The sequence below is a fragment of the Schistocerca gregaria genome, chromosome 5, assembly GCF_023897955.1.
Source record: "Schistocerca gregaria isolate iqSchGreg1 chromosome 5, iqSchGreg1.2, whole genome shotgun sequence".
In the NCBI taxonomy this organism is placed as follows: Eukaryota; Metazoa; Arthropoda; class Insecta; order Orthoptera; family Acrididae; genus Schistocerca; species Schistocerca gregaria.
The window spans coordinates 497220718-497364896 of record NC_064924.1 but is presented as its reverse complement, the minus strand read 5'-3'; positions in this window follow the sequence as shown (position 1 = coordinate 497364896).

Below are 144179 nucleotides of genomic sequence, written 5' to 3'. Positions count from 1 at the left end.
GTAAGTCTATGGACTACACCTGCCGTGTGGCGGCGCTCGGTCTGCAATCACTGATAGTGACGACACGCGGGTCCGGCGTATACTACCGGACCGCGGCTGATTTGAAGGCTACCACCTAGCAAGTGTGGTGTCTGGCGGAAACACCACCAAAAGGAAGCAGTGGTTGGGAAGGGAGTGAGACAGGGTAGTAGCCTCTCCCCGATGTTATTCAATCTGTAAATTGAGCAAGCAGTAAAGAAACAAAAGAAAAATTCCGAGTAGGTATTAAAATACATGAAGAAGAAATAAAAACTTTGATGTTCGCCGATGATATTGCAATTCTGTCAGAGACAGCAAAGGACTTGGAAGAGCAGTTGTATGGAATGGACAGTGTCTTGAAAGGAGGATATAAGATGAACATCAACAAAAGTAAAACTACGATAATGGAATGTAGTCTTATTAAGTCGGGTGATGCTGACGGAATTAGATTAGGAAATGAGACACTTAAAGTAGTAGAGGAATTTTGCTATTTGGGGAGAAAAATAACTGATCATGGTCGAAGTAGAGAGGATACAAAATATAGACTGGCAATGGCAAGGCAAGCGTTTCTGAAGAAGAGAAATTTGTTAACATCGAGTATAGATTTAAGTGTCAGAAAGTCGTTTCTGAAAGTATTTGTATGGAGTGTAGCCATGTATGGAAGTCAAATATGGACGATTAACAGTTTGGACAAGAAGAGACTAGAAGCCGTCGAAATGTGGTACAGAAGAATGCTGAAGATTAGGTGGGTAGATCACATAACTAATGAGGAGGTATTGAACAGACTTGGGGAGAAGAGGAGTTTGTGGCACAACTTGACAAGAAAAAGGGAACGGTTGGTAGGACATGTTCTGAGGCATAAAGGGGTCACTAATAGCATTGGAGGGCAACGTGGACGGTAAAAATCGTAGAGGGAGACCAAGACATGAATACACTAAGCAGATTCACAAGGATGTAGGTTGCAGTAATTAATGGGAGATGAAGAAGCTTGCACAGGATAGAGTATCATGGAGAGCTGCATCAAACCAGTCTCTGGACTGAAGACCACAACAACAACAACATTAAACAGAATGTAGTTACATCAGTTTATTCCCAATTCTTAGGACCGTTTAATCAGTAAATAAACAGCTGTTTATACATCCTTTGCGTTCGCTACCATATTGCAGTTCTAAAGTGCTGGCTTCAGTGACACCAGTGGTACTATACACAGTATTGCCGGTCTAGTAATGAATGTCTGTGCAAAAGAACAGAGAAGACACAAGGAAAAAAGATGTTATTTACGCTAAGAATGTTTCGTTATCGTTACTTTGTGGTGTGAAAGATGATTCCTTAAGGCACTATGGAGGTGGTTCCTGCCCGCGAAACATCGGCCACGTGTCCTCGAATGACACAAAAAAAAAAAAAAAAAACTTAGCGGTGAACGCGAGCGACTCGGCGGAGCGCAAACGCGCGCGGATTTGTCATCCCTCTGATCGACAAATGGAAACTCTCGGTTCGTTTGTCAGCGCCGGACTGTCCAGGCGTGGCGCGGCAGCACTCGGCCGGCGGCGCCTCCTTTCCGCGCCATCAGTCTTCCCTTTTATCTGCGGCGCTCCCGACCTGTCAACAGCGACGTCCGCCCGCCGTGTTGGCGGCATCTCTAATGAGCGCGCGCCGCGACCTTTCGCGGAACATGAAGAATGATTATGTGCTCGTGAGATAAAGTACACACAACGGCGGAATCATGACCGCGGAACGCTTACAGTCCGCGTCGCTCGAACACAACGAATGCTATGTCACATGTTGGCTAAACAAAACGCTGTACAAGCATAACCTACTGACATTTTGGTGTTCACCTATTTCGTTAGTAAGTATCTACGTTATTATTGCTACTACATTTACTCTTCCACTAACAGTTACATAACTAATGTTTACAGAACAAATAGGTTTCTTAAGGCAAAAAAAATATCCCTGGCACTTACAGCAATCGTCGCTTGACAATGATATATACTGAAGCGGGAAAGAAACTGGTATAGGGATGCATATTCCAATACAGAGATATATAGACACTCAGAATACGGAGTTGTGGCCGGCAACGTCTATATAAGACAAAATATGTCTGGTGCAATTGTGAGCCGGCAGTTGTAAGTTGTAGCGATGAAAAAAAAGGGTTCCGATGGCTCTGAGCACTATGGGACTTAACAGCTGGGGTCATCAGTCCCCTAGGACTTAGAACTACTTAAACCTAACTAACCTAAGGACATCACACGCATCCATGCCCGAGGCACGATTCGAACCTGCGATCGCAGCGGGCGCGCGGTTCCAGACTTAAGTGCCTTGAACCGCTCGGCCACCACAGTCGGCGGTAGCGATGAAGTGAGGAGTTTCCCGTACGACCGTTTCACGAGTGTACCGTGAATATGACGAACCCGGTAAAACATGAATTCTCCCAAATCACTGAAGCCGGGAAACGATCCTGCAACACCAGGACCGCCGCGCGCGATTAGCCGAGCGGTGTCAGGCGCTGCAGTCATGGACTGTGCGGCTGGTCCCGGCGGAGGTTCGAGTCCTCCATCGGGCATGGGTATGTGTTTTTTGCAGTTATGCCCCCCTCCTTTTTTTCAGAACCGGAACCAGCGACGACTGAAGAGAATCGTTTGAAACGTCCCCTTTGAAAAATTTGTACACGACTGTGCTTAAACTGACACACAATATTTTTTAGCGCAACGCAATCTGACTTTCAAAAAATCCCTACAAACGAATGGCCCGGACTAACATTAATCTATACCTTTCACAAATCACTTACCTCAGAAAAAATCTTCGTTACTCGAACTACTGCAATACAGCGAGCACCACTACTGCCAGCTAAACACAAGATTCTAACAACGGAAGGCACTAACTACTGATAGGTATAGTTAGCAAATGAAAGATTTTAATAGAGGACAAACAGTGTATTTACCTTAATAGTCAAAATATATATGATAGTTCTTGACATCCAGTCTTACAAATTACAAAACTCCGCCATCTCTCTCCCCACGTCCACCACTGCTGGCGGCTCACCTCCAACTGCGCAACGCTACGCGCTGTTAGCATCCAGCTGCCGCTGCTCAACACTACAATGGCAGACAACAATGCAAACCACCCACAGACTGCACACGGCACAGCCAGTGATTTTTATACATAGCGCTACGTGGCGGCGGCGTTACCAATAAAAAACCTAAACAGCCTACTTACACGTTCAACGTACCGATGTGCGTCCCTACCATAGATTTCTGCAGATTTGGATGCTGGGCCATCAACAAGTGTCAGCGTGCGAACCATTCAATCACCCATAGATATGGGCTTCCGGAGCCGAAGGCCCACTCGTGTTCCCTTGATGACAGCACGAGACTAAGCTCTACGCCTCGCCTTCACCCGTCAGCACCGACGCTGGACTGTTGACGACTGGATACAAGTTGCCTGGCAGGACGAGTCTCGTTTCAAATTGTATCGAGCGGATGAAGGTTTATGCGTATGGAGAATCCATGGACCTTGCATGTCATCATGGCACTGTTCAAGCTTTTCAAGGCTGTGCAACTGTGTGCAACATCTGCAATTGGAATGAAATGCGATCCCTCATATGTCTAGGTATGACTCTAACAGGTGACACATACGCAAGCATCCTGTCTCATAACCTCTAACCATTCATGTCCATTGTGCTTTCCAAAGGACTTGGGCAATTCCAGTAGGACAATGCGACACCCCACACGTCTACAATTGCTACAGAGTGGCTCCAGGAATACTGTCCTGAGTTTAAACACTTCCACAGGCCGCGAAACTCCCCAGACATGAACATTGAGCATATCTGGGATGCATTGCAACGAGCCCTTCAGAAAAAAATCTCCGCCCCCTCGTACTCGTATGAATTTATAGACAGCCCAGAGCGATTCATGGTGTCAGTTTCCTGCAGCACTTCTTCACACATTAGGACAGTACATCCTTACAACCTCGTGTTGTGCAACTTCTGTGTGCTCGCGGGTTCCCTACGCGGTATTAGGCAGGTGTATCAGTTCCTTTGGCTCTTCGGTGTGCAAAGATCTTAACTTGTTTATGGAAACGGTCTACAATTTTTGTTTGTGTGTAAAAGTCTTTGTGCCTGCCGTCCGTTACTTATCATCACAAAACAGTGTCATAACGTTTCTGATGAGCAATGTATGGTAGCAATATCTATTTTTGAAATATAATGCATGTAACGAAATATTAAAAGAAACTAACAATAATTATAAAAGTAAATAATAAAAATATGTGATAACACTCATCTTGACGTTGCACTGAGAAGTAAATAGGATTAAATACAGGGTGTTGCTCAAGTATCAAATATTTTGAGAAATGGTAGTACCCACCACAGCAAGAAATGTGTGTCTATTAAACCTGTGCTCTAAAATGCATACCTTAAGGACCATGAGTAGGTGTTTATTTTAGAGACCATGTTTACTGGATAATTTTTTGTTTTTCAGTACATTTTACCTCTTACCAAAATTCAAAAAGGAAAGAGTTCGCAGTAGAGGAGATGTGTTTCACGGTACTGAATGCGAACGAGCTCTCGTAGATTTTATGGTAAGTATTTTAGGGCCAATATTTATTACAAATTGTATTATATACATTATTGCTCGTTGACAACGAAGCAACTCATACATCATATTACACCTTACGCGAAATGGACTAGTTAATGAAACTGATGTTTCTTCCACCAAACGCAACCTCCTCCTTCTTAGTGTCCAACAGTAAAGGAATTGTAGAGAGTTTCAAAAGGTAATACAGAAAAGAATAGTTATGTAAGTTGTTATTAGAAAGAGAAGAGAAGTTAAAGGAAAGTCTGCAAAGCCTTTAGGCCATGGGGTACTAATTAACTAAGTCACTTAACATATCATTATATCCACGTGCAACAGTGTGAGACCCTTGAGCATTGGCATTCTGAATGTAGTAACACTTCCATATCAAGCCTTAGTAACAACAGCTCTCATATAGTGGCCCTCTTGAAAACTCCACCAGAATTGAAGATGGACAGGAACGCATCAATCCATACATGCTTACACTTTTTACTATATATTGAAGACCGTATTATTTTTATTGGCCATACTTTTACTGATAATCAATATTGATATAGTGTTGAGTGTAACTAGTATAATGATTACTCCAGAAGAGCGCTGTAAGAGTACTTACATTCATATCAGACTTGAAGTTCTAAATGTAGCACAAAGGTCTCAAGAGTTACAAATAGGGAATGCATATTACACACAGTGCATGATAAATCAATTTTAGATAAAATGTTATTTGCGATTAACACGTGAGCGTTTGCTGACATTTAGTCTGTTTTTGTAATGTCAGGCATTTATGGAGAACTTTCTCTAGAAATGCCAAAGGGAAACGAAGAGCAAGCGATGTTTGTAAGTTGATTCCATGAAATAGATTACATCACAGAGTACATCTTCATGACAAATATTGGATAATAGATTAGACAATGGGGATATAAATTTTATTAATGACGATATGGTTTCACGAATTATTTTGTTGAAAATAACACACCTACATATATTTTTATAGCAGCCTTCACTACATCAAATGGCAAATTCTTTGTATGATATGCTAGGTAAACTAGGAAAACCTGCAATCCATTTTGATACATACAGTATTGGTGAAAACACTGGAAACAAAATTTATGCAAAGTGAATGGACTGATGAATCAGGAAACAACTGGGTTACAGATTGGGCTTCAACTGTACATAAAAGTTATTACTTTGAGGAAAATGATAAAAATATACAGATGAAAATGAAGGGATTGTCTTAAACTATAAGAATGTTCTTAGGTTGATTGGCCTATTTATAATAAGAGTAATAGAGGCTAAAAAGAAAACAGATACTATTACAATACAGCCAAATAACTAGAGATGTAAATACTTAAACTGAAAAAAACAAAACAGTTAAGAAAGAACTCTCATTGCAGTATGGCAGAAGAATAGTTCTACAAAATTATAATATAATGACAGACTGATTTTAAATTTTATTGATAACTTTTACTCTATGTAAATGGAAGCCTTACTGAAGAAGCTCAGCAAAACTAACAGTACTTAGTTGTTTAAAAATATTATTAAGGTACAAGGAAGTTTTTTGTATAGCATTACCAGCTGTGAATATTTTAATAGTAGATATGGAGATGAAACGTGCTTGAAAGTGAATAATGAATTTAAAATTATTTAACCAAGCATGTTTGAAGTTTCTTAGTAATTGGGATTTTAAATTTTTCGAAGGAAGGGGTATTAAACAGATGTAAAGGCAAGAAGAAACTTAATACTAATAGTAATGAATATCATGATCTGGAACTTTTGCTCCGATTTTTTTCACAGTAATTAGTGTTGCATGACAATGCAACACTGAATAAAATATTGTAAAACATCAAATTAGTTTTATTTAACAATTGTGTGGGGGATGGCCATTCCCCATTGAATTTGATACTCCAAAATGAACTTTTTGGATTAATTGTATTGCCCTAAAAATGCCTATTATTAGAAATTAGTTTTATGTCATTCTAGTGAACTCGAAATTTGCTTGGATTTTTATATATAGGAGTAATTGGATGTTGAGCTAAATTGGCATCTTTTTAAATGCACAATTTTTTTTAGTAAACAAAAATCTTCATATCGCAAATCTTTATAAATATAATGTAATATAAAACAATATAAATCTTTCATAAAAATGCAGTGCGTTAAGAACATTTGCTTCAGTATTACAACATGAGGTTCCCAAAACCGTTCCTATTGTAACAGAGACACTTCATGCATGTTTATCAGTCCTACATCACTTTATGAGCTAAGTTTGCGCCCAAACTAGATTTTACATGTTTATTTTACTGTCACAAATAGGTTAACTTTTAACCTATGTATCGTGGGAACATAAAGAGATTAAGAAAATTTTGAAGGTTGTTTGAGATCTGTATCTTAGGAATATATCAAAATTTTCAGCCTTCCGCACTGCATAGCTGTCTTGGAATCTGCAGCTCGGTTTTGGTATCAGAAACCATGTCCTTGGGAGTTTCTCAATAGCGGATCAAGATTTTTGGTAACCGGAAGATGGTGCATCTAGATAAATGCACAGAGAACATACCGTCAAACTCCGAGCAATATGCTGCGGTTTTGCTATTTAGATGTCTAGTGCTAACAGCGAAAAAACGGTTACAAATGCAATTTTCATGCTTTTTCAGGAACCAATAAAATAAGTCATATATCATTTAAACAACACTTACGTGTTGTTTGAAATACTACTTCTTGAATACATTCGAAATAGTTGCTGTAGTGCCAGGTGAAGTATTCACTTTATTTTAAGTAATGCTCTGCTTTTCATGACAGTAAACACTATGTTTTTGGGTAACAAGCCGAGATAGAAATTTCACTTTTGTGCGCAACGATTAGAGGATTGGTCATTTATATATTTTGTGTAACATGTTATATGCAAAAACTGTCTAGTATGGTAACGATAGGTGCGACGTAATGTTACATACATAAATTGCTAATGAACTACTCATGAGACCGTAAAGTTGTCAAAAGAAGAAAATACATGGCAGATAGACCAACTGAAGAGAGCATACGCAGTTTTCTGCTAAGGAAGCGGATAAACAACTCCATGTTCAATAAGTATAGAAAGAGTGGGTGAACTCAGTTCGTGAGGCCGTTACTTTTTCATAGGTCGTAAATAGTGGAAAGAAGAATGAGTTTTCAATGTAGTTTTCTAGACTTTATGAGTGACGAGTGTGTCCAAGAATCTTCTGAAACTTTCTAGGTAATTCTGTGGTGTAGTGCCCGTAGATACACAACTCAGGGGAGTGCTCATACTGTTATGTGGATACAGAGGGTATACGGAGTGTCTGAAGAGGAATGGACAGTACTCAGTGATATGAGAGGATCTGTCATTTGAAGCAAAAAGCCCATATGGACATATTAAGAACTCCCATGGTTTTCCGAGATGGAAGACATTTAATGTACGAGTATCTTATTGTTTATTTTCTGTATTAGTCAGTACACTGTCAGGGTTACACATGTACACATCCAAAACAGTTTGGCAACATTACAACAACAATTTTACAAAGTATCAATTGGAAAATAGGTATTTTTAACAATTTCATCTCTAAACGTTATTGTACACGTCACATTACAACTGCTTTGCAGTTCACAACAAATGTTAGAATATCCCAGTTTATTCTTTGGTGCATATGTGCACTCTTGGGCGAACATAACACATGTTGCTTGTATGCGTGTCTCTGTATGCTCCGTTACTGAGGCAGCAGCGTCAATGATTAGGCCAATCAGTTCAACTGATTCACCTTTCGTTTGTACACCTAAGACTTCACTGAACCCCATAAACAAAAATATAATTACGTGCGGTCTGGGTGGCCATTTAATTCTACCTACCGAGCGATGAGGACAACAGCCACTGAAATGTTCCCTCACACGTCTGGTAAGGGGTTATGGTACTCTGTCATTGTGGAGGTTCAAGGAAGTCCATGTAACGACATGAACGCTCTCAAGGGGTTCAACAAACGAATTTTCCTAAAATGTAAGTAATTCTGTCGTGTCATTTGCTCTTCTAAAATGACTGGACCTATCAGCAGGTTACCTACTGTAGCACACCAAGCATGGGCCGAAAAACGAATCTGTTTGTTCATTCCACTGGTTGTAAAAGGGACTTCCTAAGTGAATATTGTTGAAAGAAGCAAATTACGACTTCCATTAAACCTGTGATAAAATTAAGTCGGGCGATATTGTCGCCAATGTGAATACTGCAGAAGCACTGTATGTGAAGTGGGTGAAAGTTTTCCACGTCTAATGATCGCCATACGTGACATTGATACGTGCAGAAAATCAGCGTGAGCTTGTTGTAGGGCTACGCTGCACCATATCAACGATATGTTGCTCCTGCACCGGATATTGAACGACAAGTTCAGAGGAAAAATGTTAACTTGGAAGAATACTCGTTTCACGCAATTTGCTAAAATTTCTGGGAAACACCCTACGATGACTGAAAGTGACCACCGTTTTCTTCGACAGCAGCGTGAGAACTACCATTGCAGAAGCCATAAACATACACCATATCTGCGTATTATTCAGTAGCCAGCGTGTGTACAAACACAGTTATCCAACGCTTCTCCCTGATACATCATCAGTCCGTCGCACTACTTCACACACAGCACTAATTGGACAACTGAGCATTCAACGGGATAGTTTAATGGCAGTAAGATATCCCGAGTATGGAGGCTTAAAGGAACGAGGCAGATTCGGACAGAATGAAATGCCGAAGAGTTTAGGAGGGTGAAACAAATACGTGCGCGCCACTAGCCCAAAACAAATGTACACTGAATGTGTTCCATCTGAGAATTGATCCGAAGTGGGGCATATGTCCATACAGAGTTTTTTGCTTCAAATGAATGTTCCTGTCATATCCATGAATGCTGACCATCGCAGCTGGGTCAGCCTGTATTAGGAGGACCTACCTCGCATTGGCACAACTTCGCAGGTGTAAATGTTGCAGTGTTGCAGCAACAGAGAGACAGCATTTTATTATTAGCATCTGTAGAATGATTGATATTCACATCATGTTCACTTGCTAATCTGTGGTAGTTGCGCAGCAGCGCCGAAGAGCAGAGACAGTAATGGTAGCAGGCGGAGGACAACTGACTGGTTTTTAAGTGAGTCTTTGCCTCTAATGTCACACTAAGAAACATGTCATTACAGTGGCTGCAATATACTGTCATTGGCGTTTTTGTGTCTGATCCGAGATTAGTGACTGTTTTGGTGGACGCCTACTATCTTATCGCAATATCTTTAAATATACTGATGCACCGAAACGTTATGACCACCTGCTTAACAGCTTGTTTGACGGGCTTTGAAACGAAATACATCACTGATTCTGCTTATCAGGGATCCGACAGTTTGCTGGTAGGGTTTTGGAGATATGTGGCATTAGATGTGTACACACAGGTGATGTAATTCGCATTAATAAGGGGCCGCTGAATTGAGTACGCGGTGATGGCTCCCGATAACAATCCAGATGGGTTCCCTAGGGTTTACATCAGGCGAATTTGGTTCATGAGACATCAACGTGGGTTCGCTATATGCTCCTCAGACCACTGTATTACTGTTCTGCCTCCGAGACACAGGTAATTAAACATCTGGAAAACGACATCGCCTTCGGTGAAGGCATGCAGCATAAAGGGATACAGGTCATTTGTAGCTGTCTGCGTGACTTCGTTTCCTACCAAAGATCCCATGCAAAAGCGGGAAAATGTCTCCCATAACATAGTACTTCTCCCACCAGCCTGTGTCACTGAGCAGTAGTTAGTACGCTGTGCTCGCATCCGAGAGGACGACGGTCTGAACCCGAGTCCCTATAACGCTTGAGGCAAATCCCGGGATGGTTCCTTTCAGAGGTCACAGCTGAATTACTTCCCCACCCTTCCCTAATCCTAAGGGACCGATGACTTCGCTGTTTGGTCCCCTCACTCAAGTTAACCAACCACTCTGCCTCCGTGGCGTGCTGCACGTTTCGAGCCGCCATTCACATCGATTTTGGAGACGACCATTTACCTATTGTAGTGAAACCGTGGTTCACCCAAAGAGCTGACACGTTTCCGTTGATCGACATTCGAATTCTATTGATCCCGACCCACTTCAATCAAACTCACGATGTCGCTCGGTCAACATATGAACATATAGGGGTGGTCTGCTGCGGAACTCCATGTTCAGCAATGTACGGTGAACGGTGAGCTGCAAAAAACTTGTGCGTGCCCCAGCATTGTGGTCTTTCGGCACAGATACCATAGGTCACCATGTATCCTACTTCAAAGAGCACACAAGATTCCGAAACATACGTTCTGAGAAAAGGTTTGTACATACAGTTGTGGACGCACGCCTAATGGTAGTTTCACTATCACGAGCGCCACAGTTACAGAGATACTCGTTCACAGGCTCGGCGTAATAATTACTTGCTCTTTGTCAAAGTGACTAATCCCAATGGATTACTCTATTTGCAACCCATATCTTCGCCAGGGTGATCCCACTTCTGCATCTGCTCCACTACATAGTTTTGATTCCTCGCCCCATGCGCGCAATTCCACCAGGCGGCATCCCACCTTGCGGTGGACAGTCGTTATAATGCTTCAGCTGTTCAGTGTAAAAAAGGCAATGTCCCGACTGACTGACACGCTAACCAACTCATCATAGCACAAACCAGCAGACAAGCAGGCGGCAAAAAGGCAGCTAGGAGAAGGAGCTATTCAGAGAGTTATACTTTGCGTATATGCAATAGATTTGACCAACTGTCAGAGTTGAGTGGGGAGGTGCCTCTTGTATCTGTAGGTGTAGGAAACATGCACCAGTCCTCAGCAGTTAGGAAGCCTAGGTTAGTTGCAAAGTCGAATAGAAAGAAGAAGGTTCTGCTGCTAGGTAGATCTCATGGTAGAGAGAGGTGTGGGCCAGCAGCTGCAGGTAGTTTTGGGGAGTGAGTATCAAGTCACCATCATTTTGAGCCTAGTACAGGGTTGGCTCATGTAACCGACAATATCGGACAGTTATGTAGGAATTTTACAAACTAGGATCTGGTAGTTATAGTGGGTGGAGCACGGAACAGTCTTGATAGGGATGGGGAATATGATGTAAGTGTTGACCTGGTAAAGATAGCTACTCGAACTGGTGGCACTAATGTGTATTTCGTGCCACTATTTCAGCATCATGATCGGCCTCATACTAAGACGGCTGTTAGGCTCATTAACATGGGGTTGGAGAGCGCGCTGATGGAAGAGGGCATGGGTCACATTTCAGTCCTGCCAGATGGGTCTATCAGCAGTTCAGGTTTCACTAAGCATGGCCTGCACCTCAATAGGTGTGGGAAGGGGAAGCTGGCAAATCTTGTAGGTAACAGTGTGGTGGGTGGTGGGATCACTCATGGAAAAATTCCTGTAGTAGTTGATGTTAGAGGTACAACATTTTTAGATCGAAGTCAGCTGATAGGTATACATCCTTTAAAGAAATACCTCCAGCTAAGGGCTCACCTTCAGAGGATGTCATGTTTCCAAGTAGAGACGGAATTAGCATATATCATAATATAAGGAGTATGAGAGATAAAGTTAGTGAACTGTTCACAGATGTTGACTCTGAAATCATTGTTATGTATGAGAACCACTTAAATAATTTGACAATACCGAGGCTTCCTTTACCAGCATACAAATTAGCTGGCTGTTTCTCAAGGAGTTCCATGCGGGGTGGGGGGAATGCTTATGTACGTAAAGAACGATATTCCTTTTAAGTCCATAGACCTATCTCGTCACTACACTGAACAGTTATTTGAAAGTTGTACAGAGGCAGCTGAATGTAAAGAAACTAAACCTGTAATTGTTGTTCATAAGTCCCCTAACTCTGACTTCAGAGCATTTCTGCTCAAGCTGGAGGAGGGCCTTGATTCCTTGTAGGAAGTACGAGAAATTACTTATATGTGGTGACTTCAATATAAATTTTTTGTATGATGTTTCAAGAAAAAGGATGTTGGTAGATCTCCTAAACTCATACGATCTGATATTGTGTTTTTCCTACTGGGATGCAAAAGAACAGTAGCACCACCATAGCCAATATTTTTTATTCGTTCTTCATTACTAGATGGGCATTCTGTTAGTAAAAGTGTGAATGGCCTTCAAGACCATGATGCACAAGCTGTAACACTAGAAGGCTTTTGCACTCAAACAAATGTCACAAGTAATTACAAACTATGTAGGAAAGTTAATCCAACAGCAATAGAGAGTTTTTTAAACCTTGTCAAGGAACAAGAGTGGCAGGATGTTTATAGTGCCAATAACATAGATGACAAATATAATACTTTCCTCAACACATTTCTCATGCTCTTTTGAAAGTTGCTTTCCATTAGAATGGTCTAAGCAGAGTACTAGCAGTAATAGGCAGCCCAAGTGGCTGACTAGAGGGACAAGGATATCATGCACAACAAAGCGTAAATTACATCAAAATGTTAGAAGTAGTCACAATCAAGCAGCAGTAGCCCATTACAAACAGTATTATAATGTGCTTAAAATGTTATTAGGAAGGCAAAGAGTATGTGGTATGCAAAGAGAATAGCTAATTCACAGGATAAAGTTACAACCATATGGTCTGTTGTGAAGAACGTGTCTGGTCAGCAGCACAAGGTCGACGACATAAAGTCAGTTCGCAGTAAAAATATTTTCGTTACTGATAAATCAGATGTATGTACAGTATTTACCAATAATTTTCTGAGCATTGAGCTGAATTTAATAAAAATTTTCTTTCTACAGGGAGTCATATAACTCCCTTTGCAAATGCCTTTCCGAGATTGATGTCTGAAAAACTCCTCAGTCACACAGATAATGGGCAGATAGAGTCAATAATTAAATCACTGCAGTCTAAGGACTCTCATGGTTATGATCGAGAGCCTAGCAGAATATTAAACTACTGTGGTGGACATTTTAGCCCTGTATTTAGACATATTTGTAATTTTTTCTTTAGGAATGGTCAGTTTAAAAAAAATGGTTCAAATGGCTCTGAGAACTATGGGTGTTAACATCTGAGGTCATCAGTCCCCTAGAAATTAGAACTACTTAAACGTAAATAACCTAAGGACTTCACACACACCCATGCCCTAGGCAGGATTCGAACCTCTGACCGTAAAGGTCGCGCGATTCCAGACTGAAGCGCCTAGAACCGCTCGGCCATTCCGGCCGGCAATGTTCAGTTTCCTTAGTAATAAAGCCGCTTTATAAAAAGGGAGAGTGAATCATGTAGACAATTTTAGACCTATTTCTATGCCATCAGAGTTTACTAAAATGTTTGAAAGTCTCTGACTGTAAGGATAATTGATCATTTTATATCACACGATTTGATATAAAATGTACAGTTCGGCTGAAAATGTTATATTCTATTTTCTCTGTGAGGTGCTGGATGGGTTAAACGAAAGGTTTCGAATGCTAGGCATATTTTTTGATTTAAGAAAGGTATTAGATTTTGTTGATCACAAAATATTGCTCCAGAAGTTAGTCCATTACGGAATACGGGGAGTAGTTCACAATTGGTTCATCTCTTACTTTAGCAACAGACAGCAAAAGGTTATTATTCACAGTGCTGAGAATGGCTGTGATGTGGGGTCTGCGTGGGGTGTATTGAAGTGGGCGGTTCACCAAGGATCAGTGTTCATGATTTATATAAATGATGTGCTCTGGAGTATTATGGGTAACTCTAAAATACCTCTATTTTCTGATGACACTAGCTTGGTAGTAAAGGATGTTGTGTGCAACATTGGCTCGCTTTCAAATAGTGCAGTTCATGACCTACGTTCATAGCCTGTAGATAATAAACTAACGCTAAATCACAGTACGATTCAGTTTTTACAGTTTCCAACACACAAGTCAACAAAACCTGACGTTTTAATTGCACAGAATGTGCATACGACTAGTGAAAATGAACAGTTCAAATTTCTGGGTGTTCAGATACATAGTAAACTGTGGTCAAAAGCCCACGTTCGGGATCTTGTTCAAAGACTTAGTGCTGCCATTTTTACTATTCGAACGGTATCTGAAGCGAGTGATCATTCGACATGGAAATTTGTTTATTTTCAACACACTTATATCGTATGGTGGTATCTACTGGGGTAACTCTTCCCAAAACTCTTGTCGACCCCTGTTCACTAGTCTGGGTCTTGTGCAGCAAGGTGTGCAGTACACTGCTGCATTCATTGTCAATAAGCTACCACTCGAATTCAAAAATCTTAGCAGGAATCCACGAGCATTGAAATAGAAAACTTTGCTAATGGGTCACTCCTATTCTGTGGAGGAGTTCCTTGAAAAAGTAAGCTGATTCTTGTTGTATTGTTGATTTCGTTTATTTAAACTTATGGATTGCCTTTTTTCGGGTTCGAAAAGATTTTATTTGTATATGTTATTACTTTCATGTTGTAATTTCATGTACTGACACGTCCCATGACCTTGGAGATTTGCTCCTACGGAGCTTGACGCGTAAATAAATAGAGAAATAAACCAAACCATTAAGAATATCATAAATTAGCCAATGGGGTTGCTATTACACTGTATCCGTCATTTAAGAAGATAGTTTTCGAAATTCCACACCTACGGCTGTGAAATAGGAAATGAAATGTTGTTTGAATGTATATCGCCATTAATGCAATTTTGAAGCTACAGCTACGAAAATTGGCTTTACATTTATCGGACAGAAAGGTAGAAATTTTTATTTTAGCATTTTTAGAAGAAGGTGAAATAATTGGTGAAGTTCTTTGAAGACAAATCATTATTAAAGAACTGTTAAAGCAGTTTTAAAGGTGTATCTATGAAAATTAGTATTTAAATTCTCAGTTAGAAATAAAAAACATGTGTATCAGTGTTTATGAAAATTCAACCCCTAAGGAGGCGAAACCTGGGAAGAGTATTTTTATAGAAATATTTCATTAGGAAATAATTTTCTAAGCTAAACCTATGAAAATTTGTATTTGGATTTCTTGGTTGAAGATACAGTACAGAGTGTTTCAGTAGTTTTAGAATTTCAGACCATAAGAAGGTGAAATAGGAAATATTTTGTTTATTTAATTATTGATGTATTTAACCTGGCAATTTTTATGAAAATATTTCATTAAGAAGAATTTTTTTAGTTAAATCTAAGGAAATTGTCTTTTTACTTCTTGGTTAGGAAAAAATATACATGTTTCAATGTTTTTCGAAATTCAGTCCCCTAATGGTATGAAATAGGGGACGAAAGTTTTTAAGAAAATATTTCGTTATATGAAATCATTTTTAAAGCTAAATCTATGAATATTTGTTTTTCACTTCTGAAAAAAAATATGTGTTAAGGGATAAAAGGTTCTGTGGACATATATCTGAACTAAAGGATTGTCATCGACACAAAAGAATAACAATATTATTTGTAGGTTATAGAGAAGTTATTATTACTGCTGTGAATCTAAACTTTTATTTATTTTAACCCCTTAAAAAATACACTCATCACGCAACTTCTTTTAAAAATGTTATTTGAGTTATCGGATCATCAAACTGAATAATCATCACGTTGAATCTCAACATTACATTGCAGCTAACACAAAGTCAGTTAACTGAGGAAACAGAAAATTAATTACATATGCCAATTAAATGTGGAATGGGCTTAATCAGCTTGATACAGCACAGGAAAGGCAAGTTTGAAATTACAGTGCGTCAAATGAAAAGATTTCGCCTCCAATAAGAGTACCAGTAGATTCTAGGACTTAGCAGTAGGCGGCAGTGATTTTGTATGTGTGTGTGTGTGTGTGTGTGTGTTTGCATGAGGCCAAGCTCTAGTAAATGAAGAAGAGCTAAGTAATATGGCCACCAGACCAGTAGAGTCAATCACAATAATTGATATTGGGATAGTGCGGATAGGATGCACCCGTCGAATACAGAAGAGACCAAGGGGGTAATATCATTTAATGCTCCCAGTATGGCGGTATGGCGAAAACGAGGCTCTTTGCCGTGATAGGCAGAGAAAACCAATTCGAGATCTGTATGATAAAATCTAGCGTCTAGGAGAAAGAGGTTGGCAATTTGAAAGTCGTGACGAAGATTCGCAAAAGTCTGGATAGAGCGTGAGTGATGATTCGGATGAATTAATCGAGAAATTTGGGTATATCAGTGACGATGATAAAAGGAAGGAATCATTTGGCACTCTGCAGTACTCACTACAGATTGTTCCAAACAGCAGAATGGCAGGGATTTTATTACAATCACACCCTTTCAGACAAAAAAATTCAGGTATTATGAAATGTGTGCAATGGAATTCACTCACAGGCCTAAATGGCAGGTAAGAAACTAAACTGAATTTGTCTTCAGCTAGCTTAAGTGTGAAACAGTTACATGCAGGCAGTTGGTGTTGTATGAATACTATTCTTATAGATACTTTCGCCAGATGTTTCTCAGGACATGTTGGCCATAAAACCGCACAAGAAAGAGCGAAACACGACAAAGTTAAGTTTAAAAATTTCGAGAACTTTGTCTTCGTTAGTGCTGCCACTTTCTTCGAGAATGTTCGTAAGAAGTAGTTTGTTGACCACACATACAGTCCGTCAGAGTTACTTTTGGTGTTTCTAAGAAAACTACATATCCATCTCAATCTTGTTATTGTTGCTGGAAGGTGCCAAGACGATAGTGACGTCCTCCAGAGTCTTTTGCATGGAGTGGAGTTTGAAAAAGTAGAAATGCAACCACGATGTAGGAACAGGGAACCTGAAGAGTGAGAATACTGTCAACATCCATACCGGAATAATGGCTTATGGTCACAAAGCAATCGTTTTAGAGAGTGAAACGATACTTATGGCAACCAAGGTCCTTGGAGCCACAGCAGGTAGAGTCTGCGCAGTGACCAGTTTTTCTCCGAAGTGTTGGCCGAGTTTATTCGTTTGTTTGTATGGGGAGTCCGACACTATTTGCCGCCTATCTGCCGGTTGGCGATGACCGAATCGAGGTGCACACTCTGAAATCTTTATCAGACGGCTTTACAGGAACTACAGAAAAAAAAATTCATTTTTGCGTTACACACAGCTTTAAATGTCAATCTTGTAATGATGGCCCATCATTTCGTTAATGGTCATAGATACGGTGAAATTGGAAAAAGTTTGAAATGAAAAATAGTGGTACCCATGATTATGCGTTTGGAGCATACTACATAATATGTTGTTACGTATTAAATTTAGCTAAGACATTGAAGTTTTCATTACACTTTGGTGGAGATCTATCTGTCATCAACCTCGAGGAAATTGATCTGATGTACCACGCTCATTTGCGATCGCACCGGATCAGTGATAAAGCCAGAGTGAAATATCCAAAACATCCCTGATACTTCAAAAACCGATAGAGATATCGAAATGAGACTTTGGCAAATGATTGCATGTAGAGAGGGGAGTTTCCTGCTACGTGATTATTATGCAGAATTTTATTATCTGGCGTGTTATTCCACTAATTACAAACTACTCGATAAAAGAATGTAATTTTTAGGGGCCAATGATAACTGGAGAAATGAAAAGGTTACATATTTATTTCGTACCGAGTATGAGGTATTCCATAAGCTACTGACCTTACTTCTAATTAGTCATCACTTAATGAACTTAATAAAACACTGTTTCAGAATTCTCTCGCAACTTCATCTGTACAACATGTTAGTGAGGTGACATTGGACGGAGTGGCCGCCCGGTCTCAGGAGCCATGTCACGTATTGCGCGACCCCTTCCGCCGGAGGTTCGAATCCTCCCTCAGGCATGGTTGTGTGTGTTGTTTTTAGCATAAGTTAGTTGAAGTAATGTGTAAGTCTAGGGACCGATGACCTCAGCAGTTTGGACCCTTTGGAATTCACACACATTGGAACAACGTTTGGCAATGTGTAAACTCCGCTATGTTTTGGCAAAAGAAGCTAATTCGAACATGGCAACAAGCGAAATGTGTAGGTTTTATTCAAAAATAACCACTCATGACGCTTCCCTGAAAGTTACAAATGGCTAATAAGCTGTGTTTCCATCGCAATTCTTTGTAGATGCGAACACAAGCAGAGGTGACAGTAGAGCTTTCTGAATGTTCACCATGCTAGTGTGGGGGTGAGTGTGCTCCGTTTGATATTTACGAGTGTAGGCTTCAGTTTAGAACGGCAGTTCCCCTCCAGCGCTCGGCACTTCCCCTCTAGCGCTCGGCACTTCCTCTACAGCATCTACCTGTAGCCCCAACCACAATCGCTCTCGCCACGCATGCCCTGCCCGGCTGTGTATCTGCTATCCACGGTATCCCGTGCAGCCACTTTGACAACAGAGACAGTTGCGGTCAAACTTGGCGGGCCCCTGAATGATCATGTGCGGAAATTGGAATTACTCGATCACAGGTTAAATAGACGGATGACGTGCCATCACAGCAATAGAGGGAAGTGTGATACCAAATGTGGTAGATGATGCACTGGAGGCAACACTAGGAGATGACATACATCAGTAAAACTTTAAATACTGTATGGAAGTACTGTTCGTTGGGGATAATAGGAGAAGCGGTTTCGTGATCCTCCCAATAATAAACTCTTAAATTATAACATGAGTAAAAATTCATCATAGGTAAAGACGAATAGAGGCTGCCGTCCTGTCACTCTCTGCTGTGGAGTAACTCACCTCTTTAGAATATTGAGCATCCAGGTACGTTTATTATTTTAGTGGTACAAGTTCAGCCATAGTTGAAACATGTGTAGCCATTACTTCAGTATTTCTGCACAGAAAACATCTGGTTAGAAACTCACCATTATTATGAGTTTGTATTAGTATTCCTGAATATAATTGTTTTGAGAATTCAATATTATTTCAGAGTCAGTTTCTTGAATATGGACTACACTATTACTGACGTGGAGAAACATGCAATCAATAAGCTACGAGAACTTGTTTACGATGTTATGATTGCGGACTGAGCCGTTGCATGAAGAAGGTAGTCAGTGGGAAGACAGCTGTGAACGCTATGTTGTTGAAGATGGTGTAATTGATTCACATGGCAGTGATAGCGATTTGACTCCAGAAAACAATAACGATGAGAATAAAACTGAGAAACGGTAAAATAAAAAAAAGTACAACATAAAAGTCTTGCATAAATTCGAGAGAGAGAACATTATTATTCCACAAAAGCAGAAAAATTGTAAACTTGGACATTAAAGCATCCCGAGAAGCAAAAGACTGCTTCAAGTAATATATATTACTATTGCTATACTGGTCCACAGCGTGATGCCTAGTAAGTTCAAAGTGCTAAAATAAGTTGGTACTCTTCTTTGATTAAAATATGCTGCATAATTTTGTTCGTTAAACCAACCAAGAACTTCTTTACGAAGACAGAGACATCCTTCCAAATACTTATTTACTGGTGACATGATTCTACGAAAACGCTGCTTTCTAATTCCAGCTCCGAAACGAAATTGCTCATTTCACTGATTGCTGCACTTGAGACAAACCGCTACCATCATCATGGCCGAGACAGAGGTCATTCAGATACGTCAGCCAGCGTTATCAGTTTCAAAAACTTCCGTTGGTCTCAATGTCTCTACCGCAACGTCAATACTAGGGTGGAACACCTTTATATCCGAGGAACTAAAGAAATACTTGACATTATAGCTAGGTAACGTTCTGATAGCTGAAAGTCCTGGTCTTCGCCCAGTCACATTTTACATTTTAAAATAGTTTTTGAAATCATTTGATGAGTTGAATGTGACTGTGAACCTCTAAAAATCCGACTGCTTGAAGCACAATTTTTTCATCGGAAAGAATTCGAACTGATCCTGGGAAGGTTCAAGATCTCAGATAGTTGCTGGTGCGTCATCGGAGGTCAATGGAGGGCTTACTTCGAATTAACGAATTTTTATAAGTGCTTGTTCAAGTTAATGTATTATAGAAGCCTCGCTTATGCACCTAACTGGGAGGAACACTTCTTAAAATTGGGATACGAAAGCACAGGAAGTATTTCCGAAGCTTAAAGGTGCACTACTTGCATCCTGTACTCAATAACCTGTCGTGAAAATTGAAAAAGAAGATCAGAGATGGGACTTGCTGTAGAAATGTAATAATACGGACAACAAAGGGTTATTCGACCATATAACAATCACTTTGGCTAGTCTATTGTGCAATACAGGTGATTGCAGTTACTGAATGACACATTTAGTGCGTTCACGGATTGTTTAGACGTTCACCAACTTAATTTCTTCTTCTTTTTGAACGTTTCGGTAGAGTTAGTACCGCCACTGAAATTTCTTATGAGCATCAAACTTACTCGCGGACGTTTGATGTGGTAGGCGCTGCACTTCGAGTGATTCTGGTTCATGGTAGTTCACATACCACAGAAGGAAAATACTGTGGTAGTGGCATTAACCAGGTCACTGGGTGGCATGATAAGAGGTGTTGGTGATGATTCACTAGAACCAAGAGATGAGATACTTTTCAAAATCATACAGAAATGTCTCTAGTAGGGACTGCGTGTGAGCAGGGCGAAGATCTACTCTCAAAAGCAGCCACGGCTAAGCAGCAGACACAGCTGCTGCAGTACTACGTGATAAGGGATTAAACATTTCAGAAGGAAGAAACGATACGAACCCAGTTGGGTACTATGAATTCATGTGGAGTTTATCAGTAATTTAATGTAGTGTGGCTACTTTGTGTCCCACAAATTTTGTGGCAAACTTAAGGAAACTGTATTAATTTAAGAACTTGAAGAATTCGCAAGGTGTTAGCTACATGGAAAGCTTGCGAAAAGTCGACTCCCTCTGGTGTCTTTTTTTATACCCCTCTGATCCTGCTTGTACTGGCAAAATTAGAAGAACTAGATGGCGTGGACGTTTCTGGCCCCTTACACAGAGCTAATAAAGCATTTATTTAACTATGTCTTTGCAGCAGTGGAACTGACATCTAAATCTGCGACCCTGACTCCCTCAAGGAAATTACCAACGCTTGCTGAAACTTAATGCCTTGAAATATTTTCTGAGAACAGTCTTAAAAAAGCTTTTTAAATTAAACCAACCTTACTAACTTTCTGAATCTTCATTCTTCATTTCTACATTTTTATTTCTCAACTGAGTCACCCTACAAATAAACATGTCTCCCATGAAGAGACCAATTTGTTCATACCGTCACCGTAGATTATTTTACCTTGTTGACAGAGCCAAAGCCTCATCACTTCATTACTATCAAATTGAAGTTCTCGATGGTGTTCCTTAGGTTTAGAAAAAAGGAGAAAATCGGGTTTGGGCACGTCGTTACCGTACAGGATGATCGGTGACAGTGAACCCAGAAATTCTAATTGTTGCACATGACCGGCCTTTGTGGCCGAGCGCTTCTAGGCGCTTCAGTCGGGAACCTCAGATGTTAAGTCCGATAGTGCTCAGAGCCATTTGAACCATTCTGTTAAACATGTCTCAGGGCTCGTGTCTTCAAAGAAAGGCAGCACGTTTTGTATTATCGCGAAATATGGGAAAGAGTGTCACAGAAATGATACGGGATTTGGCCTGGAAATCATTAGAAGAAAGGCGTCTTTCGTTACGACGGAATCTTCTCAGGAAATTCCAGTCACCAACTTTTTCCTCCGAATGCGAAAAAATTTTGTTGACACCGACCTACATAGTGCAGAACGATCAGCACGCTAAAATAAGGGAAATCTGAGCTCGTAGGGAAAGATATAGATGTTCATTCTTTCCGCGCGCTATACGAGATTGGAATAATAAAGAATTGTGAATGTGGTTCGATGAACCCTCTGCCAGGCACTTAAATGTGATTTGCGGATTATCCATGTAGATGTAGATGTAGATGGTCTGTCACTGTTGTGCTGAAGGAGAGGATGCTCCATGTGTGGGCGAACTCTTCCGATTCGAAACTCGATTACAGCATGCTCCTCCTCAAACAAAAATATTTACTTTACACTCAGCCATGTTACACAATTCTATTTCGAGCCCTCTAGCGGCAGAGACCTGCAACTATGAAAATATGAAAAATAAATATGTGAAAAGTTAATAACGTTTGTTTTACTCAGAATACGTTAAGAGTTTTCACATTAAAAAACTTATCTGCACTTCCTCATACAAGCAAATCTACAGCAAATCCCTTCATGAAACTCGTTTTTGTTTAACAGAGACGCATACAAAAATAGTTTCCCAAAGTGGTCCTCAGTTTCAGTCGTGGTTATGGAACAAAATGCTCTTTCGCATCATACAGGTAGAGAGTACAAAAGAACTTTAGACATTGTGTTGGCTGTTTGCTAAGACGTTTTACTCAGTGACTTTCAGGACATGATTCAATAACACTCTCCGTGGGATCTGTATTAAAAAGGAAAACAGTCACCAGATGGAATAAAAAAAGATATTACTTTTTCTAGCTTGGTGCAAATTGAGGCACGATTAAATTATAGAACTGGCCTTCCATCACTTGCGGAACAATGCGTGGAATGATAAAGTACGGTGTAAACGATCATGTCTTAAAACTTTCAGGTAAAGAGAACGTATTTTGTTATGTCACATCAGCTCTCACGCAAACACAGATCCCTCAGACACAAGTTTTTTCGTTACTGCCTTGATTCGTTTCGAATAACAACAGTTTCCCGGTACAATGAAATAGAAACTGCGGTTCCTTAAATGAAGAAGCATTTCAAGGAGCAGGGCGGCCAAGATATGTGACGAAAATACAGGTCTTGTTTACATTCTATGTACCCTTCTTTATGTTAGCTTTTTTTTTGACGATTTTTACTTGTGTTTTTACATATGCGAGTGAACCGTTTCGCATGTGTACGAGATAGTACAAGAACGGACAGGATAGCAGACATTCCCACTTTCATGTGTGAGAATACGGCTTCAGATATGAGCTTGTGATTAGATTAGGGCAGTTTATTTGGTAGTATCAGTCATGAAATTAATTGTTCCTTGCATTTCTTACGGTAGATTTGTGTCTCTAACGGAATAACATACGCATTTGTATACTTTAGACTGCGGTCCTTTTTCTTTGGAAAGCTGAAGTTCTTTGTTGTTTTCTATCGAGTGCATGGATAATGCATTATGATTTCTACTTGAGGTGAGAACATACGTGTTAATTTCATTGTTGAAAATGAGTCAGTTGGAAGGGGTTTGTTTAAGATTCCAAATGTTTATAATAGTTCAGGTATATGCTGAGGCGATAGAAGTCATGGGATAGCAACGTGCACGTATAAACAGATGGTGTTAGTATCGCGTACACATGGTATAAAATAGTAGTGCATTGGCGGAGCTGTCACTCGTATTTAGGTGATTCATGTGAAAAGCGAGGGATGGTAATCGGAGCTACACGCATGGGACACTCCATTTCGGAAATAGGGAATTCAGTATTCCGTGGTCCACAGTGTCTAGAGTGTGACGAGAATCCCAAATTCCGGCCATTACCTCTGACTAAGGCACGCAGCAGCCGATGGCCTTCACTTAACGACTGAGAGCAGCGGCGTTGTAGAGTTGTCCAGCTGTCCATGAGCGGTTCATCATTGCGTAGGTGCCATAGATCTTCAGCCATAGATTCTCTCGTTTATCCTCCATGATCTTCAGTTGATTTCTGGAAGCCCTGGTGTGTGCCATTATACATCGAAATTTGATGTCTTCAATTAGGAATCTCTCTCTCGCTAGCAGTTACACTAGTCTAGATCTTATTGGCTTTGAAAGAGCTAGTGCTCTTTTTAGATAAGTCGATTTTACCTTTTCTAGTCTTTCTAGATTTTTTTCTGTTAGGTGGTCCCATATAACCTCCATCCCCTAGCCGGCCGCGGTGGTCTAGCGGTTAAGGTGCTCAGTCCGGAACCGCGCGACTGCTACGGTCGCAGGTTCGAATCCTGCCTCGGGCATGGATGTGTGTGATGTCCTTAGGTTAGTTAGGTTTAAGTAGTTCTAAGTTCTAGGGGACTGATGATCACAACAGTTAAGTCCCACAGTGCTCAGAGCAATTTGAACCATTTGAACCTCCATCCCCTAGGCCAGAACTGGCGAGATTTTTGCGTTGAATAATTTCATGGCCGTTTCTAGACTGAGTAGGCGGATGTTTTTGATGTCCTGTATTGCTATTATTGATTTGGCCGCTCGTTCTGTTGTATGTTTTCTGAAGCATTTAGGTGCTATTAGCAATATGACCCCTAGGTATTTGAAGTCTGATGAGATTTTTTTTTTGTCCTCTGATGTTGATTTCCGCATTCTTGGTTGTTTTGTCTCCTTTTCAGAAAATCACCGTTTCTGTCTTTCTTATGTTTACGTGTGGTTTGTGTTCACTGCACTATTTATCTATTTTCTTAATGATTTTCTTCAGCTTCTGTATATCTGTTGATCCTACGGCTATGTCGGTCGTCAACCTGTGCTTCTTCATTTTCTCCAATTCGCAGTACTTCTTCAGTGGCAAGAATGTACAGCAAAGGGCTCATTGGGTCACCCTGCAGGACTCCGTTCGATTGCAGAATGAGGTTCGAAAAAGACAGGGTTGTCAGATATTGTGATTAAGTTGTATTCAACAATTGACTTGATTCTTTCCCATACGCTATCTTCTCCCATTGTGTTGTCCAGTTTTCGGACTATGAGATCTCTTTCCAGTAAGTCAAAGGCCTTCGTGAAGTCTATAAACACTGTGTAGAACATTTGTTTGTTTTGTAACGCTTCGTCGGTGTTGTTTAGAAGAAGCCTGACTGCCGTAAATGTTGATCTGAACAAAAGGGGCCAGTTATGTGTTAATACGCGCAATATTAAATACGTGCAAGAACTAAGACGAAATAATAACGCCGGAAGATCAGAAACGAAGTACTCGGATTATAAGGGGGGGGGGGGGGGGGGGGTAAGACAGGTATGTAGTCTTTCACCCCTACTGTTCAATTTACACATCGAATAAGCTATGACGGAAATAAAAGAACATTTCAAGATTGGAGTCAAAATTAAAGGAGAAACGAAATCACTGATCATATTTATTTATGGCATTGCTATCCTCAGTGAAAATGAAAAATAATTTCAAGATCTGTTGGCCAGAATGAATAGTGAGTACAGAATATGGACTGAGAGCATGTCGAAGAAAGACGAAAGCATTCAGAAGTAGCAGAAATAAAAACAGCGAGAAACTTCACATCAAGCGTACACGAAGAAGACAAAGTTAATGGATTCTGCTGCCTAGGCAGAAAAATAACCCTAGGGAGACGGAGCAGGGAGGGCATAATCCGGACTACAGCTCGCAAAACTGGCATTCCTCGCCATAAGAAGCAATGTAAAGCATGACCTTAATATCAGGAAGAAATATCTGAGAATATAACTTTGGAACACAGTTTTGTATTGTAGTGAAACATGGACTGTGGAAAAACAGGAACAGAAGGGAATCGTAGAGTTTGAGGTGCAGTGCTACAGAAGAACACTGAAACTTACGTAGACTGATAAGATAAGGAATGAGGAGCTTCCTGCAGGGGAAGGCAATATATGAAAAACTCTGACCATTGGACACCTGTTAAGACATGAGGAAATAACTTCCGTGGTACTGGAGAAAGCAGTACAGGATAAAAACTGTAGAGGAAGTCAGAGATTGGAATACGTCCTGCAAATAACTGAGGAAGTAGGTTGCGAGTGCTACTCTGAAATGGAAAGATTGGCACAGTAGAGGAGTTCGTGGCGGGCCGGTTCAAATCAGTCAGAAGACCGATGACTAAAGAAAAAAAATACACTGTATATGGTGTTGAAATGTTGGGAGTATGTTATTGTTGTCCAACCTGTAATAACGTACTTTGTGACTGGAAAAAATCATTTACTAAAAGAACATTATTGACGTACCTAGGATTAGTGCGTAAATGGTAGAGGTAAGGATCTCAATTCAGCGTAAAAAAGAAAAAAGATCAATAAGATACTTCCAAGTGCCTTCGACGTATGAAAGGAGGAGACTGAATTTGTGTAAGTTAATATAGGAGGTATGAGCACAATAACCAGTCAATGTATTTCAGAGTGTTTGATGTACTGTGTAACTGGGAGCGACTGATGAAGCGTGGGTCAAGCTGTGCTGCGGCCGCCGGCGACATTGTTGCGATCAACGTGTTCATTGGTTTTCAAGTTTTCGGTAGCCAGAAGAATTATCCGTAGCAGGAGACTAAGCAGCACACAGAGCAGAAAATAATGAGACTTTTTGATTCCACCTAATGTTTGGGGGGGGGGGGGGGGGAAGAGACATTTAAGTGTGTGATGTCTTAGTTCTCTTTTTTCAGGGTAGTGAGCAGGAGAGACGGATATACTTATTGCTGATCCCCTACAGATTGAGCTCTGTTAAAGATGACACCAATTACTTCCTTAGGCACCTGTAGATGAATGACATAAGGCATGTAATGAATTTTCTCACTATGAGAGTACTGAAGAGCGATCCGTTTCAATTTTTAGAAACCATTCGAAGCCAAGATCTCACAAAAAATTTTATATTCTCTTTCTCTCTCTCTTTCTTTCTCTCTCTCTCTCTCTCTCTCTCTCTCTCTCTCTCTCTCTCTCTCCCTCTCTCTCTCTCTTTAGTTTCTCTTTTTTTTGCATCGTATTCATTTTACGTTGACATGTACAAGCTGTCCAGTAGATTAACCTCGGCATATTATAAACCTTTGTCATTGTTAAAATATTTTAAAAACAGGCAGAATATTGTCCAAAAGGCCATGTCCATATGTGCAGAGGTCAACGTAAAATTTACACATTTGCTATACATGACAGGTAACACTGTTGAAACCGGTTGTCTTGAGTAAAAAATGTTTTGTGCGCTCTTGGCTTTTCAATGGTTTTTAACAATAAGACAAGTAGTTCTCGACGAGCAGAACTTTTTATGTGTATGCAACGGTGCCTTGTACGAAGAAGAGCACGAACGTTTAGTTCGTGGGTAAATTTGATGTAGTCGTCAACTGTTGTAGTCTTTTCTTACGCTTACCATGTATGATGTATGTAAAAATCATGATTTGAAAGTAAACTAGGCCTTAGTCAACGGGACTGCCTATTCTTACGTAATTATCTCATAAAATCATTCGTAATATCCCTTTACACTGCCTGACGAAAACAGTGAAGCATCTGGAAGAGCTGGTCAGATGCTCGTACAAATACACGCAGTCGGCGGGTGTGTAAGTGATTATGTTTACAGTTCTCTGATACAGTTCACGGCCGCCAGAGTGCTGTTATACGTGTTTAGTGTTGTTACCAGATTTGATAGGGCATATAAGGGGCATTAGCAGAGTCAGGTATGCAGTGAACAGTCTGAAGCACACAGGTGCCGCGTACCCGTGTGAGAACATTTCAGCACGTGAAGAGTTTGAAGGGAGCCTCGTTGTTAGTCTCTGTTTGTCCAGCTAGTCGATTTGTGTGGCATTCAGTTGTGACACTGGCACGATGTTGAACTACTTCGGAACAGGTAGGCATACACGTCGTTTATCTACTGGTCAATAATTGGCAACCAATGCTGTACAATCGTAATAAAGTCATGAGATGTTCAATTGACTCTTTTATTAGAACATGTTACCCGTTTCGGAATTAGAGCCTTCTTCAGACATCACAAACTTCAACTCCTTCCTAACCAACTAGGCGAAAGGAGTTGGAGTTTGTGATGTCTGAAGATGGCTATAATCCCGAAATGCGTAGCATGTTCTAATAAAAGAATCAATTGAACATATCATGACTTTATTGCGACTGTACAACATTGGTTGCCAATTATTAATATAGAAATGATCGCAGGCCTCAAACGAGATTTTGTGTCCAGCTTCTGGTCAACCACGTCCGACCACTACAAAGGAGTGTTATGTTATGCATCAAGCACATCGTAACCTCCTCATTTCTTCGCCTTAGCCAGAGGGCAAATAATGAACTCTCCGCAATATTCTGCGATATCCTGGGCAGTTAGGCGGAGACTTGCAACAGCCAGAATGGAAATCATCACCCAGTGTGTAGAGAGCTGCTTTTCAAGTCCGGCCGTGGTGACATAAGCGGGAAGCATGAGCAGCAGATTAATGCCGTTGCACTGTGTTCAGCGATGAACTGCGGTTCTGCACAACCTCGCGTGATCATTGTTGGCAAGAATGGCGACGAATTCCCGATTTATGCAGAGGTGATGAGGTATTATTCCTCGCGACATGTTGTGGGGAGCCATCGGGTACGACATGCTCATGGGTGTAAGTACTCAGGAAACTGTGATGACACAATCGTGTGTCAAGTACATACCCCCCTCAAGTGATCAGATCCTGTGACTATAATGCTATTACAGTGGACTTTTTCCTTTAAACTGAAGAGCCAAAGAAACTGAAACACCTACCTAATATCATGTAGGGCCCCTGCGAGCATGCAGAAGTGCCACAACACGACGTGCCACGCACTCGACTAACGTCTAAAGCAGTGGTGGAAGGAACTGACACTATGAATTCTGCGGGGCTGTCCATAAATCCGTAAGAGTACAAGGGTGTGGAGAACTCTTCTGAACTGCACGTTGCAAGGCATCCCAGATATGTTCAATAATGTTCATGCCTGGGGACTTTCGTGGTCAGCGGAAGTCTTTAAACTCAGAGGATTTTTCCTGGAGCCACTCTTTAGCAATTCAGGACATGTGGCGTTGCGCCTTGTCGTGCTGGAATTGTCCAAGTTCGTCGGAATGCACAATGAACATGAATGGATGCAGGAGATCTGACAGGATGCTTAAGTATGTGTCACCTTTCATAGTCGTATCTAGACGTATTAGGGGTACCGTATCATTCCAGCTGCACACGCCCCACGCCATTATACAGCATCAGCTTGAACGGTGCCCTGTTGACATGCAGGGACCATGGTTACGTCAGGTTGTCTCCATCCCTGTACCGGTCCATCCTCTCGTTACAATCTGAGTCGCGACTCGTCCAACCGGATATCGTTTCCAGTCATCAACAGTCCAAGGTCGGTGTTGAGGACCCAGGCGATGCGTACAGCTCTGTGTCATGCAGTCATGAAGGGTATGTGAGTGGGCCTTCGGCTCCGAAAGCCCATATTGATGATGTTTCGATGAATGGTTTGCAAGCTGACACTCGTTGATGGCCCGGCATTGAAATCTGCAGCATTTTGCGGAATGGTTGCACTTCTATCACGTTCAACGATTCTCTTCAGTCAACGTTGGTCCCATTCTTGTAGGAACTTTTCCCGGCAGCAGCGATGTCGGAGATTTGATTTTTTCCTGATTTCTGATAATCACGGAACACTTTTGAAACGGTCTTACGGGAAAATCCCCAGTACAACGGTACCCCGAAAATGCTGTGTCCCCTCACTTGTGAACCGACTAAAACACCACATTCAAACTCACTTAAATATTGCTAACCTGCCATTGTAACAACAGGAACCGATCTAGCAACTGTGCCGGACAGTTGTTGTCTTATCTACATCTACATGATTGCTCCGCTATTCACAATAAAGTGCCTGATAGAGGGTTAAATGAACCCCCTTCAAGCTGTCTCTCTATCGTTCCACTCTCGAATTGCGCGCGGGATAAATGAACACTTAAATTTTACTGTGCGAGCCCTGATTTCTCTTATTTTATCGTGATGATCATTTCTTTCTATCTAGGTGGGTGCCAACAGAATGTTTTCGCTAGCGGAGGAGCAAACTGGTGACTGAAATTTCATAACAAAATCCCGTCGCAACGAAATACGCCTTTGTTTGAATGATTGACACTCCAATTCAAGTATCATGTCTGTGATACTCTCTCCCCTATTTAACGACAGTACAAAACGAGCCGCCATTCTTTGAACTTTTTCGATGTCATCCGTCAGTCCCACCTGATGCGGATCCCACACCGCACAGAAATACACCAGAATAGGGCGGACAAACGTGGTGTAATCAGTCGCTTTAGTAGACCCCTTGCACCTATTGAGTGTTCTGCCAATGAATCGCAGCCTTTGGTTTCCTCTACCCACTCATTGCCAATCGCAGCGCTGTTTCTGCGTGTTTACATATCTCTGTAGTTGGATATGCATGCCTATACCAGTTTCTTTAGCGCTACAGTGTAATTTCTGAGTGGTACTGTTTTCTGTTTGAAGTTTCTGATTTTGCCACTTCTTTGACATGGTGATTAAGTTCTAATTTCTCTCTTTACTAGTCCAACATTTACAGTTTTATTTTCTTGTTTCTCTTCCTCTGCCAGAATGCTTGCTGCTCCTTCACTCAGTTTTTCTTTGTAGTGATTGTCTGTTTTGTACTGGTAATGTGTTTGAACCCTTTTTCTAATAGCTGTGTATCTTTCTCGATCAATTCTGTAACTATGACATTTATTTCTTTGGGTGGAACTTGTGGAGATGGGTGTACCGTACGTCGTTGCATTTTTCTATCTGGTTATTTTTGTTAGTCAGTCTTTCGATTTTTCGTATGTGTTCGTTCCGTGTACATTGCAGTGTTCTTGCCGTGACCTGTTCATTTTTCTGTGTTACGCCAGTCATCACCATTGGGTTGTTGGTAAATGCAGATAGCTCAAGTCGTACATCACACAACATTTTATGAAGCATGAATTGCTTGATATAAAGCGATTTTTTTTTAACCAAAGCCTTCCTATAGCAATGAGTTCTCATTTTTACGTTAAATTAACGTAATAATTAACGCCAAATTGTGTCGCATTGTCGCAACGGATACGTTCGTCGTAATTCCCACATTGGTGTCTGCTGTTATTTCACGCAGTGTTGTTTGCCTGTTAGAGCTAACGACACTACTCAATTGCCACTGCTCTCGGTCGTTAAGTGAAGGCCATCGGCTTCTGCGTTATCTGTGATGAGTAGTGATGCCTGAAATTTGGTATACTCGGCATATTTTTGACACTGTTGACCCCGGATTATTTAATTCCCTAGCGCTTTTTCTCGAAATGGACTATCTCATGCGTCTAGCTCCAACTATCATTCCGCGTTTAAAGTCTGTTAATTCCCGTCGTACGGCCGTAATTACGTCGCAAACCTTTTCACATGAATAACCTGAATACATATGACAGTTCCGACAATGTACTGCTCTTGTATACCTTGTGTACGCGAAACTGTGATTTTCTGTATACCTGCATATCACTGCCCAATCGCTTGTGTCACCTCATTGTAGATTATAAATGCAAAAGTTTTTGAGTGTGTTTGTCACACTTCCACGCTGAGGCGGCTGGACAGACTCGGATGAAATCGTTATTCGAGATACCGTTACCCTGAATTGCCACTTAGGCTACCTCATATACAGGTGCTTACCACAGGGTTGGGGTCAGGTGAAGAAGTAGTATTGCACAAGGAAGGCGAGTATTTTATTCATCCAGTTCTTGAGAATCAGAGCACTTGGTGACTTTGAACAAACTTCACACATAACACCAAAGACTTACGGAATTTTTGTCGTTGACAACACCTACAAAATAAAAGGAAAAGGGTTTACTCTTGCTACTTTTTCGTTATTCATGAAGTAAAACTTGTTGCCTGAAGCAAGACATTTTAATTTATAACTTCCTTTCTACTAACTGCATTCATGGCACATTTTTCAGAGGTTATTCTCACTTGCCACTGTACCAACGAATGTAGCAGCAAAATTATATCACTAAACGACACATAGTTAAGGAGATAAGACGTCAAATACCGATATGTGTGAAACATTGCCGCATCATGTACGACGTTTCAATTTATAACTTATTTTCTGCTTACTCAGTTGATAGTGCATTTGCAGACAGTAGCCACATATGCCACTGGATGTAGCTGCAAAATTATCTCATTCTATGACACATAGTTTAGCAGGATCGATGTCATAAATATTGAGCTACGTTAAAATGAAATTGTAGGGCAAAATAATCTACGGACACACGTGAAAATTGCGTACAAATACGTGCGAAATCTGATAAATGAAATATATTTGACAGGTGCATACATGAACAAAGCCGTGGGTAATAAACGGATCCTAAATCTCTGCCCTTGTTTGTACTTTTTCGATGTCATCCGTCAGTCCCACCTGATGCAAATCCCGTACCGCACAGCAGTACTCCAGAATAGGGCGGACAAGCGTAGTGTAAGCAGTCTCTTTGGTAAAACTGTTGCACCTTCTAATGCCAAAGAATCGCAGTCTTTGGTTTTTTCTGCCCACAATATTATCTATATGATCGTTCCAATTTAGCTTATTTGTAATTGTAATCCCTAAGTATTTAGTTGAATTTACAGCCCTGTGAGCTGTGTGACTTACCGCGTAATCGAAATTTAGCTGATATCTATTAGTACTCATGTGAATAACTTAGCACTTCTCTTTATTCAGCGTCAACTGCCACTTATCGCACCATACAGATATCATATCTAAATCATTTTGCAAGTCGTTTTGATCATCTGATGACTTCACAAGACGGTAAATGACAGAATCAACTGCAAATAATCCAAGACGGCTACTCACATTGTCTCCTATGTCATTAATATAGATCAGGAACAATAGAGGGCTTATAACACTTCCTTGGAGAACGCAAGATATTACTTCTGTTTCACTAGATGACTTTCCGACTGTTACTACGAAAAGTGACATTTTTGACAGAAAATCACGAATCCAGTGGCACAAGTGAGGCGATACACCGTAGGCACGCAGTTTGATTAGAAGACACTTTTGAGGAACGGTGTCGAAAGCTTTCTGGAAATCTAAAAATATGGAATCGATTTGACATTCTCTGTCGATAGCAGTTATTATTTCATGAGTATAGAGAGCTAGTTGTGTTTCACACAAGAACGATCTTTTCTGAATCCGTGCAGACTATATGTCAATAAATCATTTCTTAGAGGTACTTCATAATGTTCCAATACACACTCCTGGAAATGGAAAAAAGAACACATTGACACCGGTGTGTTAGACCCACCATACTTGCTCCGGACACTGCGAGAGGGCAGTACAAGCAATGATCACACGCACGGCACAGCGGACACACCAGGAACCGCGGTGTTGGCGGTCGAATGGCGCTAGCTGCGCAGCATTTGTGCACCGCCGCCGTCAGTGTCAGCCAGTTTGCCGTGGCATACGGAGCTCCATCGCAGTCTTTAACACTGGTACCATGCCGCGACAGCGTGGACGTGAACCGTATGCGCAGTTGACGGACTTTGAGCGAGGGCGTATAGTGGGCATGCAGGAGGCTGGGTGGACCTACCGCCGAATTGCTCAACACGTGGGGCGTGAGGTCTCCACAGTACATCGACGTTGTCGCCAGTGGACGGCGGAATGTGCACGTGCCCGTCGACCTGGGACCGGACCGCAGCGACGCATGGATGCACGCCAAGTCCGTAGGATCCTACACAGTGCCCTAGGGGACCGCACCGCCACTTCCCAGCAAATTAGGGACACTGTTGCTCCTGGGGTATCGGCGAGGACCATTCGCAACCGTCTCCATGAAGCTGGGCTAAGGTCCCGCACACCGTTAGGCCGTCTTCCACTCACGCCCCAACATCGTGCAGCCCGCCTCCAGTGGTGTCGCGACAGGCGTGAATGGAGGGACGAATGGAGACGTGTCGTCTTCAGCGATGAGAGTCGCTTCTGCCTTGGTGCCAATGATGGTCGTATGCGTGTTTGGCGCCGTGCAGGTGAGCACCACAATCAGGACTGCATACGACCGAGGCACACAGGGCCAACACCCGGCATCATGGTGTGGGGAGCGATCTCCTACACTGGCCGTACACCTCTGGTGATCGTCGAGGGGATACTGAATAGTGCACGGTACATCCAAACCGTCATCGAACCCATCGTTCTACCATTCGTAGACCGGCAAGGGAACTTGCTGTTCGAACAGGACAATGTACGTCCGCATGTATCCCGTGCCACCCAACGTGCTCTAGAAGGTGTAAGTCAACTACCCTGGCCAGCAAGATCTCCGGATTTGTCCCCCATTGAGCATTTTTGGGACTGGATGAAGCGTCGTCTCACGCGGTCTGCTGGTCCAACTGAGGCGCCAGGTGGAAATGGCATGGTAAGCCGTTCCACAGGACTACATCTAGCATCTCTAAGATCGTCTCCATGGGAGAATAGCAGCCTGCATTGCTCCGAAAGGTGGATATACACTGTACTAGTGCCGACATTGTGCATGCTCTGTTGCCTGTGTCTATGTGCCTGTGGTTCTGTCAGTGTGATCATGTGATGTATGTGACCCCAGGAATGTGTCAATAAAGTTTCCCCTTCCTGGGACAATGAATTCACGGTGTTCTTATTTCAATTTCCAGGAGTGTATTAAGAAACAGAATATACTGTGTATTACTCGGTTTACGTGCAGTATGAGGAAAGTAAAAACTTAAAACAAAAATAGGTTTAAGCATAGAATCTCGAAACCACGAACCCCCGGTTTACCGGACTGCGCTCTTCCAACTGTGCCAATTCCTGCCTGGATGCTACGATATCATAAACGGCTCATGCGTCGTCCGACCTGTGCCAAGAATGAGATCAAGCGATCTTTGAGTGACGGGTATAGTGTGGCGCTGCTGGTACGCTGTGTTAGTTTGAAGACTGGTGTTTGTGTCTCGTAGGTACGACCGCAAATGAATGTTTCAATGTCAGCAATTGTTTCTGATGGTGTCCCGTTTTGTTGTCTGTGAGAGTACCTTGGATACCGCAGAGGATTTGGGTGTTGCGTACAATTTGGAGGTTGTAGGATAAGCATTCCCGAAGGCAGTTAAGTGTTGGCTATTTGTGTAGATCTGTGGAGGATAGTATTACTACGAGACAGTAACTTGTTGTATACTCTGAAGTGTAATCGAGCGTCGTTCTCGAGTTTTTCTTGACCGTAGGATCAAGTAAAAGAACAAATGGACTGAAATTGAATTGTGGTTACTAGTGCATTTAGCCCGTACTCATTGTTGGATGCGGAATTACAGAGATTACTTTACCTAGCTGAAAAAGACGGAAAATCCAACTGCTACCATTATTTTAGTAGTGCGTGAAAAGTGACATTCACTCGTGTTTGTAGTGGGTTCCCAAGAAGCCGAAACCGGAAGTGGTTGAGGTTTTGAAAATCTGGCTTTAAGATGAGCTTGAAAGTAATGGTCGCGCGTTGGGTATGTTAGGTTTATTTACTTATTTGCAGTTTTATGGGGTTGAGTTTTGGTATTAGATTTGTGGTCACTTGCTTACACCAATATTTGCCTATGTAAAGATCTGATTACTTTAAAGAGCGAAAATTAATCTGATTCGTTAAAATTAAAACTAAGTCCCCGTATTGTTGTTATACCCACTATTCTATATAAAGTTAATTTTTTAACTTTGAAAAGGGAAATAAAAGAAATAAACAGATAAAGGTTGAAAGTTTAGTGATTCGATTTATAACAAGTAGAGCCAGCAAACTCAAGTGAGAGATATAAAATAAATAAGTGAATGATGAGTGTTTCAAAAGAAGTATTTTAACAAAGTTTAAGGACACAAAGTATAATATTTGCGTAATTTCTGGAGAGGTAACTTTGGCGTTGAAGTTAAAAAATATTTCAGTTGACAGTTATAAATCAATACGCAAAGATTTACTTACGAAAACTTCTAATTTTGTACAAAAACCATATTTAAACTTTATTAGTGGAGGTATCGCTAATCAGAGGACGTAAATAACTGTTGCTTATTTCCATAGTAACAAATACATCTTTGACCTGAGACGTCAACTGCTTTATGAAAGTAATTAAATGCAGAAGCTTTTTATAGATTTTGGAACACGCAATTTGTAATATAATAATTGCATTTAATTATGCAATCATATGCCGCGTGTAACGTCATTATCATCTAAGTAACAAGTTAAGAGGCGTCAATAGTTCAACTGTCAAATATAATTTTCATTAATAGCAATTTGTACAGTACACTCGTCTGTGGTGTATTGATGATATCTACAATTATTTATGGGATAACTCAAAAACATCCGTGGGATCGTTATAATATCGTAGTATAGGAAAGTTTATTTACCAGTTCTATCAGGTACAAGAGTGCTGATTGTTTTCAGAATTACTCACGCAGTATTTCAAACAACCGGTTATCTTCTGAGAAGCTAAATTGAGATCTGTTGCGTCTCTTCACAAAATATTAGCAATCATTGCCTCTGTTTTTACTTTTTTCGCGCTTTCCTCTTGTACTGGGTTGGGGTGACGCCTGAATGCTTGGTCAGGCTGGATACGTGGACGCTCCTAGGCGACTAGGCCGGTGCACTCCAATCTCGGGAGGATATGTTTCCTGAAGATAAGAACAGGGACGAAACTTTTCTTACCCTAAGGCTTGCTGATACCCCGTAGGACCATCTCCAGCATTGATAATGACCTCAGATAAGCGTGAAAGTCAGTCCACAAGTATGTTCAGGTAAGCTACACTCAATCATCATTAGATACTACAGAGCTGCCAGACTGCGAGGATGTTCACTGCTACTTTTGACTCACAGTTTTAAACACTTCTATGCATTTTCTGTGTGATTATGACTGGGTGAATTAGAGAGCGAGTAAGATTTAATCCGGTGCCTCGGTGTTCTTTAAAGCGGGAGGGTATGGGAGCGACCTGCTGCTGTCATCCGGGAAGATGTGAGAATCCACAGCTTACTAATCCTGGCTTGTATGAGGGATGCAACATTTATTCGCCAAGGATGAAGAAATGAACATCGTGTTTCACCTTCTAATCTGATGTAATTTATTCTATTTTCCTGGGGAAAAACTGAGTCTCAACTTTACCTTCGATGAAGGTGGAAGCTGAAGTAATGTGGTACAATTTGTGCCAAGGCTGTGGCTTCAACACAGGTCTCCTGGGTTGCTATTCCAGTATTGGAGACCCTAGAAAATATTCACAATTTTTGGAGGCGAAAATGGGCTGAGGCATGAGCTCAACTTTGTGTTAGGGAGGGCACTGGACTGCACTAGTCCGCGCAGATGTGTTAGCTACAATGCCAATGAGGTGCAGTGGAGAACAAATCTGCCTCGCAAGTAGCCGACGAGGTTCACGTCCCAGTTTAGCACTAATTTCAACTCGTTACTTCAGCTTCTATCCTTATCGAAAATAATCCTGATTTATCATCCCATGTAGGCTTTCACGGCCGGCGTCTTCATCAGTAAACACTTCCGGGCTAAATTACCGTGGTCGGTCTGTAGAACTTCTTCTCCCTGACGTTTCGTTCTCAACTACGGAGAACATCTTCCGAGGTGGGTCGTCGGAAGATGTTCTCCGTAGTTGAGAACGAAACGTCAGGGAGAAGAAGTTCTACAGATCGACCACGGCAATTTAGCCCGGAAGTGTTTACTGATGAATCCTGATTTATGTTCACGGTAACCTGAATCAGCGGGACTCAAATTATAGAACGAAAAACACACAAAAAGTTCACAGAATAACCTCTGCTCTGGACCATACTTTCCTGTCTGTGCTGGCGAAACGCCTCATTGGACTGTTGGAGCACTATGCGTTTTGTATGATTTGGAAACGGGCGTAATCGTGACACCATCGACCACATTCCACCGATACATCCAGATACTGCCCAGTTTCTATGTTAGTGCTGTTGGGAATGCACAGGGACGGCGTAGGTTATCTTCAGTCAGAAAGATTCCCAATAATTAGTAAGAAAATGTTATTTAATAAATATGAAGAAATACTCAACGTAAATGATGCTTCTTCTTGTGTACTATCCAGGACAATTAGATGTATGAAATGATTAAAAGTCCTCTAAACTACTGAAGTTCTGTCTCTGTGCCTCTGAGTGATGCATACGTGGAGTCCAGAGATGGCCTACGATGCCTACGGAGCCTAAATTTCGGAGACGACGGACGAACACCATAACTTCTACACTCGGCGGTACCTGGAGACTGTACACAGCACGGGCGCTGAAGACAACTGTCCGCCGTAGCTGAGTGATTCAATATTTAACGAGGCATCGACCAGTCTCCAGCGACACACGTGATGTCCATGGGTTCATCTACTAATCAGATGTAATTAATTGTATTTTCGTGGGGACAAACTGAGTCTCAAATTTGTCTTCCATGAAGGTAGAAGCTGAAGTAGTGCGGTAGAATTTGTGCCAAGGCTGTGGCTCCTGGCGGACCCCGTTAAAGTTCGCACCAGCAATCCATACGGTTGCTGGGCTACAAGTGTTTCGAGAACGGCTTACCGGTTGTGGTCCTGAACTCTCTGGAGTCGTGATACCGTCACAACAATTTCCCCAAGGAATGTGTGCGACCCTATGTGTCCCTGTGAGTAACAGCCTTTCCCTAGTTACCAATTCCAAATGTCCATTATACTCAGTTCCTTTTGTAAGGTTCGTTCGGAAACCGAACGAGATGGACATCTATTCACTGATTGCAGAAAAATCTGTTACGGGTGAAACTGATTATCACTGACGAGGCGTGACACCCGTTTCCGATCCCTGTCGGTTAGGACACCTTTACGACTACAGGAATTAAAATACAAGGTGAAAGGATATAAATGATACGATTCGCTGATGACATTGCTATCCTGAGTGAAAGTGAAGAAGAATTAAATGATCTGCTGAACGGAATGAACAGTCTAATGAGTACACAGTATGGTTTAAGAGTAAATAAGAGAAAGACGAAGGTAATGAGAATTAGTAGAAATGAGAACAGCGAGAAACTTAACATCAGGATTGATGGTCACGAAGTCAGTGAAGTTAAGGAATTCTGCTCCCTAGACAGTAAAATAACCAATGACGGACGGAGCAAGGAGGACATCAAAAGCAGACTCGCTATGGCAAAAAAGGCATTTCTGGCCAAGAGAAGTATACAAATATCAAATACCGGCCTTAATGTGAGGAAGAAATTTCTGAGGATGTACGTCTGGAGTACAGCATTGTATGGTAGTGAAACCGGAAGAGAAGAGAATCGAGGCATTTGAGATGTGGTGCTATAGACGAATGTTGAAAATTAGGTGGACTGATAACGTAAGGAATGACGAGGATCTACGCAGAATCGGAGAGGAAAGGAATGCGTGGAAAACACCGATAAGGAGAAGGGACAGGATGATAGGACATCTGCTAAGAGATGAGGGAATGACTTCCATGGTACTAGAGGGAGCTGTAGAGGGCAAAAACTGTAGAGGAAGACAGGGTTTTGAATATGTCAAGCAAATAATTGAGGACGCAGGTTACAAGTGCTACTCTGAGATGAAGAGGTTACCACAGGAAAAGGAATTCGTGGCAGGCCGCATCAAACCAGTCAGTAGACTGACGACCAAAAAAAAAAAAAAGTCTACGTGACTGATGACCTCAGATGTTAACCATTTTTAGCTCTAATTCTAAAAGAACCAGCTGGCTCGTACACACCACTCCACTAGTGTGTCTTAGGTCGGCGGCGGAGGGTCACTTGAACTGTTACTCACTCCACGGATCTGCAAAGCGGCAAAGTGATCAGTGTATTGTCCAGAAAGCTAACGTGTTCGCATTTGCTTCTGTCCCTCATACTACATTTCCTCTATGAGTTCTTCCATATATAGATGAAAAACCACGGGGGATAACCAAGTTATTGACCTGTACAGTTCTAAACATCTCCCAGTCTTTCTATATGTTCCACCTCTATTACTGTGTGTAATTGCTTGAATGTATACGTACTTCATCCCATTCCTCTGGGAAATCTAGTTAATCGACCTGATAAACAAGATTTGTGATATAGCTTGATCACAGTGAGTTTTGATTGTACGTTAATGTTTTCCTAATCTAATTTTCGTGGCATAGTACTTTATCAGAATGAGATTTTCACTCTGCAGCGGAGTTTCAAGTTTCTTTGTACTTTTTATTTGCTCCTCTGTAACTAGTACTGTATGTAAAAACGGTCCAGCCTCAGGGGCCAGAGGCTGTGGTCATGCGTGTATGAGCTGTGCTTGTTTGTTCGTGTGTGGGTGGTTTATTTAGAAGAAAGCCTTTTGGCCGAACGCTCTCGTGTTTAGCAAGTAGTCTTTTTGTTGTGTCTGTCTGCGAGTTAAAATTACTTCTGCAAGGTGATCCACGAAGATATGCAAATACTTTAATATTTTATCTTACAAATAAAACTAAAGAAAAAAGTTCATGCAAACATTTGTCTTCGAATGTACAGTTACCGAGTTACTGCTAATAAAAAAAAAATTTGCCTGAAATTTAGTAACTTCCCTAATATGAAGCCATTGCAAAACTGTACGAAGTTAAAGTAAAGCACGATTTCCATTTACTTCGTTGTTACTGATCTGGTGAATGTAATAGAACATGTGCCAGAAGTGGTCTTCGGTAGTTTTCCAGAACATCCAGAAAAGCGAAGAAGTACTTTCTTAAAATTTTAAATTTATTAAATACTTGGCCCAATTTGTTTTTTGAATGCCAGACAACTGCATATAGTTTTCATCAGAAGTTATAGGGAATTTAATTTCGGAAAAATTATGGTAACAACGTTAACCGAAACTGGTTGATTGTGTCAGATAATTTGCTTTTATTAGTAACATAACACGCATGAATTCCTGTTAAACAGGAAAAACAAAGCTAATTGTTAAGGAAGTTGTTCAGTGTACACACAGTCTCACCGTACATTCACAATCAATGTTGAAAATTGTCTCCACCGATTTCAGTGCATTTAGCTGTACGTGTGTGAACAGATTTTGTTCCTCGTTTCAGTTTCACATGGTTGTTCTTAATTTCGTCTATTGCTTTCATAATGCGAGCAAGTAATGCCTCACGTGTACTGACTTTGTTTAATTAAATTCATCAGATCAGTAACAACAAAATAAATGGAAATCATACTTTCATGAAACCTCGTACAGTTTTGCGATAGCTTCATATCAGCGAAGTTGGTGAAATTCAGGCAAAATCTTTTATTAGGCGTAACTCCTTAACGAAACATTTGCAGACCTGTGTTTACAGGAACTTTTATATTTAGTTTTACTTGCAAAATAACACATTAAAATATATGCGTATCTTTGTGAATCACCCTGCATATGATGAGTAGCAATGTATTCTTTTGATAATATTGCCATTGTTCCACCCTGGATTTTCCCTTGTTTGATATGAAAATAAGTCTTTGTTTAACATTGCTGCAGAAAACTCGAGACTTTCTTCACCAATTTACTTCGAATTTTTACACAATTCTCCGAGAAATATTTGGATGGACAATGTCTGTACATTTTAAATGTATGTAATATGTAGCAAAAGTCTTGCACTTTTCTCTTTTTCTCCCTCGCTATTTCTTGTGGTTGTTTTACAACTACGTACAGATTTTCTGTTAAGAAACAAAATGCTATGCTGTGCAGTGAAAATGTGCGATTTCGTTGTCTTTCTAATAGTTTTAGCTTTGATTATAGGGCATGTAAACCATTAGAGAAATCTCTTCTCCCCTTTATATTCTTTCTGTCTGTATACAGTTTTACACAGAAAATTGTAAATACAACGATAAACTGTTTTGTTTTCTTCCTCGCAGTTGCTTATAAAAGAAAAAAAAGGAAAGCCGCATTCATTGCTAACGTTGTAGTGCTACTCGTTTGCATATAAAAATATAATTTGTGAAATGTTGCGATTGGAGCTACTATCCTCACAGACCCAGCAGCTTATGAGGTCTCTCTAACGCTCCGTATACTAATGACCCTAACTGATTTACTCATTAATTTAAACGATTTGAATTCCCAATCAAGATTTTATTTGCAATAATAATAAACAAGGCTCAGTGTCAGAGAGAGAGTGGAGGCGGAGTGGTTGACAGAGACGGGATGGAGGACAGGAGGGGGGGGGGGGGGAGGGTGGATGAAATGGACATAGAGAGGTGGAAGGAGGAAGTGGAGGCAGTAATGAGAGTCGGTAGCAGGAGATGAGCAAGGAGAGGGGAAAGTAGCTGATGGACGGAGATAGGTGGGAGCAGATGGAGGTGGACAAAAAAGAGGTGTAACGAGGAGACGGACAGAAAGATGTAATGCAATAAAATAAAATGTGAGCCGTGACCTATACAAAAAAGAAACACACATTAATGCAATGGCTCAGCATAAAACAGAAATAACTAATGTAGGAATATTATTAACAGTGTAATACGTTGTTTAATTTAGCCCATCATGTATAAGCACTCAGTAAACTAGCTCAGTTCTCAGGGTAGTTACGTAATCGTCAATACATCGTCGTTTCGTCTCGATTCCCTAATATAAGATAACAAGAGTAGCATCTATAAATGAAATCCTATAATGGAACTGGAATCCTGTGACCAGACCTTTTCTGCCTGGGATGTTATCTCGTTATATAAAGAACATCTGTAAATAAAATTGTTAAATTATTAGTAGATGCGTCCGGTCTCGTGGCATCTGAAATAAAATTAATTGTCTTAACCAATGGCACGTCCCATAGATGAGCTAAAAGAAAAATGTTAAAGATTTTTCTAAGATGGCGCCTAACAAGGAAAATTCTTTGCTAAGGCCCATATCTACTTAAGACAATAAAGGTATCTGATTTACAATAGACTGAGCACATACACAAATTCTTTTGACAACATAACCATCATATTTTTCGGGTTTTAAGTGGAACTTACGTTATCAGCAGGTACAGCAAGATGAGCTTTACACAAGAATGTCCTCTTAGGGCCGAATCCAAGCAGATAAGCGAATGACGAAGGATAGTTCATGCATAGAAGCGCAAGAGTCCATGGAATAATATGCCCATTGTAGTTCTATGTCTTCTTCTTCGGCGTACTTGTCGATTATTTATAAAATTTATCATAATATTTAGTTTACATTCTTTTTAAACCCCAGTCCATTCAGGAGAAGCAGTCAAAGAGGACGGACAAGGAGGTTAGGACGTCTGTCCCATTCCCGTACATAGTTAGCAATTGCGAATCATTGCCGGATTTGCAGTCACAGGTTGATCAGAATCCTCAAGTGCGGCTCATCTGCAGATATGAGAAAGTGTCTAATTTGAGGATCTGAGACCTTCATTCCAGGGTACATCTCATTTCAGGTGCAAAATATGACACGTATGTTGTCAACCTTTCTGTTACTATTGCCCACAATGTGGTGAGTTTCGATATGTGGTAATAAAAAAGTCACTGCTGCGAACAGTCAACGGCGAAGTAAATTTTCTGGTCCTTTTTAATCAGGCCTGCAAACGAAGCCGTGTTGCTGCACGGGGAGTGTAGAGACGTGGTAACTGAATTAAAGCGGCGCCGTGCGGGGTGCGGCCCCCCCAGGCGCTCCGCCTCTACGGCTCCCTGGGCTGCCGTGCGGACTTTTTTATCAGCTCGCGCGGCCCCTGTGTTCCCATTCCGCACCTACCGGCTGGCGCCGCGCCAGCGGATTGCCGAACAAATGGGAATATACGAGTACTTTTATGACAAACTCCGGTTTTACGGCCCGACGCATATACCAGTGATTGAATTCCCGAACTCCGTGCCGTGTTTCGCGGGCGTTTCGGCCGGATGGTTGCGAATCCGTCGGAACAGTATGGGGGCGGTCCGCGGGATGCGTTGCTTGGCGGAACGTGAGGTAGTAGCTCAGCTGTAGCAGTGAGCTGGGATGGGGCCGGTGTGACGCACTTCCACACCGTAAAGATCGTGACAGTCGGTATAGGATCACTCACTGTCTGGAAAACACAATGGAGGTAGTTACAAACAAGGACGTACACAAAGGAACAAAGATCTTGTAAGCCTCCCTCAAATCTTGAGCAATTACAAGTATTGTCCAAAGTTACGAATACATTTTACACTACTGGCCATTAAAATTGATACACCACAAAGATGGCGTGCTACAGACGGGAAATTTAACCGTCAGGAAGAAGATGCTGTGATATGCAAATTATTAGCTTCTCAGAGCATTCACACAAAGAACGCGCCAGTGGTGACGCCTACAAAGTGCTGACATGAGGAAAGTTTCCAACCGATTACTCATACCCAAACTGAAACTGACCGGCCTTGCCTGGTTATACGTTGTTGTGATGCCTCGTGTAAGGAGGAGAAATGCGTACCATCACGTTTTCGACTTTGATAAAGGTCGGATTGTAGCCTATCGCGATTTCGGTTTATCGTATCGCGACATTGCTGCTCGCGTTGGTCGAGATCCAATTACTGTTCGCAGAATATTGAATCGGTGGGTTAAGGAGGGTAATACGGAACGCCGTGCTGGATCCCAACGGCCTCGTATCACTAGCAGTCGAGATGACAGGTATCTTATCCGCTAGGCTGTAACGGTTGGTGCAGCCACATCCCGATCCCTGAGTCGACAGATGAGGACGTTTGCAAGACAACAGCCATCTGCACGAACAGTTCGACGGCGTTTGCAGCAGCATGGACTATCAGCTCGGAGACCATGCCTGGGGTTACCCTTGACGCTGCCTCACAGAGAGGAGCGTCTACGATGGTGTACTCAACGACGAACCTGAGTGCACGAATGGCAAAACGTCATTTTTTCGGACAAATCCAGGCCCTGCTTACAGCATAATGATGGTTGCATCTGTGTTTGGCGACAACGCGGTGAACGCACATCGGAAGCGTGTACTAGTCATCACCACACTGGCGTATCACCCGGCGTTATGGTAAGGGGTACTATTGGTTACACGTCTCGGACACCTCTTGTTCGCATTGACGGTACTTTGAACAGTGGGAGTTATATTTCCGATGTGTTACGACCCGTGGGTCTACCCTTCATTCGATCCCTGCGAAACCCTGCATTTCAGCAGGGTAATGCTCGACCGCATGTTGCAGGTCCTGTACGGGTCATTCTGGATACAGAAAATATTCGACTGCTGCCCTGGTCAGCACATTCTCCAGATCTCTCACCAACTGAAAACGTTTGGTCAATGTAGGCCGAGCAACTGGCTCGTCACAATACGCCAGTCACTACTGTTGATGAACTGTGGTATCGTGTTGAAGCTGCATGGGCAGCTGTACCTATACATGCTATCCAAGCTCTGTTAGACTCAATGCCCAGTCGCATCAAGGCCGTTATTACGGCCAGAGGTGGTTGTTCTGGGTACTGATTTCTCAGCTTGTATGCACCCAAATTGCGTGAAAATGTAATCACATGTCAATTCTAGTACAATATATTTGTCCAATGAATACCCGTTTATCATCTGCATTTCTTCTTTGTTTAGTAATTTTAATGGCCAGTAGTGTATATCCGGAGATTCACCCTCAGGAAATGAAAATGACTTTCTCATTAACGATAGAAGGAACGAGCTCACAAAAACCGCAACGAGAACGGGAAGGTTATTCAGAAGTCACACAACGGAAGATTTAACGCGTGCATGAAACTGGTTAACAACCACGACACCATCCCCTCATAGGTCTGATTCTACATCTACATCTAAACGATTAAGTGCCTGGCAGAGTGTTCATCGAACCACCGTCAATGTATTTCTCTACCGCTCCAAACTCGAAAAGCACGCTGGAGAAACGAACACTTGATCTTCCTGTGCGAGCTCTTATTTTATAACGTCTATCATTTCTCCCTTTGTAGGTGGAAGCTAATAAAATATTTTGGCACTCAGAGGAGATAGTTGGTGCCGAAATTTCGTGAAATGATTCTGCCACAACGAAAAATGCCTTTCCACCCCAATCCGCGTTTCATATCGGTAGCACTCTCTCCCCTATGTTGCGGTAACACGAAACCGGTTGCCCTCCTCTGAGTTTTTTCGATATCCTCTTTCAACACTACGTGATACGGATCCCATTCTCCAAATCAGTACTGCGGAAAAGGACGAACAAGCATAGTGTATCCAGTTTGTCTAGAGAACTTCTTTCATTTTGTAAGTATCTTACGGTACATTATAATCTTTTCTTCTCTTAACCCACATCGTTAACAGTGTGATTGTTCCACTTCAAATTATTCTTCATTGCAATCTCTAAGTATTTAGTTGAATTTGATGCCTTTCGATTCTTGTGATTCATCGTGTAACCGAAATTAAGCGAATTCCTTATAGTGCTCTTGTTGATGAGTTCACGCTTTTTATTATTTGTAGCCAACTGCCAATTTCTGATCATCTGATGACTTTACTAGACGTGAAATGACGGCATCATCTGCAAAAGATCCAATAGGGCTGCTCCGATTGCTTCTTAAATCGTTTATGTGGATCATTACAGCAGAAGGCCTGTAATACTTCGTTGGGGAACTTTCCTCCAGATTCTGCAAACTGGGACCTTTCTGACAGAAAATCACGAATATAGTCGCAAACGGTACACCATAGGCACGCAATTTGATTAGAATTCGCGTGTGAGGAACAGTGTAAAAAGCTTTCGCTAAATCTAAAAATATGAATAAATTTGACATCTCCTGTCAATAGCACTCATTATTTCGTCGCACTGAAGCTCTAGTTATGTTTCACAAGAACGATTTTTCTATATCCGCGTTGCTTGTTTGTCACTCTCTTTTTTTTTTTAGTTAATTGATAATGTTTGAACACAGTATATGTTCCAGATTCCTACTGTAAACCGACGTTAGTGATGTTGGTCTGTAATTCAGCGGATTACTCCTGTTTCCTTTTTTGTGTATTGGTGTGACCTGTACAGGTACACATATTTCGAAGAGTGGGGAGATAAGCGGATTAATCCTTCCTTTTTCGTGTATTGGTGTGACCTATGAAGGTACACATCTTTCGAAGAGTGGGGAGATCTTGTATCAGCATAATCTCGAAGTATCCTAACTGGTATACAATCTGGACCGGAGGCGTTGCCTGTGTTAAGTAACTGTACTTGATCCGCTACATCGAAGATCTACGGCTCTGTTACTCATTCGTGCATGGAGAAATGTCTTAGTTGACTGTTACCTACTTTGCCTATCGACCTGCAACAGTGTGGTGAATACAGTGATCCGCAGTAATGTAGCCTCGGCTTTCGAATATCTCGGACCAACATCGACTACAGCTTACGTAGTTTACTGAAAGCTGGTACTCACATAAGAGCTTCATAAGGCAATTTAACCCCGAATGCAAGTCGAAGAATAAGCAAAACGCCATTTGTTGTACCGGAGGAATTAACACTTGGTTGTGGGTTATTAACTATACTCCTGGTGGGAGCTGAGGTAACATTACACCATATAAAATATTAGATCACTTTATTACAACTCCAACAAAATGAATACTTCCTTAACTATATAACAATCCATGTTCCCGGAAATAACATGAGTATTTATTACTACCACTGAACATTAATGTAACATTTGATACAGAACAAGACGCTATTCTCTTCTCACAGTGTTCAACTTACTACAAAGCTTTAAGCAATTATCTGTGTAATACAATTATAGCACTGCTGGCTCGGCACAGAGACGATGCTAACGTCTTTGTGTGATAATTACGGACTGGGCTCAGCGATACTCCATTCTGCCGTAACTAAGAGAGCTCGTGCGGTGGCGTGTGTTCGCCACCGTCTCTCATTCGTTGTTGCTTCTGACAGCGACTATGTTTACTTGTGATTTCGCCATGGAGCATCAACCTTGGCTTGACATCCCACGCTTCAGACACCACACCCAGCGTGTTATCCTCGACAGCGAGTGATATTCAGTAACTAGGCTATTGTCAGGAGTGACCTAGGGAACCGTGACGGCATCACCCTTATTCGCTATAGGCGTAAGAGCGAAAGTCTAAGAACGAAGTGCTCGGATTAATAAGGGTGTAAGAGAGCGATGAAATCTTTCATCTTTGTCCCTCCTGTTAAATTTTTACGTCAAAGAAGCAATTATGGAAATAAAAGAAAAGTTCAAGAGTGCGATTAAAATTAGGATGAAAGGATATAAATATTAAAATTCGCTGATGACATTGAAAGTGAAGAAAAATTACACTACCTGTTGAACGTAATGATCAATCCAATGAAAACAGAAATATGGACTGAGCGTAAATCGAAGGAAGGTGAATATAATGAGAAGCAGAAGAAATGAACATAGCGAGAAGCCTAACAACATAATAGGTGAACAGCAAGTAGTTGAAGTTAAGGAATTCTATCTAGGCCACAAAATAAACCATGACAGACGGAGATAGCAGGATATCAAAAGCGTACTCGCATTGCCAGAAAAGGCATTGCTGGCCAAGATAAATCTACTAATATCAAATTTCTTAGAATGAACATTTGTAGCACTTCATTTTATGACAGTGAAACATGTACTGTGGGAAAACCTGAACAGAAGAGAATACAAGCTTAAGAAATGTGCTGTTGCAGAAAAATATTGAAAATTAAGTGGACTGGTAACGTTGGTATCAGGAGGTTCTCTGGAGAATCGGTAAGGAAAGATATATATGGCAAACACTGAAAATGAGAAGGGACACGGTACTAGGACATCTGTTAAGAGATCTCGAAATAACTTCCATAGTACTACAGGGAGCTGTAGTGGGTAAAAATTGTAGAGGAAGACAGAGAGTGGAATACATACAGCAGATAACTGAGGACATAGGTTCACGTACTATCTCTGGGATGAAAAGTTGGAACAGGAGAGGGATTCGTGGCGGGTTGCATCAAATAAATCAGAAGACTGATGACTCAAAAACAGAAAAATAAGATCTCATGGACAGAGTTAGAAACAATCTACTGCTTTTGCTGATGGTGCTGTCGTTCACGGCGAGGTGTCGTCGTTGAGTTTAAGTCGTTGTAAGTTAGTGCAGAAGAGTAGGAACAACAATCGCTTAAAGTTGGAATAAAATAGTAGTGTGCCACTTGACACAGTTATATCGACTAAATCTCTAGGTTTAATATTGCGAATTGATATGAGATGGAACAAGCATTTACAGATTGTAGTAGCGAAGGTGACTGGTGGACATCGGTTTATTAGGACAATTTTAGGAAAGTATAGATCATCTGTAAAGAAGACCCGGTAGATTCAATCAACAGTCAAGTATTAGGAAGATACTTTGGGAATTCAAATGGGAGTCCCTCGAGGGAAGCCACGTTCTTTTCGAGAAACACTATTGAGACAATTTAGAGATTCGGTGTTTGAAGCCGACTACAGAACATATTTATTACCGCCAAAGCATATTTTGCTTAAGAACCACGAAGCTAAGGTGAGAGGAATTAGGCTCAAACGGAAGCATACTGGTAATCGTTTTCTCCTCGCTCTCTTTGCGAGTGGGTCAGGAAAGGAAATGACTAGTAGTGGTACAAGGTACCCTCCGCCGCACATTGCATCGTGGCTTGCGTTCTATGTATGTACGTAGATGTAGCAGAAAGAGGCGACAAGTGACTGAATACCTGTGATCAAAACAGGTGAGGTGGGTGGAGCAGTCCTGCGATACAAGAAATGTGTTCGCTGCAAATAGCCATTTTTAAACTGTAAAATAATTGTGTGATACACATAAGATGGGTAGCTAAAGCTTAACTGGTAGAATTGAATGTCAAATACAAGAAGGATCTAGTATTATTGTACACAAACAAATCCGGTAAGGATATTCTGAAAATGGATGTACACAACGTAAACGTAAACGAATTGTTGAAACTCAGTGCCTGAGCGTTCTTAAAAGAAAATGAGGACATATTAAAAGTAAAAAAATTAAAAGTAAAAATCTTCTGGAACCTGAAGTTTCTGTAACTGAGAGAGAAACACTGAGAGAGATGGCAAGTTACGAAGCTTTACTGAATCTACTTATTTTACCTATAAAATATTAATAATTAATTATTAAGTAGGTCCATTGTGACTACACAAGGCGAAAAATGTACCAATACGTCCTACTACATGAAACAGCGTCAATCGCTCTAACCAGTCTGGGTATCGAATCGCACTCAACCTCAATAACAGGAATACCCCATTCCTTTCTTTAAGTCAGAGTTCATCAAATGAAACAGGAGAATGGGAGTGTGCAATTACTCTGAAAAAAAAAAATGGTTCCAATGGCTCTAAGCACTATGGGACTTAACATCTGAAGTCATCAGTCCCCTAGAACTTAGAACTACTTAAACCTAACTAACTTACGGACATCACACACATCCATGCCCGAGGTAGGATTCGAACCTGCGACTGTGGCAGCAGCGCGATTCGGACTGAAGGGGCTAGAACCGCTCGGCCACAGCGGCCGGCAATTAGTCTGCAACCCTAGACCAAATGCACCCAATTCATGTGAGATCAGGAGAACGCTCTGGCCAGGGTAACAGTAATTCACCCTCTGTATCGACATTTTTCAGATCTGCATGGGCAACTAGTTGTCTTTTATGTTCAGTCTATCGTTTCTATAAGTGTAAATTACGCCTGTCTGTAGCGCAGAAGTTCTTCATTTGTTTTCTTTTTAAGGTAAACATCTGTTCGTTTAGTAAGCCAATCTGGCTCTAGATCTCGGCTGTCTACAGAGAGCAAGTTAAGTGTTTATCTTTTTGTGTGCTTTCCTCGTAGTACATTTGTAAAAAAATTCATCCGTGTTCTCTGTTTAAGACGTTCAATCTCACACTTTTGTAAGGGTGAATTTGTTCTGAATGTAGCGTAATAGTTGCTCACTGGACAGTTAGCTACATAGTTCATTAACGCATCAACGTCCTTTGGTGAAATATCAGGACGGTAGCTAGTTGGATACCTGGGTTTTGTCTGCTTTTATTGTTTAGTTCTTCAGTTAGTCTTGCTAGGATGGTTAGGATGTGTGAATCCTGTGTGTGGATGCAGGAGGAGCTGGTAACAGTTGGCGAACAGATGAATGCGCTATTCTCTATGGTCAATCACCTTCTGGCTATTGCCTCGGGATATAGCGATGGGGGAGCATCTCACATGGAACACTGTAGGTCTGCTTCCGAGGTTATCAAAAAGTGACTCAGATACCTCTGAGCACTATGGGACCTAACATCTGGGGTCATCAGTCCTCAGAACTTAGTACTTAAAACCTAACTAACCTAAGGACACAACACACATCTATGCCCGAGGCAGGATTCGAACCTGCGACCTGACGCGCCTAGAACCACTCGGCCATACCGGCCCGCTCCCGAGGATATCCTAGTGTACCTGACGCAGACGATCCGTCCTCACAGCTGGGCGAGTGGTAACGCATTCTCGCCACTTGAGGCGGAGGGCCAATGTGGAGACTGGCCGCATGAACTCGCCCATGCACCCTGAGAGCGGGTATGTGGCCCCTCCTTCAGCACGGTCTGAGCAGGCACACGGGTAGAGGGGTATACTAATAATTGGGAACTCCAACGTTAGGCGCGTTATGGAGCCCCTTAGGCAGATAGCGTTCGGGGGTGGAAACAAAGCCAAAGTGCACTCGATATGTCTGCCAGGAGGCCTCATCCGAGATGTGGAGGCGGCTTTGTCTGTGGTTATCGAGTGTGCTGGTTGTAGTCGTCTGCAAATTGTGATATCGATAAACGATGCCACGGAATAGTTTCTCTAATTGGCACTACGAGAGACACAGAAGACAGCGCCCTCTAGCCGGTGCTGTCGAGGTCTACGAGATCCGCGACTGCTTCACCCCATTTCATCAGGTGCAGCCAACCAGGACACTTCGCTTCAGCATCAGCACCTACGTACAAAGTTATGTAGTATATTTGCATATGTTATCCGCTAGTGACGGTGCTTTAACTGTGTCTGCAGTACCGAGAGATTAGTATCTTTCCTTTTCCTGTTGCTGCCCAGGCGCCGCCTCCCAGCCGGGATGCAAAACAAGTGGTGACTCACATCGGCACCAACGATACCTGTCACATGGGTTTTGAGGCTATCTTCAGTTCGTACAGGCGGCTGGCGGAAGTGGTGAAGATTGCTGGCCTCACATGTGGAGCCCAAGCAGTGCTCGCAATTTGCAGCATTGTTCCCAGAGCTGATGGGGGTCCTTTGGTTTGGAGCTGAGTGGAAGGTCTCAACCAAAGGCTTCGTCGACTCTGTGATGTCTTGGATGTAGATTTGTAGACCTGCGTTATCGTGTGAGGACTTGTAGGACTCCTCTTGATAGGTCAGGGGTGAAATACAAAAATAAAGCAGCTGCTCAACTATTCGGGTATCAGGGTACTTGTCTAGAGCACATGTGGGTATTCTAGTCTAGACGGTGTACGGAAGTACTCTCATGAATACTTCCCAGTCGACACATAGCAAGAGAAGTCAGACGGCGTTCAGAGTAAAGACACATCGACTGTCGAAATTTTATGAATAAACTGTCGAACTATTCGTAATCAAGTTCCAGTATTTACTGCCCTGCAGGAAAGTTCATGCTCTCAAATTACTCTTGGGACTTAGAACTGGCTGAAAACCTAAGTGGAAAGCTGTGATATATTTAGCGGGTCGCGGAACGTATATAACAAAGACAGATTACAGGCCTTAGGAGGGGGAGTGTTCATTACAGTTGACAGAAATATTGTCTGTATTGAGGTCGAAGATGATTGTCGCACTGAAATTATCTGATTCCGTAAAACAGATGTAGATAAAACCAAGTTAGTTGTTGGATGTTTTTACCTGTCATCGGATTCAGCTATGACAGTTTTAGAGTCATTCAAAGAAAGTCTACGGTCAGGTCACGCAATACTATTTGGAGGCGACTTTAATTTATCTAGTATAGACTGGTATGTTTACGGACTCATTTCGGGAAAAGGGGGGGGGGGAGAAAGGACTTATTTCCGGAAAGGGGATGGGACTACAGACAGACAATCATGTGAAATAGTTTTGAACATGTATTGTGAAAACTGTCTTGAGCAGCTAGCTCGACAGCCCACACACAATGAAAATATCTTTGACATTATAGCTACAGATTGGCCGTAACTTATCGACAATGTCAATATAGAAACTGAGAGTAGCGATCCTGATGTCATTATAGAAACTATGGTTACGAAAGTTAATAAATCAGTCGGGAAGACTAGGAGAGTGTTTCTGCTAGACAGAGCAGATAAGCAGTTATTAGCATCTCACTTAGACAGTCAATTGACATCACTTAATTCCAGTAAGATGAATGTAGAGAAATTATGGGCAAAGTTTAAGTAGATTGTAAATCGTGGTATGGAGAGTTATATTCCTAGGAAGTGGATATAGGAACGAAAAGATCCACCACGGTTTAATAACAAAATTCGGAAAATACTAAGGAAGCATTCAAACGAGAACGCACAAATGACGACAAGCAAAGGTTAGTGGAGACTCTTGCCTCCGTGAAAAGGTCTATGACCGAATCATTAACTACCACAGTTACACTGTAGGAAAACACCTGCCAGAGAACCCGAGAAAATTTTAGTCCACGTAAGATCGCTAATGTAATCGAAGTTTCCTTTAAGTTCCTTGTTGAACAGTTTGTTGTGGCAGTTCAAGATACCAAAAGGAAAGGCGAAGTTCTCAATTTCACGTTCAAGAAATCCTCCACACTCGAGAATCGTACAAACATACCACCATTTGACCATCGGACAGACTTTCACATGGACGACGTAGTAGGAGCATCCCGGCGTAGAGAAACAAATGAAAAAATTGAAAGCAAATGAATCACCAGGTCCAAATGAATTAGATTAGGGTTTTACAAAGAATTTTCTACGGATCTGGCCCCTTACGTAGCCTGCATTTATCGTGAATCTCTCACCCAGCATCAAGTGCCAAGCGCAGGTGACTCCAGTATATAAGAAGGATAAACGAACGGTTCCGCAAAATTAGAGTCCAATATCCCAAACTTTTGGTTGCTGCTGAACCCTTGAAAATATTCACAGTTCGAATGTAATAAACTTTCTTGAGACAGAGAAGCTTATGTAGGGGAATCAGCAGTGTTTTAGAAAGCATCGCTCATGCGAAACTCACCTTGCCGTTTTCTCACATGAAATATTGCGACCTAATGACGAAGGGCAACAAGCAGAAGCCGTATTTCTAGATTTCCCGAAGGCGATTGACACTGTGCCCCACTGCAGGCTTTCAACGAAGGTACGAACATATGGAATACATCCACAAATATATGAATTGCTCGAAGACTTCTTAAGTAATAGAACCCAGTATGTTGACCTCGAAGGCAAGTGTTCATCAGAGACAAGAGTATCGTTGGGAATGCCCCAGGGAAGTGTGTTAGGACCGCTGTTGTTCTCTATATAATAAATGACATAGCGGACAGGGTGGATAGCAATCTGTGGTTGTTTGCTGATGATGCTTTGGTCTACGGTAAAGTGTCGAAGTTGAGTGAATGTATGAAGATACAAGACGGTTTAGACTAAATTCCTAGTCGGTGTGATGAAATACAGCTAGCTGTAAATGAGGAAAAATGTAAGTTATGCGGAAACCGTTTAAGTATCTGGGCATAAGGCTGCAAAGCGATATGTCAAAACTGTGGAAGGAAAGGAGAATGGTTAACTTCAGGTTATTTGGAGAATTTTAGGAAAGAGTGCAACTGAGTCCGCATATAGGACTCTGGTGCAACCTATTCTTGAGTGCTGCTCGAGTGTTTGGGATCGGTACCTATTCGAACTGACGGAAGACAGTGAAACAATTCACGGATGGGCTGCTAGATTTGTTACCGGCAGTTTTGAATTACACGTAAGGAGATGCTTCGGTACCTCAAATGGTGATCCCTGGAGAGAAGGCGATGAGAAACGCTATAGAGAAAATCTAGAAAATCGCCTTCTGAAGCTGACTGCAGAACGATTCTACTGTCGCCAACATTCATTGTGCGTAATGACCATGAATAAAAGATACGAGAGATTACGCCTCATACGATGACATGTAGAGAGTTGTTCTTCCTCGCTAATTTGCGAGTGGAACAGGTGAGGAAATAACAGAGAACCCTCCGCCTCCCACCATATGGTGGCTTGCGGAGTATCTACGTAGATGTAAATTTAGATGGGTCATATTGTTAAAATATCTCGTCACGAAGATCTCGAAGTTAGGGAATATTCACTGCGTTTAATAAGTCAAGAATATAACGGCTGCTGTCCAAAAAAGAATTAGAGTATATACTTTATCGCAAAATGTTCATTGAAAAGGTAAAAACAAGATGTTGGATACATCTGAACTGATAACGTGTATTTATCGTATCGATCACACATTTATTCCAATTTACTCGGTACTACCTACAAAACAGAAATGTATTTTACTCTCAAACATCAGGAAATGATGTTACTTGTAAGGAGTAGAGATATTTGGGAGATACTGCATCAATCATGTGTTACCAAGCACTTCTTTAATGTACTCTCAAATACACATCATGTCTATCACTGCCACATTTATTGAAATGCAACCGCTAATACACAATACAACAGATTTAGCAATCATTTCTATACTTGCAATCATATAAAAAACAGTATTTTTGCATTAGCGAATCAAGTCAAGGAATAAAAATATACCAAAACAATAATTGTGTTTGAAGACTGTGGCATTTACAAACTCTAATGTAACAGCTGTGACGGTCTACACTTTGAGCAGAAAGTTTTGAAGCAAGGTATAAGGAACACAAAAGAGCGTGAAAATGGCATCAACTATTCTACATTTGCAGAACGCCCTACCATAATAGAAAAGGACCCGAAAAAGATTTAGTAACAATAAATATCTGCTAAACCTAAGAGAACTTATAAATAGAAAAAAAACAATAATAGAGATAAAACGTATAATAAAAGACGAAACACTAGCAACTTGATAGTATTTAAACTAATAAAAAATGTCGTAGAAATAGAATCAGGCACGTAGACGCAGCAAAAAATAACAAAGTATAGGCAATATGCCACAATAGTAGATAAGCCACCACTGAACCTCAGTAAAATAATTATGAACACAGTAGATACGACATGTTATCTCTCTTTACAAACACACACACACATACACACACACACACACACACACACACACACAAACACGCTCGCGCGCTAGTCGAATATATAAACGCTATTAGCAAAACAAACAAAAGATGAATGTATCCACCAAAAGACAAACAGAATATGGGGGATGGTGTGATGAGAGCGGTTCTTCACTTCACAACACAAATATATTTATTGTTACATATTTAATGTTAGCGAAAGACTTGCGTGCTAAAATCGAACACATATATGTGGAGTAACAGGAAGTATGACATAAAAAAACAAAACGAAAACATGAGTAAAGATAATTAATACCGTTTATTATAGTTAGTTGAAGTTAGAAAACCCTTCATGACCCTACCAATCAAAATTGCTACAGTGACCAATGAAGTTACATTAGAAGGAAGCAAAAAGCGATTCGTCTTAAAAATACGTTCACTACAGTTGCAAAAGATGTCATTTAACCTCAACCTATACAATGGGTATATATATATGTGTGTGTGTGTATTTGTATGCGATATATCATTGCCAGTATTAGTTGGGATCCTATGAGAGACACTTAGAATGAAAATTAACCTCTTATTAAAAATTGTAGCACTTTTATACAGAAATGTGGATATGCTCTGGAATGACCATCAGAGCACGTTACCGCTCTATATATTCCATAGTTATCAGATTTTATTTCAGTTTATTTGTTTGCTTTGCGACTTGGGAAAGCATAGGTGCTGTTTACAGCGTTGTGTTACACTTCATGTGTTACATACAGTAGCTCCCTCAGACGAGTATCGCCTTGTCGCCGTCACCGAAGTCGATTATGGTGCTGTGTTCAAATGTGTGTGAAATCGTATGGGACTTAACTGCTAAGGTCATCAGTCCTAAGCTTACACACTAATTAACCTAAATTATCCTAAGGACAAACGCACACACCCATACCCGAGGGAGGACTCGAACCTCCGCCATGACCAGCAGCATAGTCCATGACTGCTCGGCTAATCCCGCGCGGGTATGATGCTGTGTCCAGAAGGGGTTGGTGTGTTGCAGCGCGTTCTGCCATCTGTGGCACGATGACGTTGGTTACACATGCACACTCTGTAATGCAACACACGAATTTACATCTTCAGCAACACTAGATGCAGTCGCTATCACGTCATTATTCACACCGAGTGAGGTAGCTCAGTGGTTAGCACACTGGTCTCACATTTGTGTGGACGATGGTTCAAGCCCGTGTTCGGCCATCCTGATTTTTCCATGATTTCCCTAAATTGCTTCAGGTAAATGCCAGTATGATTCCTCTGAAAGGCCATGCCCAACTTCCTTCCACAGCCTTCCCTAATCCGACGGGGCTGATGCTCGCTGTTTCGTCCGCACACACTAAATAGCCAACCAAACATTACTCAATGGACGCTCACATGGAGATGCTGCGAGCAATGGGAGCGATTCTGTAGTTTCTCTACCCTGGCAAATTTGTCTTTTCATAGTCAGAAAATGGTGTTAGTAACATCACCTGTACTTGTTCGAAGTTCGTACAGCGATTAGTTAGTCTCCATTCCATTACTCACCTCACACTCAAAGATAATGTGTTCGGTGTTCAAGGCCGCCCATACAAAAATTTGCAGTGGTGGCTTAGGCCTAGGTGTGTGGACTATTTTTAATATTCTCGAAGACGATTAGCGATTTGCAAGTAGCCATGAAAGATCCGCTTTCGACCCTGGCGAAAACCGACGTAATTACGACACCTGGTTGGAGACAGAATCTTAAAGAGGATGCAGTCAAGTTGTTTCAGCTTTGCTGGACTCTATTTCTGACTTCGATAAGAAACAACTAAATGATGGCACCAATATTATACATCTATTCTTATTCTTTAATCGGCCAAAATAAATAATAAAATTATTTGATGGCGACGCTTACAGAGTTCTTGGAAAAGCGAGCAAGATTCAATAACATTCATCACTTCTTACCTGTTCTTGGCTGTAGCTATATGCCTGCAGGCCTACAGTTCGGTAGAGCCGAGAAGTCTTATAGGAAAAAAAGAAAGCATTTTGTCTCCTAAAGAATATTACAGTAATTTAGAAGAACATGGTACTCTCAAAAGTTCTAAAATACAGACCGCGCTGTTAAAAATCTAAAAGATACTGCACAGAAAGAACTAACATCCAGAATGAGCCGGTAGCGTTTCATCTCATACAAGAAATCAAAGAAAATTGTTAACCTTGCAGGCCTACAGTTCGGTAGAACCGAGAAGTCTTACAGTAAAAAAAGAAAGCATTTTGTCTCCTGAAGAATATTACAGTAATTTAGAAGAACATGGTTCTCTCAAAAGTTCTAAAATACAGACCGGGCTGTTAAAAATCTAAAACATACTGCACAGAAAGAACTAACATCCAGAATGAGCCGGTAGCGTTTCATCATATACAAGAAAGCAAAGAAAATTGTTAACAAGTGATATTTACTGCGGAGGTCCAATACAAGTTGACATCCTAAGACGAAATAAACCATGCCGCCAAACAGTACTAACATCCACCATTTAACCAAAACATAATATGGTAAGCAAAGAGATGTACGTGCCTTGCTAAAGTATTTTGAAATTCCTGATGATGCACGGGAGTTTTACAAAGATGTCCTAGACAAATTAAGTACAGATGTCAGAGGGAAAATTTGACAATAACAATGTTCAAATGTGTGTGAATTCTTATGGGACTTAACTGCTAAGGTCATCAGTTCCTAAGCTTACACACTACTTAACCTAAATTATCCTAAGTACAAACACACACACCCATGCCAGATCGAGGTCTCGAACCTCCGCCGGGACCAGCCGCACAGTCCATGACTGCAGCGCCCCTGACCGGTCAGCTAATCCCGCGCGGCAATAACAATGTGATTGTAACATGCAATACTTTTTATGTTGTTCATTTTGTACTTCATGTAATACTCACAATAATGATATAAGCTAAACAGTTATGTTAAAATTGTTATCATTGCTGTTAATATATTGTGCTGCCGTATTTCTATTATTATTGCTTATATTCTGAATAAAGTCAAAAACAGTAAATTAAAAAATACTGTACATAAAAGTATATACAGAAATACACATTTCACAGTAGTGCATGCATATAACAAACACTACGCCATATAAAAATGTTCGTTGTGGGAAAAATACACGGAATTAAAGAAGGCAACGTAAATAATACCAGCTACAATTATAACCGTTTATAGACTTTTGAAAAAACTGGAAAAATTACACCTTACTGTACTGTCAAAAAATTAAATATTCTATATTTCATTACAATGCTTTATTAATGTCAGTAAGATGTAGTAGTCATGTAGAAATTCAAATACATGTCTATGTAAGTTAAAACAGGAAAACTCATTTTATGAAAGGCTGTATCTGTTGCAGTTATCGAGCTTTGAGAAAATGTCCCTCATTTATTGAAGAGAAATGTTGTTGTGGTTGTTGTTGTGGTCTTCAGTCTTGGGACTGGTTTGATGCAGCTCTCCATGCTACTCTATCCCAGTACCTACTGCAACATACATCCTTCTGAATCTGCTTAATGTATTCATCTCTTGGTCTCCCTCTACGATTTTTACTCTCCACGCTGGCCTCCAATACTAAGTTGATGATCCCTTGATGCCTCAGAACATACCCTACCAACCGATCACTTCTTCCAGCCAAGTTGCGCCACAAACTTCCCTTCTGCCCAATCTCATTCAATACCTCTTCATTAGTTATAACACCTACCCATCTGATCTTCAGCACTCTTCTATAGCACCACATTTCGAAAGCTTCTATTCTCTTCTTGTCCAAACTAGTTATCGTCCATGTTTCCACATGTTTCTACACTCCATACAAACACTTTCTGAAATGACTTCCTGACACTTAACTCTGTACTCGATGTTAACAAATTTCTCTACTTCAGAAACGCTTTCCTTACCATTGCCAGTCTACATTTTATATCCTCTCTACTTCGACCATCATCAGTTATTTTTCTCCCAAAATAGCAAAACTCCTTTACTACTTTAAGTGTCTCGTTTCCTAATCTCGATCTCTCAGCATCACCTGACTTAATTAGACTAAATTCCATTATCCTCGTTTTGCTTTTGTTGATATCTCAGCATCACCTGACTTAATTAGACTAAATTTCATTATCCTCGTTTTGCTTTTGTTGATATTTATCTTACATCCTCCTTTCAAGACACTATCCATTCCGTTCAACTGCTCTTCTAAGTCCTGTGCTGTATCTGACAAAATTACAATGTCATCGGCGAACCTCAAAGTTTTTATTTCTTCTCCATGGATTTTAATGCCTACTCCGAATTGTTCTTTTGTTTCCATCACTGCTTGCTAAATATTCAGATTGTATAACATCGGGGAGAGGCTAGAACCCTGTCTCACTCCCTTCCCAACCACTGCTTCCCTTTCATGTCCCTCGACTCTTATAACTGCTATCTGGTTTCTATACAAATTGTAAATTGCTTTCGATCCCTGTATTTTACGCCTGATATCTCAGAATTTGAAGAGAGTATTCCAGTCAACATTGTCAAAAGCTTTCTCTAAGTCTACAAGTGCAAGAAACGTAGGATTTCCTTTCCTTAATTTTGCTTCTAAGATAAGTCGCAGGGTCAGTACTGTCTCACGTGTTCCTATAATTCTACGCAATCGAAACTGATCTTCCCTGAGGTAGGCTTCTACCAGTTTTACCATTCGTCTGTAAAGAATTGGCGTTAGTATTTTGCATCTGTAACTTATTAAACTAATTCTTCGGTAATTTTCACATCTGTCAACACCTTCTTTCTTTGGGATTGGAATTATTATATTCTTCTTGAAGTCTGATGGTATTTCGCCTGTCTCATATATCTTGCTCACCAGATGGTAGAGTTTTGTCAGGACTGGCTCTCCCAAGGCCTTCAGTAGTTCTAATGGAATGTTGTCTACTCCCAGGGCCTTGTTTCGAATAAGGGTCTTTCAGTGCTTTGACAAACTCTTCACACAGTATCGTATCTCCCATTTCATCTTCATCTACATCCTCTTCCATTTCCATAACATTGTCCACAAGTACATCACCCTTGTATAGACCCTCTATATACTCCTTTAAACTTTCTGCTTTCCCTTCTTTGCTTAGAACTGGGTTGCCATCTGAGCTCTTGATATTCATACAAGTGGTTTATTTTTCTCCAAAGGTCTCTGTACGCAGTATATATCTTACCCCTAGTGAGATAAGCCTCTACATCCTTACATTTGTCCTCAAGACATCCATGCTTAGTCATTTTGCACTTCCTGTCGATCTCATTTTTGAGACGTTAGTATTCCCTTTAGCCTGCTTCATTTACTGCATTTTTATATTTTCTCCTTTCGTCAATTAAATTCAATATTTTTTCTGTTACCGAAGGATTTCTACTAGCCCTTGTCTTTTTACCTACTTGATCCTCTGCTGCCTTCACTATTTCATCCCTAAAAGCTACTCATATTTCTTCTACTGCATTTCTTACCCTCATTCCTGTCAATTGTCCCTTTATACTCTCCCTGAAACTCTGTACAAGCTCTGGTTTAGTTAGTTTATCCAGGTCCCATCTCCTTAAATTCTCACCTTTTTGCAGTTTCTTCACTTTTAATCTACAGTTCATAACCAATAGATTGTGGTCACAGTCCACATCTGGCCCTGGAAATATCTTACAATTTAAAACCTGGTTCTTAAACCTCTGCCTTACCATTATATAATCTATCTGAAACCTTCTAGTATCTCCAGGCTTCTTCCATGTATACAACATTCTTTTATGATTCTTGAACCAAGTGTTCGCTATGATTAAGTTGTGCTCTGTGCAGAATTCTACCAGGCTGCTTCCTCTTTTATTTCTTACCCCCAATCCATATTCACCTACTACGTTTCCCTCTCTCCCTTTTCCTACTACCAAACTCTAGTAACTCTTGACTATTAAATTTTCCTCTCCCTTCACTTTCTGAATAATTTCTTTTATTTCATCATACATTTCTTCAATTTGTTCATCATCTGCAGAGCTAGTTGGCATATAAACTTGTACAACTGTAGTAGGCGTGGGCTTCGTGTCTATCTTGGCCACAATAATGCGTTCACTATGCTGTTTGTAGTAACTTACCCGCACTCTTATTTTTTATTCATTATTAAATTGACTCCCGCATTACCCCTACTTGATTTTGTATTTATAAACCTGTATTCGCCTCACCAAAAGTCTTGTTCCTCCTGCCAGTGAACTTCACTAATTCCTACTATATCTAACTTTACCCTATCCATTTCCCTTTTTAAATTTTCTAACGTACCTGCTCGATTAGGGGTCTGACATTCCACGCTCCGATCCGTAGAACGCCAGTTTTCTTTCTCCTGATAACGATGCCCTCTTGAGTAGTCCCTTCCCGGAGATCCGGATGGGGGATGTGTATCGCTGAGGCACGCAAGCCTCCCCACCAACGGCAAGGGGGGGGGGGGCTCAAGACAATAGTTCCGCAAATTAAGCTAGTCAATAATGTGTTGGTCCACCTATGTTCTTTATGCATGTAGTCATTCGGCTATGTATCGATTGATAGAGTGGTTGGACGTCGTCTCAAATTCTGCCAAATTGCCGCGTTACATCGTCAAACTCCCGAACTGGTTGGAGGGCCCTACTGATAATGCTCCAAGCGTCCTACATCTGGCGACACTGTTGGGCAAGATAGGGTTTGGTAAGCACGGTGACAAGCAGTAGAAATACTCGCCGTGTGTGGGAGTGTACTATCTTGCTGAAATGTAAGCCTAGGATTACTTCCCATGAAGAGGAACGAAAGGGGAGCACAATTCGTCGATGTACCGCTGTGCTGTAACGAGGTTGCGGATTACAATCAAGGAGATCTGTTATGGAAAGAAGTGGCACCCCTGACCACCACTCTTCGATGTAGGAGTGCATGTTAGGCGACAGTCAGGTTGGTATCCCACCACTGTCATTGTATGTACATAAATATTACGTAATTTTTTATTCTTAAGTTGAAATACCACAATTCATTCAATATTCACTTTAAATTGACCTACATATGAATAACAATAGCAATACTAGTAGCGTTACATTTCCTTAATTGCTTCTTCCATAAACACGTTCAGCTGTCGAGCAGAGAGACCATAGCCTCATAATATTACCCCTTTTTTAATCACAACACTTCTCTCCTGATCTTGCAGTCATTGTTATCTCTTGGTTCCCGTATATATTGCATACTATGCGTCTTTGTGTACCGTGTGAATCTATTTATCAGCATTTCAAATATCTTCGCTTTGTCAAACCACTTTTTGAAGATCATCAAATCCTACGGAAATTAAGTTTTCTTCTGTTTTCATTACCATTAGAACTGCATTTCTTGGCCTTTTACCTTTCCCAGATCCAAACTCATAGTCGTATAGCAGATCCTCAAAATTTCTTCTCCCATCTTCTGTATATTGTACTTCTCAGCAACTTGGTTCCATAATCTCTGAAGCTGATTGACAGTTCTCGCATTTGTCTGCTCTTGCTATCTACGAGATAGGCCGATAGTACGCCTCCAGTCACATAGACTCTACACACTAATATCAATATTCTTCTGGATCCTACTTACACCGACCAGTTTTATAAATTCCAAAAGAGTGTTATCTCTCCCTCCCGCTCTTTTTTGATCGAAAACACTGACTGAAATACTTCATACCCAAAGCCTCCCATATTACTCCCACTTCTTTTTCTATCACGTCAACCAACAAAGCGTATTCGTTCGTCGAAGGCCTCAGTGTTCTCTTTCTACCTATCTGCTATTTTATCTCCATTAACACAGAAATTCCTAAGGTATTCCTAATCTGTATTCATTTATCATCAATTTATCCGAAATTTATTTGGACTTTTTGTATCCCAGGAGTGTTCTTCTCCTTCTGACGACCATTATCCTTTCGATTTCCTCACGTTTTTCGATGCAACCTTCCAGTACCTACTCATTTCATTCTTTTCTTTATTTACGCATTTTATATTTCCCTCTTTCGGCCATTAGTTGAATTATTCTGCGACTCACAAATTCTGCACATTTACCTTTCTTATACCTGTGTTTATCTCTTGTCCTTTTGCGTATCATCCTTTCCTTGGATATCCATTCCTCCTGAATAGAAATACCTATTCTGTTATTCATTATCATAATATCTGCAGCTTCATAAAATTCAGTTCATTATTCCTCGGTACTTCAACATCCCATTCCATTTTCCAGGCCTTTTCCTTAATCTTCAATCTACCCCTCATCGTTACTAAATTGTGATCTGAATCTGTGAATGCTCCCGGGTACACCTGATAATCCCAGATTCTCTGTCTCACAATGTTGTAACCTCGCTGTACTCTTCTCATGTCTTCAGGTCTTTTCCAAGTACTCTAGTGATTTCAGAACAACATACGTATCTACTATTACACTACTGCCCATTAAAATTCCTACACCAAGAAGAAATAGATATGATAACGGGTATTCATTTGACAAGTATATTGTACTAGAACTGACATGTGATTAGATTTTACGCAATTTGGGTGCACAGATCCCGAGAAATCAGTGCCCAGAACAACAACCTCTGGCCGTAATAACGGCCATGATACGCCTGGGCATTGAGGGAAACAGAGCTTGGATGGCGTGCACAGGTACAGCTGCCTATGCAGCTTCAACACAATACCACAGTTCATCAACAGTAGTGACGGGCGTATTGTGACGAGCCAGTTGCTCGCCCACCATTGACCAGACGTTTTCAATTGGTGAGAGATCTGGACAATAAGCTGGACAGGGCAACAGTCGAACGATTTCTGTATCCATAAATGCCCGTACAGGACCTGCAACATGCGGTCGTGGATTATCCTGCTGAAATGTAGGGTTTAGCAGGAATCGAATGAAGGTTAGAGCCACGGGTCGTAACACATCTGAAATGTAACTCCCACTGTTCAAAGTGCAGTCAATGCGAACAAGATGTGACCAAGACGTGTAACCAATGACACCCCATACCATCACGCCAATTTGGCGATGACGAATACACGCTTCCAATGTGCGTTCACCGCGATGTCGCCAAACACGGATGCGACCATCATGATACTGTAAACAGAACCTGGATTCCTCCGAAAAAATAACGTTTCGTCATCTTGCAGCCAGGTTCGTCGTTGAGTACACCATCGCAGACGTTTCTATCTGTGATGCACCATCAAGGGCAACCGCAGTCATGGTCTCCGAGCTGATAGTCCATGCTGCTGCAAACGTCATCGAACTGTTCGTGTAGTTGGTTGTTGTCTTGCAAACGTCCTCATCTGTTGACTCAGTAGTCGAGACGTGGCTGCACGAGCGTTACAGCCATGCGGGTAAAATGCCTGTAATCTCGACTGCTAGTGATACGAGGCTGTTGGGATCCAGCACGGCGTTCCGTATTACCCTTCTGCACCCACCGATTCCATATTCTGCTAACAGTCGCTGGATCTCGACCAACGCGAACAGCAACGTCGCGACACGATAAACCGCAATCGCAATAGGCTACCATCCGACCTTTATCAAAGTCGGAAACGTGATGGTACGAATTTCTCCTCCTTACACGAGGCATCACAACAACGTTTCACCAGGCAACGCCGGTCAACTGCTGTTTGTGTGTGAGAAATTGGTTGGAAACTTTCCTCATGTCAGCACGTTGTAGGTGTCGCCACCGACGCCAACTTTGTGTGAATGCTGTGAAAAGCTAATCATTTGCATATCATAGCATCTTCTTCCTGTCTGTTAAATTTAGCGTCTGTAACACGTCATCTTCGTGGTATAGGAATTTTAATGGCCAGTAGTGTACTAACTGAAATGTACTGCAAAGCTGAATCTTTGTCGTCTCTTATTCCTACTGCTGACTTCATATTGTCATGTAATTCTGTCCTATATCTCATCCCTTAGTATAGGATTCCAACCCCGTGAATATGTTCGTTTTTCTTTATATGCTGAGTTAACCTTTCTGATCCCTCACATACTATTCAACGTTCTGTCTCCGTCTGCCTGTGACGTCCACTGATTACGAAATTGCTAGAACCATGTTGTTGACGCTAACTGGCCCCTTGTCTTGCCTTTCGATTCATAACGAATATTGTGACAGCTATTTTATTTTATGATTGTGATAGTATTAATGTGTCTTCATTCGGCTAAATATCTCTTTATTCAGAATGAGACTTTCACACTACAGTGGAGTGTATGCTGATATGAAACTTCCTGGAAGATTAGAACTGTGTGCCGGACCAAGACTCGAATTCGGGACCTTTGCCTTTCTCGGGCAAGTGCTCTGCATGGTTCGCAGGAGAGCTTCTGTGAAGTTTGAAAGGTAGGAGATGAGGTACAGGCAAAAGTAAAGCTGTGAGGACGGAGCGTGAGTCGTGCTTGGGTAGCTTAGATGGTAGAGCACTTGCCCGCGAAAGGCAAAGGTCCCGAGTTCGAGTCTCGGCCCGGCACACAATTTTAATCTGCCAGGAAGTTTCATATCTTTGCATTCCTTGTACTTCAGTTTAGTGACCACTGCTACATCTACTTGATGTACACCAACTGCACTGAAAAACTGTCGGAGGTTGATTAGTGATATTTTCTGAGTATTTATTACCATTACAGAATAACTGTGGAGCGTTTCAGCTCCCACCCGTTTTATCTGTGTATGTGTATTGCGCCGCAAACATCGACACTACGCTGCAGATGTCGTTGGTATGTGTTGTGTATCTTATTTGCACACAAATTTGTTCCATTCACTCGCAGTCTTGGTGCTGGCTAGAATGATACTTTAATTTTCACATTCAAGCTTTCATTGAGCTTTTTTCCCCTCTGACTCTGGTTTGTTTATCCGGCGGTGTCATTTGCACGTTAACACACTTACGCAGCAGTACAGGTAGTTTTACTAATGAGAGATTTACTCACATGAACCTTCTACATGCGTCCACTAAATGTAGTATAAGGATACAAAGATGCCGGGCTGTCCTGTTGTCACAGCAAGGGTATTCATTTCATTTATTCCATATCTACATGCCTGTTGCCAGTCTTTCTAAAAACAGTTCGTATATTTTTCAGTATAACATGTAATAATACATTATATTACCTAAACGAAATACTTTTTTAGCCTTGGGTTTCTCTGCGCCTTTCTACGGCCCACAGACCGTAAGTTTAAAAAGCAGATAACCAGACATCAACAAAAGTGTGGTTTGTAAGAATATCTGCAGGGAGTGTCAGTGTTGGTACGCTGGGCAGACGGAGAGGCCAACCTGCGCCAAGCTCAGAGAACACCACGGAAGGTTTAGATTAGAGAGGTTCATTTTTTGTGGGATACTGCGTAAACGAAAACCACAAATACTTAATACACATAGAAGCACTACATTTGGAGGGAAAGGGTGCAAAGTTCACTCAAACAGAAATTTTAGAAATTGAGAAACAGGTGTCTGATTAATCTCTAAGATGCTCGTAGGTTATGTTCCAAAAATTGAACAGCTTAGACACAGAAGTAATGGCACTTTCTGCAGGACCTGACCATCACTTTGCAGGACAGCGCTCAAGCATGTACAGTGCAACCTGTTACTGATTTGTATGACTGATGGGGCTGCTACGTGCTATACCACCTAATGCACACCACTGACTTAAGCTCTCATGAGTTCAACTCGATTTCTAAAGTGAAGGAAACACTTCACGTCATTCGCTTCATAACTGCTATGAATTCGCCTTGCAACAGAACACACCTCTCGAAATGTCAACACAACTGGCACTGCTAAGAGTATCCTATGACTTCCACATCGCTGGCAACGGGTTACGCACAATGGTGGTGACTTCTTTGAAGGTCAGTAAAACAGTTAAACACGTATCTATTTTGGACGAGCTGTAAATAAATAGTTGTCGCTATTAAAGTTTCAATCCTCGTACATGCCTTTCTTGCTTGTGTGAAACAATAGTCCCAAGACAGAAGGTAATGCGGTAACAGACTGAATAAATCATAATTACTTCATTAGACTGTAACGTCAAAGGGACTGGATTCCTTATACCAAAATAGTAAGAAAATATCCCTGAGCAACCTCAGAAACACTGTCAATCGAATTCGGCCACACCCTGTAGAAAATCCTTAGCAGTTTCCTTTTCTGGGGTCCAGTCTTCGTTACCGTCTTCAGATATCTGAAATTGCATGCTACGTTAGTAAAATTTCGTCTTTCCTCGGTTTCTCGTCTATCTTCACTGTTCGTCTCTCCTTTCGTATCCCCCTCCCCAACAGATTCGAGACGAGGGGTGGGAGGGGCTAATCCATAATCTTTAGACAACGGAAAGATCAAAACTTTTTGTAAATAACAGATCACCATCCCCCAGCTTCCTTCAATGAATAAAACTGCAGTGACATACGTATCTTCATGCTTTTGATCACTGCCGATTCTTTCGCATTGAGGGGCAGTTTCCCACCTCAAAGGCAAGGGCCTGAGCTCAATCTCTGTCCGTTCCTCTGCCCTCTTTGACAACGTCGTTGACAGATTGAGAGTGCTTCCTTACACCTGAAACCTTCAGTGTCTGTTACTCGTGGTTTTATTCAAAAATTAGGACGTTGTCCCCGACTGCTGATAAGTGCCTCTTCAGTTATTTAGCTAATACAGGAATACCTGTATAATGGCGCTTGAATTAGATCTTGCAGCCACATCCATCGGTGTGTCAGGTGGAACGGTGCGTGCGTTTCCTGTGGCGTCGACGAGGGTCTTGCTAAGCTGTCAGGCCTAATAAGAACAGCAAATGATGAGCGACGTTTATTGGGTGGCGGCAGAGGCTTACTCATACATAACCATGACGGACGCGGGAGCTGCAACCTGTCCCTGCGTCATCGCTGCTGCCCTGTCATTCTCCTCATCATGAAAGGATGAACCACAGTACAACCCATGAAGTGAAATGATTTTAGAGAAACGAAGCTTAGCATTTAGATTTTTACTTTGTCATTCTCCGTTTCGTTGCCGTTATGGTCAAGGAGTGCTTGTCAGATGGTTTTAATGTGTGTACTGGTACAAGACGAAAAGTACTTCTGATTTTCAGTCAGATCTCCAGATAGAATTTTACTTTCCAATGCGTGGAATATTTAACGCTTAGTACTCCTTGCACCAAATATGGCTTCTTTCAGTTTTGACTGCTAGACTATGACTACTTTTAAATAGGCAAAGAAACTCTCTTTGCTTTCCGAGCAGTTGTCTAATACGGCCTTCGGGCCACGGCAGGTCAATCCCATCCCTCACAACTTTGCTCGGCTCGTATCTTGTTCTGTATAGTACTCCTGAACTTAAACTTAGCATACCCCCGGTCAGGAGAAGCAGTGACGAAAAATTTCAGCAAAACGTGGAGAAGATTGTGTGTAAATTTGATGGTCACGTTAGAGTGAGAGAGGACAGAAAATCACGCTAAAGTGACCAAAATGCCTTGTTCAAAAATTACAACATTACCTCATTCTTTATCTAATACCTAACCCCAGCGGCTACACATGACATCAGTCGAAATGTTATTAAATATCTATGGTTACTTTTACTTCTCGTGCTCTCATTCCCTTGGAATTCCAGCCGAGGTACAAGTAAAAGCACTCGCGTAAGTGAAAGGCGTTACCTAGAAGCACTCACACTCTCGTCCGAACAGTCAGGTAGCCTCCCAAGACGCCATCGCCATCGCCTCTTTGAAGCTGTGCTACTCCCCCGTGTCTTTCTCGGTCCTGCGGGGAGCCTCGCAGATTTTATTTATACGGGTGGCACTCCCACCGAGTGAAAGATTCGTTCTGCGAGGAACATCACGCCATGGGAGTTCGTGGTCTGAAGACAGTGAATCCATACGAGCGAACACGTATTCTGTGTACACATGTCTGTATATGCTCTAAAAGTGAACATTCGTATAGTGCAAGTTCCAATAACGCTTGTGGCCAAGTACTGTTTTATACAAAGTCACAAAGACAGAGAGTGGAAAAAGGATAGAGAAAAAAACCCACAGTTCATGAAGAATTATTGGTGAAAAGTATAAGAAGCAGAAATCAGTTGCACACATATGCATTAGAAATCAAGAGCGTTTTCGTCACTTTCCATAAATTACCCTCTTGGTTAATTAATGGCTAAACGTAAGCTACCAAACCCGTGTCATTGTGAAAGTCGTAGAAGTAATGTGTGTCATAACAGTAACAAAACACAGTGCGCACACTTTGTTATTCTGTATTCTCTTAAAACATATATTTTGTTCGTAATCGTTATGTAGAATACAACAAGATTATCTTCAAACCGCTAGCTCCAGTGTTTACGACTGATAATATAAAATTACATTTTGACATCAATGGGGGCTACTCTGGGAAGAAGGTAGAGCTGGCAGAGGCTGCAAGTAAGATGGGGCTGGACGTTTTAGCTGTAAGTGACATTCCGGTAAGGGGTGAGAAAGTAGAGGAAGTGGGAGAATACAAGGTCTACCTGTCAGGAGTAAAAGCAGGAATAGCACAATGGGGTGTAGGGCTGTACATCAGGAAAGGAATGGAACCCAGCGTAGTTGCAATAAGGTATGTAAACGAACGACTGATGTGGAGAGATTTGACAGTGTCTAGCAAGAAAATTAGGATTGTTTCAGTGTATTCGCATTGTGAAGTGACAGATCAAGGTAAGATGGATAGTTTTTATGAGGCACTTAGTGATGTAGTTGTTAGAGTAAATGACAAGGACAGTGTTCTGCTCATGGGTGATTTTAACGCCAGGATTTGAACTTTTACAGCAGGGTATGAAAAGGTTATGTGTAGATTTGGAGAGGATATGCAGGCCAATAGGAACGGGAAACAACTCTTGGATTTCTGTGCCAGTATGAGCTTAGTAATCACAAACTCCTTTTTTAAACATAAGAACATTCACCGGTATACTTGGGAAGGCACGGGAACCAGTCAGTGACTATATAATAACAGATCAGGAATTCAGGAAGGCTGTGAGGGACACATGTGTATTCAAGGGATTCTTTGATGACACTGATCATTATTTAATCTGCAGTGAAATTGGGATTGTGAGGCCTAAAGTGCAGGTGGTCAGCTCCATATGTAGGAGAATAAGGGTGGAGAAACTTCAGGATAAGAAACTCAGGCACAAGTACATAACAGCGATCTCAGAAAGGTACCAGTTAGTTGAATGTAGTCAATAACAGTCATTGGAAAAGGAATGGACAAGGTACAGGGACACAGTACTAGCAGTGGCTGAAGAATGTCTTGGAACAGTAGTGTGTAAAAGTAGGAAGAAGCAAACAACTTGGTGGAATGACACAGTCAAGGCAGCCTGTAAAAGGAAAAAGAAGGCGTATCAAAAATGGCTACGTAGTAGAACTCAGGTAGACAGAGAAAGTTATGTTGAAGAATAGACTGGACGGTTTCAAGTTCTTAGGATGCATATTCTCACACGATGGCAACATAGCGAAAGAACTGGAAGCGAGGTGTAGCAAAGCTAATGCAGTGAGCGCTCAGCTACGATCTCCTCTCTTCTGCAAGAAGGAAGTCAGTACCAAGACTAAGTTATCTGCGCACCGTTCAATCTTTCGACCAACTTTGTTGTATGGGAGCGAAAGCTGGGTGGATTCAGGTTACCTTATCAACAAGGTTGAGGTTACGGATATGAAAGTAGCTAGGATGATTGCAGGTACTAGTAGATGGCAACAATGGCAGAAGGGTGTCCACAATGAGAAAATCAAAGAAAAACTGGGAATGAACTCTATAGATGTAGCAGTCAGTGCGAACAGGCTTAGATGGTGGGGTCATGTTACACGCATGGGAGAAGCTAGGTTACCCAAGAGACTCATGGGTTCAGCAGTAGAGGGTAGGAGGAGTCGGGGCAGATCAAGGAGAAGGTACCTGGATTCGGTTAAGAATGATTTTTAAGTAATAGGTTTAACATCAGAAGAGGCACCAATGTTAGCACTGAATAGGGGAACGTGGAATTTTATAAGGGGGCTATGCTCCAGACTGAACTCTGAAAGGCATAAACAGTCTTAAATGATGATGATGATGATGATGATTTGTCAAAGGTTGAAGAGATAATTACTAATGTCGAGGACCTTAAATTCTTGTGACTGAAGACGGATGAAAACCTCTCTTGGAAGTATTACAATTATCATTTTATGAAGAAAACAAATTAGAAATGGGGAAGGAAAGAAGATTAGGACTTAACTTTCCGAAGACAACGACGTCATTAACGATGGAGCACATCCTCGGATAGAGAGATATGTGGAGGGAAATCGATCTTGCCGTTGATATTAATATTAAATATACAACTTCCATGGTAAAGGTTATTAACTAATTCTTCGAAATACCATAACGAGCATTTAGTTGCTGAACCCAAGTGGAATGTTTCCCGGAATTTGAACCACGACTATCCACTTTCGATACCGCCATAGAATGGATAGCGATATTACAGTAGGCTTACGACCGATGTGGGCTTCATCCATCTTGAGAAAGCTTTCGACCCACCTAGCTTTGAAGCCTATGGTAAATGTCTGAAAGTGGATATCTTTGTCGAGTTATCACCAAAAAGGAAAGTCTTTACAAAACTGCACGCATTGTAATAAACGCACGTAGAAATTAATTACAAGAAATACACTTCGCAACAGAATTAAAGGATAAATTTTTCACAACATTGTAATTGTCTCCCATTGCGACACGTAAGTTTGAATTTTGACTCAAAGGTGCGTACAGCCTTCTTCTCTAATGGCGCAACAGCTTGACATTCTGTGACGTCATCCTCGGACTCGATGACGCTTCAAATAGCAAGTAGTCGACACTTGCGAAAGAAAAAAGACACAGCTCAGAAATTAATACGGCGTATAAGGTGTATAATGTCGCATTGGCAGCACATTTCCTCTCAATTCTGACAAATGCCACCGTGTGCTTGTCACACGGTCGGAAGGCCGTCCCACCTCTCTTAGCCATAATTCACGAATTCTTTCGACTCCTTTGCTATAGAGACTTGAACCGCGACGCCCAGCTGTGAAATCACTCTCGTGTGTAGGTTGCAACCAGTAGGAACCGTTCAAAACCATTCGGTGAAATCTGAAAGTGATCCGATGCAGCTAAGGATTCTTATGCTTCATTACAGCTCCTGATTTGTGTCTTGCAGCATGGTCACGCGGAGATACGATATTGGCACAAGCGTGATTAAAACGGAACGACAAAGGGTTTCTCTAAGAACCCCAATCCCCAGTTGGAATAAACTCTTGGTGGCACATGCTCACCATTACCAATAATTTTTAAAATGCATGAATACAAACAGAACCTATGAAGAGAGTAAGTCTCCTGCACGCTGGATACACTGCTGCTCTTGCACTTGACAGTAGGCCATCCGGAGTAGGAGAGTGTCAAGGGGGTTACCTGTCTGCAAGGGGCTGGAACGTCACAGGATGTCTCTACAGGCATGCTTTTAAACGTCTGCGTTCCAAACGGGTGCGATCGCATTTGATGAGGATGCAGCTCCACATACAGTATATCTAAAGCTCATGAAAGACCTGAAAAAGTAATTAAAGTGGACAGGTTATTATGAAAGTCATGAAAAGTTTATCAAATGGAGTGGGTGGTCATGAATTTTGTTTTATGTCTTAGTCAGGTGCGGTTCTAGAAGGGAGAAGCAAAGTAGCGCTAATCAAAAAATTTGTATCCAGCAATCCATTTAATAAAAAAAAAATATGTCTTAAAAATCCTTATTTTCTCCAGGGGACTTGTGTGTCCCTGTGTGCAAGCCATGTTAGCAAAGCATCTGCTAGTGTGGTTTGCAACCTTGAGGGGCAAGTGCGAATGGAGAAATATGGAGGTGCGGTTTCGTTGAGCTACATGTGGTGTATACATCTTGTGGAAACGACGTATAAATTGTGGCTCTAACCATAACAATGCGTACATATCGTGTCTTGCTGGAGGAGTATCAGGTAGAATAGCTGTTGTCTTAATTCTGTCCTCTCCCAATACTGTTTAAATCTCTTTCATCACGTATTTTTTGGAAATACATTTGCTTAAAGGCTTTTAATAATTAATATTAAACTACTGTAAACTTAATCTCGTTTTAAAAGTGGTAAGGACGACCAGAGCAAAATAATTTTTTCTCTAGCCAGAACGTTTCCCGCGCCATATTAGAACAATCTGCGGACCATAACTTGGCATCTGTTGAGTGGGAGCAGCAAGGAGAGTGCACAGTGTACTTGAATTTCTTATATCATTATTAACTGAACATGAGGTGTTTCAACTGGTATCAGTTAAAGGGCTCTCTTTTCCTCTTTTTTACAAAGATTGTGTGGTTTAATGCTTACCAGTACTTCTCGGTTTGTAGAGGAAACTTTTATCGAAAGGGCTACAATTTGTATCAAACTATTTGCTATTAATGTTACCAAAGCATGTCATCATAAACAAGTCCTTTCGTAGATATTGGATTTGGTGCCACTGCTCCTAACAACTACTTTGTGGAAAAGGATAACCTTATTTTCAAAAAGAACTGCACAAGAATTTTGCAAAGTTCATATCAAAAATCTGCTGAGATGAGTCTTTCTGAAGTTAGAGATAGTCAAAGGCGGCAGAGTTTTATTTTGAGAAATTCTCAAGTGGTAATCGCACCGGAAGAATTTGTGTGAAAAAAAAAAATATGATTCCATCAACAGCTGACGCAATCAACAGAGAATACTTTAAATTTTGTAAATTGAAAAAACACTAAATCAGTTCAATCCTAAGAAGGACAAACCTGATCACTTTATAATGAATTTATTGAAAAGTGGGAACCATTACTTCACCACGTTCGTGCAGAAGCTGTCACGCAGGTTTCATGGAAAGGCTGCAATTGAAACAGGCTTTTCTGTTGATAAAGACGTTTTACCTGAAAACGTAAGTAGATGCAACTGTCATAGAAAGACAATCGTCAAGTGCTTTACTTAGCAGCAAGAAATACCTGCATGTGGACATTACAAAGTCAATGATACTAGCAGTGAAGAATGCTTGATCAAAGAGTAGAGCCACTAAAAAAGAAAACAATCTGATGAAAATGATGTGGCCAGTCTTAAAAGAAGAGCAGTTCAACAAATAAAAGAGCTAAAATACCAAAAAAATGATTACAAAAAAGGCAAAAGAACAAAAAGCTGATTTTGTAGATGTTGAAATTTAAATTTTAGCTAAGAAACTTAAACATTGAATTTTTTACTGTGAAGTTTTAACAATTGACATACATTTTGCATACTCAAAATTGTTGTATTGCCATAACGACAATGTAAGTTTTCACTACATTACTGTCTTAAAAGAATTTGTATGTTAATCAAGGTGATGATATCTGAAAATAGTCATACCCCATCCTATGTGAGAATTTAACGTTTTTATTACATATATTAAATGGTGTACTGCAAATCATTCATAGTTACATTATTCATGCTGAAACACACTAAGTGAAACAAGAATTACTGCATTTAGCCTCCATTTCATTTCATCCAGTTTTCAGCTTCATACAAAAAGTATTTTTGTCATTGTATCCCCCATACTTTCGAGAGGTCGTGAAGACAACTAAGGAGGTAACGAAAATCCAGCGATAAGGTCATGAAATGATCCTATGAAGAATTTGTATACACTCTGTTAGGGAACGTTTGAGACGCCCAAGGGCGTCAGCAGTGTCAACGGTTCTAAAGAATGTCTTCAGTAGCCCATCGCACTACGTGAGTTCAACACTGTGTGTCGCGGCTCCAACCTCCACTGCACGGTTGTCAAAAGACCACATTTGATTTTGGTGAAAGAGGGTGTGACGATTTCCTGAGTGTGTGACACGTTTACGATGGCGTTGGGCGGGATAGTGGTGAAATTTTGTGCCAATGTGACACCATTAAGATACGTTATACTTATCATCAACTTCTGACTGTGACCTTTATTTTCGCAAGTGCTCACACATTGCTGTCTGAAGAGTCGTTGAGCCCTACAGCAAGATTGTACGCACGAGCTAAATTTCAAACGTCAGCATCGCAATGACTTATTATGAGATTTCGAAAAAGTGACCCTTTAATTGTGTTGCGCATAGTAATTTCTAACAAAGAAGAAAAACAAGGGCGTGGACAGTCACCTGCCCTTTTTAATATTTATATTACCTTCATATTTCGTTAATGTAAATGTAAAGCAAACAGAAGGATTAACAAAACTAATAAAGAGTGCCTGAAAGTGCTTCTCCCTGCGGATCATATTGCTGTTATTTCTAAAAAATCTGAAGTGCAAGCACGACTCAGGCACCGAAGATACTAGGTTAATTATGTATATAGGTAGATCATCAAGGAAATCAAGAGTCTCGGCGATTTTTGGCTGTTCTCGATGTCGATATTGACAAGATACTGTAACATATATGCATCAATTATGTAACATACCTACGACATATATGTGAATTTGTTCGTCTGTGAAAATGAATCTGAGATATCAGTAGAGGTATTCTGACCTGCATAACACTGTGTGCGTGTTGTATGAGTGTCAGTTCCACTGTCATTGCTATATGAAAAACTTAAAACTAACAAGTGGATAAGCTATCTGACTACGTATTTGAATATGAAAAACTACAGGAACAAATGAATCTGTATCAGTGTATACCTAAGTCATTCCAATTGCGTTTTTGAGCAATTATTTACAAGTGGTTCAGAATCGGCTTGTGCAGTGGAATTTATTGGATTAGAGTACATGTCATGTTGTGGTGTGTCAGTGTCTCTGTTTTACCCTTACGTTTTGCACTCACCTCTTTAGATAACTGCCTTTTTCCATGTGATTTACAGCAATTCGCAGCAGCATGCAGTAGCAGCGGCTAAAGCTTATTGTTACTAAGAATGAATTTAATAAAATCACCATAACCCATAACCAATAATAGACAATGACAAACTGCCGCCGTTGGATAAGCAGCTGCCAACAGCAAGTCGTATATTCCTAACTTACTTATTTGTTACATAATTTAATTCCTAATTTCTTTGCGTGTTTTTGGGTACTTGCATTGTTTAATTCATAAATTTCGAGCGTATTGTAGTATATGAGAGTTGTAGCATCGCGTTTTAGTACATGAATAGTGTAAATTCGCGTAGTGGTTTGTCTTCTGTTTTCGTTTTGAACGGCCAGTGTCGGTTGGTCACAGCCAGTGTGCTCCCTGCCACCATTGGATAAGCAGCTGCCAGCAGCAAGTCGTATACTCCTAGCTCACTTTTTTCTTACATAGTTTCGTATAGGAGGTGTAATTTCGAGTTTCAGTACTGCAATCGTAAATTCAGGCAGATTGTAACGCAGTATTTAGGCATTTGTACAGTTTAGTTCATACATTCTTTGCGTGTTTCCCTTGTGTTATCTGGGCACAGACTCGTGTTTCAGTAACTGTTGTTCAACATCGATTAAAATGGACAGGGACTGTGATTGCTGTGTTCGGATGAGGGCTGAGTTGGCATCCCTTCATTCACAGCTGCAGGCGGCGCTGACTTTGGTTGCGCAGCCTGAGGCTGTTGCCAATGGGCACTACTGTGGGGAGCCGCACTTGGGTGTCACAGTGATGTCAACCTCGTCCCGCCTGTCCCCAGATCAGTCTGCAGCTGTGGTTGCCCTTGTTGCTGCCCGAAGTGGGGCTGAGCCCTCGCCTGTGGTTATTGGAAGGTCGTTCCAAGGTGTGGCAGGCAGCGAGAGACGTCCCTGGAGGCTGATCAGAAAGCCTCCCTGATGCGTCTGACAAACAGGTTTCTGGTACTGTCTCTGGCTGACCCTGATGCAGCTGCCTGCCTTGTTTCAGAGGATGATTCTCAGCCTTCAAGGTCCAGGCAATCGCAGAGCGTGGGCTTATTGGTAGTTGGGAGCTCCAATGTTAGATGCGTAATGGGGCCCCTTAGGGATATGCGGCTAAAGAGGGGAAGAAATCTAGTGTGCACTCCGTGTGCATTCCGGGTGGAGTCATTCTTGGTGTGGGAAGGGTCCTTCCGGATGCCATGAAAAGCACAAGGTGCAGGCAGCTGCAGGTGGTGACACATGTCGGCACTAATGACGTGTGTCGCTTTGGATCTGAGGAAATTCTCTCTGGATTCCAGCGGTTATCTGATTTGGTGAAGGCTGCCGGTCTTGCTTACGAGATGAAGGCAGAGCTTACCATCTTCAGCATCGTTGACAGAACTGGCTGCTGACCTTTGGTGCAGAGCCGGGTGGAGGGTCTGAATCAGAGGCTCAGACAGTTTTGCGACCGTGTTGGCTTTAGATTCCTTGACTTGTGCCATAGGGTGGTGGGGTTTCGGGTTCCGATGAATAGGTCAGGCGTTTACTACACTCAGCTGGTAGCTACACGGGTAGCGGAGGCTGCGTCAGGTGGACTGGGCGGTTTTTTAGGTTAGAAGGCCTCGGAAAAGTACGGGGTGGGCTGCAATCTCAAAGGGTGCATGGCAAATACAGGACGTGCTAGGATCAAGGAACAGTCGGAATTGTAGTTGTAAATTGTTGTAGTGGTGCTGGGAAAGTCCCTGAGCTTCAAGCGCTATTAGAAAGCACAGAAGCTACAGAAAGCTGGCTAAAGCCTGAAATAAGTTGTGCAGAAATTTTTGCGAAGTCTCAGACGGTGTTCAGGAAAGATAGATTAGGCAGAATTCGTGGAGTGTTAGTGTCTGTCAGTAGTGGTTTATCTTGTAGTGAAGTCGAAGTAGATACTCCGTGCGAATTGGTATGGGTGGAGGTTATACTTAACAGCCGAACTAAGTTAAGATTGGCTCCTTCTACCGACCCCCAGACTTCGATGATATAGTTGCTGAACAGTACAGAGAAAATTTTTGTCTCGTAACAAATAAATACCCCACTCAAACGGTTATAGTTGGTGGGGACTTCTCCCTTCCCTCGATATGTTGGCAAAAATACTTGTTCATAATCTCTGGTTGGCAGAAAACATCTTCCGAGATTGTCCTAAATGCTTTCTCCGAAAATTATTTCGAGCAGTTAGTCCACGAACCCACGCGAATTGTAAATGGTTGCGGAAACACACTTGACCTCTAAGCCACAAACAATGCAGAGCTTATAGAGAGCATCATGACTGATACAGGGATTAGTGACCACAAGGTCGTTGTAGCTAGGCTCAATGCCGTTTCTTCCAAATCCACCAGAAACAAACGCAGAATGATTTTATTTAAAAAGGCGGATAAAGTGTCACTAGAAGCCTTCCTAAGAGACAATCTCCATTCCTTCCGAACTGACTATGCAAATGTAGATGAGATGTGGCTCTAATTCAAAGATATAGTAGCAACAGCAATTGAGAGATTCGTACCTCGTAAGTTGGTAAGAGTTGGAACTGATACCCCATGGTACACAAAACAGGTCCGGACGCTGTTGCAGAGACAACGGAAAAAGATCAGAAGAACGCGAAATCCCGAAGATTGGCTAACATTAACAGACGCGCGAAATTTGGCACGGACTTCATTGCAAGATGCCTTTAATAGGTTCCGCAACGAAACAGTGTCTCGAAATTTGGTAGAATATCCGAAGAAATTCTGGTCGTATGTAAAGTACACAAGCGGCAAGACGCAGTCAATACCGTCGCTGCGCAGTGACGATGGTACTGTTACCGACGACTGTGCCGCTAAAGCGGAGTTATTGAACGTAGTTTTCCGAAATTCCTTCACCAGGAAAGACGAATGGAATATTCCAGAATTTGAAACATTAGCAGCTGCTAGCATGAGTTTCTTAGAAGTAGATACCTTAGGGGTTGCGAAGCAACTTAAATCGCTTAATACGGGAAAGTGTTCAGTTCCCGATTGTATACCGATTAGGTTCCTTTCAGATTACGCTCATGCAATAGCTCCCTTCTTAGCGATCATGTAAAACCGCTCGCTCACCGATACATCTGTAACTACAGATGGGAAAATTGCGCAGGTCGCACCAGTGTTTAAGAACGGTAGTAGGAGTAATCCATTGAACTACAGACCTATATTATTGACGGTTTGCAGTGGGGTTTTAGAGCATATATTGTATTCAAACATTATGAATCACCTCGAAGGGAACGATCTATTGATACGTAATCAGCATGGTTTCAGAAAACATCGTTCTTGTGCAACGCAGCTAGCTCTTTATTTGCACGCAGTAATGGCCGCTATCGACAGGAGATCTCAAGTTGATTCCGTATTTCTAGATTACCGGAAAGTTTTTGACACCGTTCCTCACAAACCTGGATGGTCGCATTTCGTAGTAATAGACGGCAAATCTTCGAGTAAAACTAAAGTGATATCAGGTGTTCCCTAGGGAAGCGTCCTGGAACCTCTGCTGTTCCTGATCAATATAAATGACGTGGGTGAGAATCTGAGCAGTTCTCTTGGGTTGTTCGCAGATGCTGCTGTAATTTACCGTCTAGTAAGGTCATCAGAAGACCAATATCAGTAGCAAAGCGATTTATAAAAGATTGCTGTATGGTGTGGCAGGTGGCAGTTGACGCTAAATAACGAGAAGTGTGAGGTGATCCATATGCGTTCCAAAAGGCATCCGTTTCAATTCGATTACTCGAAAATAGTAAAATTCTCAAGGCTGTCAATGCAACTAAGTACCTGGGTGTAAAAATTACGAACAACTTCAGTTGGGAAGACCACATAGATAATATTGTGGGGAAGGCGAGCCAAAGGTTGCGTTTCATTGGCAGGACACTTAGAAGATGCTACAAGCCCACTAAAGAGACAGCTACACTCGTTCGTCCTGTGTTAGAATATTGCTGCGCGGTGTGGGATCCTTACCTGGTGCGATTGACGGAGGGTGCAAAAAAAGGGCAGCTCGTTTTTTTATTATCACGTAATAGGGGAGAGAGTGTGGCAGATATGATACACGAGTTGTGATGGAAGTCATTAAAGCAAAGACGTTTTTCGTCGCGGCGAGATCTATTTACGAAATTTCAGTCACCAACTTTCTCTTACGAATGCGAAAATATTTTGTTGAGCCCAACCTACATAGGTAGTAATTATCATCAAAATAAAATAAGAGAAATCAGATCCCGAACAGAAAGGTTTAGGTGTTCGTTTTTCCTGCGCGATGTTCGGGAGTGGAATGGTAGGGAGGTAGTATAATTGTGGTTCGATGAACCCTCTGCCAACCACTTAAATGTGAATTACAGAGTAATCATGTAGATGTAGATGACATAGGTATAAATAATGGCTGCGTCCCAGATTAACAAATTACTCCAATTTCTAAGTTACGTTAACATTTAATAACCACAGCATTTATTTATTAATTAGATGTGGAGAATAATTATTATTACGCGTATCTGTATGATTAAGTGGTTTCCTTAACTGACCAAAAATTGGGATTATTGCAAACTCGGACTAACAGTCAGAAGTGTAACCCTGCAATTAGTTTTGCGCTGCGCTTGTGAATTTTACGTTGAATTCTTTCTTCAAGCGTAGTTAAGACATATAAAAATCTCCTGGCTATATAAATGAAATCAGGTCTTGAGTTTGGTAATATCTGCCATCACCAATGTAAGGCTCGTCTTCCGAGCTCTCGACCGACACTACTACTTCCACTCTCGCAGACAGATCTCGTCTCACAACAATGCTTACAACCGTGCTCCCATGTTTCGCCCTCAGATTGTTTCTGTTGATGCCTGAGTGCTTACAAAATGCAAAGAATAGCGTAACGTTAACTATATTGTTTTCAATGAGAGGGGGGGTTCTGACATGCACTTTACATAACCTCTTTGTCGATTCTTTAAGAATCTGAACTGAACTTATGAACAAATAGCTCAAAAGCAGCTGAAATATAGGTTACATAGTATTGTTTCTACAAAGAACATAGAGAAGCGTTCTTTGCTTACTAAAAACTTTCAAATATAAAAAAAAACACATAAACATGTATACGTTAAATTAATGTTAGAAGGATTGTTCATTTTTCTCTCAATTATCTTCAGACAGTTTTGGGAGCATTCTAAAATAATTAATTAGGCACATTTTAATACATGAATCATTTCAGCCTTTAAGATTTAGGAAAAGAACAAGAAAAACATGTTGACTTTTAGTGTTTTCTAAAAAGTGAATATTCACTGCACAGTAAGTTTTCCTTTGTTTTGCACTTTGTACACTTTTTAGAAATATGAGAGGAGAAGCAACATCGTAAACTGTGTGTAGAGGTGTGTTTAGTGCCTATATCACTAACATCTCAACGTAAATTGTAGTAGAATCATACAGTGGTGTGTACAGTGTCTATCTCACTGACACCTTTACTTGGAGAAAATGCATTTTTGTGACACAGTGGCTTGTATTGCCAAGTGCCCTATAACTGAGGCAGCACTGTGGTATTGTGGCTGTGGAAGACAAAGCTCAGCATTTTTGATACAGTGGCTTGTACTGTCAGTGTACTTTCATTGAAACTGCACTGTGTAATTGTTGCTCTCGAAGGCAAAGCTCAACATTGGTCACTGATTGCCACAGACCTCCACAGTTGCTGCCTTCTTTATACATGACATCATTGTTGCAGACATCATGTGTGCTTGTTCATTTTGTAATTTGTTGGTTGCCTGGCACATCCCAGTTACTTTGCACTCTACAGACAAAAAAATACTTATTGTAACAATGTTACAAATATTTTGACATATTCCTGTAAACATAAGTTTCACTTACTTAGTTAAGTAAGTAACTGGATGTGTAGTTTATGTGAATGAAAGCTTGTAGATAATTTCATTTGAGACACAGATGTATTAACATGAATCTAAAGGTATTGTACATAAAACTCATATGTGTGGCATTATGAGAACTGTTTGGTTACTAATTAAGATATCTGCTCATGACGTTTATTAAAGCAACCACATAAAGTATAAATCAAATATTAAGTAATTCCGCATATGCTGTGTCCTTTTATAATATAAAAATCAAACAAAGTGTGCTGTGTTGTACAGTGTTACAAACGAAATGACACCAAGAAAAATATTGCCTAAGAAATGCTTTGTATATTTCAGTGTCATACACAAAATACACAAAAATTATATTCCTTAAAAAGTACTTTGCATATTGGACATAGGATATGCTGCTTGAAACAGCTATAAAAATTGCTCTGCACAAGCAGTATTTGGTGCATATTGATTAAAAATCTTAATAATGACAGATATCAGTTTTTTGCTTAAGTATCATGCAATGAACAATGTAGTTCCATTCTAACAGTGATTTTAATGATCAGAAGTGCACTTAAGTTGGGGAATGAAGGTACTATCCTACCATCACCACAAAACACACAGGAATCTGTACTATACATAAAATGGATCCATCTTTCTACAGGATGTGGATTCTAGTAATGGGGATTGGGATAGTTAGCGTTTTCATTGTTGCATTCAATGTGTAATACTGTGCAACATATGTTCACTCTTGTCTTTTCAACTAAAAAAAAGTTTATTAGTCCTTATATTAACAGTAGTACAAATTTTACATAAAATTCTTTCTTCTCTTGGAGATCACAGCTCCTGTTATTTGGAGAAATTGTTATTATGTCCTATTTTCATATTCATGGTATACATTGCAATGGGTGTTGGAACGTTTATTGTTGTCATTTTGCTTTCTGAACAAAGAAATTCGTTAGTGTCTAAGGTAACAAGTAATAGGTTTTCTTCGTTCTGGAGTGGCTGTCAAGTTCAGTTTCCTGTGCCACCTGCAAAATGATTGTTAGTAGATAACATATTTGATATTCTTTAACTAACCCTTTGTGATTCGCTTACTTTGATTTTATTACGATTTACTTTCATCTCTGGTCCTTTCCTTTCTTGTTCGATTTCTATTATTATCTGTAGAGATTTCATTAGTGGCATACACATATGCAGCGCTGTAATTGTCTGTGTTCACTTGTGACAGTGAAAAACTATTCGAGACAAACTTGAATGTTATCTTTTTCCACAGTTTTAGCTTTACCCTTCTCTATAATTTGCATTGTTAGCATTTCCACTGTTCTCTATGTTGTGAATTATTTTCTGTGACACAATCATGTGCTTAACCTATAATAATCGTAACAATGACGATTTGTTAATAATGTAATAATCAATGTGTCTTCCCCAGATCTTCTTACAAAATATTTAGTATTTAAGATGTCTAAATGGACCCTCAAGTCATTTTACCTTCATTTACTTACTTTATTATGGATGAATTCCTTTGAATCCTTTTGTATTAGTTAACACTAATTGTTTTCTAGGATTGGTGTCATCTTGTTAGTTTCATTGTGTTTTCAGGATCTGTTCCTAATGGCAGCTCATACAATTGATACGTGTTATTATGCATCAACTTCTGAAGTGTTCAGAAAACTAACATTATGCTTTAGCAAGTGAAATTTTCTGTGTGTAACAAGTCTCATCGTAATCTGTGAGAATAATCATTTCATTACTTAGTTAGCGCTGGATTCTTTAATTAAGCTAATGACATAAATATGGGTCTCATTCATTATTTAAAAATGGAAGAACAGAGGAAATATTTTCTGCAGAGGCAACGGCAACCACTTCCTGTCACGAGGAAGTAAATCTGTTTCTCTCTTAAGGCTAGGCGCAAATTGAGAAGCGTATAGCACGTGTGACGTGACACGACACTGCAGGGCGACACGCACGTGCCACACGGGTCGCGCGGGTGCAGCGACGCGTACACCGTACTTCGCACGCGCTGACTGGCGACGCTCTGCGCTGACTGAACCGAAGCGCGCGCAACCTCTTATCTTTCTCAAACGATTTTACAGAAACTATTCTCTGAAAATATATGGTTTTTGCCTTACTTGTAGCGTTATATGTCAGCTCCGTGATGAAGTGCCGATCACCTCGCTAATGCCCATTATTACTGTGATGTACTCATTTTAGTAAAGACACTGCGCAAAACTCAAAAAGTTTGCAACGAAAATTAGGGGTCGCTATGATTTTGCGTTTGTTGCGTATTAAACCATATGTTGCTGGGTATGAAATTTAGCTAACATGCTGAATTTTTGTTTAGACTTGGGAGGAGAGCTCTAACTGCCTCCGATCTCGAGAAAATGGATCCCATGGTGCGCGCTCACTTCCGATCTCGCCCGTGAGAATGAAATACTCGCAACATCTCTCGTATCTCCTAAACCGCTCGAGACATCGAAACGAAAATTTGGCGACTGCTAGCACACAAGGGGGATAGTGTTTTGCCAATTATTAAACACACGGAACTTTCTCATCTATGGCGATATATCACTACTTACACTTCTTTTTTTTATTTATTTCACTTCAGTGACTAATTTTTTAAGAGTTATCGACAGATAGCGAAACAAAAGCTTCCTAGTATGAAAATAAACCACATTTATTCATTTATGTTACTGAGAACCGACACTATGAGGTTTTTGGTAAGCTATTGATCTGTGATCGCCAATTACTTGTTTAATGAGGCCCTCCGTTTCGGAATTCTGTTTCAATAGCTGCTTTGAGATGAGTCTGGTAAATTACACTGTGACAAAGGAAGTACAATTAAACCAGTCACCTAGAGAAATGTGGCCTTTACTCATAAATGGTGATGCTTCTTCGAATGAGAAAAGGTTAACAACTCACACAAAAACAGATTGGCAATTCTGTTGGAATTTTGGTGGAATCCCCGTAACCCATCGTATTTTGAACACTGGGTGACTGGAGTGGAAATTTACCAAAGGATTTTATTCCTCCTCTTGATTTGGGGAGTATTAATATAGTGACGAGCGTTCTTTCAGGCGGAATGATAGGCACATGCCAGATACTGTTTACTCACCTAGGGCTTGCCAAACTGACAATGGGTGATTGCGAATAAAATAGTTGTTATTGAGAAAAATAAACAACTGATCTGTAGCACAACGCAATGGTCAGTGTATTGTGAGCAGCGAAGGATAATGTGCGTGACAGGAATGCACAAGCTAGCCATATGTGCCTTGTAGGATGGAGTTCGAAAAACATTGTCATGAAAGTAGATCTGCCTTTGTCATCAGCACATTTCAACAAATTAAATATATCTAATCATAAAACTCTTTCAGGATATTCCTACTTTCGTAGTAATACCGACCATTTTCTTCATTTGTGTACCCTTTTGTTGTATAATTAGTTTATTAATGCTGATAATGTGCATGCAACAATTGAAATGCGTTTTCTCATCAAGGCAAAGCAATTAAAACATTGTTATTTGTGACTGCTTTTCGACTGTTTCTAGCTTCCAGTGGAAATACGTTGCTCATATGCATGTAGTACAGTGTGTCGTATTACATTATTACATCCATATCAGAGTAATCACAGTGAAACTTGTATACTTCAGATCTTGGACGCTTTTTACCACAAGCACAAAGGGATCACACCTGTGGAGATTATCTCTTTCTAAATTTTTGTAACAGATCGTACAGATACGCTAGCTTACTAGGCAGTGAGAATAAAACTTTGCTTTACTTTCCTGCCTTGATTCTTAATCACGTGATTTTATAATATTTCTTGCTTCCTTATTCACTACCCTCTGTCCCTTCTTGTGATCTGAAGACATCGCGGAGGCATATGGTGCAATTCCAGCGGCCAATGGCTCATCAGTTACTGAAGTATACATTTTTCTTGACAGAATAAAAACAAAACAAAACTATGCAGATATAAATAACACAAAAGTATAACGTGCTAACGAAGAAAGCTGTGGCGTTCAAATGGCGAGAAACCAAACACAACCCAAAGGCAATAAAATTCAGTACACAGTATGGCAAAATTTATCGTATTGGCAATACTACCACTGCTGATATGCGCCGTTCCGATGTGAGCGTATGGTCGGGCTACTTTTCCGCTCCCCGCCTCAAATTTCCCACGGTGATAGCGAGGCAAGCGCGACGCGCGGCGCGAGAAACTGTGCCTCAACCACAACGCCGCGCGACCTGGCGCAGGCGCGTGTCGCGTCCCAGTTGCGTCGCGTCGCAATTTGCGCGGTCCCCTTTGAACCTGTGATGTTACGAAAACGCGCGCTGCACTGTGTCCCGCCACACGTTCTATACGCGTCTCAATTTGCGCCTAGCCTAAAAGGAATACTTCAGTGAGGGCTGTGACGTATTTTTACGTCCTGTCCGTTAGAGGTACACACAAAAAAAGAAGAGGTGAACTGGCAACAGCGTCCTAAGCTGAGTGACGAACTCCCGCTAATGCTTTTGGCCTTCATCTACCTTATGGCCAGCTGTGTCAAGCAAGCTGTCTCTCGAAAGCTTATCGAGGCGTTGTCTTTTCTTACCTTGAATGGACACTTATTGCTAACATAATGAAGCAAATATGTCTTTAAACTAACACATAATACAGAAAATATAAATAGAAGAATACACTTGAAAGTACACAGGTTATTAAATGAATGGTTTTGTGTGTGAAATATGATAAGTACGTAAAGTTTCCAGTAAAACCGCGTTTATGTGCACAATCCGACGAATATTATATGGTCCATTCTACATCAGGAAAAATTTCTTCCTAAGATTCTTACTTTTATTGGAGAGGCGGTGGCTCTTAACCAATACCTTCTGATTAATGGCAAATTTTATTACTCTGCTCCTTCTAGAGAGAGATTTAATTCTTCATTCTGCTGCCTCTCTTAGTTTTTGGCGTGCAAGATTTACAACTTCCTCGCACCTTAACTATCTTCTTGCTGGAAGTGGTGTCATTTCCATGATCCTATCCGGCGGCTGTTCATTTTTGAGAACTAGGATGCGAGGCAATGACGTGGAGTCATGCAGTAACTCGTTTATTATGTCCCGTGTTCTGTGTTTACTGTAACAGTGCAGTATGGAAATTTATTGATCTCTTTCATACCCCATTCCTCCAGATTAGATGATGGCCAATATAGGGAAAAACCAGACGGTGTGCACAAGCAGTTATAGGCGCTTCAATCAGGAACCGCACTGCTGCTACGATCGCAGGTTCGAAACCTGCCTCAGGCATGGATGTGTGTGGTATCTTTAGGTTAGTTAGGTTTAAGTAGGGGACTGATGCCCTCAGATGTTAGGTCCCATAGTGCTCAGAGCCATTTGAGCCAATATAGAGAAATAAAAACAGGTTTATTTTCTGTCGACGTAGAGTGTGTATCGAAGTATGCGAAAGGAACTGGGAGCCAGTATCAGATATATCCCTCTCAACGTGGCCTACTTCTTTTAGGAAATTTCTTAAGAAAGCTGCAGCAACTGTCAATGCAGCAGCTTTTCTCAAGACAGTGAGGGAAATCTATTTTGACGTATGCTCAAGTGCTCCAAAAATGTAAACCTACACATTTTCTGACCTTAGTAGAGGTCCTAACAAATCAACTGCTGCTAAATGCCTCTGTTTTACAAGGATAATAGGAAACAATGGGACTTGTAGTGACATAGCGGAGGCTTTGCTTTCTGACAATGCTTACACCTGCTGAGGATATTTTTAATTCTCTTCGCCATATTATTAAAGTAGCATATTGCGTGAAGTTTATGGAAGCACTTGCATGCACCATAATGTGCATAGCTTATCTTTTATACATGCCATCCAAAAAGAATAGTTAACCGAACTACATTTAAAGAGAATATTGTTGTTAATGTCATTCCATACTCCCTTGTTATTTCTGAGTAGTCCAATGGGTGCACAAAACAGTATAGCTCCAACAATATTCTCCTCATCAGAGATGGGGATAATGGTCATTTGAAGAGATCAACTTTATGCATTCCAATTTGTCAGTATCCAGTTCTATGCCTGCAGATGAAATGACATGGCCTAAAAATTTTACCTTACATTTTCCAAATGCTGATATCTCCAGATTTACAGTAATGCCTGGTTCACGATAGAGTCACAGATCATAGTGTTTAGAACTCTATTATTTGTTGGCAAGATTTTTCTGCTACAAGAATGTCGTCGACATAAGCCATAATATGGTTTTTCAAATAGTTCAGAATAGTAATTACCCGCACATAAATGGTGCTCTGGAAATGTTGAGCCCTAGGGGGAGCTTGCAGAATTGGTAACATGTACCAAAACACAAGAATGCTGTGTTTCAACTTTCCAAAAACTTAACCTGAGGTCCACTGAAGACATGATCTGTACTCAATAGAAGTTTTGGAGGACTTCTTCAATAGTTTGAGGCCTGCTACTATAATGGTATTAATTAGTCTCTACCCAAGACCAAACAGATTGAGCCATCTTCCTTCTTAACAATGTGTAACACTAAAAAGTGTGCAAAGTGCAAAATAAGCTTATTGTTACTAAGTATGAATTTAATAAAAAGGCGTTCGCTTGGGCCCTGTTAACTGCTAAATAACGTATGAGAAGGGATTTCATAAATTAAGTGTATTTCATACTTCAGAATCATTATAACCCGTAGCTAGTAATAGACAATGACAAATGCAATGACACAGGTATCAATAATGGCTGAGTGCCACATTAAAAATTTATTTTAATTTCAAAGTTACATTAACATTTAATAACCACTGCATTTACTTAGCAGTTAGATACGGAGAATTATGATTATTATTTGGATGATAAGGAGGTGTCTTTAACTCATGTGGAAAACATGGGGTTATTGCAAACTCAGACTTTCCAAACCCTACAGCTCCTTTTGCACTGTGCTTGCGAATTTTACCTTGAATTCTATCTTGAAGCATACATAATCCATCTAAATCTCTCCTGGCTATATAAATGAAATCAGACATTGAGTTTGGTAAGATCTGCCATCACCTACGTGAGGGCAGTGGGACACGTCTTCTGTCTCCGAGCTCTCGACCGACTCCATTACTTCCACCCTCGAAACAGACCTCGTCTCACAACAATGTGTAGAATTGTGCTCCCATTTTTCGCCCTCAGATTGCTACTACCGATATCTTGAGTGCTCACACAGAATAGCGTTAAGTTCACTATATTGTTTTCAATGTAATGGAGAGTTCCGACACACTCCTTACAATATTAGTGCCAGAAATTCGAAAACTTTCGAGAAGACCTTAGTACGTGAAAAATTTCAACTCGATCCGTCTAACCGTTCGGCAGAACGTGAGTTTTAGCAGCCGAACAGACAGACAGACAGGCAAATGGACAACAAAGTAATTCCAAAACGGTTCCGTTTTTACCGACTGATGTACAGAACCCTGAAGAAAAACGAAGATTACCAGAAATCATTATAGAAGCTGAATGAAATTTGAAAGGAGTACTGTTGAAAAGCTTTATTTGTAAGAGCACATTTCTCGCTTCTGTGTTTGATTATTGAAAGTATTTCAGTTCCTTTTGCTGAAGTAGTGGTCTATAATGAATGATGTTAACCACTCGGCCTTCTTTATAGATCGGAAAACAATCCGTTGAAAAAGATGTTTTCACTTACGGTATTTTACGCCTTGGTTTTCGCTCACCTCGAAGAATGTTGTTTCCTTGGTTGTTTTTGGGGCAATCCCTTGCGTGGCGCTGTTGATTCTTAACCCTAGGATGCATATAAAGGGCCTCCGAGGCTCCTGTATGTCTTCATTTAAAAAAAAATCTATAATTTTTTTTGGATTTAAAACTGTTTTCCAGAACTCTTTCAATAACACTGTGACATTCCTCCCATCAAGCCTGAACGAGATACCTTTTTAAGTTTTTTGTATAATTCAATACGTTTTCCCATACACCGCGAATGCATAAGCACATTTATAAATGTTCTTAGGCCTTTATTGTCTTCAACATTTGTTTTGGAGCAGTTATTAATTCAACAATAACTGCAGTGGTATTTCCAGCAACAGGACTGACAACAGCAGCAGTAGTTGCAGTATTGATAGTATAACTAAAAAATAATACACACTACTTTCACATATTGGCGATGTCGGTGTATTACAGAGCTTTTTCTAACAAATGTTTTATTATTGCATAGTATTGTTATCCTGTGCTGCTCTTGTCAGCGTTATTCTTACTGTAGTTTGCTTGTTGCTGCAAGGCCCATATTGTTACGAGTATGACTCGTTTAGTGCTGCACAAGCTGCTTTTCGACAGACACGCCTCTTGCTAAGGCTTCGACACGCAAAGCAATAGAGTCAGTACGTGCAAATGCAACTAATTTTGAAGTGTTATGGCTCAGTGGTTTGAAGAAGATGATTCTTGTGGGGAAGTAGTGAAGAATCAGCCAATGAATCTGCAGATGTGAATATTGAGGCAGATGACAGTCCTTCCGATAATATAACTTCATCAGAGTCTGAAAATGAAGAACCACCACAAAAGGCATAGAAGACCACACATACTTTAGTCGGAATGGAACGATTTGTACATTAGATCCTCCTGCAACTTTTCGTACGCCTGTCCATAATATCGTAAAGAAGGCACCTGGTCCACCCCGTGGTTTGAAAACCTGTAAACCTAAGGATGCCTGGGACTATTTCATCTCCAAGGAAATACTTGAGGAAATCATCAACAGCACAAATATTGAAGGCAAAAGAGTGGCTAATTTACGTGGGAAAACGTGGAAAAACGTTTCGCTTGCTGAAATGGAGGGTTTTATTGGTCTTTTGCTGCTTTCTGGTGTTAAGAGTTGGGATGTCGCTAATAGAGAATTATACTTGGATGAAAAGGCAAATCCTACATGTAAGGCCACCATGTCAGCAAATAGATTCGAGGATATAAGGAGAATGATTAGATTTGATGACAGGCATACCCGTGAAGCTCGATCTGCAGATGACAAACTTGCAGCTGTTCGCTATGTATGGGAATTATTTCTTGACAAGTGTAGAAATAGAATGATTTCCAATGATTCGCTCACAGTTGACGAAGAGCTAGTCCCATTCCGTGGAAGATGCAACTTCACCCAGTATATGCCCTATAACCCAGCCAAATATGGTTTAAAATTATTTTGGTTATTTGATGCTACATCAGCATATGCTTTAGACAGAATTGTTTACATGGGAAGGAAGCCCCATGGACCTATTCAGAAAAATTTTGTAATGAATGTGGTGAAAGATCTTGTTAAACGCATTGAAATATCATGAAAAAATATCACTGTTGACAACTTCTTTAATAGTGTGCAGCTGGAAGAAGAGATGTTTCAGAAGCAAATTACAGTGGTGGGAACAATCAAACAAAATAAACCAGAAATTCCTAATGCGATGAAACCATATGCCTCAAGAGCGATTCATTCCTCTTTGTTTGCATTTGGAGGGGACATTACAATGGTGAGTTATGTTCCCAAAAAGAAAAAGTCTGTAGTTCTCATTAGCATGATACATCACGACAGAAACATTGATGAAGCTCATGCAAAAAAGAAACCAGATATAATAAATTTCTATAACTCTACCAAGGGTGGAGTAGACAAATGGACTAGAAAATTCATTATTACACTTGCAAGAGACGAACAAGAAGATGGCCATTTGCATTATGGTGAGTATGATGGATGTCGCAGCACTGAACAGTAAAATTTTCTTTTCCGTCCAACATCTGACATACCATAGTGGAAGAAGTGATAAAAGGCGCTTGTTCCTAAGAGATTTAGCATAGGAAATGGTAAGACACTAATGGAACTTCGTATTCAGATCCCTAATCTTCCAAAGAAAATCGTTGATGCCATGCAAAAATGTGAAGTTCAAAAAGATGTCACATTGCCGAACCAACTACCTGTTTCAGGAAAAAAGAAGAATATGCAACTATTGTCCACTTAATAAACACAGGAAAAGTGCTATGACATGCACTAAGTGTAAAACCAACATTTGTAAGGCACATAGTGGCGTTCTATGTGCTTCTTGTTTGTCACATGTTGAAAACTAAGGAAAATGCTATTTTGTGTGAACAATGAATAATAACGTTTTGTCAAAATATATCCTATATACATTATATTGTGAATAATGAGTATGTTTTAATTGAAGAAATTGGTTGTAATAAACGTTATAAAATGTAAACTGCAACTTTAAGTGAATTAATAAATTTATTTGTATATGTTGTATGTAAACGGATGTAACTAATAAAAATTCACTCCTAGAATTTTTTTAATTAATAAAATGTTAATCAGGCCCACCAGCTCCTGTTACTGTATCTTAGGAATCTTTCAATATGACAATAAATTTGACACAAATAAATCTAACTCCAAAAAATGATTATGTGAAAAGAGGAAAGTTTTAAATTAGGGCAGGGCCTTGGAGGCCCTGCATATGCATTGATGGGCGTTTTCGGTACCATGCATCCTAGGGTTAACTAATCCATCACTGGTTTCCACAACCATGAGTAGAAACACACCACATTGTTATACCAATACTCTTTGTATCTTTCTGGCTGCATACAGCACGTCACGAGTATCTTGTGTAGTGCAACAAACTTCATCTCTGATTTAACTCTGATGTACAATCTAAAATGTTGTGTTTCTCTACAACTCTTCATATGTGTTTTGTGTTGTTTATTTATGTTACTATGTACTTATCTTAAGTGCAATAGAAAGAAACGTGTCGTCATGGATCTCAATGTCGGGTAGCTGGAAGAAGGCTAATGGAAGACAGGGCAGTGGCAAATACGAGAAAACAGTGGTGGAATGGAGAGTATATTCAGAGCTGAAATGACAAGGGAACATGGAGTGCTCGAGGGGGTAGTGGGCATCGGGGAAGGCATGGGAAGTAATGTGACAGCGAGCAAGTGATGGGAATGAAAACTTTTTTCCACGTTATGCGATTTTTTTCTATTAATTTACTCCGTGTCTGGATTTCAGCATTTATCTGATCATTGAGTAATTGTTTATTTTGCGTTAATTATTTATGTATATGGAAGTTTTCTTGAATTAGGAGGAGGCGTCAGTCTTTGTTGTTTTTATTGACGTTAATATCTTTTTCTACTGTGCTCGGCTGTCGTATTCCTAATGCCGTCCCAAAATGTTAAGTGGTTTTTACTGTAATTCCATGTCCTGATGTGCTCTTTCTATCTTGCATCAAAAGTTTTAGCAAAGTTTTTTTCACAGGCGCAGCATTTGAGCTTTTAGATACAGGATTGCTGGTATCTTTGTATTTGTTTTAGTTTCGGGACTTGTTCTCTGGGAGAGGTATTCGTTTTTCAAGGAATGTTTATGCCCTGTTCTTCGAATATACGCTGCTCCTTGGTGGAAGAGAACGAAAGAGTTGGATCACCCTGTCAAAGGTCTCCCAGTCGAGTACTGGAAGCTGGAGGTCACAAGGCGTGAGGTTAGTGCAACAACAGATACGAATGCTGCTACCCTGCATCACCAGTGCGTGTCATCTGCGAGCAGTTTCGGTGCACTGTCATGGCGCTCTCCTAAACAGCGTAGCTCGGAGACATCTGCATGTCATCAGACTGTGAAGAACCATTGGGAAACGGGAGGAAAGAAGAAGTCCGCCGAGTGTAGTCAAGGAGTTTGGGATTGCTTATAACATTGTTCACTGTTAATTGGGAGCGTTTCGAATCACAGGTAGTAATGAGCAAGGGGGAGGAGGTGGTCGACCACGGGCAACTACAGCAGTGGATGACCTCTGCATTGTGCGCCTGGGAAGATGGTGACCACGTCAGGCGGCGGGTGCAATTACTACCACATATAAGGCACGTAGCCTCACGCTCCACAATGGTATGGCGCCTGCATGGTATTGCCTCTTTGCCCGATATCCAGTGCGTTGTGTTCCGTTGACCCAGTGCATCGGCAGCACCATTTGTGTTGGTTCCAACAGCGTAGGTATTGGATCAAGGAAGAGTGGCCTCGTCAGCTCTTCTCGTATGAGAGCAATTAGTCCGAGTAGTGATTCTGGACGTACCGTTATGTGGCAATAGTGAGAACATATAATACAACCGGTAACATTTTCTAACATGATCGTTTCGATGGGTTACACGTTATGATGTGGGGAAGCATTATGTTGCTTCGGTACACTGATCTTCAAATCTTAGAGCACTGTGCACTCAGCGTCAACGTTACAAATTCTTTGCTATCAATGAACAACAGTGTTAATGGCAAACAGCAAAGTTTTTATTTTTTTGTCCCTGAATTTTAATTCCCTCTGCAAATTTATCATTTCTTTTCTTCAAGGCTTGCTAAATGCATAGATCGAATAACGTCATTGACAGACTGCAACACCTCCCCACTCATCAATAACTGCTTCCCTTTCATGCTCTTCGATTCTTATAACTGCAGTCTGGTTTCTGAACTAGTTGTAGATAACCTTTCGTTCCTTGTATCTCTGCTACCTTAAAAAATTCAAAGACTGTAGTCCAGTCAACATTGTGAAAAGCTTCCTCCAAATGCACATATACTACAAACGTAGGTTTGCCACTTTTCAAGATAAGTCGTGGAGCCAGTATGCCTTATGTGCTCCTATATATCTCCAGTACCAAAGCTTCGCTTGCTTGAGGTAGGCTTCTGTTTAGTTCTTCCATTCTTCTGTAAGTAATTCGTGTCAATATTTTGTCGCCATAATTTATTAGATTGACAGTTCGATAGTATTTACAACTGTCACCACCTTTCTACTTTGGAAATATAATTATTACATTATTCTTGAAGTCGGAGGGTATTTTACTTCTATCACATATCTTGGCTCTTCCAAAGATTTCTATAATTCCCATGGAACATAATCCATTCCATGGGATTTATGACGACATATATCCTTGAGTGCACTGTCAAATTCTTCTTGCAATATCATATCTCAGATACACGGGTAGCAAGGCTGTGTAGCGTGAACGGGGTGGTTTTTTTGGTTAGAGGATCTCCGGGAAAACGAAAAGGGCTTCATCTCAGATGGTGCATGTCGAATATAGGAAGAACATAGATATGGGAACCACGGTATAATGGTTGTTATTGAGAATGTACAAGAGCTCCACTGATGCCCACATAGTTATAGGCACTAAAGCTGGCTAAAGCCGGGGGTAAATTCAGCCGAAATTTTTGAGAAGAACCTAACAGTGTTTCGAAAGCATAGGCTAAACACAGTTGGCAGGGGCGTGTTTGTTGCTGTGAAGCAGACAGTTCCTCTGAGCTAGTATGGGTGGATGTCGTTTCTCGCAACCGAAATCGGATTCTTTTACCGAGCTCCCAAATCAGATGATACAACTGTTGAAAGCTTCAAAGACAATTTGAGTTTAATTTCAAAACCCGTACCTGACCCATACAATTATAGTTGGTGGAGACATTAATTTACCCTATAGTTGTTGGCAAAAACACATGTTTAGTTCCGGAGGTACACATAAAACATCATCAGAAATTGTGCTATGTGCCCTTCTCTGTAAATTATTTCGAGCAATTAGTTCATTTGCCTACACGTATAGTAAACGGTTGTGAAAGCACACTTAACCTCTTAGCAACAAATAATCCTGAGCATCAAAACGGATAAAGGAATTAGTGAACACAGGATTATCTTAGTGAGACTTAATATTGTAACCCCCAAACCCACCCAAAATAAACGAAAAATATACCCATTCAAAAAAGCAGATACAAGTTAACTGTACGCCTTCCTGAGAGACAATCTCGACTCCTTCCAAATTAACAATGTAAGTAGAGACCTGATGTGGGTTCAATTCAAAGAAGTACTATTGGCAGCAATTGAGAGATTGATACAAAATAAATTAATAAACGACGGAGCTGATCCTCCTTGGTACAAAAAGCGGGTCAGAACAGTCTTGCAGAAACAACGAAAAAAGCATTCCAAATTTAAATCGACGCAAAATCTCCAAGATTGGCGATCATTTATAGAAGGTCGAAATTTAGTGCGGGCATCAATGCGTGACGCTTGTAATACTTTCCACAACGAAACTTTTTCTCGAGACCTGGCAGGAAATCGAAAGAGACTCGAGTCGTATGTAAAGTATGCTAGCGGCAAGACATAGTCGAGGCGTTCTCTGCGCGATAGCAATGGAGATACTAGCGACTACAGTGCTGCGAAAGCAGAGTTACTAACCACAGCCTTTCGAAATTTATTCACCGAAGAAGACGAAATAAATATTCCAGAACTCTACTCAAGAACAGCTGCCAAACCGAGTAACTGAGAAGTAGCTACAAAATATTGTTCACTGGAGCTACAAAATATTGGTCACTGGACATTAAGAATAATCAGTATCCATTAGATTCTAGAGGAACGTGATAGCTATCGATCCACCGGAAATTATATATTATTTGAAATGTTCATTTCCATAATTTTTAGACTGATGGGGCGCAACGAGGCTATTTGTTTTGGCGGAGAGTAGTAGAGCAGAAATCAAACAGTAATCAGGGTGGGAGTATTATCACACAAAGCAATAATTAATTCAGTTATCAGTTCACGCGATTGCGGGGTTGAGAGGCATTACAGAAACACACAGTTTGACATTCAGAGTAAATGGATTAACGCTTAATGGGAACAACTGGCCATTTATTTAAACAGTTATGTGTACACAACTCGATGAGTTTACCTGTCTTAGTATGAGACGCGATAGCGGAATTTCCCACTCTGATAAACAGAATTATTCTGTTTGCTCATTTACGTTGATTTGTTGTAAAACAATCATCTATATAGAGAATTTGTTAATCATGACGACGAAACGAGCGACGAGGTGGTACGATATCAGCGTAGAGCGTTTGACAGCGGCTATAGAAACGTGGGCGTGTCCACGGTTGCGAATCCGAAATTTTCTGACAAGTCACTAATGTTAAAATATTGCAGCATTTTGTGCATATCCCTCTTTTTACTGCTGGAATACTGTTACAGCTGTTTTGTAACACAATGTCGTTTAGTAACCCGTTCGGGGAAAAGGTTTTGCGACTGGACTGATAAAAGTCTTTAGGTGTTCTAAGTAGTCTTCCCCTACTTGAGTCCAACGCACAGAACATTCATACAACCATGAGAAACATTAATGTCTTTGTCTGAGATTTTATTCAACTTGAGCCTCACGTTCTCTCGATCTTGCTGCCTTGGCGAAACATCAGAGACAGCTTCTGCTATTTTCGTTTTTGGTAAGTTCATATTGATAACACCATGTCTCGTAGCCCTTCCCGTTTTTTATTTCTTTATTTTCCCACCAAGGCACAACACGTGTCTCAGGTCTTTATTTTTGTTCAGGGGTCAAAGTGTACAAAACATTGCACACACTTTCCTCTCTCCCCTTCACAACATTCTGGAAAGAGTGTGGAACTCTTGATGTATAGACGTTGAGTTCGTTGCTCTACTCCGATTTGTGACAACAACTTGGAACACACTACAGCCGCACGTTCACTACTTATCACTGCCTCTTCACAACACAGTGATCGAATGTACGAGTACATCTGTTGTTTACATGTATTAATTCAAGCTGCCATTGTAGTTGCTGCGCTGAAATCACTTATACGCAAAGAGTAAAATCAGTGTCGATACTTTTGGAACGGATTGTGTATTCAAGGGTAAATGAATATGTCTAGCAGAATTCTAAAAAGTAGAGTGATATTTAATTTTCGTGCAGTACTGCTGTAGCAGTTTTGCTCAAAATTCCTTACGGATGTAACGCCCAGTTCATTTGTTTTTTGACCTCAGCCTGCCGTCACCAGTTTCACATCTTACGTAGAATTCTGCATAGACAACTGTCAGCAGTGAGAATGTAGACATAGCTGATAATAGTTCGAGAGAACTTCAAAACTGTTTATTACGGGTATATGAATTTAGAGATTGAGTCTGAAAATTTGCGAGTATAATTACCACTACTTTACAAGTAATGGAACATGCTGTTGAACTGAAAAATGATTGGTCAATTAGTACAACAAGTCATGTAACATAAGACATCCTCGGACGCCTTGTTGTGTCAATTCAGAGTAAAACCTCGAGTTTTCGACTATTATCTCCACCGTTATCGTCAGAAGGAATAGACTGTCAAAATTGCTGTTGCAGCGGCCGTATACAACCTATAGAAGGCTTCTGTTGGGTCAGTAATTACGTAATGATGTCCCAAATTTTGTCCCCGTCTTCGCTGGTGGTGCCACCACTCCCGTAATAACGTAAATATTGCGATGAATATCTCTGCCTCTACTCTGCATCAAGAGCTCGTTTCTACTCACCGCGAAGATTATATCCGTTGTCACGATTGAAGCTCCTCTCGCATATTGTTGTCTCTATAGCCTCTCTGATTACAGAATCCCGGTATGTACCAGTCTGGGGCAAAACTTGTGTTTCGTCAAACAATATTTTGTCTTTCCCTCTCATCCCATCAGATAAGACTCTACTTACCCGCGGTTCTGGGTGACTTTCCCAAAATCTAGCCCTTTTCCTAAACCTCTCCAATCCTTTTCCTCCACCCCTCTTCCTTCCTCTTCAACCCTTATGCCTGAAGAAGAAGCCACTGGCTCCAAAAATTGGCCTAATTACAACCTATTATGTGTGTGTTCTGCCGACGCTTGGTAAGTAGACTTTTTTTTATCTATCAAATTGAAATGTTTTATGTTTGCCAGGCTGTGCTCGACAAACAAAAGTTTTTTCTCAAGCTTCTTCATATTGGAATTCTGCGATTAATGTGGTTGTAGATAACATACGTGCGAGAAGAAATTCAACCGTGATAGTGGCGCGTCGAAACTAGCTGTCGTTGCAGAGAAGAAACAGAGATATTCATGGCGATGTTTACACTGCTATAGGAGTGGACGTTGTCACCGTCTGCGACAACATTACGTAATTACGAACCAATCAGAAGCCTTGTATCTGCTAAATAGGGCCACCAAAATAGCAGTTTCGACTGTCAGTGGCTCCTGCCAAAGACGATGGAGGTAATCGTCGAAGGCTCGGGGTTTTAACCTGACTTGACGTAGCAAGAAATCCGTAATGTCTTGTACAACATTGCCGTCACTAAAGACTGTTCTCATACGACAAGTCATTCTTGCAAAGTGTTCACCAGAATAATATTTACAGAAGAATAGAAAGGTTAATTATGTGCCTACTGGAAGAAGATAAGTTCGAAGTTCATTTACGTAAGTACATTTGTAAGTTTCAAATTACTATGTCAGACAAAGTAAGGCTTATTGAATGTACGACTCGGAAACGTGACACTGTTTTCCAACATATTCACAAAGACTGTAAAATACGGTGGGAACGTTGTACCTGACGGTAGAAATCCTCTTTGGGAAATCTCTTTCCCTGCGGTTTCTAAGAATCAGTTCTTAGATCACCTGGACTTTGCCATCTGTATCGATGGCCTCCTTCCACATCAGCATAACCCACGCCTGTGGGGCCTTGGTCTAACTCTTGGTACTATTTCACTACAGCTCGATGGGACATATCATTTGATCCATACACCGCCAGTATTTCTAGGTGAATCTGTGTACTATATAAACGTTCTGCCCACAACAATCGTTCCGTGCCACGTACTTCAACTCTTGAGTAATTTAAAGCTGCTGCAAAACTGCACTCGTCCTCTGTGAGTCACCTGATACCCGCACTGCAGAAAAATGCTCAATATGTACTCTCATCTGATGATGTCCCACTCTAGATCAGTCACGGTCGTAGCACTGGACTTTCTGCAGTCTGAAGTCCAAATTTAGTTCCCTAAAGTCGAAAAAAAAATTTCAGCCACGCAGTATAAACGTCAGTGCGACACATGGACCGTGGTGTAGTATACTCCTCTTGCCTCCAGCCGGATTCTAATGACGAACCGAGCGAGGTGGCGCACATTGGATTCGCATCCGGCAGAACGACGGTTCAAATCCCTATTTTCTGTGGTTTCCGTAAATCACACGAGTTAGAAGCTGGCGTGGCACGCCGATTTCCTTCGGTGTCCTCCTCCAAACCGAGCTATCGTTCCATCTCTTAACGCACTGTCGGCGGGAACGGGAGGTTAAGCTCAAATGTTCCTTCCTCTGCTCTTTGAGTGTTATAAATCCTCAACTTTCCCCGTCTGCCGTACCTATCATAATTCAGTACATCGCAGCAACGCAACAACTGGACACTGCCACTTCGCTTGACACCCGAGTGTTTTTCATCAATTGACGTTCGTTCCTTGCTATTCGTTGTGTAATATTCTTTAAAATACGAAGTATTCCTAATTTTTAGTCAAAACCATGGCAATGATAGACGATCGGAAACACAGTACTTCGAAACAAGACACGAACCGATAGAAGCTAGAATGTTTTCAATAATCGACGGAATATAATTTGTTTTTCATATACAGTTTTTAAACCTTATGGAAACAAAGTCATAGGAACTGTACGTAGTGACGATCGGCAGTCTCAATGGAGAAAATGACGTATACAGTCCTCTTGCAGTTTTCAAATATTTCTAGTGTTTTACACTAAGACAGGCAGAAATGAACCTACCAAGAGATTCCTCCTTAGTTCTTGAGTCTTCATGCTCCAACGATTTCAGGCGGAGCCACAGGAAAAAATCCATAGGAGATCACTCCTGCCATGGGACAGTTTCTGTCCCCTTTATTTCTACGCAATCACAACTGCGTACACGTTAACCGTTCAGCCTTCAGGAGGATTTTTTGCTTTTAAATTTTCCTGTTTCTATTCCATTACAAGATCTCTAATTTTTAACAAAATAGTATATAAAGCACTTATAAACAATACGGGAATTATTTGCTTTCTTTTCCTTTAAATATTATATGAACCTGTTTCAGAGAATAGGAGATAATAGAGGTATATGGATTTTAATATTACAAAGGCAAAATTTTGTTCTGGTGTTGATAACCCTAGCTTCTCATAATATAAACCCATATAGTATGTAGAAGGTCTAAGAATTCTGTTGCCAGTGTGACCAGCGCGGCTACTGGTAAATTAATCGACATTAAGATTCTGAAAAGAAACTGTTATGAACGTAAATCACAGAAGCAAGCAGAAAATATCTAGGAACTATCGACGATCAAGTTGTGGAATGGAGGCTTATCCAACCATAGAAATTTTAGTCGATGCACGAATGAAACGGCTGTATGTTATTCTAAATGCTTACATGACTGGAACTCAGAAGCGAATAGTCGTATATTAGCAGCTCGGTTTTATGATGGCAAGATTATCACAAAACTGGAATGTGGATATCACGTCCAGAATAGAATGCCCACTAGTCTGAGGAAGTTGAAACTAAGTTCGAAAAACAAACTTTCGGATGGTAAAACGGTAAGAGCTAGGATGACAGACTAAGTTATTGATGAGTTACAACTATACTGTGTGACCATCAAGAATAACACTGATGATTTGTTCAGAATGAGGCTTGCAGTGTGGATACCTTATTCCACAAACTTTCAACAGGTGATAAACCAGTACATCAACTTTGTTCTCCCATATAGGTTCGTGGTGGAAGTAACACTACGCCCAGTACTCAAATACCTCATACAACCGATAACAACATTTCCAGCAGCAATGATGGAAGTCACAAAGCACGTCTACAGAGACCTGGCACATTGTGAATTTTTGAAGAAAAGTCTACATCGGCAGACTCAGAATCCACAAGAGTCTTTAAACTATCTGATATGGACTTGCATGCCAAAACCGTTATTGGGAGCAAGACATCAAAATGAGGAGAGGAGGGGGTTTTGTGATGCTGTTATTGGTTTCAACAATAGCAACGTTCTTACACTAAAAGTACTACAGAATATGAGAATAATTCCTGGAGTTAACCGTACCAGAGAACTTCAACTAATGGCTAAGCCTCGTATCGATTAAGGACAGTCTGAACATAAGTAACCGCCAAGGAGCCCACAAGGGGAAAAAAATAAGAACCAAGGGAAATGAAAGAGAGGAGGATATACTGTGGTAAAGGGTGCTTCTGAGTGAGTATGAATAAAGAAAAACCATGTAGTAGGTAATGTTCAAATAACTTACACGTATGCAACCGGCTGACGTTGTTGACAACTACCGAAATTTTGACAGCTGACCACCCCATCATTTTTAAGGCAAAACTGCTGCAAGTAAGCACTGAGCAAACGTATTTAAAATATCGGTCACACATACACATACACACGCACACGCACCCACACACACACACACACACACACAGACACACACACACACACACACACACACACACACACACACACACACACACACACTGTAAACAGTAAGACCATAACACAACGAAAGATGATCGACCGCGACTGCTACGGTCGCAGGTTCGAATCCTGCCTCGGGCATGGATGTGTGTGATGTCCTTAGGTTAGTTAGGTTTAAGCAGTTCTAAGTCCTAGGGGACTGATGACCTAAGATGTTAAATCCCATAGTGCTCAGAGCCATTTGAACCATTTTGATGATCGACGCCAGAACTTATTGTTAGTTACAATTACTAAACAATAGTAAGTTAACATTAATTGCCCCTCTGTGTTTTGAAAGGTGGTAGAGCTGGATTCCATGCAAGATTTAAGCAAACATCTCTATCTCCATTTACAATGTATCTTGTTAATTTAATCTCAACGGCTTCCTTCATAAAACTATCCCAGAAGATGGAATTTGTAGCAATGTTCCCCATCGACAGCTTCTCCGCGTCGGTCATCTTTAGATGTGTGCTAACACTGTTGTTTCCAGTTTGTGTGTGTTGTATCTTTCTGGAATTGCTCTGCAAATGGAGGTTTGAAATTGATTTGCACATCGCTTACTTGCTCCAGTTTTGCCTTGAAATTGACACAGTGGTCACGTGTTGGAATGTCAATGGTTATCGACTACGTAACCCGGTTGAATTGTCGTAAGTTTTTTAACATTGTACACGCCGGTTGAGAATCTGTTTCTGAAAATTAATATTTTCAATTGCATTATTCTCTAAATCTCAGGAACTTCTCGGAATATAGTGTACAAATTTTTAGGAAGTAGCACCTCAGATATACTGTCTACAGAACGAATTTAAAATATAACGTTAAATTAATTAAAATTATTTATGAGAATGTACCAAAATTGTACCAAATTTTATTGATGTCGCTACTGAGTCATATTTCTGAAACCACTGCCTGAAATGCAATCATTTTTGATCAGTGCATCCAGAACATAACGTGTAATGTACTGTAAAAGTTTCATTTCCATTGCTAAAATAGTTTCTGCCGTGCCGGAAAGTCAAGCAACAAAATTTAACATTGTAGAGTAGGACGTTCCTGCTCACATTAACACAAGCTTCTGGCTGGCTGCGGTTATACAAAGTATGAACACAGAAATGCTACAAGTCCGAGAACACAGCACCAGTTGGTCATTGCACAATCATAGAGCAAGATCACAGCGTTGATCATCAAGAAGAGGTTAGCCAACGCAGAGACTGAATGCGACATTGGCTTCTTGTTGCTGTCGGGTTTGCTTTATACTGCTCTGGAGGTAGCGAGATTGTTTTTCTTTATTTTTATATCATCCCTGCTGCCCCATACGGGTGGGGGGCTGTCTGTAGTACAATACTCCGCTCTTCAGCCAAAAACATTTTCAAAAATATAATAAAAATGAGAGAAAAAAGAATATGAGGAGTGTTTTGGGGTGGTGTTTCAAATTAAAAAGATTAATGGTGGACAGTTAAAATGAAGAGAAAAATATAAAATATAAAAAACTGAAATTCTGACGTAGCATCTGAAGGATCTTTACTGGGTGGGAGGAGACAATATGTTCCATAGAGGTTTAGGGGTGTGGGTAAAAGAAATAGGGATGTGTCTGATAGGGGAAACTGGGCAGATGAGAGGTAGGAGGTGAGTCAAATAATGGGAATACGGACGGTGCGAAAGATAGAGGCTGAGGAGAAGTGAGGGCGGTTGAGAGGATAGTGGTTACAAGAGGATAGGGATAGGGATGAATGGAGGGGGTAAAGGAGAGGGGAGCACTCATGTGGAGTGGGATAGGTGGCGGAGTTAAAATTCATAGGAAGGATAAGTAGAGGGGTGGATCTCATTGTTTGAAGTTGCGTTGAGATAGGATATGATGTGTTGAAGGTGCAAGAAGGGATTTGTTTGTGAAGGTGCTGCAGTGTACCAGGGTTGGTAATCAGAAGGGAGACAGTGGGGTAGTAGGAGTCATTACGGAATCAGGTCACGTCATGTGACGTGCAGTATGACATATCCCTGGCCCATCGTGCTGCGCTAGCTACCTGCTGCATGCATGTCGCACCGCTCATTGTGGAGCTAGTAAATAGGTCTCGCTCTCTGAGTCGCTGGCTACAGTAAACAAGACTGCCCGACGGAAGCGGTATGTGCTGTTCATCAGCCCACTAACATTAATATGTAAGTATGAACGTGCACCATTACCTGACCTTCTAAGACTCCAGTCCGGAATAAGGAGAGAACCATTGCTATCTATCTCATACGGATTTTCGTTACTCCACACAGGACTTTCGCGTCTGATAGAAACAGCATCACGTTCGAAGAATGCTTTATCCATGAACAATAGAGACTGCTGAGGATCCAGTAATATCGCTCGATAATACACAGACAGGCGTTAACTCTCGGCTGAAAATGATTTGGGCTCATGTCTTGAACGTGTCGTTAAGGGCAGCGGTTGGAATTGCTTCTCCACCGGTACTCTGCACGTTGTAGTTTTCGCTGTGTTTACTTCAACTACGTCTAGATATATTCACTTCTAACCATCATGAAATGCATGGCACGAGGGACTTCCCACTGTACCATCTATTACTGTTTCTTGTTATTCAACTACGGAGCTTGGGAATAGTGACTGCGCTTTGTAGTCTGTGATTATTCTAGTCTAGCTTTCACAGTCCCTACAGAAGTAGCACATAGCTGGCTATGTGATCAAATATTTAAATGGTTGTATTTGGCTTTGATATGGGTAAGTATGTTTCGCACACGAAATTACATCATAAAATAATAGACTATCCGTGTCACTAAGCCACTAGTGTAACCGAACTAAGAAGGTACCGGTAATAACGCCGTTGAGAATATGACAACGTATTGTGGAATGAAGTAGGAATTCGTATGTTGTTCATAACCGTTAGCACATTAAAAATAATGCTGTACATCTCTTAATGTCGGCACCAAGCTTCCAGTAAAATATTTTTGTTTTGTCGTATAGAGAGACATCCATGCTTACAAAATGTTGCCAGGTGGCTGGGCTAACTTTCGGAGGCGCAACACAGTCGTAGATATGATCAGACGCCAAACAAGATACACACAACACGAACTACGTTTTGCTTCCACGTTAGGTCTCTCAAATACTTCCAAGGTTTACATCCAACTCACAAATATGTGGACGCACCGCTACATTCAGATATAATGCACTGACGGTTATTTCGACGTGTCAACACCGTACAGCAAAACGGCAGTGGATTTTCCGTCAGACGCCACCAGGAAGCAGGTTTCTCACAAGAATGAAGACAGAAGTCTACCATAAGTTTTGGAACAGAGGCAACTGGATTTGCGGGGCAATCAACTCCTCCGTACTGTTTACCCAATAATAGTTTTGAAGGAATTATTTTCGACTTATCCTACAAAAGTACCAGTAACCAATAGAATTATATAACTCAGGAAAATCTTGTTTCATATTTGCCGATAAATTAATCCCTCTACGAATAATAAAATGTCTATTGAGAGTTCCTGCGTGTTATATGTGCCAGCTGAAAAGGAAGCGCTACCTGAATTTAGTTCTGAGTAGAGTGAGTTATAAAAATATTTTCATCAATGCAACGACGTGAAAATTGTACAAGGATTAGTGAAAAATAAGGAAACACTTCGAGAGACGCATACTTGAACATAAACCCGGATGGTAGCCTAGCTCGGATGTTTCGCTGTTCTATTTGACCACGAGCTGTACCTGTGCTGTCTCGTCAATACCTTGCAGTATTATGTATAGTTGTGAGTGCATTATACGTGAACGAAGTGAAATGGAAACTAGCATATACTGTTGATGTTCGTATGCAGGGTGCTTCCGTAACCAGGATAGTAGCATTGTTTTTGCTGTTTCAAGAGAAGGCTATCAAAGATGTATACTGCATACAGAAAAACGCAAAAAATCATCCCCTAAGTCCCGATGTGGACAAAATTGTGTGGTGAGCGATCGCTGCAGACGGTCATTGAAGAAGATTGTCACAGAAAAAAAGTGACGATAGCTCAATAAGACACTACAGGACTGCTTGTCACACACGAACTCTGACAGCACTGGAACTTGCGACGGGAGCTCCATAAGCAGAGAACTCTAGGGCGAGCTGGAATCGGCAGTCATGCAAATGACCGATCATGAACGCGTTGTGCCGACATCATAGATACAAGAGTACGGAGCAGTAGAAGAAAGTCATTTGGTCGCATGAGTCTTGTTCATATGGTTTCCAACTTCTGGCTGAGTCTCCGTCACAGGAGTGAAATAAGGCGTGGGTGGAGTGATGATTTGGGCAGCCATATAGTGATATTTCATGAGCTCCAAGCCCTATGGTTTCTCCGCCAGATCACATTACTGTCAATGACTGTGTGACCACTTTCACTGATCAGGTCCATCCCATGGTACGATGTCTGTACGGAGATGGAGTTGCTGTGTTCCAAGATCGCAGGAATTCTGTTCACCCAGCTCACAACGTCCGGGTGTGGTTTTTTGAGCACGAGAATCAACCGTCACATACCTGTAGCCAACATAGCCACCAGATCTCATTATTAATAAGCTTTTGCAATAGACTTTGGAAACAAGTGTACGATGTCGCTATCACCCTCCATCGTCATTACGCTAACGTGCCAGTGTTTTGCAGAAGAAAGGTATTAAGTTCGGTTGAGAACGGTACAGGGCCTGTAAGTAGTAGTATAAAGCCATTTGTGGTGCACTTTTGATATGAAATTGATATGCAAATTAATGAAATTGGTCAATTAATCACAATCACCACTATCCACCTCCACCCTCGACCACTCCCTGATATTTTGAATTTTGGTGTGAATTTCGCATTACGGTGAGAATTTAGAATTCTGGCGGGAATTTAGAGTTTTTGTGGGAAGTTCTTTGTCACAGGGCTGTACTCTTGTGCCCACCCTACCCCCCACCCAGTTATTGGTAGGAAATTAAATTTTGGCAATATCCATTCCAGAACTCGAACCCTGGTGATCCTGGGTGGAAAGTGCAAGTGCACCTCCTAACACATGGAAACTGTCTAGATATGGGAGAGGAAGGTTATGTTGGTATATTTTTTTTTACTTTGGTCAGGAAACTGATGCAAAGATCGATTCTAATTACGTAATTAATCACAAATATTGGGCCTAATTAAACAACTACATGCATAGCAGTACACAAGGGTGACCTAAAATCGCAATACAGCGGACAAACTGATGATACCATCAAACTGGTGTTATCCTGCTATGAAAAAATTTCGCAATACCACTCGGAAATAACTACAGAAACAGTCAAACTCTACCCTACACCTACAAGCTGGTGTGAAAAAGGCAGTGGTATAACGTACTATCTTTATTCTTTTTGGCCAGTAATATGTTCAACTAATCAGATGTTAGTGCTGGACCGAGAGGAGTTTAAAAAGTGTATTACCTGCAAGGATACAGTATCTATTGTTGTTTGACGTCGGAGATCGCTACAAACTCCTAGTAGAAATCACCCTACAGCCCAGATAACCAAACCTAATACATGCTATCACAGCTGATGAGGAAAATGCGTCACAGTTCTAATGAAACTTCGAAATTGTGATGTTAAAACCAGCACTCATAATGAATGGGTTATAATGCAACACATGTACTGGGGAATATCGTCATCCTAAAATACTGCAAATGGGTTGGTAGCTGAATGTGCGTTCTCCTCTATTTAAAATCACAAACTGCTGAAAACTGAGGCATATCTCCTTCCATCCACCTACAGGGTGGATAGATGTCAGGAGGAAGCTACTCATCCAGCTCCCTCATGGCATGTGCTGGTCACTGTCCACCTCGAGTCAGTGGCCCACACCAACACAAAAGCAGGAATAATTAACTAAACAATAGGAGATAAAAGAACGGCTGTTCCGAATACATCTTGTTCGTCATTAGGTTAGGGAGTGCACCTGCGGCGATGACTTCCGGCGATGACCTGACACAGACTAGGCACGTTGGCAACACCTCCAGTAGGCCTCTCGTTCTGCCATGGAAAACACTTTTATTTAATACCAACAACTGTTTCTTGCAATCTGTTAAAGTATTTCACTGAATGACCGGAGCCTTTTCGAACAACAACGAAATTTCGGAGAATGGTCCAGCAGGCTGCCTGCACTCAGATTTCCACCATCTGTCCGCAGCACTACTCCTGAACAAAAGCGTTTACAGTCAGCTAAACAATAGGAGGTAAAAGAGCAACTTGTTCATCTAAAATATACCAACAGAGCCCCGACACACCACTCCTCCTAGACAGAGAGCGGTTGTGTCCAGCGCCCTTTACTGTTTTTCTGCCAACTCTCATATAGCTGCAGGCCCTCCACGGCACTAGCGATATGCGCCATGTCTTCAGGTGGCGGTTGTAGGCAACACAAAAGGGAAATTAAGTAGTGTAATACCGCCTATCCGTAGGACGCTCCACAGGGATATTTCAAAAGTTTGCTGTTTGCGGAACACAAAGCCCCTCCCGCGGTGCCTTCAGTACAAAACGCGCCGCTGGCATTACTCAGAAACGTGATAACTGACCGCTATCCCAACCAAGGGAGAGCCACGGCCTCGTAGGGAAATCACCCGCCGTTCTGCGGTGAACTATTTCACATAAACTCGACTTCTGTGATGAAGCAACTACTACAAAAAGGGAAAAAACATTCGCGACAGTACTAAATGCCCTCTTTCCACGAAAAAAGACAAAGTCTATTTTCATTTAGTCTTATAAGCATAGTCGGTATAGTTTTTTCATTCGACTGCAGTCCCATCTCATTATTTTGTGACGTCCAGCGAAGTGTACCGCCACCGATCACAAATGACCACGAGAGACATACCCACCCTTCGTAATATCAGGAAAAAAACTTCCATTATTTTGACGCGAAAACTATCGATCACCGCAGATTGTCCTAGTTATTTTGAAATTAAATTGATCGTGAGAGCCACTTTGTATGGCGAGTAATTTTTGTTTATGTTTTTGTTTTTTTGCTGTAGTCGAATTACACTCACCAGGTAGGTCAACTGGGGATCCGTGGAGGAAACAAGATGTTCTTTTCGGGGAAAACTATTAGGGAACGACATCTGAAGGTGACCACAGAGGGATTCTACAACCCACAAGATACATTTCGCGTAAGGGTCGTGCTATTAAAAACACGATCGTCGTGACTCCGTCCGCGCCACCCTGCATTAAAAGCAGTCCTGAGTCTACAGGTACACACGAGTAGTGTGTGATAGTGTAACGCTGATAGTGTAACGATTTTTCTGGTAGAAATGCAGTCTGTGATTTGGAATAAAGTCTATCCATTCAACCACTTACTTGCATTACATCCTGTACAGACATCTTTCAATCATTACAGTCACTGGTGAATCATATTCGTGGCACTCTCATACATCGAAATGAGTCACCTTTTTCGAACCTATCTGCTAAGCATCCCATACGACAGAAACTCCAGTACTGTTTTTAGACAGTCCCTCTGCATCTTGTAACTGCACCTAAGTCTATTTCCCCGGCAACCATGCAGCTAGGTCTACTTGATCGCCCCAATTTAAGTGTGACCTGGAGGAAGGACAAATATTTTGCGACACATCTCCAAACTACATATGGGTAGTCCGAAGGAGACCTGTGTCTCTCAGGGTGCGTTCACGTCTATCCCAAAAACATGCATGGCGATCCTATTAAATATACAGTTATTGGTTCATTGGAGGAGGTGGTCCGTGATCGAAGTCGCTTACACAGACCAGTGTACAGTTTCATCACCTGTACTGTAAATTGACCATATCCTACAGACTGTCAACCACACAAGAGGGTTCCTGTATGGTCCCTTCATAAGCAATTTAATAAATTGTTTTTTTTTTTTTCGTTTGTAACACATTCAATTAGTGTACACTGCCATACACTTTGTTTTTTTCTACCATATCTTAGAGACACGTGTCAGCTGCTGCTAAACTGACAGTAACACGCTTCAATTCTCTGGCTCTCACAGGAAACTGAGCATGGCATGGCATAAACTGAACAGCTACCACACCACAGGCTGGTAGAAATAAAACACAGATGCGATGTTTCTCGTTGTCAAAAATGTGGAAGACACCACAACATATGGAAACTGGAAGAGTCTGCAGTATTGTAGAGCACTTCCAACAACTGTTCAACGGTGATTACCTGTGCAGTTAATCTCTCCCTCCCAACGAAAGGGTAATGGAATCCTCGGAACTCCACTTCGAGCGAGGTGGCGCAGTGGTTAGCACACTGGACTCACATTCGGGAGGACGACGGTTCAATCCCGTCTCCGGCCATCCTGATTTAGGTTTTCCGTTATTTCCCTAAAATCGCCTCAGGCAAATGCCGGGATGGTTCCTTTGAAAGGGCACGGCCGATTTCCTTCCCCGTCCTTCCCTCACCCGAGCTTGCGCTCCGTCTCTAATGACCTCGTTGTCGACGGGACGTTAAACTCTAATCTGATCTTATCCACTTCGAAAAACATTGTTCCTTCATTTTGCAGTCATGTACATGATTACTGTTGTGGTGTTGACCATCGCTGGAAGGTGCTGTTCATAACACGTGTGAGGTAGCACAAATAAAATGAGATATTGTTAACTTATTGGCGAAAAAAAAATCAAAATCAAAGTAAAAACATGTGTAGGGTATCGCAGCATATGTAAATAGGATGAGTCTGTAGCAATGTGGGACGCTTTCAAACAATTGTATTAAGGTTATGACCTATACATTTAACCCCATGTTCCACAGCGACAAGGAGCAGATATCCAGTGTTCTGTCAGGTTCCCTCCATCTCAACGGAGTGATGTCAGACAGTCCTTATGCGGTAGTCAACATCGGATCCAGTGGACTGTTAGGATTGGAAAGATGCCATTGATATAAAGTGATGTACTGTAATACACACATCAGTTAGTAGCGAAGTCAGTTTTAGCAATTTTAACCAGAATTCGCATAGAGCAATATCCACCACATTCTGCAACCTGTTTAGAAACAGAGTGAGGTGTGTTGATGCTATAGGGGCGTGTTTTGACCACTTGGAGGAAGTGGGAACATGTTCCCGTAGCTCCACCACCAGTGTACGATGTGTAAGGTCAGCCTCAACTGAAGCCTGCTTCTGCAACACGACGAAAGTATGAACAGTTACAGAGGTGTTTTTTGCTATGAAAGTTAGGAAGACTCAAAAACGAAGCTGATCTGTGTCCCTCAGGATCCATTCGCAACTATCGTCCAAACATTTTGTTGTCACGCGGGATTAGCGGAGCGGTCTAGGGCGCTGTAGTCATGGACTGTGTGGCTGATCCCGGCGGAGGTTCTAGTCCTCCCTTAGGCTAATTTAGGTAAAGTAGTGTGTAAGTTTAGGGGCTGATGACCTTAGAAGTTAAGTCCCATAAGAATTCACACACATTTGAACATTCTGTCACTGTTATTCTGTATCCTCCAGCAGAGAAAAATTACGAACAACCTGCGTGCCGGCACGAGCACATGTAACGATCCTATTGTAATGAGCCTATTAAATATACGGGTATTGATCCATTGCACAGACCAGCGTAAAGTTGCATCGCCTGTACTGTAAGAGGATGACCGTATCCCATAAACTATACAATGATCCGCAAGAGACGCTCCGTGTGACCCTGTGTCATTTTTTGAAACATTTCTTTTTCTGTTGTATCACGCTTTGTACACTGCCATAGATTTTGTTTCTCCCGCCTCGACTTCAAAGTCCTAAACTGACATAAAAACGTTCTGATCCTTGCTTTTCGCAGAAAACTAGACTAACACTGTGTAAATATTGTTGCTACTGCTGCTACCAAAACACACCACACACATTGGATGATTTTTAATACAAGGCAGTTACAGCATAAGGAAACTGGAAGAGTTTGGCGGCCTTCGAAGGTGACTGACGACCTCAACATTTAAACTCATCTGTCACAGGGACGGAATAGCTCGTGGCTCTGCGTTCCATTTCGACTGATTCCTCACACTGCAATTACGTACACAATCACTGTTTCGGAGCTAGCCATCCCCAGAGGATGTTGCCCCTCCACCAAAACTCTTTACCCATCTCAAACAAGCGAAGTCAGTGAATCATTACATGGTAACCAATAGCGTACCAGTGGAGGGATGGGGTGGAAAAGACACCGTCGATGTACTCTAATAATACGCATCACACTTGATAGAGCGGACAATTCTAGCAATTTTACAATAATTTCAACACCGACCATTGATGCGACAGCATGTTTCCCAATTTCCGTATAATCGCTGAACCGTTCCTTCTCTACTTCGTGAGTGTGACTGCGAATGTAGATACATGACTGCACAGTACGTACATTCATTGTTATTCTCAAACATATACATCATCAAAGTATCTACATATTTCTAGCACCTCAAGCATATTGCATAATTTACAATCTATCTCTATGCGGATGGGAGTCACAGAGCATACTCGCAGTCTTAAGTTAATATTAGACACTGAAAGACGCCTTCGCACAGTCTTTGACCAACCACCCTGCAGTAACGCTACCGATTAATCTGCAGCTGACCAGAGTAGGCCACGACACTCCGTGTGTTGTGAATGACTTGAGTTTGCCGAGTCCTCGCCCATCCAAGTGCACAAGATATATCCAGACGCGCTCACGTCGAGCAGATTAGCACCCCTTATCGGTGTATAGTAGTAGATTTGAAAGTGCTGTGATGTGATAGCAGACGGTTAAGAAGAACAATAAATGGGTGGTTTCTATGCATGATGGAGCTCCTGACAGATGGAGTTCGAAGCATTTTATGTAAATCAACCACGCTATCAAATTTTAAATATTGTTCTAGTGTCTGGGATCAGTACCACGAGGGTATTCGTAAGAGGAAATATAAACACACTCACTCCTAAGCCTACATGGTTCTGCACTTAAAGCAGGCTATAATGTTAGATCACTTCAGTTCCTGATCTATCAGTCATATGGAATGGAGCGCTGTCATCATTCAAATGTAAATATTTCCACTGCATGACATACATCCTTGCTGCAGGCTTCTCTATAATAGACTATGGTAACAAAATGTAAAATGAAAAAAAAAAAAAAAACACTTCCTTAAAGCATCGATCCTGTGTGATATGTGCACAGTCTAGCTTGCCAGATATGTATAACGTCCACTGTTCACATCCGATCACGGTTAAGAAATTATGCTATGCTCGCATCAGTCTTGTATAAAATTATCAAAAAAATGGTTCAAATGGCTCTGAGCACTATGGGACTAAACTGCTGTGGTCATCAGTCCCCTATAACTTAGAACTACTTAAACCTAACTAACCTAAGGATATCACACACATCCATGCCCGAGGCAGGATTCGAACCTGCGACCGTAGCAGTCTCATGGTTCCGGACTGCGCGCCTAGAACCGCGAGACCACCGCGGCGGGCATAAAATTATCGTTAGTCACGGAGAATACCTCTTACAAGGAAACAGATAAACGCATGGCAGCGGCGTCCGACATGTGCAATTACAAGTCATGCCACCACTAACTCTGTAAACAAGACATCTGTCAAGCAGATGTATGCATGGAAATTGCAGTGCCTCACAATCACCTAGCGTTAGCTTACAAACATTTTAGTTATGAAACTGAAGTATCGATTTTATACCCAAGATACAATACCCTACACACAAAATACCGCAACTAGGATAGTAGTTTAGCCGAATGCATGACCGGAAACCACGTGACCGGAAGTGCAATCGTCTTGGATCTTTAGAGTATAAAAGAAGCCATGACAGCCACAACTGATCCGTCCATTTGAACCATATCGGCCATCAAGTTTTATTTCAGGTGACGCCACATTGGTTGACTAGCAAGTCGGTAATGACACAACACCCAGTCCACAACATGCAGTCCACGAACAGGGAAAATCTCCAACCTGGCTGGGAATTGAACACAGGCCCACTGCACGGTAGGCAAACATACTATCACTCAGCTGATGAACTGCCATCCAGTGGTCGATCGCGATACTGAACACCTTGAGCGGGCTGGCATGGGCTGTGCGCAGAACTAGGCTCCACTGCTGCATCAGTTTTCCCCGCAGCCAGACCTGGAACAACCTCGGGACAGGACGCACTTAGGCTTCCCTGTTTGGGAAGGGTCTGGTTGCTGGTACTGACTCTGCTGTCCAGCTTTCCGTACCTTGCTAAACTATCTTCCAAGATATCAACAGTTAATATTCACATGTTGTCGCCTCTGATACCCAGAGATTCTCCTGAATCCTCGTACCTGATAATTAGTGACAGTTAGCATCACAGGAGTTTGTAGACTCTTGCATTCGCAGTTCGTGTCCAGCGTCTACCACACAATTTCATCCAACTTCCGATTCAAAGTGGAAAGCTTCCTGTGCACATACACGATCCAAACGAAGAAGTCGGTGTCTGTCTCATCCCGTGATGAGGCTCAGTTAGTGTTTTCACTATGTTCTCAGTGATGCCAGTGAATGGATGCAGTCTGGCAAAATTGTTGCATGAGCGACAAATGTGAGGTCTATGGGATTTGTTGCATCACAAGTTGCATGCATCGGACTGTCATGAGCCCCGTGGTTTCCTCAATGGTGCTGCTTTTTGAAGTGGCGTTTTCGCTGACTGACAAGCTTTTCTCCATCTGGAAGCCTTACTTGTTCACCTGTCAATATTCGGGTATTCTTATTACCCCAGTAGACAAAGTGCAGAACGTTATCAAATACAATACAACAGTTATTCTGTACGTTATCCGTTAAGTGACGCCACATGGAAGCAAAATGCACAGAGTAAAGTGGAGCACGTTGTAAATACTGTTTATTGGTGTCTAATGCACGCAAACACTCGTGCACAGGGTCGAATACAAAATCCGTTCTGCAGTTGTATATCGTAGTCTCCAACCTGGTAACGCCATGCTACTTAGCCAAGGGAGACCTAAAAGTTTCTCATATTGGCATGTTTGGACGCTTCATAAAATCTATAACGGGGTTACAAATATATTGGTTCATTCCTGGATTTGTGTGGTATCACCGCCAGACACCACACTTGCTAGGTTGTAGCCTTTAAATCGGCCGCGGGCCGGTAGTATACGTCGGACCCGCGTGTCGCCACTATCAGTGATTGCAGACCGAGCGCCGCCACAGGGCAGGTCTAGAGAGACTTCCTAGCACTCGCCCCAGTTGTACAGCCGACTTTGCTAGCGACGGTTCACTGACTTCTACGCTCTCATTTGCCGAGACGATAGTTGGCATAGCCTTCAGCTACGTTATTTGCTACGACCTAGCAAGGCGCCATGATCAGTTTCTATTGATATTGTAAATCATGTACCGTCAAGAGCGACGTTCGTCATTAATGGATTAAAGTTAAGTATTCCACCACCTACGTCCGTTTTTCTCAATTCTAATTCCCTTGTCATGTTCCAGACGTCACGCCAGCCTGCGTGAGCTAAAACGCGTGCATTTCGGCCTCCTTTAGTAACCCTGTGTTGGCTCTCCTGCCAACCACAACAATTTGACATATAAATTTGTTATATATATATTTACAGTTGGAGCTTAAACACGCTAGACACTCTAGTCCAACTGTCTTATCGTTGTCCACAATTACATAGTAGTTTCAAAATGGCTGTAAGCATTATGGGACTTAACATCCGAGGTCATCAGTCCCCTAGAACTTAAAACTACTTAAACCTAACTAACCTAAGGACATCACACACACCCATGCCGGAGGCAGGATTCTAACCTGGTACCGTAGCGGTCGCGTGGTTCCAGACTATAGCACCTAGAACCGCTCGGCCACTCCGGCCGGCGAGCTGCATCAAACCAGTCTCTGGACTGAAGACCACAACAACAACAACATAATTTTGATAAAGAAGACATTAAAGATATCAGGGAAAATCCAAATAATTTATTTGAAGCAGGTGGTAAGGAAGATGAAATAAATGTTTATGGCAGTGGTAGTCTACCTGGTCCCTACCGCCACCAATCGGCGTTCTGGTTTCATTGGGACGGAAGGCCATAGGGGAATTAAAAGATTTTCAGCAGGTTTCATTAAATTTTGATGTAAGGTCTTCGGTAAACAATTATTATTATATGTTTTAACTTTCTGTCACTCTGCTTTATATATATTACTTCTCTACGTTACTGATTACTATTATTGCAGAAATGATGGGCGGTTAGAAAATTTTAGTACTAACAGAGATACAAAACTGGGTAGTAGGTAAAAAAGGTTGACTACTGCTGCAGGTAAAATTCTGAGAGAAGTGGTTTCGTAGTTTTAAAATTTTCAGGAGGACAGCAGACATATACGAAAAGAAAAACAACTAAGCACCGTGAAAGCATTATCCAAATTGGATGGTACTCTATGAAAGTGATGCACATGTACAGACAAATAAATTATTACAATTTCAGAAAAAATGGAAGATTTAGGGACCTTATGAAAATAGTTATTCGGTTTGGCCCTGATTGATAAAATTGTTGAATGACCTCGTGAGGCATATCGGGCCAAATTCTGTCCGACTGGCACGTTAGATAGTGAAACTCCTGAGCTGATTGGAGGACACTGCTCATAATGCTCCAAACGCTGTCAATTGTGGAGAGATCCCGTGGCCTTGTTGTCTAAAGTAGGGTTTGGCAAGCACGAAAATAATAGTAGCAACTGTCGCCTTGTTCGGCGGTCATTACCTTACTGAAACTTAAGTCCAGAATGGCTTGTCTGGTAGAGCAACAAAACGTGGCGTAATAAATCGTCGATGTACCGCTGTGCTGTATGGGTACCGCCAATGAGAACCAAATGGCTCCTGCTGTGAAAAGATATGGTACCCCAGACTGTTGCACCTTGTTGTCGGGCCTTACGGGGTGCGACAGTCAGGTTGTCATCCCACCGCTGTCCGGTGCGTCTCCAGACACGTTTTGTCGATTGGAAGCTCACTGACTGAAGTATAACTAACTTCTGTGATGAGTCTCACTTCGAAATGCGCGCCGATGAGCAGTGGGATAATCCATATTTATGTGGAAACGTGAACTACCACCGTTCTTTTACACAGTACCAAGAAAAGATTTACTGGAACTATCCATTAAAGAAAAATAGGGGATGCTTGGAGAAAGACACTGAATTCAGTATACATAATCAGGATTCTGACGAGGAACAGATATCTAAGAAACATTCAGCACAAACTAAGAAATTTATGCATGTATACAAAGAATCATATACGTTTTCAGTAGTTGCAGGGGCAACGGTCTGGATGATTGACTGATCTGGCCTTGTAACACTAACGAAAACGGCCTTGCTGTGTTGGTACTGCGAACGGGTGAAAGAAAGGGGTAACTACAGCCGCAATTTTTCCCGAGGGCATGCAGCTTTACTTGTAAGTAGGCTGTTTAGTTTTTTTATTGGTAACGCCACATAGCGCTCTGTATGAAAAATCACTGGCTGTGCTGTGTGCAGTTAGTGGCTTGTTGGGATTGTTGTAATACTCGCCATTGTAGTGTTGGGCAGCTGGATGTTAACAGCGCGTAGCGTTGTGCAGTTGGAGGTGAGCCGCCAGCAGTGGTGGATGTGGGGAGAAAGAAGGCGGAGTTTTGAAATTTGTAAGACTGGATGTCATGAACTGCTATATATATTATGACTATTAAGGTAAATACATTGTTTGTTCTCTATTAAAATCTTTCACTCGATAACTATACCTATCAGTAGTTAGTGCCTTCCGTAGTTTGAATCTTTTATTTAGCTGGCAGTAGTGGTGGTCGCTGTATTGCAGTAGTTCGAGTAACAAAGATTTTTGGTGATGTAAGTGATTTGTGAAATGTATAGGTAAATGTTAGTCAGGGCCATTCTTTTGTAGGGATTTTTGGAAGTGAGATTGCGTTGCGCCAAAAATATTGTGTTTCAGTTGAAGCACAGTCTTGTATATTTTTTCTAAGGGGACGTTACATATGTCGACCCTTAGCCGAGGATACCTCACTGGAATCTTCTGATTTTTTTTTCTTGTAGTTTGTGTAGTTAGTGTAGATTTTGTTTATTGCTAGCGCGTAATTGTAGAGAGAATCTCCTCTGTAGTTGTAGTTTTTCATTGTTGTACAGTAAAACAGTTGTGGTGTGCATGTAGAGTTGCACCAAGTATTTCGCATGTGCGCTTGCAATTAACTAAATATTATTTGCTATGTTAATGTGTTCTCTTATATTTGCTCTTTAAATTGCGCTTTTCTGTGTTATTGTGTGAAATATTGTGACAATAATGGCGTTTGAAAAACGTAATACTAGGCTCCAAAGCAAACTGAGAAATGACAGTGAAGACGAAAGCAGTGTGTTAGCGCAACCATGTAATGAATTAGCTAATGTTCAAAGCAGTAATTTGGTAATAGTGCATAGGGAAATTGAGCGGGCTGCAAATAATGGCGTAGGCAGTGAAACAATTAGTGAACAGGGAAGCATTATCGATCGATCGGTCGGCAACAGCTCGCGTCAGGAATCCGAAATGACAGGACACAATCTACGAAATACTGTACATTCAGGTTTGCGTCCACACCGTTTTCTAAAATAAGTCAAGACAAATTTTCTTCTTATCAAAATATGAATGTTGCCGGCGCAACTTCACTGCCGAAAAGCACTGAGGAACATGTTTCAAACACTAGTGCACTGTTATTACAGTTAATGCAACAACTGGGACAAAGGCTACAAAAGTTAGACACAACGCTTGAACAAAATCGGAAAGAAATGGGACAAAATCTTCAAAAGTTAGACACAATGGAACAACACCAGAGACAAACACAGCAACAGTTAGACACAATGGAACAAAATCTTCAAAAGTTAGATACAATGGAACGAAAGCTTCAAAAGTGAGACTCAGTGGAACATACGCTTGAAAAAACACGTGAAGATTTAACTACTGAATTACATAAAACCGCATCGAAATGCCAAAAAGTCAGTAATGACGTAAAAACACAAATTTGTGAGCATTTCCAACCTATTTTTTCGCGGCATGAAAATGCATTACAGAATCACTAAGCAGACATAAAAGAACTGCAAACTATTGTTCAAGAAAATCATGAGACCTTGCAAGCTAAAACTGACTCATTTGCATCTACCGATTCGGTTACGCAACTTGCAAAAACTCAAGCGAATTTGAAGGACACAGTAGATACTCTGAAAATTGGTTCAGAAAGGCACATGGAGGAAATTAGTTCATTATCAGAGAAAGTAGTAGAACTTTAGGATCAGCTAAATAATGTATCTACGATGGTAGATGATAATCTGAATGACACAAAACCGGTAGTCTTTAATGACACAGAAGAGTGCAAACAAATTAGGAAATTCAAACAAAATCTGAATCAAATTAATACGCAACACCAAAGAGAAATCCGGGAAGTACAAGATCAGCTGACACAGGTAATACAAGAATTACGTATTTCAGAGGACACTCGCACTCCAATACGGGAAGAGGGACATAAAAATCGGAACTGCCACAAAATAATAACACAGGGCATTTCGGAAATCATGAAAGAAATTGGCAAGGTGCACCGAATTTTTAAATGGAACCGCCGACACGACGTAACAATGACCAATATGCTACTCGCCGGAACGATGATTTTGATTATAAGCTGTTCATTACTACACGTAAATTCATAACATTTAAAAAATTCTGACAACGTCATTCATCCACAAGCGTGGCTTCATCAATTATCTCATTGTTTCCCCCCCCCCCCCCCTAACTGGACTTTAGAGCACAGATTAGAATTTATGTGTGGCTACTTAGAGAATGAACAAGCTGTAAGAATGCGATCGGTCATTCACGATTGCCACAGTGAAGGAGAATTTTACCATATCTTCCTCTCAGCATATTGGTCTCAAGCCACATAAGACCGAGTAAAACATGGCATCATAATGATGAAACATTTCGAACAATCTGAATTTTCCAGTCTTGTGAAATTTTTGAAGACATGTTACATAAGAATCAGTATCTTTCAAACCCATACAGCCGTGAGAACTCATCCGCATTTGCTTAATCAAATTACCTGAACATTTACGACAGATTATTTTAGCAGGACGATGCAAAGACGACATTGAAGCTTTTCAGGGACTGTTACAAGAACTGGAAATTGACACTAACAATCGCGGAACGCGAAAACAGGAGCACAACAATTACAGGTCACACCTGTCACAATTCCGCAATGACAGAAATAATACACGACAAGGCTATTCGCACAACACAAATCGTGGCCAAAACAGACACCACCCATATGACAACCACTGGCAGAGTAATAGTTACAGAGAAAGATCGCATTTCCGTAGTAATGAATATCACAGAGACAATCAGAGAAACAGACAATATGGGAACCAAAATAATTATTGTCAAGGGAGACAGAATAACTTCAGAGGCAACGGTCCAGCGCGCAGTTAAGATTCAGGGAGAACTTCTCCACCACGTGACCGACAAGAAATTAATTACAGAAATTACCGACATGACGACAGACGATGTGATCGTAACGACAGACCTGAATTTCATCAGAACTCGCGAGATTCAAACAGAGCAGGGCACTCTCGACAGGGTGAATTTGTAGAAGTTAGGTCTCCTAATCCCAATAACGACGCGCTCCAACAAAGAGACAGACAATGACTCGCACCGCAGGCAGCCACGTGCGCCCGCTGGCTCCGAGAAAAATAACACAAAACGCTAACCTTGAGAAAAATTTTAGCATTCCTTACCGACGTACACAACATTATAATTGCTTTGGAGTTAAAACTCTGCGAACTAGAAAGGGTAAATGATGGCACCACATTTCACATGTAAAACCGTTTATTGAAAGATAATCTGCTTTCTAACTTCTGTTTTTGCCATAAAATTTTTCACTTTACATTACTCTTAGAATTTGTCAGACTTAGAATCTGTTAACATGCAACCATGTTTGAAGTTAAATATCCAGTCAAGAACCAAGAGAACTTATTTATACAGAAATTACGAATGCATTGTTATAGTGAACACACGTCACAGTGTTATTGTGCGTGTACATTCTTGCTTGTTAGTTTCACGATTACGTAACGACTATAAGGCTGACATATTTAGAACATTTACCAGTACTGCTAATGAGATTTTAATGCAACATTTTGGTTTACTTGAAAATAAATTCTGGATTTAAAGTACTTGCTGTGAGATACGAGATGACTCAGTGGTTAGTTTATGTGACAGCTACACGATTTTATCACGACGCTACTAATGAGTGACAATTTACAATGTTGCTTTTGCGGTGTATCTGTTTTATATCTGCACAGTTTTTCTGTATTATTCTGGAAAGTAAAACATGTCCTAGTAGTAACTTTTGTGGTATAGCTACAACGAGAGAGCCTTTATCGTAGCACAACAATACGTTACATTATAGTACTTTCTTGATCACGGTAAGGTACGTAATAACTACGATATCTATACGGAAAGCATTTCACTTTCGTTTATGATGAGGTAAGTACATTGACTTCAGCAGAACTTTGCTTAAAGAGAACGATAACTACGACACTTCCATAGAATTATCTTACAGCAAAACGCACATTTAGCACTATAGGGCACGCATTTGAGTGGTTAATTTGGTACTTAAACCATTTATTTATCAAAATTGGTGAATTACAAAGAAAGTTTTTCGTGATACATTTTATTCCATTGCTGTAATCTGTAACACCTGAGGGTATAATTACATTAATCCTTACTTTGTGTACCATGTGTGTGGCAAGGACAAGGAACCCTAGCTAATATGGTATTTGCTTATATAACTGTACACATCGGTACCATATCTCTCTAACACATTAATTACACAGCTATCTGATCATTTAACTGGGAGAGACAAACATTTATTTTACTACATCAGTGACAAATGTTTACGTAATTACACAGTTGGATAACTTCACGCTTATGAAATTGTATTTTGTCTGTACTTTGTGAAATGTTCATATTTTTTCAGAACCATTGTGATACTATGAGAGCTTTGAATGATGTATTTGGTATGGGATCATGATTTTTTAAGTACGTTTGAGGCAGATGACACTTTTGACATGAGCAGAGAATTTTTTTTAGGTTTTGAAATTATTGGAGAAAGTTACGACGATTCTCAGAGTTGACTGAGGTGTTATGATGTTATTATTACGATGACTATGTGTATTATGCTGTTGCGGTATGTTTATGATCAATAAGCTGATGCTATATGAGTTATTTGATTATGCAATGCATCTGTTATGATGAAATATTGAAGAAGTGTCGACGAATAAGGTAAGGGATAATGAGTAGTGGTTAGGGACTCTGGTTTGTGAAAAATGTTGTTGGAAACCGAGAATCGTACTTTAAGAGTTATGAAATGTATGTAAATGCGTGAATGTATTACAATGCTGGCAAAAATTTTTTGGACACTGTTATATTTACAGGATTTTATTTTCTACAGATTGGTAACGCAAATTCTTGACCTGTGAAATATTTTTATATGAGACTGTCACTGTAGTGCAAACTGGTGTCGTAAATATTTCGGTAAGAAAGTTAAGTGACCACCTGCACATAATGCGTCGTGGGCACCCAGCTGCGTGACAGCCACCTCGAAACAAGCCATTAGTGTGTGCCTTTCAGAGGCACAAAAAAAAGATGCCATTATCCTCGCTATTGACATTCCTTTGTAGAAAGCATCGCAAAAACGACACGCTCATTACTTGGAAAAGATACTTATTTACATCTGCACACCTGATAATGACAAGTGTCTTTCTGCGAGAGTTGAGAGAATTTGTACTAACTTATGAAATGTCACATGACTATTGAATGATATTTTTATGCTTTGCCTTTCATAGTTGCTTATTTCATTTGATTCCAGCTGTGTTGCAGCATTGGTTTTATAAAATGAAATTAAATGCATTTGCTAATGTGAACACTTTCGGTCAACAGATTTAGTAAATAATCATTTTATGATCCACGTTCTTCGAAAAAGGAGCACTTCGAAAGGAAAGAACAATAGGAAGGGATTAATAACAGTCACTGCATACTTAATTTTCTTTTCAACTACTTGGTAATTTTTTGTAGAATTAGCTTTTGTGGTGCACCACTTTAATTACATAGACATTAAGATGTGAATATACATTTCCCTTATCTGCATTGTTGTTTTTAGTGTACTATTTTTTCTGCTTGGGCTTTGTCATGTTTAGGTATAAGTTATATTGCCTTATATTAGTTGTAATATTGCTGCCTGCTTTGACAACTTCCATCTTTTTCATTGTTCTTTGTATTAATTGTTTTGTCCGGCTGCATTGCCTCGTCCCTTAGTTTAGCATCTGAGCTCAGTAGATTTAAGTTAGCTGAAGAGGCGGTAGACTATATGAGAGAACGAGTTGCGATGAATTGGAAGAAATGCATTTAGAAGTTATACGAAAAATGTACAGAAAGCAGGTATAGGTAGTATTTTCTTGGAAATAAATGATGAGGTAAGAAATATGTGAACATATAAATACAGAAAGCATGCTTAGATAGGATTTTCTTTGGAAGGAGCAAATGTTGAAATAAAAGGGACGATCTATGGTATGAAGTTTTGGGTTGGACTGCAGTACCAAATGTTACCCTGAAAACAAACCCTGTTCTCTCCTTTTGTGTACTCCCACTATGTGTTTGTGTACCCTTGTGTATTTGTTTTCTTCCTGTCTCTGTGTACTGTTTCATAGAATTTTTCTCTTCTAATACTAAGCTACATTCACTGATGAGGAATACAGTCATCCTCAAATATAATTTGCATTAATAACATGTTATTTACTTCATAAAGATGTTTACACATTATTTATTCTGTTTTGTTCTAATGCTCATGTGTGAAGTTGATGTTTTCAAAAGTTATTCTGATCTTTTATGTATGTACTTATGTCATAATTTTTGTAACACTGATGTATTTGTTATTTCGATTCTTTTGTAAAGCCCCTATTACTACAAATGTTGTCTGTATTGTTATGTTCTTTAATGATGAATTTTGTACCTTTGTTATTGTATTCTTATGTTATAAAACTGTAAGTGACACCAGTTGATCAAAGTAAGTAATTTGTAAGTTACATTTCACTGTTGGTCATGGTATATGGACAATATGTGAGAAGTAGGGATTGTTAGTGTTTGCACATGTGTTGATAATTCAGTAAGGGACTGGTTAACAGCATTGCTCATTGTAAGGACATTTCAAAAACAATTTTTGTGAGTGCACAAGTGGTGGTTTTTGGACTTGCTATATTATCCGCAAAACTCTTGAATGGTGATTGTGCACCTGCACAGTCAAACATATGGCTGCTGGCCATCTCTACAAGGACTACAGTGAGTCTACACCTTTGATGACTCAGCAATACCATTATTTCTACAAGAACTGCAGTGGGTCTGCACCTCTGGTGGCCCAACAATACGTAATCTCTACCAGGACTACAATGGGTCTACTCTGTGACGACCTACCTACCAATATTCTTTAAAACTTAGACTAACTCTGCTGTGGGTTTCCTCTGTTGTGGCCTATTACCTGTCTGCATGTCAAGAGTCAGCACTGTCTTTCCGTGGGAAGGACAACACTACTTCTTCAAGACTGCATGGAAATCCACTACTCCTGTGTGCATTTTCTTTTACTACTCAGACTTAGAGAAAAACACTGCAATTTTACTTTAATGAATGATCAGGACTGTGTTTATGGACTGTGAGAATATTTTAGCTTTTGACCAACATTGTATCGATAAGTGTGTGCATTTCATTTCTTTGTTATTGTAATTATGAAAAAAAATTTTCAAATCTGTATTGGCCACTGCCTAAAACAATTTGTAAATTTTTTGTGGGGAGTGTGGGGGCTATGTAAGTAGGCTGTTTAGTTTTTTTTTATTGGTAACGCCACATAGCGCTCTGTATGAAAAATCACTGGCTGTGCTGTGTGCAGTCAGTGGCTGGTTGGCATTGTTGTAATACTCACCATTGTAGTGTTGGGGAGCTGGATGTTAACAGCGCATAGCGTTACGCAGTTGGAGGTGAGCCGCCAGCAGTGGTGGATGTGGGGAGAGAGATGGAGGAGTTTTGAAATTTGTAAGACTGGATGTCATGAACTGCTATATATATTATGACTATTAAGGTAAATACATTGTTTGTTCTCTATTAAAATCTTTCATTCGCTAACTATACCTATCAGTAGTTAGTGCCTTCCATAGTTTGAATCTTTTATTTAGCTGGCAGTAGTGGTGCTCGCTGTATTGCAGTAGTTCGAGTAACGAAGATTTTTGGTGATGTAAGTGATTTGTGAAATGTATAGGTAAATGTTAGTCAGGGCCATTCTTTTGTAGGGATTTTTGGACGATGGCATCCTCCTGCATAAAATATTCCGGAGGTAAAATAGTCCCCCATTCGGATCTCCGGTGGGGGGGGGGGGGGGGGCGACTACTCAAGAGGACGTCGTTATCAGGACAAATAAAACTGGCGTTCTACGGATTGGGGCGTGGAACGTCAGATTCCTTAATCGGGCAGGTAGTTTAGAAAATTGAAACAGGGAAATGGATAGGTTAAAGTTCGATGTAGTAGGAATTAATGAAGTTCAGTAGCAGGAGGAACAAGACTCAATCAAATAGGGGTAAAATAGGAGTAGGTTCAATAATGAATTAAAAAATAGGAGTGCGGGTAAGCTACTACAAACAGCACAGTGAATGCATTATTGTGGCCAAGATATACACGAAGCCCATGCCTACTACAGTAGCACCAGTTTATATGCCAACTAGCTCTGCAGATGATGAAGAAATTGATGAAATGTATGATGAGATAAAAGAAATTATTCAGGTAGTGAAGGGAGACGAAAATTTAATAGTCATGGGCGACTGAAATTCGAGAGTAGGAAAAGGGAGAGTAGGAAACATAGTAGGTGAATGTGGATTGGGGCTACGAAATGAAAGAGAAAGCCGCCTGGTAGAGTTTTTCACAGAGCATAACTTAATAATAGCTAACACTTGGTTCAAGAATCATGAAAGAAGGCTGTATACATGGAAGAAGCCTGGAGATACTAGAAGGTTTCAGATAGATTATATAATGGTAAGACAGAGATTTAGGAACCAGGTTTTAAATTGTAAGATATTTCCAAGGCCAAATGTGGACTCTGACCACAATCTATTGGATATGAGCTGTAGATTAAAAGTGAAGAAACTACAAAAAGGTGGGAATTTAAGGAGATGGGACCTGGATAAATTGACTAAAGCAGAGGTTTTGCAGAGTTTCAGGGAGAGCACAAGGGAACACTTGACACGAATGGGGGAAGGAAATACAGTAGAAGTAGAATGGGTAGCTCTGAGGGATGAAGTAGTGAAGGCAACAGAGATCAAGTAGATAAAAAGAGGAGGGCTAGTAGGAATCCTTGAGTAACAGAAGATATATTGAATTTAATTGATGAAAGGAGAAAATATAAAAATGCAGTAAATGAAGCAGGCAAAAAGGAATACAAACATCTCAATAATGAGATCGACAGGAAGTGCAAAATGGCTAAGCAGGGACAGCTAGAGGACAAATGTAAGGATGTAGATGCGCATATCCCTCTGGGTAAGATAGATACTGCCTACAGGAAAATTAAAGAAACCCTTTTAGAAAAGAGAACCACTTGCATGAATATCAAGAGCTCAGTGGAAACACAGTTCTATGCAAAGAAGGAAAAGCAGAAGGTCTAAGGAGTGTTAGATGGGTAGATCACATAAGTAATGAGGAGGTATTGAATAGAATTGGAGAGAAGACAAATTTATGGCACAACTTAACAAGAAGAACGGACTGGTTCGTAGGACGTGTTCTGAGGCATCAAGGGATCACAAATTTAGCGTTGGAGGGCAGCGTGCAGGGTGGAAATCGTAGAGGGAGACCAAGAGATGAATAGACTAAGTAGATTCAGAAGGATGTAGGTTGCAGTAGGTACTGGGAGATGAAGATATTTGCACAGGATAGAGTAGCATGGAGAGCTGCATCAAACCAGTCTCGCGACTGAAGACCACAACAACAACGCAAAGAATCATCTAGAATAATACGTTCGCCACATGCAAATGCTTACAGACTTGAGTATCCTAAGAGTAGGAAAGATCTCGGACCTCTTAGCATTGTGGATCTGAAGAAATTTTTAGATAGTTACATGCAGGAACATGGGCGCGCTGAAAAGTAGTATTTCCCAATTTTATATGTAAAAATTCTTGAAGCTTTTAAAAGAAAACAGACTTTGTTAACATTGCAAATCTTTATTAATCATGTTTACAGATCTATTTCTCAACATTGTCACCCAGGAGAGGATTGCATGTCACTCAGCGAGAGACTATTTTGTTGGTATCACTACTGTAAAGCGTTTAACTGTATCGGTGGAGATACAGTTTCACCTATTTGCACCGCTTGAACCGTATTAAAGTGAAGTAATTGCAGGTGACCTTTTAACTTTTATAAACAGATGACAATCGGTTAGACAGGTCGAGACTGTATGGAGGATGATAGATGATGATAAAACCCAAAACTAGCGGGTTGTTGCGAAAGTCGCAGTGCCCGTATGTGGTCTGGCGTTGTCATCCTGAACGACAGGGTGCTACACGAATGAGCGAAGTCTTCGAAATCGTGTTTTAAGTTTCCTGAGCTCTCGCAGCACATTGAGTAGTTAATGGCTGTCCAGTTAAGCTTGAATTTCAAATGCACCATACCCTGAACATCGCAGATAAACTGTAGCATGTAACGTGTAGAAGTAGCAGCAGATTTCTTGTTAAGTGAAGGCAGATTGAAGCACCATTAACGTCACACTTAATCGAAAAGCTTACATTTCTAATACATCAATAACTTGAAGCACAGTGCATAGACGCTGCTGAGGGTTGTGTACCAAACGCCTTCCAGGAACAACAATATTTTGATTTTAAAAATTATAACAAATTATTGACAGTTTTTAAAAATTTCAAATGTTGTGGTAGTTCTCTCGTTAAGACGTATAATCTTATGTTAGAGCATACACACAGTACCACAAGAATCACATTTTAAAACTGTATGCATGTCTTAAGACAACGTAACTCAACGGCGCGTGAAATCACGTAATCTACATTACTGGCCATTAAAATTGCTACACCATGCTACAGACGAGAAATTTAACCGTCAGGAAGAAGGTGCTGTGATATGCAAATGATTAGCTTTTCAGAGCAATCACAAAAGCTTGACGTCGGTGGCGACATCTACAACCTAGTGACATGAGGAAAGTTTCCAACTGATTTCTCATACACAAACAGCAATTGACCGGCGTTGCCTGGTGAAACGTTGTTGCGAAGCCTCGTGTGTGGAGGAGAAATGCGTACCATAATGTTTCCTACATTGATAAAGGTCGGATTGTAGACTATCGCAATTGCGGTTTATCATATCGCGACATTGCCGCTCGCGTTGGTCGAGATGCAATGACTGTTAGCAGAATATGCTATCGGTGGGTTCAGTAGGGTAATACGGAACGCCGTGCTGGATCCTAACGGCCTCGTATCACTAGCAGTCGAGATGACTGGCATCTTATGCGCATGGCTGTAACGGACCGTGCAACCACTTGTCGATTCCTGAGTCAACAGATGGGGACGTTTGCAAGGCAACAACGATCTGCACCAACAGTTCGACGACGTTTGCAGCAGCGTGGACTATCAGCTCAGAGACCTTGGCTGCGGTTACCCTTGACGCTGCATCACAGACAGGAGCGCCTGCGTTGGTGTACTCAACGAGGAACCTGGGTGCACGAATGGCAAAACGCCATTTTTCCGTATGAATCTAGGTTCTGTTTACAGCATCATGATGGTCGCATCCGTGTTTGGCGACATCGCGGTGAACGCACATTGGAAGCGTGTATTCGTCATCGCCATACTGGTGTATCACCCGGAGTGATGGTATGGGGTGCCGTTGGTTGCACGTCTCGGTCACATCTTCTTCGCATTGACGGTACTTTGAACAGTAGACGTTACATTTCAGATGTGTTACGACCCGTGGTTCTACCCTTCATTCGATCCCTGCCAAACCCTACATTTCAGCAGGATAATGCACGATCGCATGTTGCAGGTCCTGTACGTGCCTTTCTGGATACAGAAAATGTTCGACTGCTGCCCTGGCCAGATCAATCTCCAAATCTCTCACCAATTGAAACGTCTGGTCAATGGTGGGCGAGCAACTGGCTCGTCACAATACGCCAGTCACTACTATTGATGAACTGTGGAATCGTGTTGAAGCTGCATAGGCAGCTGTACTTGTACACGCTATCCAAGCTATGTTTGACTCAATGCTCAGGCGTATCGAGGCCGTTATTACGGCCAGAAATGGTTGTTCTGCGTATTGATTTGTCAGGATCTATGTACTCAAATTGCATGAAAATGTAATCACATGTCATTTCTGGTATAATATATTTGTCCAATGAATACTCGTTTATCATTTGCATTTCTTCTTGGTGTAGCAATTTTAATGGTCAGTAGTGTATACTCATCCAATATGTTAGAATGAGAGCAATTAGCGAAATACTACAAACTGTACGCATAATTTAAATCCAATCTGAGAATTTTTCTTTCTGACTCTCCCTGCTTCCCTCTACCCTCCCCCACAATTCCAACTGATGATGAAAGGACAAAAGTTTATAACTTACTACACTTTCATTGATCATCTGGTGAAATTTCATCAGGCATGACGTTTTATTTTATTACTTCTCTACTACTAACTCTATTTGTGGTGTACTGAGATAACACATAGGAAGAATTTGCACTAGAAGTGCCGTGGACGTCCGTCCGCAGTAGTAACATTGAGGTGTGCAGACCAGTCACGCTGCCCGCGAGAATCGCGTTCCTGGAACGGTAGTTCGCGCTTAAGTGACTTGCAAGAGCAGAAGTAGTCAGTTGTAAGTTGTAAACCAGTCCGAGTCTTACTAGGGAGTTCCTGTAGAACGTGCGTCGTGTCTTGAAGTGCCGGCCGGTAGGTCCGAGCGGTTCTAGGCGTGTCAGTCTGGAACTGCACGACCGTCACGTTCGCAGCTTCGAATCCTGCCTCGGGGATGAATGTGTGTGATGTCCTTAGGTTAGTTAGTTTTAAGTAGTTCTAAGTTCTAGGGGATTGATGACCTCAGATGTTAAGTCCCATAGGGCTCTGAGCCATTAGAGCCATTTGTCTTCAAGTCTAGAAGTCGCCGAGTGAGTTAGAAACAGTGGCTTATAAATGGGCAGAAGTTAGTCTGCGGTAGGAACGGATTAGTGAATAGAATAATCGCGAATGAGCAGAGACCACCTGCATAGAGATTTACCTGCGTTCCCTTAGTTTGGAACTGTTCTTCGAACGATACATCAAAACAGTAGCTTATTTTTCTTCCAAGTTTAGTTCAGAGAACATTTGTTTTATCTTGCTGTGACTATGCTTTATAAATATTATAAACTAGAGTTATGTCCCTACACGTAAATTACTATTACTGCAGAAGAGATGGACGGTTAGAAAATTGTTTATAGAATTGTAATCAACGCAGGACAGACAGGCTAAACCTGCATTCCAAATTTCTGTAAGGAGCATTACCAAAGTTGAATAACATATTTTGCTGTTTCGTATTCTGTGTTACTTTCATTGTGTGTGAGCTTCACTAGAATGCACGCATCCGTTCTACTGGAACACTTTTATTAGTTTTTCTTAGCGGCAGCGAGTATTTCATCAAAGTGAATGCCCCCCCCCCCCCCAATTCCATTACCTCACCATTCAAAATATATATTGCAGACGGTTTCCAAATATACCACTGAATGTATATGGAAAATACACAGTTCGGAGATACGATGTCATAAACATTCAAATGCGTGAAAGTCCAGCTGTTGCTTAAAGCGCTGCGGACGGATCAAGAGTTTACTGGTGTTTCGCGCACCACCTGTTGCGGACGGATCGCGAGATAACTCGTGTTTACTACTCTCTGCCGGTAGAGTTCGTTCAAATGGTTCAAATGGCTCTGAGCACTATGGGACTCAACTGCTGTGGTCATCAGTCCCCTAGAACTTAGAACTAATTAAACCTAACTAACCTAAGGACATCACACACATCCATGCCCGAGGCAGGATTCGAACCTGCGACCGCAGCAGTCTCACGGTTCCGGACTGCGCGCCTAGAACCGCGAGACCACCGCGGCCGGCGGTAGAGTTCGTCTAGATTGGTTTCTACACCCGTAGGAAACGTAGCTATCGTGATCGCCTTCATGTACGTTTTGGTTATTTAGCGTTGTGAGCATATTTTGATATTTCAGTAGTTCGTTGAAGTTCCCCCCACTTTTATAGGCAGCCCTATTGAGAAAATGGAACAAAATGAACGACGCTGACATACTTTCCGAGGATTTTGCCGACGAACATTGAGATGTTCGTACTGAGAATGATGTACGAGATGTCTGTGTGACGGAATGTGCTTATTTATAGTTCTGAGGACGGTTCCAGTGATAGTGACATTTTTAGATCCTATACAAAGTAAAATAGGTGACTGTGAATTAAAAACGATAGTCGACAAAAACGTTTTCTGGGTATGGTACCGCGTCATAATGTGTAAAACTACTGCTGTTGGATAAAAACCAACGTTTCGGTCAAGGTTGCAGCGGCCTTCTTCTGGGTCTACGAGTGTGACGCTGTACCAAGCCCAGAAAACTTTTATGTCGACTAACTCTGGCCGTGGACGCCTACGCAACTGTAAAAACGATAGCTCTCGTTGTCTTCTTCAGGGATGATGAAGTCTACTTAAACTTACTTTTCTGTCCCAAAATCGTGGGACATAATGATTAAAATTACTAAATGAAATACTCCCCGTGGTATCACCACTGAATTAATTTCTAAGCGTTAACTAAGTGTAAATTTGGTTAAATGATGATCCTCAACAATGTTATTGGAATTTTTAGTGAATAAAGGTTATTGCGCTTAAAACTGTTCGTATAACATCTAAGACTGCTGAAAACTAAAATCTCATTTCAGTTTTTCAAATTTAGCTCGAGCACAAAATATAACGGCAAGCAAACACGATATGTAAAATTTTAAATAACTGATAAAGCTAGAAAATCGTAACCAAAGTTCACAGCTGTTCACTGAAACAAATAAATGGTGGTATTATTAGCATCTCTGAGAGACCAAGCAACACACATTAAACTCCTTAGAGTAGATCAGCCAAAAATATCATTAGATCCCCTTGCAGTTCAAACCCACTTTACAAGAAAATCACAAGTCTGGACCATCACCTGGCCGAAAATAAGAAAATAACAAGCCTCGATATTTTCTAAGTTCACGAAATACTAGTGCTACGTCCAACTAACGGAGTACCAGAAAGACATTTATCTTTCTCACGTGAGCGCAAATGAACAACGCCGCTCGAAACGACACTGGTCCTGCCTCCACTACAGCACACAGAACACAGCCGTAAGAAGAATGGCTTGTCGCCCTTAAGTAGTCTGAGAGCATCCCCTCCTCGAAGGATCTGTGCCTGAGTCGTTGAATGAGTTGGCAGTTATACCAGTTGACTTTTCTTTGGTGGATAATAGTATTCATTGATTTGACCGTGTCATTGACTGACCGCTGAGATTTTAGTGTAATTTGTAATATTACATCGAATTGTAAGTGCAGTAGATCAGCCAGAAATTAACCTTGCCGGCCAAGGTGGCTGAGCGGTTCTAGGCGCTACAGTGTGGAACCGCAGGACCGCTACGGTCGCAGGTTCGAATCCTGCCTCGGGCATGGATGTGTGTGATGTCCTTAGTTAGGTTTAAGTAGTTCTAAGTTCTAGGGGACTGATGACCTTAGAAGTTAAGTTCCATAGTGCTCAGAGCCAATATTTTAAAATTAACCTTACGTAATTGCAAAGATTTTTGCAAATGCTCAAGATGCCGTTAAATGTTATCACAGTCATCGATATGGCTCTACTTTCTTATAAGATTTGTGTAGCTTATCAGAAAGTGCATGATGTTTCTTGTTCAAAGAACGTGGAGGAAAGTATGCTAAATTAACAGCAACAAAAGGAAGATACAGTAAAAAACACAGACCTTAAGAATTAGTTATTGCAAAAGGTGCAATACAACCTCTGCAAAACGTACATTGGCTTGTTGTATGTGTCACTGTATCGTGGTAATTTTTATTAACTTCTAATAGAATTTTAATTACAAAGCGTCTCACTGCCGAATTTTAAAAAATAGAAATTATATGATGAATACATCATTCGGTGTATGTCACCGAGGCCTTAAAACTAAGTGCTCGCTCTTTATGGTTCTTGAAAAATTACACACGTTATGAATCAATGACTAATGTCTGTTACATGAAACCAGTCGTCGCTGTAGCCTCTGGTATGTACTGAGGCGACAAAACTCATGGGATGTCTCCCAGTATAGTGTAGGACCACCTTTTAGCTCGCATAGTACAGTACCTTACGTGCATTGGACTGCACAACCAGTTGTATATCCCTTGCAGAAATATTGAGTCGTGCTGCCTCTATAGTCGTCCATAATAGCGTACGTGTTGCCGGTGCAGGAGATTGTGCACGAACTGACCTCTCGATTATGTATCAATAGTTTTCGATGGGATTCATGCCTGACAATCTGGGTGGCAAAATAAATCTTTCGAACAGTCCAGGGTGTTGTTCAAGCCAATCGCGAACAGTTGTTCCCTCGTGACATGGCGCACTATCAACCGTAAAAATTACATTGTGGTTTGGGAACACGAAGTCCACGAATGCCTGAAACTGTTACCAGGTAGCCGATCGCAAACAATTCCAGTCAATGATCTATTCAGTTGGAGAAGATAATCCAGTACATTCCACATGAACACAGCCCACACTATTACGGAGCCATCACCAGCTTGCAGAGTGCCTCGTTTGCAACTTGGGTTCCTAGCTTCCTAGCTCTGTGCCACACTGGAACCCTACCACCAGCTCTTACCAGCTGAAATCGGGTCTCATCTGACCCGGCAGATGTTTTCCAGTCGTCTAGGATCCAATCAGTGTGGTCATGAGCTGCAGGCCATGTCATGCTGTTAACAAAGGTTGTCGCGTCGGTTTTCTGCCGCCATAGCCCATTAACGCCAAATTTCGCCCTACTGTCCTAACGGTTGATTTCTGCCATTCTTTCACGCAGGGTTGCTTTTATCTTGGCACTAATAACTCTACGCAAACGTCGCTGCTCTCGGTCGTTAAGTGCAGGCAGTGGACTTCTGCCTTGTACGTGGTGAGAGGTAATTAATGAAATTTAGTTTTCTCGGCACACTTTCGACACTGGGCATTTCAGAATATCGAATTCCCTAACGGTTTCCGAAATGGAATGTCCTATGCGTGTAGCTCCAACTACCATTCCGCGAACCCGTCGTGCGGCTGTTATCACGTTGAAAGCCTTTCACATGAATCGCCTGCGTACAAATAAGAACTCTCCCAATGCACGGCCCTTTTGTACCTTCTGTACGCCATACTACCGAGACCTGTACATGTACACTTCGCTACGTCATGATTTTTATCACTTCAGTTTACATGGAGTCCCAATGAGACCTTCACATCGACCGAATCATACTGCTTCCCTCTTTCAACTGACGTTATCGTCCTTTGTCTTACTAATTACAGTTTGTCCGGTATGAACGCCAACGCAAATAGTAGCTGGCCTCTAGTGTGAACTACGAATGGTTGGGCAGAAGTCACATCAGATAAATTCAGAATCTAACAAAAGCACGCAGTCCATTTTAGCATCCATTGGTGTCACACTACGGGCTTACATGGCTAGCGGCACGGACCTTATGGCGTCATCAGCCGTAGCTGCCACCGACACCGGCCCTGCTCCGTTTAATCGTGTCCAGTCTCCCGTGGAGGGTGCGCTCCGTTTAAAGCCCACTCACGGCGAAACCTCACTCCCCGAGCGTAAAACACGCCGACATACACATTGTGTTGTCTAGTGATTTAAACAACAACGATGTAGGTGATTCTTTTCGTGTCAATGATTCGTGTTGTCATGATGATAATAATGGTAGGTTGGGAACTGACATTCGACCACACTTGCAACCGTCTGGAGGTGGCCTGGTGGTCATTGCAATTCCAATGTGACTCTGTATCCTCTGTGATTAACCTGATGTTTGACAACGCACTGCTTGAATTCCTTTGCAGGAAGCTACGGATCTGTCATTATCAAACCTCGATAAAACGCAGATCGTCACTTAAAGTACTCTCAAGCGGTCTCCTATTAGACAAAGAGATATGAAGAAAATCTTTTGCCTAATTCTTCTAAAGGAACAAAAAAGGTAAGAAAGGTGGAAAATTTATTAGAATTGTATATTAATATCTTCAGCTGCTGACGGGCGTTGATATATATCAACGTGGACATGTTAAAATGTGTGCACCGACCGGGACTCGAACCCGGGTTCTCCTGCTATCATGGCAGACTCTCTACCCATCCTTTTTTTATTTTTTTATTTTAAAGTAAGGAACCGCTGCAGGAGCAGGACGACGGGTAGGACAGGTGTCGACACCCGAAGCCTGGCCATCCCGCCACCACGCCCAAGCAGCGTGTTCGAGGATCGAAGGATCAGGAAGAGGATGTAGTTGGTTGGTCTATGTTGTTTTATTTATTTATTTCTTTAATTTTTATAACATTATTAATTTTTTTTTAAATTTTATTTTTGTATTGTATTTATGGATTTATTTTTATTTCATTACGAAAAAGATCCTACAACTGCAGCAGCCGAGCGTCTGAGTCGTCTTCTCGTCTGCTGGGAGGGGTTCCCCCCTATTCCGCCCGTAGAGGATCAATATGCTCCAGGATTCTTCTTCATTTTCAGCGTCTCATACCCCGAACGCCCCAGTGAGCAGAGGATACGCAAATAATGAACCTAAATAATTTGCGAAACAGGTTCTGCACTTCGGGTGGAAGCCGAAAGCTGCATGTGTCGTCATCAGTAGGGACCAGAAGTCGAGTGCGGCTTTGGGAACATCGCAAAATATGTAATAAAGGGCCATGACTTTTAGCCAGTTAAAGGCGTTCGTCGTGCTTGATCGAAAGTATACGCCGTCGGAGCACAATATATCATCAGGGGAGATAGACTCCGACAATCGCCATAAGAGTAATGCGCTGCGTCAGTAGCCAGCAGTCGCTGGTCGCGGCACACGTCAGACGGTGGACATCCGAGACAACGACTGAGCATGTCGGACACAAGGGGTCGTCCGCCACATGAATGGAATCTAGCATCTGATCCATCTGAGCCACCGAGGGGACAGAGGATAGTGCGACTGCAGGGACTATCTCGCGCACGCCTCCCGCAAGACCCACATTCTCACTTTATATGTCCACACACTACATTCGTAGTGTCCCACCCCAACACACTCATTACTAATGGAAGACATTCTTACCAATTCCCGTAAGAGTTCGGGTAATACGTGTGCATCCGCACAGAAGTAGAAGATCATGGCCAGTACTGCCAGAACTATATACTTTTATGGATATGGTGTCTGTTCTTTCGGAAGGCCGTGAAATACCTCCCATAGGGAGGAATTAAACTAAATAGCGCGAACGTCGAGGGTCGGTCGGCAGGTGACTCACAGTCGGCTAGCAACGGATGTATTTCGTGCGCTAACAAGCAGCTGCAGTGGACCGCTGTAGCGAGAATTAATTCTATAGCAGTGCAGACGGGGAGTGACGTAACAGGGCAATCAGCTGAGGCTGTGAGTACGCCAGTAGATTGGGTATCGCCCACTGGAACCATTTCATAGGCTACAGCCAAACAACGTGCAGTTACTCAGACACGAGAGAGTCTGTATGGAATTGATCATTGGCGTATACAGATGAGTAATCTGTATGATGGTCTAAAGTAGTGTAACAAAAAGGAAGATAGCGTTACTATGACAAGGAAGGAGGTAAAGGAGAGAAAGGTTTATTGTCTGGTGCCATGCAGTGTACGCGAGCTACCAATACAATTGAATCAAAAAGCACTGCGCAGAGGATGCGTGTCGCTAATGTCAGGGAAAGTGAAGAGGTCGTAAGTAGATGCGAAATAGGAAATGCAGATTTACACTTTGCTGAAGAATCATTCTGCGACAACGAATCTGCAGATAATGTTTTGTCATTTATAAGCATGGCTTGAAGGAAAATGAATTTGAGCGATTGATAGATATCAGCAGGTTAATGCGTTTCTGAAGTGCAGGCTGATGACGTCAGGGAAGTTAAGGGAGGCTGTTCTGATGAAGACAAAGTACCAACAGAGGAAAACAATCTGTCTGCTGCAAAACATAAACATGAGAAACTCGTTACTATATAACGAATCCAGAAATGCATGAATTACGAGACTAGTAACGATCTAGATTTTTCAAAGAAATTAAGACGGGTGTTCATGTTAGAAGCCGATAGTGATAACTAAGATGCCAACTTAAATGAAAATGAAGAAATCAATCAATCTAGAGATTCAGAATCGGAGGAAACGAAGATTACTGAAAAACTCTGTCCGACAGAAATGAGAATACCAGAGAATGAGAATATTTCGTGTGAAAAGTTGTCGAAACTGGACAGTAAACAGGAAAAATAAGTTAGTCAAGAGGAATTAAAATCTGTAAATGACGAGACGTGTGAAGAAGCAGTAATGTCAATACAGGATCCGGAAGAAAACGGATCATAAGAAGAAACAACCACTCGACGATATGACTAATAAACAGCAACAACTAAAGATCGTTAACGATTTTGCGATCGTATAGAAGGAGGAACCACCCGATTTAGAATGTCAAGAGATGAATACAATTTCATGCGAAGATGTAATGGCAGATCAAGACTTATTGTGGGAGAAACAAGAGGACAAGCGTGTGAAAGTCAAAAAAGAAACCATAATTCCAAGTGAGGTTCATGGTTACAAAATTAGAGTATTATTGGACACTAGTTCCAAAATTAGGGCGATGTCTCAATCTTTTTACGAATACATTAAAAACAAACTGGGAATGGTCGTAATGTCAGTACAAGGAATCAGCATAGTGGGTGCCACTGGAAGAAAAAGCAAACCAATTAATACGCAAATTTTGATAGAATTTGTAATAAAGAGTCACCTTTTTACACAAGATTGTCTGGTGATTTCGGAGCTTAGCACCGAAATAATTATGGGCATAGATTAGCTACAAAAAGAACAGCTCGTCATCAACTCTGCAAACGAAATTGTTAGTATCATGAGTGAAGAAGCGACTGCAAACACAGGATCTGAAGAAGCCGACGCAGACCTCGAACTAGAGTTTCAGTCTATGATGATAGAAACAGATGCTAATAATGAAAGATTATTAGAATTGTTTGAAGGTTATGACGTAAGAAGTATCAAAAGTTTATACCATATGTTAGAAGAATCTCCTAAAATTGTCACTGATGCACGATATTTGGATCCAGTGCAGAAGAACGAGTAACTGAAAATATTGGATCAAAAGTACAGAGTGTTTTGAGATATTCCTGGTACAGTGAAAGATTTTGAGTATCACATGGAAATTCTGCCACACACACCGTTTGTCGTTTACCCATATATTGGCACCAACAGCCAAATTGACAAGAAGCTTGAATGGGGAGTTATGGGGTGCAGCAACAGTGAATACAATAATGCACTGATTATTGTAAGTAAGAAGGATGGCGGGGCAAGAATGGGAATGAAGCCAGGCCTTTAAACAAGATAGTGAAGACGGAAATAGACCATCCTAAATCATTAGATGAAATGTTGCAAACATTCTATGATATCAATATTTATTCAACTTAGAACTGATGGCCGGCCGGTGTGGCCGAGCGGTTCTAGGCTCTTCAGTCTGGAACCGAGTGACCGCTACGGTCAGAGGTTCGAATCCTGCCTCGGGCGTGGATGTGTGTGATATCCTTAGGTTAGTTAGATTTAAGTAATTCTAAGTTCTAGGGGACTGATGACCACAGACGTTAAGTCCCATAGTACTCAGAGCCATAGAAGTGATGGTTGGCTACTGACCAATCGCGTTGGATGCCGAGTGAAGAAAATATACAGCTTTCTTTTTTCTGGCTAGTGTTATCATTATAAGGTGGTACAATCTGATTTAAATGTATTAGATTCTTCGTTCTTATGTGCTTTCGACTCTGTTTTAAGAAGGGACCTAAGCTATAGACTCAGAGCTTATGTGGATGACTTGTTGATAGCTACTCAGGAATAGAGGGAACTTAGCGATTTATTGGAACAGGTGTTTGTAGCATTACAGAACGGTGGAAATACATTAAAGCTTAAGAAATGTGAACTGGTGTGGAAAGAAATCAAATTTTTGTGACATACTATTACCACAGAAGGGACAGAGAAGGACCCTGAGAAGCTAAAAGCTATCGTAAGTTGTCCCCCTCCAAAGAACAGGAAACAGTTGAAGCTTATTTAGGATTATGTGGATTTTATAGAAAATTTGTAAAAGGACAAGCTTTTAATAGTAATGGTTTATTATTATCTGACAATGACCCGCAATTTATTGCAAAATTATGGTTAGAAACATGGAGCAAAAAGGAATCCAAAGAACACATATATCAGCCTACCATCCATGTAGTAATCCAGTAAGGTGTTAACTGTGAGAATTAGGAAGAGTATGCAGGACGTACCTGTCACCAAAACTAAAGAACTTTGGGCAAATTTATTTCAAAATTTGAAGTAGTCATGAATTCTTACAACATGAAACCACTGGTTTCACACCTGGAAAAATTATGTTAGGCCACAAAACTAAAATTTTGATAGAAGAAGTGTTAGGACACCCACATAGTAAAGAAATAGATTTCGAAAAGGAAAAGTAAATAGTGGCAGAACTAAGGTACGATTAAATGTAAAATTTTCAAAATTTAACATGGGTGACCTGACAATTGGTGAAGCTCAGAAAATATCTATCGAGGTAAATCATGATATTTCAAAATTTAAATACGTTTACTACGGTCCTTTTGAAATTCAAGATATACCTCACCCTAACGCACACTTTCTGGCTTATCCTAAGGTCAGAAAAGCACTAGGAAATGGAAACATTGGTCAGTCAAAGAAGTATATAGCCAGAAATTTGTAAAAAAATTTTACTCTTATTATTATCTGTGTCTGTATTATGTATAAATTTTATTGCAACCGTATTAATATGTGTCAAATTTCAGGTGCCGAGATACTTTTATGTAAATGTGGAATGAGATAAAATAAATGTGTCACTTAGAGGACAGTTAAGTAAAAATACTGCAGCCTATTGGTCATAACAAACCAATGGTTTTTGAAGAAAAAGGACTGCAAGAATATTACGGCAAAATAAACGGGGCCACCTACAAGGAAGAATGCACAATGTGTTCTTAGATAAAATGGAAAAAGGACTGCTTTTGATCTCATAATGAGGCAGCCAAAGGAAACATGTATGATATTGGTTCAGAGGAGCTAAGAAGGACTGCCATAATACCTATACCGAGCCACCAAATTTTCCTAGTAAAGTGTAGTAAATTTTGTATTATTCGTGTTTAGATGTTTACGTGTAAACAGACTTATGTCTATATTGTTTATTCAGGAGAACAATGCTTAAATGTAAATGAACAGATGAAACCTACTGATTTTGGGTATTTCAAACCTGCTTACCTGTAGGGATAAATGATTAAAATAAGGGCACATATAAATATATTTGTTTATAGTTCATTTGAATTTTTTGTTTATTTTTGCTTTTGCTACAAAATTGTCTCATATTGCTACTATATTTTCTGTATATGTAAAGTGTACTCTACCTGAGATTGAAGTTCTTTGCATTGTATGTGAGTTGTAGTTGTTGTTGTGCTCTTCTCCTGAGACAGGTTTGATGCAGCTCTCCATGCTACTCCATCCTGTGCAAGATTCTTCATCTCCCAGTACCTACTGCAACATACATCTTTCTGAATCTGCTTAGTGTATTCATCTCTTGGTCACCCTCTACGATTTTTACCCTCCACGCTGCCCTCCAATACTAAATTGGTGATCCCTTGATGCCTCAGAACGTCTCCAACCAACCAATCCCTTCTTCTAGTCGTGCCACAAACTCCTCCCCAATCCTATTCAATACCTCCTCATTAGTTACGTGATCCACCCAACTTATCTTCAACATTCATCTGTAGCACCACATTTCGAAAGCTTCTATTCTCTCCTATTTATCGCCCACGTTTCACTTCCATACATGGCTACACACCATAAAAATACTTTCAGAAACGGCTTCTTGACACTTAAATCTATACTCGATGTTAACAAATTCCTATTCTTCAGAAATGCTTTCCTTGCCATTGCGAATCTACATTCTATATCCTCTCTAATTCGACCATCATCAGTTATTTTTCTCCCCAAATTGCCAAACTCCTTTACTAATTTAAGTGCCTAATTTCCCAATCTAATTCCCTCAGCATCACCACACTTAATTCGACTACATTTCATTTTCCTCGTTTTGCTTTTGTTGATGTTCATATTATATCCTCCTTTCAAAAGACTGTCCATTCCGTTCAACTGCTCTCCCAAGTCCTTTGCTGCCTATGACAGAATTACAATGTCATCGGCGAACTTCAAAGTTTTTATTTCTTCTCCATGGATTTTAATATTTAGTCCGAATTTTTCTTTTGTTTCCTTTACTGTTGCTCAATATACAGACTGAATAACATCTGGGAGAGGCTACAACCCTGTCTCACTCCCTTCCCAACCACTGCTCCCGTTTCATGCCCCTCGACTCCTATACAGGGTGTTTCAAAAATGACCGGCATATTTGAAACGGCAATAAAAACTAAACGAGCAGCGATAGAAATACACCGTTTGTTGCATTATGCTTGGGACAACAGTACATTTTCAGGCGGACAAACATTCGAAATTACAGTAGTTACAATTTTCAACAACAGATGGCGCTGCAAGTGATGTGAAAGATATAGAAGACAACGCAGTCTGTGGGTGCGCCATTCTGTACGTCGTCTTTCTGCTGTAAGCCTGTGCTGTTCACAACGTGCAAGTGTGCTGTGGACAACATGGTTTATTCCTTAGAACAGAGGATTTTTCTGGTGTTGGAATTCCACCTCCTAGAACACAGTGTTGTTGTAACAAGACGAAGTTCTCAGCGGAGGTTTAATGTAACCAAAGGACCGAAAAGCGATACAATAAAGGATTTGTTTGAAAAATTTCAACGGACTGGAAACGTGACGGATGAACGTGCTGGAAAGGTAGGGCGACCGCGTATGGCAACCACAGAGGGCAATTGCGCAGCTAGTGCAGCAGATGATCCAACAGCGGCCTCGGGTTTCCGTTCGCCGTGTTGCAGCTGCGGTCCAAATGACGCCAACGTCCACGTATCGTCTCATGCGCCAGAGTTTACACCTTTATCCATACAAAATTCAAACGCGGCAACCCCTCAGCGCCGCTCCCATTGCTGCACGAGAGGCATTCGCTAACGATATAGTGCACAGGATTGATGACGGCGATATGCATGTGGGCAGCATTTGGTTTACTGACGAAGTTTATTTTTACCTGGACGGCTTCGTCAATAAACAGAACTGGCGCATATGGGGAACCGAAAAGCCCCATGTTGCAGTCCCATCGTCTCTGCATCCTCAAAATGTACTGGTCTGGGCCGCCATTTCTTCCAAAGGAATCATTGGCCCATTTTTCAGATCCGAAACGATTACTGCATCACGCGATCTGGACATTCTTCGTGAAATTGTGGCGGTACAAACTGCCTTTGACGACACTGCGAACACCTCGTGGTTTATGCAAGATGGTGCCCGGCCACATCGCACGGCCGACGTCTTTAATTTCCTGAATGAATATTTCGATGATCGTGTGATTGCTCTGGGCTATCCGAAACATACAGGAGGCGGCGTGGATTGGCTTCCCTATTCGCCAGACATGAACCTCTGTGACTTCTTTCTGTGGGGACACTCGAAAGACCAGGTGTACCGCCAGAATCCAGAAACAATTGAACAGCTGAAGCAGTACATCTCATCTGCATGTGAAGCCATTCCACCAGACACGTTGTCAAAGGTTTCGGGTAATTTCATTCAGAGACCACGCCATATTATTGCTACGCATGGTGGATATGTGGAAAATATCGTACTATAGAGTTTCCCAGACCGCAGTGCCATCTGTTTTTGGCAATTGTAACTACTGTAATATCAAAAGTTTGTCTGCCTGAAAATGTACTGTTGTCCCAAGCATATTGCAACAAACGGTGTATTTCTATCGCTGCTCGTTTAGTTTGTATTGCCGTTTCAAATATACCGGTCATTTTTGAAACACCCTGTAATTGCCATTTGGTTTCTGTGAAAATTGTAAATAACCTTTCGCTCACTGTATTTTACCCCTGCCACCTTACGAAATTGGAAGAGAGTATTCCAGTCAATATTGTCAAAAGCTTTCTCTAAGTTTACAAATGCTAGAAACGTTGGTTTGCCTTTCCTTAATCTGTCTTCTAAGATGAGTCGTAGGG